Below are 144,179 nucleotides of genomic sequence, written 5' to 3'. Positions count from 1 at the left end.
GCCTATTTTTAAATTCTGTTTCTTTTTGGTCTACATTATTTTTGTGTGTGTGTAAGATCCATCTATTATGTTGTTGGTGGCATAAATTGTTCCTTTTTATTACTGATTAGTTTTCCATCTATGAGTATACCAAATTATATTTACTCATTCTATCGTTGATGGACATTTGAATTGTTTCCAATTCTTGCCTTATGAAAAAGCTGCTATGAATGTTCTTATTACCGTCTTGTACACTGCCAACAATTTTTCCAAAGTGTAAATTGTAATAATTTACATCGCCACTAGTAACGGAAGATAGAGCCAGATGGTCTATATTTTCACCAATATTTAGTGTTGTCAGTCTTTTAAGTTTTAGCCATTCTGACAAGTATACAGTGATATCTCATAGTAATTTTAATTTGCATTTTCCTGATGAATAATGACACTGAGCATCTTTTCATCTGTGTATTAGTCATTTGGAAAGCCTTTTTCTTATCAAGTGCCTGTTCAAGTGCTTTGTTCATTTTGAAAAATTGGGTTGTCTGTCTTTTCCTTATGGATCTACAACAATTCTGTATCTCTTCTGACTACCAGTGCTTTGTCAAGGATATATGGCGACTATCTTCTCCCAGCCCATTGCTTGTCTCAATGTACGCTCTCTCGAGGGCTCTTACTCATTGACACTGATGTTTATGGCTAACGTCAACCTTCTAATACAGAAATCCAAAGGAGGCAAGGGGAGCCCAGGTGGGAAAATGGAGATTCTCAGTACCAGGTGTCACCCAAAGGGAAGGTTCTTTTCTCTGAAACCTTCCTTGATCTTCTGTGCCCTTCTTCCTTTTTATCTTGGGGTTCCTTGTCCTCATGCCTACTAGTCCCCCGATCACATCCTGTAGTCCGTGCCATGTCTGTCTCTTTATGAGGCTATGGACACCTCAAGCACAGGACGCACGTCTTCTCATTGATGTAGCCTCACCACTCAACTCAAGGCTTGACACATGCTCCATGAAGATGGTGCTTGAAAAATGTGTATTAAGTGAATGAATAAATGAACAAAGTGCTTTTGAGGACAGAAGTGACATGGTCAGATTTGCATCTGAAGTAGATAATTCTGGCGGCAGTGGCGAGAGAGGCAGGAGCTCACAAGTATTAAGTGGCAATTAGACAGCAAAGCGAGAGAAAATTTGCACTTCAGTTAGAAGAAAAGGTCTGTGTGCATTTTCCTTCTACAGTCTAGGGCTCCATCGTCAACCCCAAGGATGACGTTGGCTTTTGTTAGCACATTTACTGAGTGTGACTCAGTGAGAGATGGCAATAAAGAAAACAAGAGAGATGTGTCAAAAAGCCCCGGATGACAAATTCCAATTCAGTAGTACAGACTAAGGGGTCAGTGGAGGGAGCGAGTACCATGAGCCACAAAGGTGAAGATTTTACTAGACATTAGCCGACATCCCTCGTTTTATGATGGTGATAGGTATGTTGTTACAAATGGGAAGCTATTGCCGGTCGAATAAGAAAATATAAAAGTTGAAGCTTGATGTTTTCACCATCTCCCAGCCCCAGGATCAGCATGGAGGAGGGAGAAGTAAGAGAAAGCTTAGAGAGCTGCAGAGTTCAGCCCCTCTGAGCTCCAAAGAACGGCCGCTGACCAGCTGCAGGAAATGGCCATTCTCAGATGGGGGTGAACCCACTGGCTCTGCAAAATGGGTCCTGCCTCTTCATTTAGACTTTTCCCCCATTTCAGCCAAGAGAATGTATTGCCAGGTCCCTGTGAAAGTGATCCTGGGCTTTCCGGGGAAATTTTACAGATGGGGGAAGATGTGGCTTTGAAATTCACTGCTTACATTTTTAACTTGGAAATGACAACCACAAAGCCTTACAAAATTTAATTTTTTAAAAATTAATGACACTTACATCTCCAAAGTAAATGAGGATAATTTTATATCTTTGTACATAGTATTAGAAGAAGAAATAAACTAGGGAGAGAAGGGAATTAACATCTATTGAAAAACCACTATGTTTCTGGCACTGGGCAATATTCTTTACATACTTGATTTATATCTCACAACACTCCTGGGAAAGAGGCACTATCAGCGCAATGTTTGATGAGGAAAGTGGAGGGATTTGGACATACGAGTGTGTCATGCATTTTCCACCACTCTGCAGCACACTGGGCATAAAGCCCAGAGAAAGTTAATGCTGTGCAATTTTGGAATGTACAAAGTTTATCTTTGTGGGGTATATGGGAACCTCTTATATTTTTTAATGTAACATATTTTGTGATCTATTTTTTAAAAAGAACAGTAAAGATAATAACAATTAAAAAAAGAAGACAAGTTACTACAACTAAGAGTCAGAAGAAAAGCAGACAGTGTGAAAAAGGCTGTAACTGTTTCAGATTTTGAAAATCTTGAGATACAGTGTATGAAACAACTCTTTTTAATAAACTTTAGAAAATTTTAAAAACCTTTAAGTATATAAAATGTCATAAAAATATTTCAGTAATTCATATATGAATGAAATACTTCAATAAAAAAAAGTTAACCGTAAGGTCAGTTTGTAAAACTCATCTAAAAGCAACAAGATAATTCAAATGAATGTGTGTATAGTTTTATTGTATAGAACATATTGTAAAGAAAGTAATATTAAGAAATTGAATTAATAAAAAATATTTTAATAACAAGTCAAATAAAACCTGTAAGGTTGATACATACAAAAAAAATAAGAAAGTTTATCTTTGGTCACTCATTACATTTTATGCCTCACTTTCAGGAACTCCAGGGAATCCATCATCCAAGTCAAACCTGGCCATAGCGTTATTAAAGAAGAATCCTTTTCTTTTACTGAAAAGCATAGAGCTGAAAGAGAAAAACCATCTAACTATTTTAATAGACAATGGAAAAGCATTTTAATTATTCACATTAATTATTTAAAAGGGGGGGGGGGAATCAAGTCCAAGTATCGCAAAGTGAGCAAGCCTCAGATTCCTTACCAGTACAGTGAGGAGGATTTTTCTCCAAGTGGTAAACTTCCTCCCTTACTCTTCAATCCAGCTTAAATGTTGATATTTGTAAATTGCATTGTCATTCTCTGAAAGGTACTTCACACATAAAAGAATGAATCACAGAGAAAAAGACGTGTTTGAGCCTGGGGGGTTGCCCAGTAGGCTAACCAGCAGCATCAACACTGGAACTCAGTTCTTGGATTGATGGAACATATAATCTGTAGGAATATTGCTGGTTGATGGACTAATTTCATTAAAAAAATAGACTTTATTTTTAGGACCATTTTTAGGTTTACAGGAAAATTATGCAGAAAGCACAGAAGGTTTGCAGACACCCCTTCTCCCCTCTGCCCTAGCCCTGCTATCTGAGGTTTCCTAGAGCAGTTACTTTTGGGATCCAATGGTGAACCTGATGTCTATTTAACCTTCTTAGATTCAGGCTATATTTCCAGCTTATGCAAATATTTTGGGACCCTAATTTTGCCATCTCTTCTAGCTTCATGTCATCTACAGATTTGATCCTATATTTATTAACCCCTCATCCAAGTAATTAACAAAATTGTGGCATAGGGCACAGCTATAGAACATGTCCAGGTCTGCCATAAGTCTCTTGCATCAAAAGTGAATTCATCTAATGTAAGATGTCAATAAGAGTAACTGCTCAAGGAAAGCTTTGGAAGCAGAGAATTAGGACTCCTTGGGTAGCAAGCTTCAGAAACCCAGCTTGCATGATTTGGGCACAGAAGAGAAGGCTTTTGGCTCTTGTAAGCAAACCATGGAAGTCCCCAGAACCTGAGAGCTACTGAGACTCTCAGTTGTCTCATTTCCAAGTTTCCTTGTGCTTTCGTTTGCTTTCTCCACGAGGACAGAGCCCTGGGCTCTAGAACTCTCAGACCCACATGTTTCCAGGTTAGTTAATAGAAAGGAAAAAAATTCTCTTGCCTCAGTTAGAAAAAAAATCCTGGGAAGGATTCTCCTTGGCCTGAATCAGTTACCACTCCAGGCCAAATGCTAAGGCCAAGGAGGGAAGTGTATAAAAAAGGCACCTCCCATGTAAACCACAATTTTATAGAATAAGAGGGTACGTTAGAGGGTCTAAAATAAGAAAGACTTAGGGCTTTGGTTGGCTGTAAAGGTAATAAGAGTTGATGCTAATATGGGATTATCAAGAAAAGCTAAGGGTTTGCCTTGAGGGACACAGACATCTGGTTTGAGAAAGGGATGGTTTTGTCTATTCTTTGCTCTCCAGGTGATTCTTGGTGTGTCATAGCTGGTTCCAGTAGCCATGGCAGAAAAGGAACACTGGAAAATTAGAATGTATGGCCCAGAAAGGTAAAGAAACACGGAGGTTTACTGTGTGCATATAATGACTGAAGGATCTGGAGAAGAAGACACTTATGGAGACTGAAGAGGTGTTTGCATTTGAAGAGATTACTGTGGGAACAGGACTGAACTTGCCCCCTGCCACCCTGGGGTGGGGGGGCAAGTACAAACCCACCTGGGGCACCAGCAAGCCCTGTGGTTCCATGGGAAGAGCACAGGTCAGGCAGAGCAGGCCAGCAAGCAGCTGTGGCACCTTTGGCACTTTGGTGTATCTACTATGGACACTTTACCTCAGTTGTGGTAAAGATTCAGGGAGGCGATGAATCTAAGGCTGCTAATGGGTGTACAGTGATGGCTACAACCAGGGCTGTACTGGTATCAATAGATTTTGCATAAACATACAGAAGACATTTTCACCAGCAAATTGGAGCCTTTAGAGGTAGTGAGCTTGCTGTCCCTGGAGGTGTTTAAGTAGAGGCTGGAAAATTATTGGTAGAGTAGATTCAAATGTCAGTATTAAGTTAGGTGGCGTTTAAGGTCCCATCTGATTGAGAAAGCCAATGATTCAAGGCCCTCATCCCTTTCTTTACTCCTTAAGCTATTTTTTAAATTCGGATTCATAATTTATCTGTTTTCAGAAATTTAACAAGTAACAGTTTTAGCAATAGCGATAATTATTGCATTTCTATATTTATAGATTACTGTCACATATGGAGGTGGAATAGCACAATTTGATATTTTCGCATGTGCCAGATTTTTTTTTAATAAATATAGAAAATCCTATAGTTATGAAAAACTATTTGTTAAAATTAAACATATATGCAACTGGGCATCTGCTCTGATAGATCTCTCCAGAACCAGTTTTCCTCTTGCTCTTGGATGGAACTCAATATTAGCCCAGAGTTAAAGGGCCTTCACTTAGAGTACCCAAATAAAAACAGAAATCACTTTACTAATCCCTGCACGTAATCCACTTCTACTCATTCTGTTTAAAATCTAACTTTCTATCTATAAAAATTGAAAAATATCCCCTCCATCCAAAAAGCAGTATTGGGAATTTTTTTTTTTTTTAATCACTTCAGTGATAAGAATTCCAAGTAGTCTGCATGGTATGGTGGAGAGACTAGATTCTAGAACCAACTAGACTGGGCATAAATTCTGGCTCTGTCTCTTTCTCCCTGCATTATCTTGGACAATTTGTTTAGTGCTTTAAGCCTTCTTTTCCCACCTAGAAAAGATAGCATAAAACCTACCTTTTAGGAATGTTGGGAAGCATTCCTAAACATTTTAGGAATGTTGTGAAATATCACCAGTCTACTTTGCACCCAGTAGACTTCCTTCTGAAAATGCAGGTTTCTTCTTTGATATCTATGTGCCTGGGCCAGTGCATTTTATTTATTTTTTAAAGATTTATTTATTTATTTATTTCTCTCTCCTCCCCCCCTGACCCCAGTGGTCTGTTCTCTGTGTCTATTTGCTGAGTCTTCTTCTTTGTCTGCTTTTGTTGTTGTCAGCTGCACAGGAATCTGTGTTTCTTTTTGCTGCGTCATCTTGTTGTGTCAGCTCTCCGTGTGTGTGGCGCCATTCCTAGGCAGGCTGCACTTTCTTTCGTGCTGGGCGGCTCTCCTTACGGGGCGCACTCCCTGTGTGTGGGGCTTCCCTACGCGGGGGACACCCCTGCGTGGCACGATACTCCTTGCATGCATCAGCACTGCGTATGGGCCAGCTCCACACGGGTCAAGGAGGCCCGGGGTTTGAACCGTGGACCTCCCATGTGGTAGACGGATGCCCTAACCACTGGGCCAAGTCCGCCACCTAGGCCAGTGCATTTTAATGATAATAGTGAGTTATCAAAGTAATAATTACCATTTATGAGGTGCTTCCTAGGTGCTGGATAAGACAGTAAGCACTTGAAATACTTGGTCCCTTGTCATCCCATCAACAACTCTATGGAATGTATGGTATCAGGGCAATTTTATGAACAGGGAGACTGTCAGACATGTTAACTTCCTAAAAGTCCTACACCTTGTAAGTGTCAGGACTGGGTCTTGACCCAGGGCAGCCTGACTCGAGAGCCTGAGTTTTTAACTCTTACTTTACACTAAGCATTCCGCATCGTAATAGCTAAATTAAGGGTGTTTTATATATAATATCAGTGATCGCATTTTCACTAGACTTCGGGTGAGGGTTTTATTTTATTTAATTTAGGTTTTGGCTATTGCGTGGCTGAATTTTCATGACCTGCTCTTTTCGTTGTCATAGCGCGCACAGCTGTCTACAGGGAGAGCATTGGCTCTGGAATTCTTTGCCTTTACGTAGTCTGTCATCGTCCCTTATGACGGTTTCTGCCACTTTCATGTCTTGCTATGCTATAGAACCAAATGTACATTCTTTACTGTTGTCATCGTTCACTTGCTTGATGGGATATTCCAGGCAATGTGGTCTAGACAAAATTACAGATTAGTTGAGTTTTATCTTGCATCTCCCTCTGCTTTGTTCTGTCCTGCTCATCAACACTATCACTAGCCAATTTGAGTCCAGCGTCTGTTTTCCCCAAAATTCTCAGGGAGAAGCTTTTCTCCCCAGGGCAGCAGTGCTGATGCCTACTGCCTGCAACTTCCAGGGACCCCCACAGACTTGGAGATGCTCAGAGCGCCTGTGCATCTTCTTTAGAAGGGACACAGCTCTTCGTTTCACTGAATGTCAGGGTTTAATTTGTCGACTTCCAATTTAGGCTTCTTTTTGAGAATTCAAATCTTCTTTCAGACGAATTAGGTTAACCTGCTCCTGATGAGGGAGCTGCTTGACCTTGAATCATCTTCTTTTTCCACTTTGAAGAAAAGATGACAAAAGGGTTGATGGAGAGATTTAACTTGCTCTGGAGAAACCAGACAGAACTTACGAGCATAAATATAAACATCAAGTTCACAGGTCAGAGCCCAAAGCCACCATCCCCAGAGCAGAAGCATCCAGGCTTAGGTTAATGATTATATCTTGTGCCATACAAATGTCCCAATATGCATTTTCAACCGTCTCCTTATACCAAACTTCTTGGCATCGAATAGATTCTAAATGTAATTTGGGTAAGTAATAAAAAAGATGTGAATAGAGATTCAAGAATACCAATAGCCTATTATTTTATTAAAATTATAGCTTTACATCTTTTATAGTTCAGTTTACTGAGAATTTTCTTGGTACCTATAAAAAAGAAGTTGCTCTTACATATAAGTGCTCTCATTTTTTTAATGTCACATAGACAGTCCCTACAGAAAGCTACTTCCCTAACAAATTGTAAATCATATGGAAGAGAATGAAGAGGCTCAGTTGGAAAAGAATATATTATTTGAGAACCATGTAGGGTGGTGGTTCTCAAATCTCCAGTGTACCAGAATCACTTGCAGGGTTTATTCAAGCAGATTGCTAGCAGATTACCATCCCCAGAGTTTCATTCTGCGGTGGGGCCTGAGAGTCTGCATTTCTAGTAAGTTCCCAGGTGATGGTGCTGCTACTGGTCCAGTGACCATAGATGAGAGCGGTGCCATCCGATAGAAATATAATGCGAGCCATGTACATACTTTTAAATTTTCTAGTGGTTTCATTGAAAAAGTAAAAGCAGGCAAAATTAATTACAATAATGCCTTTCATTTAACCTAACATATTGAAAATGCAGTTTCAACATATAATCAGTATGAAATTATTGGGACACTTTACTTTTGTTTGTTCATTCTAAGTTTTTGAAATCTAGTGTATTTTACGCTTGCAGCACATCTTAGTTCAGACGAGCCACATTTCAAGTACTCGAGAGCTACATGGACAATAGGGTTGGACAGTGAAGAGCATATACTCTCATCAATTACTCTGCAAAGAAAGGGCTGGGAGAAGACAGCAATGCTTCTTAACCCTGCCTTGCACATGAGAAACATTTGGGGGATTTTTAAAAACATACCAATGACTGGGATCCACTCCCAGAAAACTGGAATTAATTGGTCTGGGGTTGGTAGGCTTAAAGCGCCCTCCCCACCCCCAAGTGATTCCAGAGTGAAGCCAGGTTGAGAATCTCTGGGGTAGATGGAAGCCCAGCAGAAGTTAGGGCCCATCTACATTTGTAGGGTCCATTTTCATATGTTTCCTTGGCAAAGGAGAAAAGGAAGGGATCCTAATACTAATTCGAAATCTATGGCTGTTGGGCAGATACTTTCCAAAAGGTTGTTTTATTTAATCCTTGTCACCCTGTGAGACGGATACTACTGTTAATTTGCAGAAAATATAGTTGAAACCTAGAGAATGCAGACTGGATAGCCAACTTCAGTTGTACTGAAGCAAGGACAGATCCTAAGTTGGAGATGAAGCCATGATCCCCAAGCCCAGAGCTGGTTCTATGAGATGATCTTGCCTAACCTGCTTTATTTCACTCTGATTCAAATGTTGCTTCAACCAACACAATGGGTGCACCCTCCCTTGCCCAGTGGTTTAATGGGATACAATTACCCTCACTTCAAGAGAAATATAAAATCATGACTTTCATTGGTACTAAGAAAATATGGTCAGTGACTTCTGTCTGTAGAGGACCTAGTTAATTTTCCAGATCTTTTTGGGGTAAAAACAAGATGATTAAGAATGCCAGAGGGTTTCTTTCTTTGGGTGATCATTTGTATTTGCTTCCTTGAGTTGAAAGGATTGCCAATTTAATGTCTGAGAAACTTTTCTAGCCATGACTTATGCACTTTACAGTACCTTTTCTTAGTACCAGCACTTTACAGTACCTTTTCTTAGTACCAGCAAGTCACAGTGTGTGGGAGAGCACAGGTAATCAGCAGAATGAGGGTACCTTTACTGAAGACGGGATGGACACATCCAAATGCACCTCTGGGCGTCCAGAACCAGAAGACTGTTGGCTGGCTGGAATGTTCCACAGTCTCATTGATTTATTATTAGCTCTACTGGAATAAAATGTTTATGATTTTGTATTACATGGGATTTTAGATACTTAATATGGCTGAATTTCAGAACTCAAGATACTCAAGTCCTTGTTTGTTTCAACTCAGCCTCTTCTACTAATTTTAGGTGTGGGATGTGTCTATTTGCAGCTACGAATTATAACTACACTCCAGTGTTTCAGCTGCAGTGTTTTTCTGGACCACTTTTTATGTACTCCAAAATCATTAAATAACACAAAGTAGGAATTTTGTCTCTGTCGATCTGTCCTCAACTTCTCTTCTATTAAGAATGTTGTAAGTGGTGTCTTAATTAAAATGATTATTTGTGCATTGTTACTGTCTAGACCATGAGTGTGACCTCAAAATCTTATTGAGAAGAGCCTTAACCTTCCAATACTTCCTCCCAAACCTCTGTATTTGAATGTCTAGCTCTTTAAAGAGCCAGTTAAAAACCTGTTCAAACCAGGTCACTAATTATTGACATTTTGTGACTAATAGTTTGAAAAAAGACTCTTTATCCATCTAATTATGTAATGGTCTTCATTGTGAATCTGAGTACATGACAGGGAGGTAGGAATTTTGAAGGTTTCTAGTATGGGTGTTTGGCCAATTGGCCATTTTGTTCAATTTCACAAAATAAGAGTAGATGCTGTACTGTGGAGAAGTAGGAAATAGGATTAGATTTTTAGGTCTAGTTGGCTTGGTAAAGGCCATTGTAGTTTTCTCATCAGATGAGATATGTACCTGAATTTGAGCCATGGGCCAAGAGCTGCTTTGTGGTATACTTGGGGGATTTTAGCTGCTCTCAACTTAACTTAGTCACCCAAGTAATGCCAAATAATAAGGAAAACCTGGAGTTCCTATAACCCTATGCCCCTTCTGGCCAGACTAGAGGACTTCCTTATTCAGTAGGATGTGAATTGTGACTTGTCCTGAGAATTCTCTGCTTTATTCAGCTGAGGCCTCAAAAACTAAGCTTGACATGGCAGGTACCAAGCATTTCCAAATCCAAAGCTATGTACAAACCGTTTATTTCATGTTAGGTACTTTTGATTCCAGTCCTGTCAACATCAGCCCATCAGCTCCAGTCTTAAGGAAGGCTGGTAATGAAGATGGCTCAGGGACAGTGGTCAGTGTGCTGGCCTCTCTACCATCCCAGCAAGAGGACAGGTTTCCCCCTGCACTGAAGCCAACTGAATGAGGGAGTTTCAAGAGAAAGACACAGAGAGCTTGCTGTGTCTTCTGGAGTTTGGGGAGCATGGGGCTCTCTAAAGATGCTATGCTGGCTGGAGCTAGTAGACAAAGGAGAGGACAGAATTCCAAGCAGGAGGCATACCCACCAATGGTAGGGAGACGGTGACTATCTCAAACAAGTTGAGGACACAACAGCAGGGAGCCACCCTGGGATCACTTAAAAGTGTCTTGCCCAATGAGACCACCTAAAGGCATCATGTGACCCAAGAGAGGACTGGCCATTTCATTCAGGGTCAGGAAAGAGTAAGTTCAGGAAGGTCATTTGAAAGGAGTAAAATACACAATATAAACTTGATTTCTGTTTGCATCCTGCAGAATTGAACTTGTTCAATAAAATGTCTACGAGAAAACGCAGCTTTGTACCTCTCCAAAAGGAAGATGCAATAAAAGTAAAAATATGGTTGGTTATATAAATCCTGTAACTTGCCCTAAGTCACAGCTATCCCCAAGAACTTTCAGAGCTGTTGCACTGATTTCATGGTCCTGGAAGCATTTGCCTACCAGGTCAGGTGAGAGAAGAGCAGAGCAGTGGCTCCTTGGCTCTCTCTTGGTCTTGCCCTCTGCTCCCTCCACCACCAGCTGTCTGTGCATGGAGCTCTCATAAGACTTATCTGGCTACTCCATCACTACATTTTGAGTAATTATTCTTTAATTATCTAAGTATGACTCATCTCCTGACCTGGACCCTCAGCACCCAAGAGTTGGGGATTCCTATCTCTGTTTGTATTCCCAGCATGAAGGACAGCACCTGGTCCCCTGCTTGTGTTCTAGAAATGCCCCTTAAGTGGGTGAATGAGTCCCAACCCTGCCAATGGGTCTCCAAAGATTGGCACATACTTTGACTATTTACTTTATTTAGGCTGCAGTTTTCTTCATTGTAAAAGGGTTAGTCTCAACCCCTAGGTTTCCTTCAAACTACAAATCTCTGATGCTGTCCATATCATAAAAGAAGAATCAAATGAAAGAATCAGAGATGATACCAATTGTTTCAAGCTTGCAAGAATATGAAATTGTGGTACCAACAGACAGAAATTAGACAGGGGGTAACCGGGACACTCTTTTTTTGAAACATGGAGCTTTTTAAAGCATGTTTATGAGATATAAAGGAAATATATTCAGTTGGACATTTTGGGGTTATCCTGTGTGGTGGTGAAGTTCATGGGTCAACTTGGTTAGGTTAAGGTGTCCATTTGTTTGGGTAAGCAAGCCCTGGCCTGATCGTTACTGTGAGGGTTTTCCATGGATTTAAATCATTAATCAGTTGATTGCATCTATGGCAGATTACCGCTACAATCAACAAAGGAGATTGCCTTCAGCAATGAGGAAAGTCTCATCCAGTCAGCGGAAGGCCTTAAAAGGAGAACTGATGAATTCATCAGTCAGAAAGAAGAATTTCCACCTCTACTTCAGCCAGCCAGCTTCTCCCCAGGGAATTCATTGAATGCTTCATCAGGGTTCTCAGTTGTGGCTGGCCCTATGGAACTCAGACTTGCCCATCCCTGTTGGAAACTGAGGCACAGTGGTCTTGCTAGGAGAGGCGTGCTGTCTCCATGGCTACGCTTGCAACAAAAGGAATGCAGCGGTTGAATGCTTGATGGCTATCAGGATGATGTCACAGGCAGAGATAAAAATGAGCACATATGCTTTATAGTAATAGAACACTCAGACCTTGTACCTTGAGATAAGATTTTTTGAGTTCCTTAGACTATGAGTAACGCTGATAGTTAACTGCATGTTGCTGCTTGTTCTCACGTAGACTGGGGTATATAGAGAGCCCCTTGTAAACAATAAAGTTGTCTGATGAGTCTCTACTCACAGACCCCCTGATCCCAGCTCTCTCTCTTTCTCTTTGTTTCATTCTCCTTTTTCTCTTTCTTTCATTCCCAATACCCTTTGGGCCCAAATCTCCAACACATCCCAACAACTGTGTGAGCCAGTTCCTATAATAAACCTCATATCATTTACATACACAAATACACACACACACGTAATCTACTGTTGGTTTGTTTTCCTGAAGATCTTGAGTCATATATCCTAATACAAGTAATAAATGCTTGATAATGAAGTTGATTTAGGGAGGGTAAAAGTCAAGTATTAAAGACAGAGTTTGGGGAATACCAAGAATTGGTGAGTGGAATAAGGAAGAATCCTCCTAATAGGAAAGGAGAAACAGGTGGGAGAAAATTCAGGGAAGGGCTTTGCCATAGAAGCCTAAAGAAGAAAAGGATTTCAAGTACTGCTCAGAGGAAATTTAGCAGTACTGAAGCTAAGGTCCAACATAAGAAATTGAAGTTTAATTTGGAGAGATTTATAAACTCCTGTCAAACTCATGCATTATTGTGAAATGTTTTGCCACTGCGACCCTGCAAGAACTGTCAACATATGTCCTTTGGACAGTAACTTCATGTATCTACAGAACAGAAAAGTCCAGAATAATATGGAAAAGGATTAAATTTTGTTTTAATTTTTGCAATTATTGTGGCAAAAATAATGCTAATTGTTTCAGGTAGATTTTTTAATGAGTTATTCTCAGGGTGGGATGAAAAAAAGGATAAAGGGGTTAATAAATTATTGACCCCAAACATTTCTTTGGCATCACACCGATGGGACTAGGCAGTTTATTAAAGAAGAAAAGTGCACCCTTTTCTTCAGCAGCCAGTGGTGGGTGGACTGCCACAGGATCCTGGTCTACCCAGAAGTTCAACCTCGAAACCTCAGGACCAAAAGGTGAAGGCTTAGGATTGGCTGAGCCAGAAAATCAGCACAAGGATGAGATGGGCTAGAACTGTTGGAGGTAAAACTATTATAGGAAAAGAATCTGGGAGACTCACCTTCAAATATATTTACGGTATTGTAGAATTTCCTTTCCATTCCAATGTTTATCTGCCTCTAGGTGAGGGCCACTGAAGGCTCATGGGAGAGCACCCCAATCTCTCTCCCTTATTTCAATAAAGGACTAAGTATATCCTTGGAATCCTCAAGCCAGAGGAAGAAAAAGGCCTTTTCTATTTGAGAACCTCTTTTTATATGTATATACATTATGAACGGCAATATCAAGAAATCCATAAACAGTCTGAAAATTGCTCAGAATGCTGGGTGCCTGTGAAAGCTGTACTGTATCAAAGAAGGAACCCAGAGGATGCATTTTCAAAAGGAAAAATTGCCAGCAAAGAGCGCTGTGGACAAATCAACATGAAAACAGTGGCTGGTATAATCACTGCTGGAGGAACAAATGTTAAGCTTTCTCCCCTTAGCTCGGCTGGCCCATTATACCTTGAAAACGGGGGCCCACTACGCCTCCCCCTCCCTCCCATTTCAAACGTGACAGACTAACACACAGTGCCCGGAGAAAGCCCTTCCCCATCCGTTGCGTTTTGTGCGAGGCGCCACGTCTGCACAGGCCGTCACTGTCGGCCACAATTGCCACCTGTTCGCATGCTCGCCCTAAGCAGGCAGGGCAGGAAGCAATGTGGATTGCCCAGGAGCAGTCTGCCCAGCTGGGGTGTGGAGGATAATTGCTGCCTGGGCACAAACAGCCCTGGCCACTGCCCTGCTTTCCCTCTCCTGCATCAGAGAGGAAAGGACCCAGCTGATGCCTCTGACACCAACTCCTATTCTTTCTGCAGAGGTGATCAGAGGCTCATCGTGTGTCATTTTCATGCCATGAACCGTATCTGAACTCTGATGCACACATGTCACTCTGTAAAAAAAAAAAAAAGTCCAATTTTAAAACACTGTGCAAACCGTAACTTCCTGCCCCTGCTACTTGGTGCTCAATGCTGCACCATTTGCTTTTATTTTTAACAGTAACCCCTGGAGCTCCTGAGACTTGCTTAAAAATGATGTTTGATTTCATTCTTTGCATCTATCCCACCAATTATAATATCGTCTAGAATAAATAATAAAGCTGGTTGCTATGTAGGGAGCACACATCACGTGACAGCCTTCACTCTCAGCGCTGATGTGAATTATGAAATTTAATCTTCACAACACCCCTAATGGGCAGGTGAGCTATTGTTATTCCTTTGTATGGATGAAGAGATCACAGCATGAGTCCCACAAGTTTCTACTCAATGTGCCATGGCTTTCCACATCTCCAACCTTGGCACGTGCCATGCCCATAAAGCTAGCCCTTTCCTCTTCTGGCACTATGTCCTGCTTATGGTAAGATGACATATTAAACCTCACTGGTTTGGGAAAACCCTTCCTGACCTTCTGCCCCTCATTCCAAAGTAGATACTCTTAGAAAATCGGTTTCCAGGATTATCTGGAGAACCCGTATAGATGCTTTTGCAAATATTAGCATTTGTATCTGTTTCTGAATCCCCAAAATGAATTAGTTCCTTGTATCAACTATCTTCTGACTTAGGACTAAACATTTACATAATTAAGAGCAAGAAAAGATAATATGGAAATTATAGTAACTTTTCCCCCATGTTCTTCCCTTAAATTTGCCAATGTATTAGGTCCGCAACTATAAATGGTCTTCTTGGAGGAGATGTTTAACATGGATTTGCCACTGCTTGGAAAGAGAATACTACTTAGAATTTATTTTACAAACTTCAGATTTATGCAAATAGAGTATGTGGGTTCAAAATGGAAACGCTTCCGTTCTAGAGTCTATCAGGATGAGAACGTTTTACCTGTCAGTAATCTCAGGGGGTGAGGATGGAATCCAGGAGTTCCCAGCACTGGCTGAGCATAGGGATCATTTGGAAAACTTTGAAAAATGCAATTTCCTGGTATCCTACTACCAACTATTATATCAAAATGCCTGAGGTTGAGGCTTGGAAAACACATTTTTCAAATTTAATTTTGGGGAAGTGGACTTGGTCCAGCGGCTAGGGTGTCCATCTACCACATGGGAGGTCCACAGTTTAAACCCTGGGCCTCCCTGACCCATATGGAGCTGGCCCATGCACAGTGCTGATGCACGCAAGGAGTGCCGTGCCATGCAGGGGTGTCCCCGCATAGGGGGGCCCCACGTGCAAGGAGTGCACCCTGTAAGGAGAGCTGCCCAGCCTGAAAGAAAATGAAGCCTGCCCAGGAGTGGCGCTGCACACACGGAGAGTTGACGCAGCAAGATGACGCAACAAAAAGAAACACATATTCCCATGCCACTGACAACAACAGAAGTGGACAAAAACAAGAACACACAGTAAATGGACACAGAGAACAGACAGCTGGGGCAGGGGTGGGGGGAGAGAAATAAATAAAAATAAATAAAAATAAATCTTTAAAAAATATTTTAATTTTGATGATCAGTTTTAGCAGTAGTGGCACAGATGGAGTGACTTAAAGTAATGACTGAAAATATTTAAAAGCTATCTTTCTGGGTGTGGACATGGGGACATCAGAGGCTGTTTTTGTTAGACTGCTGAAAGCAGATACCACAAAATGGGTCAGGTTTTAACAATGGGAGTTTATTCACTTATAGTTTGAGGCCATGAGAATGTCCAAATCCAGGCGTCATCAAGGTGATACTTTCTACTTGAAGACAGGCTGCTGGAGATCTTTGGGTCCTCTGACATCTGGCAAGGCATTTGGTGGCATCTGCTGGTCTCTCCCTTCTCTTCTGGGTTTCATTGCTTTCAGCTTCTTTCTTCTGTGACTTTCTCTCCTTCTCTCCATACTCGTCACATTAATAAAGGACTCCAGTAAGAGGATTAAGACTCACCCTGGGTCATGCCTTAACTGAGTAATCACATAAAAAAAAGTCCTATCCATAATGAGTCTACACCCCCAGGAATGGATTAATTTTAAAAGCATGCTTTTCTGGGGTACTTACAGTTTCAAACCACCATAGAAGTGATAAAATAACCAGCTTATTGGTCACATCAGTAGCATGAAACAAATATACCAAAAAAATGGACACTTTATAGTCAATGTTCTCAATGTCAAGCTCAATTAGAATAATTTGGAAGAGCTTTTTTTAATATAATACCTCTCTGCCCTGGGGCCCAGACCTCCCAGTTACATCAGATTCTTGGGGTAAGGAGGATTTAGGGATCAGAATTCTTTTAAAAGCAGCCCAGATAATGTAGCCAGAGAGGTAGAGGGATTAAGAGTGCAGAGGCAAGAAGGTTGCAACTGGAGGTACTTCAGAAATCATCACATCCTAGAAGGGCAGTCCACCATTGAGCTCGGGAACATATTGCAAAGACATTCCCTAGAGTATTACTTCCTTAAGATGCTCTGAAAACATCTGTGTTCTAATCAACTTGAGAAATGCTGCCCACTCCGTACCTTGGGTTTTTGAGACTTAAAATTCATAATGCATCCTAATATCTCCACGAAGACCCATGACCAAGAATACCACTAGCTTGGTTTAATTCAATATCTGTCCACAGACGACACCTTCTGTTTTCATGGCATCTGTTAATATCCCCCGGAACTCCTGAAACAATGGCCCATGGTGAGGAGGAGCACTGAAGCCCCTCTGGATGTGACATGAGGCTGTGGCTCTTCTCTGTTATGGATTAGGGAGGGAGGGGCCCATTTTTATCCTTCAGCTTTTAAATGAAAGGTGAGAGGCTGATAGATGTGGGCCTCCATCACCATGAATGAATCAGCAGGCTCTGACCCTGTGTTCCATGACGTCTTCATTTATTAGGTCAAATAACCTTCAGTGGGCCATAGGATTGCCCTTGATGGAAACTTCCTTTCTGCCAAAGCAGAAGACTCTGGAATTGGCTTAGGGGTCAGATTGAGGACTGGGGCTTGGTCATTAACTTGCTCTGGTGAGTAGAAGATGAGTGGGAGTGTACAAGACTGAGTCCAAGCAGAAGCTTTTATTGTACTTGCATAGTTTGGCTCTGCCTCCTTGTTCCTGCCCTCCACCCTGAGAACAGTATGTCCCAGATAGTAGCTCTAGGATGAGAAGATAAGTGGAGTTGAGCCCAATCAAGTCTAGCAAGCCGCAGCTCCATCCTCATGTAACACAAGCACAAAATAAAGGTTTGCTATTGTAAATTAGGGACATTCTGGTGTCCTTTATTATAATTGAATGCAGTATATAAATCTGACTTGGCTCCTGATTCAAAGAAACCTAACAATAGCAAAAATTATGAGACAATCATGGTAATTTGCACACTGACATTAAGAAATTGGTTTTGTTTTTTTCTTAGAGATGTAATAAAAGTAGCGTGCTTGTGTTTAAGAGCCCTTATCATTAGTGATCCACACTGGAATATTTATGGATTAAGTGGTATAATATGGGAACAGGGGAGTGGGGAATTTATAAATAAAGTAAGAATGTCCACGAATTGATTGTTGTTGAAGTCGGGTAATAGTTAATTGAGGTTTCACAAAATTATTCTCTCTATATTTGTATATGTCTGAAATTTTCTACAATAAAAGTTAGAAAATCGACATTCACAAAGATTACCCTCTCTAGGTTGAAAATTGGTGGAGCTTTTCTTGTTAGGTTTATTATAGTGTTCTTCTAATTTTATAGCACTGCCAATGAGCCATCCCTGCCATAAAAGAGTCAGCCAGAGATATCTAAGAATTTACACCATCTAATTATTATCACTCTTTATCTCATTGGAAACTGGAGATGGAACACCAAAAAAGAGAATGAAGATCTTGAAAATCAGAGGATAATTATCCTCTCTGAATATTGACATACTTACATGTTTTTTCCAGAAGTAGATTTTGTGTAGGCGAAAGCAATTCTATTATAGAAGATCCGGTTTCTCCAAAAATTTTTAGAGGTAAAAACTTAATTAATTAGCATCAAGGAAAATGGAGCATCTGCTTCTCTTTGTCAACAGATTTTAATATTATTGAACACTGCTAATTGGCTAGAACTGAAATATAGTTCTTTGTATGTTAAATTAGGCTGGTTTCTTCTAGTATTTTTTTTCAGCTAAGTTTTATTTAAGCCATGGCAAGTCTTCAGAGTTTTCTTCAACTACTTAAGTTAAAATGATTTTGAATTCTTATGGATAAAAGGGATTCATGTCAAAATACTATTATTATTGCTGTTAGGATAGTTACTGTGACCCAGAAGGAGGAAAAAAGCAATAGATGTTGTTAACAATATAGCTCAAGGGTTTTCTTGAATGTTTCTGAAGTCAGAGGAGAGATCGGGTACATTTAATGGGCCTGAGGAGAAACTCCAAATGCAGTTCTAACTGAGGACCCAATGAAATATTTGCTAAAATAGGAGTGATAGGAAGGGGCAACAGCAGATTATTTTTCTTTTATTGTTAAACACTGACAACTATTACCAACAGATGGTGAACTAAATCAAAAACAGGTGAGGTCAACCTTGGGCCCAATTTGGCCTCAACTCAAGTCAGAGTCCTTGCTAAACTTTTCAGAATATGGCTTGGTGTAGAAAAGGAAACTGACAGCTCACTAGAAAGAGAAATGGAAAGAGAGTCAGATAGCTTGAAGTTCAAAAGTGGACTCCACCATTTATTGACTTCATGGCTTTGGCAAATTGCTCCACCTCCATGGGCATCAGCATCTTTGTTGGTGCAATGGGAATGAAAGGAGTTACCAAGGAGGATCATGGTGAGGGAAATGCTGTAGCTGATGTAAAGGCCTCTTCTTCCTCTGCCTTCTCCTTGCAATATCAGAGAAAGGCTTCCCAGTGCTCTTGGTTTTCAAACATTGGCATCACATGAAGTCTTCTTGGAAGCTTGAATGCCAGTCCTGGGTCACACTGGGCATCCACACCACCAAGTGACCAGGCCAGGCTCTATGGGAAAGCTTCCTGGCAATGCAAGTGGCTCAATTCATTTCTGAGAAATAGGGGTTGAGCATGTTACTCAATCTAAGAAGGCTCCGATAAATCTCACCCTGAATGACTTAATTTTCCTGTAGTCAAGTCAAAGGGATGTCACTGGGAGGGGACACCACCCTGACACACTAAGCAGCTTTGTTGTCCTGCCCCCCCACACGGAGCCAGTCCCCTCAGAAAGCATAACTCAAGACCACCATTCTTGGTGAACTGTGCACTGCACAATCTGCTTGGTCATGTGCCTGGGCCCTGAATTTGTGATATCTCTTCCATTTTAGGATTCCCAGCACCTTTTCATGCAGCCAAACCTTCCCAAACCTGCTTCTCTTGAATGCCTTCTAAGGGGAACTCTACAACCTTTGAAATGAGCTCTCTCCTCAGCTAAGCTGGCCCCCTTTGTCTTGTAAAGTCAGGGCTTCCTTCCACTTGAGGGTTGGCCAAGACCCCTCAGGGTCCCAACAGGGAAGAGCATCCCCTGAATGGCATGGCCTACCCAGCTGACTCTAGGATGATGCCCCTTCCCTCCAGACATTCTGCTTTGAGACACCTTGACAAGCGGGGCCCTTGATAGTGCATCTTGACTCTCCTTCCCTCTGGGGCCCACTGTACTTCTCAAGACCTGAGTCCCCTGTCCACCTGAGCCCTGAGTCATGAGAGTTTGTCCTCCTCTTCCTTCAGGAATCCCTTCTAAGTCTTCCAAAGCTTGTTCTCTCTCATCCACAGGGTCTCTGATTCTTTCTAAACTTCATTCCTTTAGGGCTAAAAGCTTTTGGGGTTTCATATTTTGCCATCAAGTTTTCACCTTCCCAATTCTTTTCCTTAAAAGGCAGTCATGTTCACACAGGCACACATACCCATCCTCTACTCTTCATGGTCTCTAAGCTATAAAATAATCAAAAGCAGCACTATTTTTGTTTTTGTTTTTTATTTCTTTAGTTTTAGTTGGCCCTTGGATTTGCATCTTTATTTTAGGAGGTATGGAAAATGGTACAATGTTAGAAGTTGGGCATCACTTCTATACATCTTTATGCAAGATTCAAAAACAATGGTCATTGTGGAGCTCCTATTTTGTATTAGGTATTATTGAGATGCAAACATGTTTAAGATAAAGACCTTGACCTTAAGTGGTCTCACATCTTTAATATTAAGTCTTCCGAAACATGTGGAAATTGGAAAACTTTTACCTCTTCTTTGCACATATGGCTTTCCGGAGTTCCTCTTCATGATAAAAATGATTTTGATTTCTGAGGGGGAAGGAGAAGGATGGTGTTGAGGGTGTGAGAGCAAGGAGAAAGGAAGGTAACAAAAATGATCATTTATGTATCCCTTTACAATTAATAATACACTTTTTCACCTATTGCCTCTTTGACATCCAATAATGCACCGCCCCTCCATGTCACCCACAACATTAGTTGGACACCTACTGTATCCAGTGCCTGAGCCACTTACAGGTCCTACTCAGGCTTCAGCAGTCTGGAGGGAGGGACAAATAGGAAAAGTCAACACTTCCAGTCCAGTGTGAGAGGTTGGATATTAGAGGTTAAAGAGCTTTCTAAGAGGGCACCATGAAGGTTGGTTGGGCCCAATTCAGCCCCAGCTTCATTTAACAGATAGAAATCAGAATGCAGTTTAGTGTATCAGAGGAAGCAGACAGTACAATGGAAAGAGAGACAAACACGGAGTCAGGTAGCTTAAGGTTCAGAGCTGGACCTCACTGCTGGTTGGCTCTGTGGCTTTGGCAAATTGCTTTGGGGTAGGAATGGGCTGGGATCATAGAACAGGCTTAGGACAAGCATCTAGGAATGGATGAGGGAAAATGAATCTTGAAAAGTGAGGAGCAGCTAATTATCAGAGGAAGTGGATGGAAAGGCACTGCACATGCACCCTGGTTCAAGGGCACAGAGGCAGGGAGGTGGGCTGTCATGGAGGGAGAGTGCAGCTTCCTTGGGTTGGTGGATTTGGGAAGGCAGGAGATGAGACGGTAGACGGCCCTGGAAGCCCTGCTTGAGTTCTGGATGAGGTCATTGCAATATTCCCAACAGGCATGGCACATCACTTTGCACATGGACCATGAATCAAAGGACTACAATGGAGGCAGAAGACCTGTGGCTAGAAATGATGAGCAACTGGACACCAATAGCCCTGGAAATGAGTTAGGAAAGGATTGACCAAGAGGAATTTAGGGCCATACCCGACAGCTAACATAGAGCATGCCAGTGTTCATGCACTTTCCATCAATGTCCCCTTTAATCCTGAAAACAGGATAGGTACAAACTGACACAGGTACAAGACTGATGTTAGCCTAAATGTGTTTTAAGGATGTCCACATGGCTTTGGAAGAAGATGGTCTCTTAGTCCTAGGAAAGTACATTCCCACCTATGGGCAGACACAGCCATATCAGGTCACAAGTGTAGCAAGTGAAGGATGTCGGCATCCCTTGTCCTCTGTGCGGTGCCAAACCATACATTTTACTGTCAACCAGGGAAATGAGGATACCAAGACCCAGTAATATCCATTAATTTGTTTACCCAAGTACATGGTAAGGTGTCTAAGTTTTCAGGGCAGCTAAGACAAATACCAAACAGTGTTTATTGTTTTAAGGTTTTGGAGGCTATGAGGACATCATCGAGGTGTGGTGGGGCTTGCTTTCCCCCAGAGCCTGTAGCCTTCCAGCCATCCCCCATCACACAATCACCTCTCTCTCATCTTGTATCCACTCTTCTGACTTCTTCTGACTTCTGGCATCCAATTTCCTCTCCTTAGAAGGACTTCAATCATAAGGATTAGGGACCACTCTAATTCCGTTTGGCCTCATCTACATAGGCTCTTTGAAGAGCCTATTCACAAATAAGTCCACACCTTAACCAGTAGCCGTATCTTCTAAGGTTCTATTTACAAATGGGCTCACACCCCCAGGAATGCAGACTAAAATTTGAACATGTCTTTTGTTGGGAACCTGATTCGATCCTCAACATAAGGGGAGGAGTCAGGACTTACATCCTCGGAATCTACCTCCAGAAGCTATCTGTACTGTGTGTGGTTGGCATCACTGCCTTGCCTTCTAAAGATAAGGAAATGGAAGCACCAAAGATTTCAGGCAATTTGCCTATCACTAAAAAGTAAAAGGGGTGGAGAGGGAAATGAAACTCAAGATGTCTCTCTCCAGATCTCAGTCACATTCTTAAAATCCAATTAAACTTGGTAATTTTAAGAGGCAAAAATATGATAGAATCCAAGAAATTGGGGGCTAAACTGTCAGGGAATTAATATAGATGAATTGCCTTAAAATTATGAACTGTGTATCTAAGATGATTTTGAAGCGATTAAATTGTCATCACATTTCTTGTGGTCATGTTTTGAACACTAAAAAAATGCCTAGCTTGCAAATTTGATATTCCTTTTCCCTTAGCATAACTGAACAGCATTACCTATAAAACAGAGGGTAATTTTGCGTTATTACAAGAGATATACAAAAATACACTTGGGTACAATAAGTACTGTAATAGTTGTAAAAATGACCCCTATTTCCAATGGCCTGTGTTCCATAATTGTTTATTCAAATGCTAATTGCACCAAGCATTTGTAACTTGACAAACGTATATCCTGACTTATGTGTCTTTTCAGGCCCAGGATACTCAGAGTAATAATAATAATAATAATAATGATTCTGAAATGTCTGTCATCCTAGATTCTTTCCAGGTAATAACGGATAATTCACCTTTTCCACCTGCCCTCTGAGACGAGCAGTTCTCCTATTTCATTTTAAGATGAAACAGAGTGGGAATCATTGTAAGCCCCACACTGCTGCGATGACGATGATGGTGATGATAATGAGGACTATTTCCAGTGTGGTCCTTGGATACTGACCCGGATCCTGTGTGGTAGGAGAATGATGATTCTGTCTTCACAGATGAACAAACAAGTTCATTCACTCATTTATTCATTTGAGAGTCTACTCTGTGCCAGGGATTTGTCTAGCTGTTGGGAAGTTAGCTGCTGATGAAATGGATGCAGAGGTCTGCCCTCTTAGAGCTCATAGTCTGGTTCCCTGCCTAAAGGCACACAGGTGGCAGGTTGGAGGGTTAGGGTTGATGCCTGCTTATCTTTAGAAGGACCAAGATTGTGCTACATTTTTCTTGCCTACCAGATTAAGATGTGAAACATGGCTGTTAGGATGTCAGGAGTGTGTATGTGTGAGAGAGAGACTGTGTGTGTGTTGTTATGACCAAACTACTCATAAAATGGAAAAAATCAGGAGCTTAGATAGCAGTTTAAAAGAATTGCTCTTTCCAAACTATTTTCTCTGGAACTTTCCAATTCATTGCTCAGGTTTTACCAATTTTTCCTTGCTTTTCAACTCTGAGTTCTTCTACATTGTGGTTATTCTCTCTTTTTCTTTTGGATGACTTCAAAATTCAGTTATGTGGAAGCTTCAGCTATTCTTCAAAATAAACTTTCTCTTTGATGCCAAGATTTTTGCTTTAATAACTTCCAATGTTTCTCTAGTTATACCAGGTACTTAATGCTCACCAATGGTTTAGCTTTTTCAAATACATTAATAATAATATACTTTGTGTGTATCACTTTTAGTATCAGTTTTAACTGTGCATTTCTGCCTGCTACAAGGCAATTTACTGAATAATATGTATTTTTAAAAAATGTCTTGAGAAGCCCTGTTACTTTTTTAACACTTCTTCCAGGAACAGGCAGGCCTGTAAAACTGAAATTTCCATCCTGTACTTTCAGTCTACTAACTGTAGAATAAATAAAAGATAATTTTGCATTTGGTAACCTTGAGATCCTCAGAGTACTTCTACCTCCAAGGGTAGATAAGTAGGGCCCTTGGAGACAAGGAAGGGCAGTGGGGGGTGGTGAGCCTGGATTTTGCATGAAACACGAAGAGGACTTGAGATTTCGAAGACAAATGAAAAGAGGTAAGCAGGAATGAGGAGGGAGGAAAAACAGAGTGGGATAATTTTATGACTTACGATACCCATAAGGCACCATTTCACCGCTGTGATAAGAGGATTTTCCCAATGCGCTCCGGAGCTCCAGCGTGTTCTTCTGGAAGGGGTAAAGATGTTTGCACGGGTGCTCCTTTCTTTATCGCGAGTAGCATGCTGCGCACACCTTGTACAATGTCACAGCAATGCAGCCCTCTCTGGGGCAGAACAGAGCTGTTCTCTAATGGAAATAATTGGTCACCTTCTTCAATGATGAGCAAAAAGAAAAATATTTAGGATCTAACTGAAATAGTAACGGCATTCATTCTTGCCAATGAACTGTGGCTTAGCCCTGAACTAAGTTAGTTTTCATAGCAATTTCAGAAGTCCCTGACTCTGTTTTGCTAACAAGGAAAATGGTATCCAGTGCACAAAGGGCTGTATTTCTCCTATAAATATACCCTTTCTTCCTAGACTAGCTGAATATGCTCTGGTGCTCTCTCTTTCATAGGACCAAATACTGCACACAAGACACACACCATGACCTCCTGCTAAATATTAAGCAAATCTCAATATAACTTTCTGAACCAAATGACGCATAAGCAGGGGTCAGCAAACTTTTCCTGTAAAAGGCTGGAAAGTAAGTATTTTAGGCTTTGCGAGTCATCCAGTGTCTGTCACAAATAAAAGCTCTGCAGGTGTAGCAAAAAAGTAGTCATAGAAAATATGTAATATGGAAATGAGTGGGTGTGGCTGTGTGCCAATAAACCTTTATTCGTAGACACTGAAATTTGAATTACACGTAATTTTCAAGTGTCAAAATAGTACTCTTCTTTTGATTTTTTCCCGATATAAAAACGTAAAACAACTTCCTAGCTGCTGGGCCATACATAAAAGGTCAACGTGTTATTTGCTGACCCCAGGGATAAAGGCTTGTGTGTAATTGAATTATATTACTTAGGGATATGTGACAAAATTGATTTGAATTGATGAATTAACATGGTAATTCTAACCCAAATATCAATATTGACCCTCTCCCTAGATAATTGAGTTGAGGTGTTATTAAAACCTTGACTTCTGCCACATCAGGCCAAACACTGCAAAGCTTGCCAGTTCTCATAGATTCTAGTTTTATTTACTAAGTGTGGTAGAGATCGATTGTTTCGGATGATCGAGTCTTTTCTACCATATTCTTTTTTTTTTTTTTAAGATTTATTTATTTCTCCCCCCTCCCTCCATCATCTGTTCTCTGTGTCCATTCACTGTGCATTTTTCTGTGTCTGCTTGTGTTCTCATTAGGCAGCTCTGGGAACTGATCCTGGGACCTTCCAGAGTAGGAAAGAGGTGATCATTCTCTTGAGCCACCACAGCTCCCTGATTTGCTGCATCTATTATTGTCTCTCCTCTGTTTCTCTTTTTGTTGCACCATCTTGCTGTGCCAGCTCTCCATGTGGGCCAGCACTCCATGCTGGTCAGTACTCCTGCACGGGGCAGCACTCTTGCGTGGGCCAGCACTCCTGCATGGGCCAGCACTCCTACATGGGCCAGCATTCCCTGTGGGCCAGCTCGCCACATGGGCCAGCTCACCTTCATCAGGAGGCTCCAGGCATTGAACCCTGGACCTCCGAAATGATAGATGGGAGCCCAACTGTTTGAGCCACGTCGGCTTCCCCATACCCTCTTCCCTACCCCTTCCTCCCGCTAAAGGAGAATCTTGTCTGATGTTGAATTAAGGTGAAGATAGGGCAACAGAACTCTAAGGGCAGAACCAGAGAAGCTACTTATTAAAGATTGGAAGGTAGAAGAAGACAGAGGAACATCTTTATGGTTGAGACACTGGGGTCAGTTTTGGATTTTGGAAGACAGAAGAGAAAGGAGGAAAGGAGGAAAGGAATGTAAAGTTGACTCTTTGGCACTTGACAACGTGTCTTTGGTAAGATTCTACACAGGGACCAAGGCAGGGGAGTCCCTGGGAATTATTAGGTACATAGCTGTCTAAAATATCAGAAAAAGAAAACAGCGCATGCACAAAGCCACATATTTTATACTTACTTTCTGTTTCCTAGATATCCTGGAATTACTAAGTATCCCCTGGAGCTTGACAAAGAGTCTGCCACACTCACAAGGGCTACATTGACAAAAACTAGGTTAATTAGAATTTCAGCGTTGGGCTTTGATGGTAAGGCTTGTTCACTGCTTTTGCTTCTCCTAGTAAGAAGGCTTGAGTCTTTGTTGTGGTTCACAGGTACAATAGTTCAGTGATCCTAGCTGGATTCCTCATGTAAGTCAAATATTCTCTCATAGACCTAAGAGCAGCATTAAGAATATAATTAATTTATGAAGGTAAATGTCGTGTTATAAATGGAGAGTATTTATTTACATGCACAGTCTCAGAAGAATTATAGCACTTGATTTTTATCCACCAAGGGCTTACTGACTACTTAGCTCAGATAACATGAAAAGGCAGGGAATATTCTTAGAATGAGGCTAACATAGCACCCTGGGTCATAAATATAAATATCTGCAGATCCACAAGATACCATAAATTGCTTAAAATAGCTGTCAAACTTTCCCATTAGAAACTTTGTTTGAAATGCAGAAAAGCAATAACAATTTTTGGAATAAATGAATGAACACAATAACCTCTCTTCACTCTATCCTGGATTGAAGCCACAGTTTAGGATTCACTCAGAAAATAGTTGCTCTTGCTAAAGATTTGGTTTCTTCCTTATGGGTTTGTGACTCTGGCTGATACCATCTGTGTTCTTGTGAATGCTGATAGGATCATGGCACAAAACTAACTCTTTGAAATGCATTAAATTTAAAAATAATTGAATAACTCAAGGACATCTAAAGAAATGCTCAGTTCTTTTTAAACCTCAGGCAGCAATCAAATTATCACCAAGAATATCATCAATAAAAACAAAGAATGGTTGTGAATAATGAAACACTTTGCTAAGACGTGAAACGCTGTCCCAAAATCTCTACTGAATGCTTACCCTCTTGGGGTGGAGTAAGGTATTTGTTGGAGGGGGTCTTTGATAACAGTGACACACAAGTTTTTCTCAGTCTAATCCCAATACTGGCTGGTATTTTGTAGTTGCAGGTACCTATAATAGAGCTATGTGGTTCTCAATAAATTGAAAATGATTTGAGTAATACAAAGTAATTCCTCTAATTACAATTGAATTAAATTAGAAACCAATAATAGATTCTTTGGAAAAATCTTCAAGTATCTGGAAACTAAATGACTTACTATAAATAACTCATAGGTCAAAAAAGAAATCAGAAGTGAAATTAGAAAGCAATCAGATAGGAAAGAAATGAAAATGCAACATGTCAAAATTTGTGGGATGCCAAGAAGTACTTGTGGTGGAATAATAGCTTTAAATGCCTATATTAGAAAAGAAGAAAGATCTCAAATCAATAACCTCAGCTTAAATTAATAGAGGTAAGAAGAACAATGTGATACAACTACAAATGGCTAAATGGCTAAAATTAAAAACCCTGATAAGGCCAAATTGGTGGTGATGTGGAGGCACTAGAACTCTCATAAACTGATGGTGAGAATATAAAATGGTATAACCACTTTGGAAAACAGTTAGTTCATTCTTAAAATATTAAATGTGTACCTACAATATAACGTAGCCTTTCCATTCCTATGTACTGATCTAAGAGAAAAAAAGCATGTCTGCACAAATACAGACATGTTTACAGCAGCTTTATTTGTAAACAACTCAATTGTTCAGCAACTGGTGAATGGAGAAATCAAGTGGGGTATATCTATGTAAAGGAATATTACTCAGCAATAAAACACAATGACCCACTGATACACACACAGCATGGATAGGTATAAAAATAATTACAGTGAATAAAAATGTCAGACAAAAAGTGTATATTGTATGATTCCATTTATTAAATAGTCTAGAAATAGTGAACTGATCTATAGTGATGGAAAGGAGATCACTGGTTAACTGGGGACAAGGGTGCAGAGAGAGCAGGATGACAAAGGAGCACCACAGAATTTGGGGGTGACAGATGTGTTCATGGTCATGACTGTGGTAATGGTTTTATAGGCATATAGCTATGTCAAAACTTATCACATTTTCTACTTTAAATATGCATACTTTATTGTTTTGATTTTAAACTAAAACAGAACAAAACATCCTGTCACTGCAATCTTCCTAAAATCTCTATTTTAATATTTTTAATTCCATTTATCAAAAATTTAGTGTCAGGGTAAGCATTGGAAGGAGGAAATAAAGATAGATCAAATGTGGATTTTGCCTCCAGTGAGCTTTTTGTCTTGAAAAATCAACACGGATAAGCTAACTTTTACATAGCATTTTGCTATCTATAACATTTATTTTTCACAGCATTTTCTCACTTGAGTGATTTTTGAAAAATTATTTGTTTTTTAAAAAAACTTTTAGTAACATGCATACAACCTAGTATTTCCCCCATTATACACATTCTGATAGATAATTCATTGGTGTTAATTGCATTCATAATGATGTGAAACTATCAAAATCATCCATTTTTACAACTTTTCCATTACTTCCAACAGAAATTCTTTACTAATTAAGCTTTAACTCCCCTACTCTAGCTTTCCCCAGCCCCTGTAAACTGTATTCTAGTTCCTGGCTCTGAGTTTGCTTATTCTAACTTTCATATCTGTGAGCTCACACAATATTTGTTATTTTGTGTCTGGCTTATTTCACTCAACATGAGTTCCTTTAGGTTCATCTGTGGTGTCACATGCATCAGAACCACATTCCTTTTCATGACTGCATAGTATTCCTGTGTGTGTGTGTGTGTGTGTGTGTGTGTGTGTGTATACCACAGTTAGCTTAACCATTCCTCTGATGTTAGGCAGTTGGTCTACTTCCAGATTTTGTCTATCGTGAATAATGCTGCTATGAATATCAGCAGGAAAATATCTGAGTCCCTGCTTTCAATTCTTTTAATATATACCCTCATGTGGGATTGCTGTGTCATATGGTAGTTCTATCTTTAATTCTCTGAGTTACCACCAAACTGTTTTCCACAATGACTACACTGTGTTACATCCCCACCAACAATGAATGACTGTTCCTGTTTCTCCACATCCTTTCCAACCCTTGCTATTTTTCATTTTTTAATAAAAGCCATTTTTATGGGTATAAAGTGGTATATCATTGTGGCTTTGATTTGCATTTTCCTAATAGTTAATAATGTTGAGCCTCTTTTCATGTGATTCATTTGTATATCTTCTTTGGAAAAATGCCTACTCAAGTTTTTTAATATTTTTTAATTGGGTTGTTTATCTTTTTATTGAGTTATAGATATCTTTATGAATTCTGGAAATTAAATCCTTATCAGCATGTAGTTTCCAAATATTTTCACCCATTCTGTAGTTTGTCTTTCTACTTTCTTTATGAGGTTTTTTATTGGGGAGTTCAATCCTTTAATATTCAACATTATTACTGTAAAGGCAGGATTTACTTCAGCCATTTTGTCCTTTGTTTATTTAATACGTCTTATCTTTTTTGTCTCTCTTTTCCTGCATTGCAGTCTCCTTCTGTGTATAGTTGATCTTTTATAATTTAACTGATTGGTCCTTTTCTCATTTTCATTTTTACATACTTTTAAAAATACTTTCCTTTTGGTTACTCTAGGGTTTGTACTATACAACTTCAGTCTATAATCTACTAGTTTTAAAATAGACCAACTTAACTTCAATAGCGTACACATTATCAACTCCCATATTCCTCCATTTCTCCAATATATGTTGTTTTTGTTCCACATTACTTCTTTATATTTGTGAGTTTGATATCAGGATACATGATTTTTTCTTATTCAATTGCATTCTAACTCTTAAAGGAATTAAAGAGCAGGATTATATAGTAAGGATACAATACTATTGGGCTTTAATTTACCCATTTAGTTAAATGTACTTAAGATCTTCACTTTGTCATACTGCTTCAAGCCACTGTCTCCTGTCTTTCCCTTTCAAACTGAAAAATTCCCTTTATCAATTCTTGTAGGGCAGGTCTTTTGGTGATGAACTCTTTCAGTTTATGCTTATCTATGAATGTCTTAAACTTGTCCTCATTTTTGAGAGACAGGTTTTCTGGATAAAGAATTTTTGGCTGCAAGTTTTTCTCCTCCAGTATCTTAAATATATTATACCATTGATTTCTTGCCTCCATGATTTCTAAAGAGAAATTGGCACACAGTCTTATTGAGAATCCCTTGTATATGATGCATTAATTTTCTTTTGCTGCTTTCAGAATCCCTCTTTATCTTTGTGTATTTGACATTCTGATTAGCATGTGTCTCAGAGTAGGTCTATTAAGATTTTTCCTTTTGAGTAAAAGCTTCTAGGACATGTATATTTATATCTTTCAAAAAAGGTGGGAAATTTTTGGTCATTATTTTCTCAAATGCTCTTTCTGCTCCTTTTCCTTCTTTTCTCTTTAGTGAACTCCTTGATACATGCATTGGTACATTTCATGTTGTCACAAGTCCCTCAGACACTGGTCAATTTTTTCTATTAATATTCTTTTCTTTGTTCTTCTGACTGTATGATTTCAATTGGCCTATCTTCTAGTTCACTCATTCTTTCTACTACCTGTTTAGATCTGCTGTTAAATACCACCAGTGTGGTTTTAATCTCTATTATTGTGATTTTCATCCCATTAACTTCTGTTATGTTTCATTTTTAAACTTTCTATTTCTTTTTGATTACACATTGTCTTCTTAATATCTTTCAGTTCTAAATCCATATTTAGTCTATTTCTATCCATATTTTCCTCCATCTTCTTGAATTGAATTAGGAGATTTGTTTGAACTTATTTGATTAGTTTTTCCAAAGTTGGTGCATCCTCTGAAGTTTTAATTTGTTCTCTTCACTGTGCCATGTCTTTCTGTTTCATAGTATAGCTTGTAATTTTTTGCTGATATCTGGGCATCTGATTATTTTGATGTGCTAACTGTAAAAGTCAAATTTCCCCCTTGCCTAGAGTTTTATTTTCTTAGGTTTTCTGTACCTATTTCTTGCCATAGACATATGGTGCAACTTGTAAGATTCCATTTTATGTGTAATTGTTTTACTTCCAGGAGAAGGCTTCCTTTCCTCTTTTCTTTTTGTTTTTGTGCAGAATTTTTCCTCAGCCCAGTGATTTGCTCAACTGCTCTCCCTCATTCAGTGCCCCCTTTTCATTTTTCATGGCACGTTTCAGTCCTGTGACCTGTCCTGCCTTACAGCAGTTCCATCTTCCTTTTTTCCATTAAGCTTTTCTGCTTCTGGTAACTTCCATGTTAGGGTATCATGCTCCAGGGAACTAGATGGCATCAGCATTTAATAACAACCATTTTTTACCTTTTTGTGTTTCAGCAACTAGAGACTAGGCTGGATGAGGGAACTGCTTACAAACAGTTCTACTGAGTATTTTGTTTGTTTCTTGGGGGCCCATTTTTATCCATGCATTCACTAGCCACTTGGGTTGTGTCCTGGGTCTCTGCAGCCTTGAGAACATGTGCCTGGTTATGCATGGGGTTATAACTCTGTCATGTGAGTGGCTCTGTGGTGTGCATCCACAGCAGGAGGTATCTGGACTATGCTGCCACTGTGACTCAAGTTGCACAGGACTGAGTGGGGAGGGAGGAGCTTAAGTAGGCAGGTCCAAGTTACAGATCTCCCACCTCCTTTTTTTGGTGTTTTAAAAAATTATCTCCTTTGTTTCAGCATTGTGGAGTCCTTCTCCAGTCTCTATCATCCTCCAGAGTTCTAAGCAAGTGGTATTTGTCCTTTTATTGATTGTTTCTGAGGGGAAAATTTTCTGGGGGATGTCTTACATCACCATCTTGATGATATCACTCCAAGTGTGATAATTATTTTAATCTAAGGTATTATGTTGTATAGAGATTTGTTGTGAAATTACTTGAAATATCAGTTTCCCTAGGAATTTTTAAATGGAGGCACATTTGAAATAGGGATTCATTTACCAGGAATTACCAGGAATTCAATCACATACAAATTTGACCTTACACAATGTTGTGAAATGCTTATGCTTGCACAGTCTTTGTGAGGATGTCTGCCCCTGGAGCTGGAGCCTTAAACCTACAGTTTAGGTATTCAGGAAGAGAAGATGGATGTGTTCTTTCAGTAGAGGAAGCTGGAACCCATAAGGGTGACCTGAAAATTGGATTGGCCTCTCTTTTTAACACCTATAATGAAGCTGTGCTTCAGGAGAAGCTGGTATTCTTCATCATGTGGCTAAACACACATCTGGTCCAGAAGTTGAGCAAGCTTAAAGCCATCCCCATGCTGACCAAGTGAGGCAGAGAATACCTGATAACATATGTGAGTTGCAATACTGTCCTAGGCTCTGTTCTGACCTTTTGAGTGTGAAAACCAAGATGGTGGCTGGGCCACTTCTACCTTCCAGTCTCAGGCAAAATGTCTCTTGTGGCTCTGGAAGGGAATTCTGGGACACATAGTTCATTTTAGCTAAGCTGACACAATCAAATCAAAGGTACACACATACATGTACAGATATGTGTTTGTAGTAGATATTAGACATGTTATAAATTGAATACTTTAGAAGGAATTGCATTATTAAGAATAACACCCATTTGAGCCAAGCTCTGTGCTGGTTGCTTTTCAGGCATTATATAACTTTATCCTTAAACAATTCTATGAAGTAGGTGTTACTGACATCATTTCATAGATGAGGAAAATGAAAGCAAAGAAGTTAAGCGATGGGTCAAAGATTACATGTTAGGTGGAGGTAGAGCAGGACTCATACTCCAAGCCTAGTTTTAATGGTTTTTAATGTATGCTCTTAAGCCTGTTCAGCAGCTCCATGTGATGAAAATTAAAAAGGCAAAACTAAGAAGTATATGAATAGATGAGTACCAGAACATTTTTAAATAGCCATTTAAAAAATTTTTTAAAAATGACAATGTTAAATAAATTGAAAATCCTCAGAGATAAATAACTACTCAAATAACATTTTAAAGATTTAAATCTCATCTGTTGTAGGACTCTCTTTAATTTGCACTGAGTATACACATTCCTAAAATATATGTCAACAACATGCAAATGTTTGCTGACTTCTATTTTTTTAAAAAATGAAGATTCAAAATAGCCGTGTGGATCAGAGACAGGCTGGTATAAGGGGGAGGGTATTTGATAGAGGGAGTTAAAAACAGGAGAGAGGGATCCAAAGAGACTGAGAAAGCAAGACAGAGAGAGCCTGCAGCTGACGGGTGAAATGCAAATGCCGATGGACTTTGTGATGAAAAATATTCTTATTAAACCGTGCTTTATCTGGGAGCATCTTCCTTTTAGGAACATATCCAAGTAGTGATAAAGGCGTCTTACTTACTCATTAAACTGTGCATAGTTTGAAGCAATCAGACGTGTATAATTTGCATATGGAGCAGTTTAATCTAGTTCATCCTGTCTTGTCCCTATTGTTAATTATGCCTAGGATTTCCCCCCTTCCTTCTCCCCTCCTCCCCCTTCCTTCTCCCCTCCTCCACCCTAAGCCTTTGATTCAAGCAGATAAATGAATAGACATAATGGCGTCAACATCTTTGGGGGTGATCGTCAGCCTTATAAGTTCAGAATATCCCCTGGTATGTTGATTAGGTCTTGGTCGGCATTCCATATGTTTCTGATAGTGTCTGTCTTTACAGATTTAGAAAAGGCCACATACAGGCACATCAAGACAACAGAAAAGGATTATGGTCATACAATGTGGGTCCAAGTCTCTGTTCATCCTTAGTCATAAATAAATACATTGTTCTCACCTAAATTATTGGGTGAGACCTGCTTTCAACAAAATATGTATGAGTCAGTATGCAAACTGTGTAAGAAAGCCTTTAGGAATCGATGAAGACTTTGGCATGACTTCTTGACTGCTACATAATACGCAGTTATGAAAATGGCTGCAATTTGATATTCAACATCTTTGTCTCTAATAAGTGTGAGAAGAACTAGTCCAAGTCTTCGCTTGGGTCAGTCACACAGCTTCCTTAGGGGGAAAGAAAACCAGTGAAGATTTCCTCTATCACCTTTTAACTTTGATCTCATTCCCCAAATGCAAACATTGTTTTCTATCTATCCTGCTGTTGAAGGTAGGGGAAGAATAGAAAAAAGAAGATAGTGATTTTCTCTGGGAGATTTTCTCTGGGGTAAATTTCATCCATCCAGAAAAGGTGGATACAAGTTAAATTCACTGTGAGAAAACTCTTAATCAAACCTTTCCTGCCATGGGGTAGGATGATGTTGATTGAAAGTGAAGATCCTGTCCTCAAGAAACATGGGAGGTGTTTCAGAAGCAGGACCCTGGAACGTTTCAAAGCATCAGACAAATGACATTGAATTTTGCTCAAATGGTATAGGACTCTTTCAGTCTACACAGAGTACACTCAGTTCAGTTCAGTCAGACTGGGTATTGGGTGAACAGTCACCCAAACTGTAATGTAGCGAGTGGGTGAGTTGAGAGAAACAGATGGGAGTGCCAGTTCCTTTCTTGTGAGGGAGCCTTTGTGAGGGCAGGCAACTAGTTGGACTTTGAGGGTTGGGGGAAAGAATAAGAAAAGAAGCTGTTCCAGGTTTTGGGAAAAGTGGACTTGAAAGAAATCCTTAATGTAAGGGCATCAAGTAAACCTGAAAGACTGGGAAAGAAAAGAGGATTGAGTTGAACAAAGAGCAAGCCCTTCATGAGGGAGATGAAGAAGTCTGACCAGAACAGACGTCTGGGAGGGCCTGCTCTGGTGTGGCCAAAGTCTAGGCTCAGGGCGACATCCTATTGGGGGCTGCCTCGTCCTGCTGACGGTCCTGGCATTGGCAGCTGTGTTCACTCCTTAGGGCTGCTGTAACTCAAAGAGAGTGACCGGCAGCAACTGAAATTTGTTGGCTCACGGTTCTGGAGGCAAGAATTCTGAAATCAAGTTGTTGCCATGCTCCCTGTGAAGGCCCTGGGGAAGCTCCTTTTTATTCCTAGCATGTGGTAGTTGCTGGATAGCCTTGGCATTCCTTGGCATATAGAATCATCACCCCAATCTTTGCCTCCATTATCACACCGACTTCTCCCCTCTGTGTCTGTGTTTCTGTGTCCAGATTTCCACTTTCTTGTAAGGACAAGTCAATGGATTTAGGGACCTCCCATCCAGTCTGACCCCATCTTAACTGGATCACATTTGCAAAGACCTTATTTCCAAACACTGTACCTGGGGTTAGAATTTCCACATCTCTGTGGGGGCAAAATTCATCCCACAGCAGCAGGTATTTTATTTTCTTAGAAAGTGAGTGAACATGGAACTCTCTCTAAATTGATTCACCAACGTTTACTTTCTTTGTTCCCCTCTGGGCCTTCCAGATGTAGAACTAAGTACAGGATAAATTTGGAGTCTGAATGTAAATACATTTGGGTGTTGAATCTTGTCCTACAAAATCTAGCCAAATAATGTAATAATGACGATAGTAACAAATGATAATAGACATTTCTTGAACATTCACCAGACTCTAAGCTAAAAGCTTAGAAGTGTCTCAATTAATTCTCCCCCCAAACACTGAGGTGGTTATTACTGTCACCCCTATTTTCACATCTGATGAAACAGACTTGGCATGGTATCTTGGGTACTCTGCCCAAGGTTGCTCATAAATTTGTTGGTTTGGCATCCTGACATCACTATCTTCCACTTCCCCCTGTTAGCACTGGCCCTCCTTGGGGAATGAGTGCCATGCAAATCATTGCAGGAGGGAAGTTCTTAGTGCCTGCTTCTTTTCCTACTTTTCACCGCCACCTCTGACTCTCCTGTATGTGTCTGGTACCTCTGGGGACAGGCAGGGGACCTCAGTTTTTCCTATCGTTGCTGTATCCCAGGAATTTAGGTCCCAACCACATGATGCAAAGCCTGTTGGGAGGAGAGATTCATCACCATGCAAGAATACCCTTCTCCATGGTCCAAGCTGCCTGCCTCCAGGATTGCCTTGGTTTCTGCCTGCTTTTCAACCCCATGTTTGTGGCTTTAATTGATATTGGAGATCAATTAATTCCTGGGTATCCTTTTAAAGACAGCTTTCCAACACAGCCGGAGGGCACCCAATTCCTGGGCTTAAGGTCAGGGCCTCATTCACTTTCCCACTAAGATGTCTTCACTCTTATTTCTTTACCTGATGACTTCATTTGCTCATTTCCCTGCTCTACCTATATAAATCCTCTTTATTTGTCACAACTGCACTAGCCCCCTTGGACTTGTTAAAAAATATAATCCATAACAGCCCCTCGTGTGGCTCAAGTCACTGGACATGAGCATTCCAGTCTCTTACACTCACTAATGCAGGTATTCTTAACCCATTCATCCACTTACTTATCCAACATCATTTTCTATATGTGCTAGTGACAGAATGGGAAGTGCATGCTTTAAATATGTGGTATATGTTTCCAGAAGGGAATTTAGGGTGGGAAGGGAAAGTGGATTGGGAAGACTAACATTGCTTGGGCACGTGGATGGGTTCACGACTGGGTGAATTCTCTAAAATGTAGTAAAACATTGTAGGTATACTGGAATATTTCATAACTGTCACTGTATTCGCAAAGAGGTCTATGACCCCTAAATATTAAGGCTCTAAGTGTACATGCTCGTCTTGTCTTTCTACTTAGTGAAATCTCTTTGAGTTAGGGAATTCTTATAATTCTTGTCTTTGCTTAGCAAATGGCAGAGTCTCAATATATTCTTTTTTATTATCTTTTTTAAAGATATATAAATCACACAAAATGTTAAAAAATATAAAAGGTTCCCATATACCCCACTCCCCACACCCCCTACTCCTCCCACATCAACAACTTCTTTCACCAGTGTGGTGCATTCATTGCATTTGATGAATACATTTTGAAGCACTGCCTCACAGCCTGGATTATGGTTTACACTCTCTCCCAGTCCATTCAGTGGGTTATGGCAGTATATATAATGTCCTGCATCTGTTCCTGTGATATCATTCAGGACAAGTCCAAGTCCTGAAAATGCCCCCATATCACACTTCTTTTTCCTTCTCCTTGCCTTTAGCAACTCCCATGGCTACTGTCTCTACATCAATGATATCATTTCTTTTATTGCTAGAGCCACAATAATTCTATAGTAGAATACCATTAAGTCCAGTCTAATCCATATTTTATTTCTCCATCCTGAGGACTCTGGGATGGCGATGCCCACTCCACCTCTAAATTGAGAGGGGCTTAGTTCCCACATGACTGATGGATGGGATTTTTCTGCTTGCAGTTATAGACTCTCTCAGTTCCTTGGTGTGGTGGTTGACCATCCTCACCTTCTTGTTAGTTGACCTGGGTAGTTCAATGAACTGGAGAGTAGGTGTTGCAACTCTGCTGAGGCTCAGGGTCCAACTGGCACATGGACATTCCAGAGATTCAAGTCTCCTGGGCATACACCAACCCCAGCACCAACCACAGGTTCAGTAAAAGTGACAGAAGAGGCATGTGTAGAGAGGTCACATCTGAGCCCAACTCCATCATACTCAGGAGCACAAATTCCAAGGTAGGGCCCACTGGCAAGGCACTGAACTCCAGACCATCTACCATGACCATAGGACCTGGTTGTCTCTGTAGCCCTCAGGAGCACCACTACCTGGGGTTGTATCTACTTTGGCTATCTCTGAGATCCTGCTGAGATGTGCATAAGTGCAACCCCTCTGATGATCTCGCAACTCATTTTGAAGTCTCTTAACCAAAAAAACTCATTTGTCTTTACCATTTTCCCCTTTCATTCAAGGTCTTTTTCTAGTTGCATCACCAGCCAGTGCTTTGTAGTAATCCCTCAGCACCAGGGATGTTCATCCCCAGGGGTCATGTCCCATGCTGGTGGGGAGGTAATGCATTTATATGCTGAGTTTGGCTTAGAGAATGGCCACATTGGAACAACATGGAGGCTCTCAGGAGGTAACTCTTAGGCACCCTGCAGCTCTAGGCCTAGTTGAAATTTTAAGCACACAGGCTCATAACCATAGTCATAGCATCAAGGGCCATTATTGGACCACCCTTCTTTCTGGTCTTTGCCCTTGCACTTGGGGGATTGTTCTATCAATCCATTCTTATCAATTACTTAGAGACCCTGAAAAATTAAAAGTTTGTGTATTAGTCAGCCAAAGGGGTGTTGATGCAAAATACCAGAAATTGGTTGGGTTTTATAAAGGGTATTTATTTGGGGTAGGAGCTTACAGATACCAGGCCATGAAGCATAAGATCCTTCCCTCACCAAAGTCTATTTTCACATGTTGGAGCAAGAAGGCTGCCAAAGGCTGTGAGAGTTCAGGCTTCCTGGGTTCCTCCCTTCCAGGGTTTCGCTTCTCTCTGGGTTCAAGGTTCCTTTCTTCCCAGGGCTTGCTTCTCTTTCCTCTGTGAGCTTACTTCCTGGGGCTCCAGCTTAAGACTCCAGCATCAAACTCCAACATCAAAACTCTAACATCAAAAACGCTTGCATCAAAAACTCTGACTCTGTCCTTTGCCGTGCCTTTTATCTGATGCCCTGATGACATGACCCAATTAAACCCTAATCATAACTTTATCATGTCCAGGTACAGACCAGATTACAAACATAGTCCATTATCTATTTTTGGAATTCATAACCATATCAAACTGCTACAGTTTGTTTCAAAATGTAGGTCACATTTCTCCTTCCAGTCATATGCTTTCAGTCATCATGGATGTTTACAAATTTAGTTATCTTGGATGTTTACAAAATCATGCAATCCTTGAGATGCAGGTCTGGCAGACATGAGTATAATTTTTAACATTTGATCATATGTTCAGTCTGCATTTCTGACCCTTTTTATTGGATGTCAGTATGTTGCCCCACATCTTCTGTAATCATTCCAATGTGAGGAGCAGGTACAGGTGATTTAATTTCATCATTGCCTCAATAGACAATGCATCCTGCTCCTTCTGTCCCCTACCAACCTGTGAAGAATACAAAATGCCTTTTCTCATTTGTAATGATTACTATCAGACCTCTGAGAGATATGATTGAAAAAGTGAGTCCTTCTGGCCAGCCCGGGAATCTGAAAATTAGCTTTTTATAGTTTCAAGAAGCCTTGAAATGAAAGGAGATGTTAAGAGAACAAGAAGTAGCCAGGTCAGAATCAATATTTATTGGCTTATTAAAAGAAGGGGGATTCTGGGAGCAAGTGTCTTTCCACATGTGTAGGCTGGGGAATATGAGTGTATATATGCCAACTGCTGCCTGCCTGTGAATGCCAACTGTTAGGGTCAAATATCCTCATTTTTCTCCTATTTACAATCTTTGAAATTTCTCATTTAATATGCCACAGGTCATGCACTCTAGCCAGTCAGGTGTTAATGCAGCAATTATTACTCCAGAAATGATTTCTGTGTTTTGTTTCATCTCTCTCCCTTCACCCCACTTTCCTCATCCTCCTCATTCTTGCCTTTTCTCTCTTCAGCATTTAAACTCTGTGGGAGAGATCCTAGTAGGGTTTTCATCTTCAAAGACAATCAGCGTCTGTGTTATAGAAGTCATGGACCGTCTGTTGAACCAGCCTCTCTATTAAGAGGCGTGGACACACCGGCACAGGTGGTTCTAACGAGCGTGCTCTTTGAAGGTGAGTGGATACAGACCTTCATAGTTTTAAGGAGAGTTGCTTCCCATGGAGTGTGAAGAGTACTGGGAGGATAATCTCCCCAACCCACCCCTCTCTTTTTGTCTTCCTTTCTATCACCAATAAGAATCTGCCCCATGATTGCTGATGCTAGATATATCCCCAGTTGGATTTCTTCCTTTGAGTGAAAGTGTTGCCCTGGGAGAGAAGGATTGCATACTAAGCCTGATTCAAGCCTTAGCATACCTGGCTAATTTATGCTATTCAAACATTCAAAACAACTTTTATTGAATGGTTGGTCTCCATGCTTCATACAGGCTAAGAAATATGTTTTTCTCTAAAAGCTTGAGTACCAGTCACCCTCACTATATAAGTTTTATAGTTTATTGAAAACTATATAAGTTTTCAATAATTTTTCTGAAATTATTACTTAAATTGTTACTAAGTTAACAATTAATAAGACCAGAGTTTGAAGTCAGTTTAATCCAGCTTCAAATTTAATGCCTCTCCACTCCACAAAATAGAATAAAATCACAATCACTCTATTTGAAATAATTTAATAAAAATATTAGTCCCTTCACACTTATACCCTTCCCCCAATTTATATTAAGGAAGATCATCATAAAATATAATGCCTAAACATTAAGGCATAGGGGACAGACAGAGGCAGGCATTTGATAAATAGTGAGTACTTACTATGTGCCAGGAGCTTTTCTAGTTTTTGGGAATATAACAGTGAACAAAACAAAAATTCAAATGTTCTGCAGAGCTTACGTTATAGTGGGGGTAAAGAGACAGTAAAAAGTAATATGTATCTATATAATATAGTATACTGGAAAGTTACTAGTGGTGTGGAAAATAAATCAGAGATGCGCAATGAGACAAGGGATAATGGATAGATAGTAAGTATAAAGTGTAAATAGGGAGGCCTGTGTGGTCTTCTCTGAGAAGGTGACAACTGAACAAATACATGACGAAAATACAGAAGCAAGCCCTGGACAGAAGTTTTTAGGCAAAGGGAAGAGCTGGTACAAGGCCTGGAGGCAGCAGAGTGTTTAGCCTGATTCAGGAACAAGGAGGCCAGTACAGGAAGTAGTTGGAGCTGAGTGGGCAACGAGGTGGTAGAAGGTGAGATGAGTGACTCAATGATGGGAGGCGCAGATCGATTAGGTACTTGGAGGCCATAGAGAAGACTTTTGTTTTTAGTCCAGGTGAGATGGGAAACCGTTGTAGGATTTTTAAAAACTTTTCTTAAGTTTATCATTCATACATGCACTTTCATAAGCAATAAGTGTATAGTAAAAGTTGTGAACTTACAAAACAAACATGCATATCATCATACAGAGCCCCCATACATGACCCTACCACCCATGCCTTGCATTCTTGTGAAACAATTGCTAGAAAGTATGAAAGAGCGCTATCAAAACATTACTACTGACTCTAGCCAATGTCTTACATTTGGTGTCCATTGTAGGATTTTAAGTGAAAGAATGACCTGGTCTGAGTTACCTTATAATAGAATCGCTTCCACAGCTGTGTTGACCTTAGACTGTAGGAAGCAAAAATGGAAGCAGAAAAACCTGTGAGAAGATAATTTTGGTTACTCAGCTGAGAGATGGTAAGGACTCAGTTTAGGGTGGTAGTGGTGCAAGTGGTGAGACGTGATTTCATTTCCAATATCTTTTGAATGTTAAACCAACAGGATGTGTTGGCTGATTTTATGTGGGAAGAGTCCAGGATAACTTCATGATTTTTAGCCTGAACATCTTGAAGGATGTTACTGAGATGGTGAAGTCTATTTGAAGAATGGGATTTAAGTAGAAATACTAAGAGTTTACTTTTGATCATGTTAAGTCCAAGATACTGTTAGATATCTAGATATTAGTAGGCAGTTTATATATGAGTCTAGAGTTTTGGTGGAGAAATCTCAGCTGGAGATAAAAAATTGGAAGTCATTAGCATATATATAAATAGTATATAAAGACATAAGACTGGATGAAATGACCAATGCTGTGAGTAACATAAAGAAGAATTCAATACTGAGTATTGGAGAACACCAAATTTAAGAGGCTGGGTAGAAGTGAAGGAAAGAGCTAAGGCAAATGGAGTATAAGGAAAACCAAGATAGTCTGGTATCCTGGAAACTAAGTGAAGAAATTGTTTCTGGAGGAAGACGTGGTGCTGAAAGTTCAAGCAAAGATGAGAATTGAGGATTGACCATTGCATTTAGCAATGTGGAAGCTTTTGCTAGCCTTGACAAGAGCAACTTGAGTGGAGTGCCATGTAGAATTGCAAGTAGAAATCTAATTGGAGAGATTTAAAAGAGAGAGAAGAGGAGATGAATACAATTTAAGTATAGACAAGCAGGAATTTTTGCTATAAAGGAAAGTAAAGAAATAGTAGATAGAAAGGGAATTTTATGAATTGTGAAGGATTTTTGTTTTTGTGAGAAAGTAGAAAGAGTATCACATTTATGTTAATGGAAATGATCCGGTAAAGAGAAAAAACAATTAGGTGAGAGATGGGAGAATTACTCGAGCAATGCCTTTGTGTAGGTGAGAAGGGTTGAGATCTAGAGGGAAATGAAAGGTTTGTTCTTAGCTCAGAGCTCCCCCTTCCTCCATGGCATAAGGAAAGGAAGAAGGGAATGGGCTCTGCTGCTGGGAAGTAGGTGGCTTTGGTGGAGAGAGCTGGTTGAACCACACTATAATGGCTTCAATTTCCCATTGATACAGGAAGCAAAATTTTCAGATGAGAGTGAGGACCAAGGAAAAAGAATTAGAGGTTTGAGAAGGAATGAAATAATCATTTAGAGGAGTAGGGTAGTCAATGGATTAGGAACATATAGCATGATTTTCATACTAAAGAGGTAAAAAACTTATACACTGAGAACTATACAAGACTGTTCAAGGAAATCAAAGAAGACCTAAATAAATGGAAGAATATTCCTTGTTCATGGATAGGAAGACTGAATATTATTAAGATGGCTATCCTACCAAAACTGATCTACACATTCAATGCAATCCCAATAAAAATCAACACAGCCTTCTTTAAGGAACTAGAAAAACTAACTATGAAATTTATTTGGAAGGGAAAGAGGCCCCAAATAGCCAAAGACATATTGAAAAAGAAAAACGAAATTGGAGGAATCACACTACCTGACTTCAAAACATACTACAAAGCTATAGTAGTGAAAACAGCATGGTATTGGCATAAGGAGAGACACACAGACCAATGGAATCGAATTGAAAGCTCTGATATAGAACCTCACATATATAGCCATATAATATTCGATAAAGCCACCAAACCCTCTCAACTGGGAGAGAATGGCCTATTCAACAAATGGTGCCTGGAGAACTGGATAGCCATATGTAGAAGAATGAAAGAGGATTACCATCTCACACCTTATACAAAGATCAACTCAAGATGGATCAAAGACCTAAATATAAGAGCCAAGACCATAAAAACCTTGGAAAGCAGTGTAGGGAAACATCTACAGGACCTTGTAATAGGAAATGGATTCATGAATATCACACCAAAAGCACGAGCAGCAAAAGAACAAATAGATAAATGGGACTTCCTCAAAATTAAAGCCTTCTGCACCTCAAAGGAGTTTGTCAAGAAAGTAAAAAGGGAGGTCACACAGTGGGAAAAAATATTTGGCAACCATATATCTGATAAGAAACTTATAACTTGCATATATAAAGAACTCCTATATCTTGAAAATAAAAAGATAAACAACCCATTTTAAAAATGGGAAAAAGATTTAAACAGACACTTCTCCAAAGAAGAAATACAAATGGCTAAAAAGCACATGAAAAAATGCTCCAAATCTCTAGCTATCAGGGAAATGCAAATCAAAACTACAATGAGATACCATCTTACTCCCATAAGATTGGCAGCCATGAAAAAAACAGAAGAATACAAATGCTGGAGAGGATGTGAAGAAAGGGGAACACTCATTCACTGCTGGTGGGAATGCAGAAGGATCCAACCATTCTGGAGGACAGTTTGGTGGTTTCTCAAAAAACTAACCATAGATTTGCCATATGACCCAGCAATACCACTGCTGGGTATATACCCAGCAGAACTGAAAACAAGGACACAACCGATATATGTACACCAATGTTCATAGCAGCATTGTTCACTATCGCCAAAAGTTGGAATCAACCCAAATACCCATCAACAGATGACTGGATCAATAAAATGTGGTATATACATACAATGGAATACTACTCGGCTGTAAGAACAAATACACTACAAACACACGTGATAACATGGATGAATCTTGAGAACCTTATGTTGAGTGAAGCAACCCAGGCATTAAAGGACAAACACTACATGACCTCAATGATATGAAATAAGAAAGCTGCCTCAGAGAGCTAGAGACTGAACAATAGGTTTACAGGAAATCGGGGGGTGGAGGAAGGATGTGAGCCGAAGTCTGCAGGGGTGGAATTTATGATGAGCTGGCGGTAAGTATGAGCACAAAGAAGAGATAAAATGGGGGCAAGGGGTTGCCTTTGGGGGGGGCTTTGTGGGTTTGAGGGGGGCTGGGGATGGGCGAATGGGTAATCTTGCCCAAAAAGTGGGGGGAGGGAGGGGTAGCATACGAACATAGGAGAGTGTCAGGTGTTGGTTGAGAGTAAAATGCTGAGATAATCATATCAAAATATAATTAAGAGTGTTACCTGTTTAGGATGCTCGGAGAGGATGGTCGGATGCGGGAAGGGCTCCTGGGGAATGTCTGAATGCTCATTTTGCCAGAGTGGGTGGTACCATTGGATAGAGACCCAAGTAGTGAGAGTAGGGGTGGACCCACATCCTGGGGAGGATTAATGCCATCAAATTGAGGGAACTGTATCTCTCGAGAAAAAATGTGGCTCCCAGGGCATTGGGGCAATTGAGCAAGTCAGGCCCTGAACACTGTTGTAAGTATCTCTGGACGTGGCTCCTCGGGAAATGGAGGTTGGCTGTCATGATCATGAATTTGAAATGAGAACAGTTAGCAAGTTAAGCTATTAGTGGAAAAAAAAAAAAAGACGTCATGTGGCAATACTGCTTTGTTCCAACCTATTTCACCACCAAAGAGCCTGGAAACTTGAAAGTGAGCAAACAAGTGAAGAAGGTAGTGAACCGAAATCAAGGTTTGCTCACCTCACAAGTAGGTCCAAAGCTGGTGCTACCACACATGAAAAAGCATCAATCTGTAAACCTTTATCCTTGAAAGACTGAGTTTTTTCCTCACCACAGTCACCTACAAAATTTGAGTCCTTTTTGGGCTTGACTCCGCTAGTCTCTGTCATCTCCCTGGTCAGCTGGTCACCTTTGAATTGGTATCTGTAAACATTTCTGTATGCTTTAGTGGTCAGCCACCATCCTTTTGACTTCCTGTATCAGCATTTTAGAATGTTCAAACTGGAGGGTCATTAGCAAGACTGGTCTCATTTTGCCTAAAAAACAACAGAAGATTAGAGAAGAAACATGATTTGCATGAAGCCTTCTGGTTTGGGATAAGAATGGAGTTAGCAATCATGTTTGAGACTCTCACCCACTGCTCCATCTGGCATATTTTTTAGCTGGTTCCTTGGACTCTCTGTAGGCAACTGTATAACCTCTCTCAATTGTGAACTGAGAAGTTTTTGTTATGAATATCACAATGTCAATTCATACTAGTTGAATAGACCATATGGGTAATGAAATTAATTTGGTTTGAATGTCAAAGCTCCAAAAATTGGTGATTTAAATAATGATACCTTAAGAGAATTATTCTAGGTGTCAGATTTTAATATCTCATCATTAATCAGGACAATCAGGAAACTAGTGAGAATTTTCACATTGATAATCTGGCCTCTCTTCCTCCTTTCCATGATATGCCAGGATACAAGGCTGCATCCTTAAATTAAGGATTTTAATTCTAATAAACCCAGTACCCACTCTTGTTAGGTTGGCAATGTGAATTCTATTCCTTCCATTGGGCAGTTTTTGTTAATCATGAAAAGTCAGAGAATAGTCAACTATCCACTACATAATAACTCAAATTTCCCAGAAACAATGGTGCAATTATATGAGAGAAAACAATATGAAGGAGAAAATGGGGGTAAGTCATGAAAAGCACTTATGCTAGTTCTCCCATAATAATGTCATCAATTCATGCCATTCCTGTGATGGGATTCACTTTTTCTGTGACGGGCTTTCTTCTTCACACCATTGTGTAGCTATTTAATTGCTTATGCAAGTTGGGATTGGAGCAATGGATTGTTACCTGTTCGTGGTGGCCAATTATCCAATGGGTGAGTGTAAAGCAATTCATGGATAGATCTATTTGGATGCCAAGTTTCCAGGGAAACATGAGTAGACATTTGAAGTAGAATGAATGAACCTGACTTTGTTGACCAGTGTACACATCTGAATCATGGATGACATTTTGGTCTCAAGTGATTTTGGTTGTGAACCTGAACTTGGAGATGGCGCCTTCCACACCCCCCTAATTTTGTTGCTACTGAGTGCACAAATCACAGGCATCTTTGTTAAAGCAGAACTCTACTCTCAGTTTTATCATGTCCTTCTAGTTCTCATAGCTAGAGACTTCTAGGGATCCAAGGATAGTATAATGTGTGCATTTGTGTGTGTGTGTGTATGTGTGTATAGTTGGTTTGCTGGGTAGAGAGTAGAGTGGGGAAAGAACATCATTGAACTAAAATATTATTTGAAGAAATGCAACTTTATAGATTGTGGGATAGAAGCTGAAGGATGGTTATTTTCCTGCCTCAAACTGGTAATAAGATTTTTAAAAGTCTATCACAACAGATATTCTTTAAAGTACCAGGAAGACATATCTGGAGGACATAAGTAATGCCGCTAGAATCCCTTGCTTTTCCTTCTTGCCTCATCTATATGTCTACTAGAATGGTCAGAAAGCACAGTGGTTTTATAGATGCTTGTTTCTCAAATTCTCCTGTGTCTAAATCTTTCCTCTCAATCATGTCCTCTTTGCCCTCTCTGCATAGGAGCTTGGCATAGAACATCCCTGCATTCACTGTGGCATCTCAGGAAATGTTTGGACTAGATGATGCTAGTTGTGTATAGGAGTTCATGCTCTCTTACATTTATCTAACTCACTCTGCCATAGTGAACTGAGTAATAAATCAGGATTGGTAAAACACTGTGTGTTGGGCAACAGGCATTGGGTAAGGGAAAAGGGCCTCAGTTCTAATTTATCCCACATAGTAACTTGGGGTGCTCTTTGGGAAGAATACATGTTCTTGGGGGTTGTATGGGCACAATCTGATACACTCCGTAGCCAATTACAGTCCCTTCCATAATCTTTGATTGGTTTTAATGGGTGCATGGAGGAGACGATCATCTCTACATAATGGTCATCTTCTTGCCTGATAAGATACTGTAAGTAGAAATAAGAAAGATGATTCATTGGTATTAAGGAAAAGCCTTGGCAAGTGAATGTGGCTCAAGCAACTGGGCTCCCGTCTACCATGTGGGAGATTCTGGGTTCGGTTCCCGGGGCCTCCGGGTGAAGGCAAGTGGGCCCGTGTAGAGAGATGGCCTGTGTGGAGAGCTGGCAATGCAACAAGATGATGCAACCAAAAAAAGACACAAAGGAAAACAATGAGAGACATAACAAACCAGGGAGCCAAGGTGGCTGAAGCGATTGAGTGCCTCTCTCCCATGTCGGAAGGTCCTGGGATCGGTTCCCAGTGCCTCCTAAAGAGAAGATGAGAAGAGAAGACAAGCAGACACAGAAGAACAAGACACAGAGAGCAGACAGTAAGTGCAAGCAGCAAGTGGGATGGGGGTGGGGTGGTGATAAATAAGTAAAATAAATATTAAAAAGTAAAAGAAAAAAAGCCTTTATGCCAGCTTGGGGACAAATGAACTCTTTATATTTCGGTCTGTTGCATTAATCTCTGAGCAGCTGCTCAGGGGCCTGGGGCTTGTGCAACGGTGGCTGAAACGGTCCACGGAGCTGTCCTTGATGAGGATGTGACCTTGCCATCTCAGAGAAGTGGCTTTGAAAAGGGAAGATCGAGGGTGTCCTTCCTGGGTACCAATGAGACCGAACGAGGGTGTTAATTTGAATATAAATGCATCAATAATCATTAATTAATTCAAAAGACAATTTTGTTTGGCCGTTGTGCCAGGTATTAGGGATATGCAAAGATAACTGCAGCAGTGCCTTGGACAGCAGGGAGCTTATCATCTGCAGAGGGAGGGAAGTAGGTGTTTTATATAAGGTGCTTGTTTTGTTTTTTCTATTTTTTAAAAATATTACATTAAAAAAATAAGAGGTTTTTATAAGTTTAATACAAGGCAAAAATAAGTGGCATGAAAAGTATAGATGGGAAGCAATGCAAGTGACATGATAATTGAGTTTTAATTGAGTATCTATAGGCACACATAGAATATGGACCTCAGGCTTCCAGAGGTCACAGACTGGCTGTAGCAATGACAAGTGACCTTTCAGGTACAAGGCAGTGGAGAGCCACACCGCTGGCATTGCCATAATTGCAGGGGGTATTCATTAGAGAAAGACGTCCAGTCCTGCTGGGGCGACTAGCGAGGGCTGAGGAAAGGTTGAGTCTACTCCTGACACACTTCTTTCTGACAGGTGAAGGTGACCGATGAAAGGGGCATCTCAAGAGGGGTGAAGGAAATGGCAACAGAAAGGTCTGGAATTGGGAAAGCAAAAGATATTCTGGGATCCATGTATAGGATTCCCCCAAAATGCTGGCCTAAGTGAACAAAAAATTCTAGTGTAGCAGTAGATTCCTCATAGGCCTTGATCAAGAACAGCTCCCTGGGGCCTAACCGAGGCTCTATTTAACAGCTGGTCTCCACAACCTGAAAAGGTGCACTTAGGGGAACAGAGAAAGGTATGATGACAAAGATCGACTGGGGTGGGACCGAGAGGCAGGGCGAAGCTTTCGGTAAAGGCTAATTTGCTGTTACCCTGTTTCTGGAAGTCACTCTGGTCTTGTCCTCCCTGGTTGGTCATGATCGACCTAGAAGACATCGTTGGAGTTTGGAAAAGCAACGGACAGCTTGGGGACACGTCTGAGGAACTGGCTTGGCCTCACACAGTGGGAGATACAGCCATCTAGCCACCATGAAACTTTCCATGGGTGCTGCAGAGAACACGAATTTCTTGTTCAGCCCATGTGCTCATCCATCCCTCAACATCAGATTCACGGCCCTTCTGGATCACACAGGACGCCCAGTCAGTGGGCAGGTATCTTGGGTCCCTTTTTTCATACCCTTTTTGCACTCAGCCCCTCCCAAGCCCTTCCCCTGGCTTTTCTCCCTCTCCTAGAGCACATTCCCTCACACAGCCCTCACCCCCATCTCAGATACAATGAATGCTGCTGTCAGTTCAGATAAGAGTTCTCGCTGGATAGAATGGCAATATTTTCAGTCCTGGCAAACACGATCATAAGTTCAGTTTATTAATATTGCAACAGTTGCACTAAATGAGATCACTTGGCTAACAAAACATTTATCAACAAAACGCTGCCACCTACTGAAGTTTTGCAAACAGCCCAGATGATTGGATAAGATCACAAATCCGCTCTGTCACAAGCTTATGGTCTTTTCTGAAATGGTTCTGAAAAAAGAATGCTCATCAGCCGAACCAGGCAAGACACTGCTTTCAGGCAGTCTGTTTAGAAAGTGTCAGGGTAAATCCTGCCGAGTGGCATCCAAGCGGAGATGGAGGTTTGGAGGCTCTTGATGTGCAGCTGATTATGGAATTTTCTAACAGTGCTTCAGTAAGGTTCCCAAAGAACTGCTGTAGAGACCTGGCCCGATTAGGAACGCACTCGTCACAAATTGCGCTGCCGTTCGATCTGCAGGGAAGGCACATAAAAATAATATGGTTTTTATGTTTATTGTCTAGAAGATAATATATATTTGGTACCCCCAAATCCCATGATAATAATAGATACTTTTCTATGTGAATATGTAGGTGTGGAAATACGGCTTTCATTCAAGGATTCCTTAAACTGTGGCAATCGTTTTGGAAAGGGATAATTAGTTTGCGCTGTGTTTATAAAGTTCAGGCTACCTTCATAAGTAATGTGAGAATGAATTTGTAATGCTAAGGGGGAATTCAGGTAAAAGACAGTGATGATTTGTGTGTGATTTATTTCTTCCAAAGCTAATAATCATTCTCTTCCAAAAAAAAATCTTAGTAATTTTGAAATGTTGAATGACAACACAGGGTTGTAAATACCTCCGTTCACCTCCCCAAGCTTTATTCTGCAACAAGCTAGAATTTGCAAGGAAGGGAAAAAAAAAGACAGCAGCACCCTTGCAGTACTAGGTACCTACCTCTCTATTTTTTTAAAAGATTTATTTTTATTTATTTCTCTCCCCTTCCCTTCATCCCCCCGTTGTCTGCTCTCTGTGTCCATTTGCTGTGTGTTCTTCTGTGTCCACTTGCATTTTTGTCAGCGGCACTGGGAATCTGTGCCTCTTTTTTGTTGTTGCATCATCTTGCTGCGTCAGCTCTCCATGTGTGCCGCGCCACTCCTGGGCAGGCTGCACTTTTTCACGCAGGGCGACTCCTTGAAAGGTGCACTCTTCGCATGTGGGGCTCCCCTATGTGGGGGACACCCCTGCATGGCACGGCACTCCTTGCATGCATCAGCACTTCGTGTGGGCCAACTCATCACACGGGTCAGGAAGCCCTGGGTTTGAACCCTGGACCTCCCATGTGGTGGGCGGATGCTCTGTCCATTGCGCCAAATCCGCTTCCCTCGCTGCTCTATCTTAAAGCTGTGTAAGATCATGTTCCCCCACTCTACTGTGAGGTTCTCAGGGGAGGGCCCTGGATTCTAGGGTCTAATAGAGTGCTTTGCCTACTGCAGAGTCCAGTGACTATTTTTCATGAATTGGAGAGACCTAAGAAGTTCACTTCTGAGATCTACTTAGCAAGCTGCTCCATTTTTTTCAGATCACAAATGTTCTAGATTCCCAGCATTTGGAGTTTGTTAAAGAACTGACTTTTCTCATTTTTTCTGGAAACCCCTGCACTTCCCTGCCCAGCTATGGGTATGTGATTATGAGTTGAATGACTTCCAGTGGGTGACTGGTCAACCTAATAAATAATAATAATAATGCCTGATACCATTTATTGAGCACCAAGCAAGTGCCAAGCACTGTTTGGGGCATTTTACCTGGGTTAATTCTATTCCTCATAACAACCCCTGAAGACAGGAATCATTTCATCTGTTTTAGAGAGCAAAACTAAAACAGCAACTATTGAGGCCCAAGTGACTTGGCCAAGTTCACCCAGATGAAAGTGGCAGAGCGCATCCAAGCCTGTGTCTTCTGGATCAAAAGACTTGCTCTTTTTCTCCACACCAGTTTGCGCAGGTCGGTATTATTTTCCCCTTTGCTTGTGCAGAGGGTTCAGTAGAGAGCAGGGCATAGAGGAAGCTCCTCTGTCTTCTGTCCAGGGAAGCTGCCCTTCTCCAGAACTTTCCAGACCAGAGTTCACTTAAATAAGATCATGGAGAGAAAGCCCTTGGACCTCCTTAGAAGCAAGTGACTGTAAAATGCCCCGGCCACCCGTACCACCCTTGGAGGTAATGCGATTTCAAATGGGCAGAGAGCGCAGTTTGTCTTCTGTTCAAATTGGCATCCCTTCATGCCATTCTGGGAATTAGCTCAGAACTGACTACAGGAAACATAAATCACCTTTGATACCCAGCACTATTTCCTAGCAGGCCTGTATTTTCCCAGGAGGCTCGCTCTCTGTAGTAGATAAAAGTTAGCCTTCACTTCTTGTGATCTCATTGCACTCTCCTCTGCAGTAGATACCTTCATTCTGGCAATGCAGAGCCTGTCCCCTGCCCTTAAATTCAAGGTGGTCTGGCTAGAGCCGCACTTCCCCACGGAATAAATCCATTGCTCCTATTGTTATCAGGGGAACAATTCTCTTTCTCGTTGAAAGAAAAAGCCCATTCTGACTATGGGACACTAACCTGCATATGGCTCTCTGATTATAAATATGGAGGGCTACGAAAGCCCCATCGGGGTGATGATTGAAGGCTGGGCGGGGCTCACGTTAAAGTGGCAGGTGACCCAGAACACCTGGATAAAGGGCCATGCTGAGGGGGCACGGGGTCCCAGAAATCCATGTTAGAGGTTTCGTAGGATGTATTTTCCATTGTGTCTAGTACACTAGACTCTAAGCTGGTGGCTGATTTTGCATGGAATCCCACATAATTAAAAATAAATTTGGGGTTTTCCATTATTAATAATGCAAAAAAGTATTCTTTATAATAACTTCTTCAGCCCAGGTTAAAAAAAAAAAACTAATAAAAGGGTTCCCATTGACACCTTCTTTCAGAAAAACGTTGGTTCTATCAACCAGATAGAAATGAAGGTCAAAGAAAGTAACTCAAGTGGTCAAAGCAGGCCAGATGTGTGGTAATAAATTCCTTTTTCTTTCTGAGAGGAAACAATTCAATCAAATTGAATGTATCAGTTGTGGTCTCCTATAAGCAAGTTTGAAAACACATCTCACATGGGTACCATTTTCCCCACTTTTTAAAGGTCATTGATTAACTTTCTTACTTAGAAATAAACCTGCCTCTTCCCAAATCACTTTCCCAGAGAGTAAAATTCATAAAGGATAGCCCCACATTAGCTCCAATCCAAGGGAGTTTGAAATACCCAAGGGACAATTGTATGGCCACTTTATGAGATGGTTCTAAGCACATGGCAGAGTCAAACTCGAATGAAATGAAATACAAAGCTGAGTATGTGGGTGTAAGCAAACTTGATCATGAAACAAAGTAATAAAACTTCTTGTTTTTGCTTGGGAAGAGATCGTGTATATTACCAGTTGGTATTCGCATCATCAATGTACATAATACTGTTTAGCCATGGTCACTAAACTCAATTCCAGTCTCTATACTAATAGTGTGGTAGACTGAATATGCACCCTCATTTAGACGAGTTCTTGGTCTTGATCAGCATTCCTGCGGGTGGGAACCCATTGTACATAGGATCTCTGGAAGACGTTATTCTAGTTACGGTGTGGCCCAGTTGAATGGGCCTTAAACCAGATTACTAGAGGCCTTTTTAAGCAGAATAAAGCAGACACAAAGACAGAAAACCATGGGGAGAAGCCACTAGCAGGTCAGTGGGAACCCAGAAGAGAAAGGAAGGGACAGCACCATGGACAAGGCCAAGATAAGCCAAGGAACTCTATGGAGTCTGAACACTACTGAGAAAGCGAGCCTGACCGCCATCTTGATTTGGCATTTCTGCTAGTCTTGACTGTGAGCTAATTAAACCCCATTGTTCTTGGGCAATATTATCCATCCTCCCATCCCTATCCCCCCTCAAGCCTGCAAAGCCCCACCCAAAGGGTAATATTGCCCAAGAAATTGGGGAGAGGGTGGGGTAACATACGAACATAGGAGATTGTCAGGTACTTGGTCGAGAGTATAATGCTGAGAAAAACTTTTTAAAAAATATAATAAGGAAGGTTACATATTTAAGATGCTTAAAGGGGATAATCTGATGCAGGACAGGCTCCTAGGGAGTATGTGAATGCTCATTTTGCCATAGTGGGTTATATCATTGGATAGAGACCCATATAATGAGAGTGAAGGTATACCCACATCCTGGGGAGGACTGATGTTCTCAAATAGAGGGAATTGTATCTCTCGAGAAAAATGGTGGCTCCCAGTGCATTAGGACAGTTGAGCATGTCAAGCCCTCAACACTAAAGGGTAACATAGCATGTTTGTCTCAGTTTCCCTAAGCTATCACAAATGCCATTTTTTTTTGTCTTTATTTTTTTAATATACCCCATATACCCACCACCCCCTCACCCCACTCCTCCCCCCATAACAATAATCTCCTCCATCATCATGAGACATTCATTGCATTTGGTGAATACATCTCTGAGCACCGCTGTACCCCGTGGTCAACGGTCCACACCATAGCCCACACTCTCCCACATTCCACCCAGTGGGCCATGGGAGGACATACAATGTCTGGCAACTGTCCCTGCAACATGACCCAGGACAACTCCAAGTCCCGAAAATGCCCCCACATCTCATCTCTTCCTCCCACTCCCTACCCCCAGCAGCCACCACGGCCACCCTCTCCACACCAATGCCACACTTTCTTCGATTACTAATCACAATAGTTCATGAATAGAATATCAGTAAGTCCACTCCAATCCATACTCTATTCCTCCATCCAGTGGACCCCAGAATGGTTGTGTCCACTCCACATCTATATCAAGAGAGAGTTTAGATTCCACATGGATGCTGGATGCAATTCTCCTGCTTTCAGTTGCAGGCAGTCTTGGCTCCCTGGTGTGGTGGTTGACCTTCTTCACCTCCATGTTAGATGAGTGGGGTAAGCCCAATAAACCAGAGTGTAGGAGTTGCAAGTCTGCTGAGATTCAGGGCCTGGCTATCACATAGTCAGTCCAGAGATTCAGGTCCCCTGGGTATACATTATACCCCAGCACCAACTACAGTTCCAGTAAAAGTAAAAGGAGAGACTTGTGGACAAAGATCACATCTAAGTCCAGCTCCACCACACAGAAACACAAACTCCAGAGTAGGGCCAACTGACATGGCACTGAACTCCATCTGCCATGACCATAGTACCTGTGGGTCTCTGTAGCCCTCAGGAGAACCAATACCTGGGGTTGTATCTACTTTATCTGTCTCTGGGACTCTGCTCAGGTGTGCATAAGGGCAACCTTTCTGATAACCTCCCAGCTCTTTTTGGAGACTCATAGCCATATAAACTCATTTGTCCTTTCCATTTCCCCCTTTTCTTCAGGTCAAAAAGCTTTTTTAACTCCTGGTATTATATGTAGACTGAGATATTCTACTAGTCCGAGTTGACCCTTTTATTCAAGGTCATTTTCTAGTTACATTATCAGCTGGTACTTGGTAGCAATCCCTTGGCACCAGGGAGGTTCATCCCCGGGAGTCATGTCCCACACTGGGGGGCAGGCAATGCATTTACATGCTGAGTTTGGCTTCGAGACTGGCTACATTTGAGCAACACAGAGCCTCTCAGGAGGTAACTCTTAGGCACACTGCAGCTCTAGGCCTTATTCTTATTTCAGGTGCACAGGCTCACAAGCATAGTCATTAGTATCAAGGGCTCATTGTTGGACCTTCCTTCTTTTTTAGTCTTTGCCGTTGGACTTGGGGGATTGTTGCTGTTTCTTTAGGGACTGTGATAGAGCTCCCCTGGCTAGGAACCCAGCACTCCCTAAGCTGCTGTTTTTTATTGTAGCCACTACAAAAAATATCCAAACATTTTTATGTACCCTGGATATATGCCCTGTAAGACTCCCTGCCAACCATGTGTCCCCTGTCAATAACATCCCACACCACTATTCCTCCCCTGCTATTGCTGAACCCCTCTGTGATCCAAAACCTCCCCAAAAGTGGAGCCCAATATATTGCCAGGTGCCATCAACAGTAAAATGGAATATAGTGATGAGTTTAAAGGTTAGATATAGAATATATATTAATTTAGAAAAATTAAGGTAAAAATAAATTGGGGTATCAAAAAATTTAAAAATGCAAAAGCTTTGTTTTTGATGTTTTGCCTTCCACCACTGCAATAAGTGTTGCCCTGTATGCAAATTGGCAAGGCAACTACTTCTGTCTTTTCCTCAGGGTCTACATCCTATCTTTTTCTTCTTTTTCCCTAATTATTAAGCTTATCTTCATGAAGGTTTTAGAACACAGTAATGCATATATACAATATACTGTACTCCCACATATCCAACATAAAACCCTTTTCCCTTCCACAGCAATAATCTTTTTGCATATTCATATTATATTTACTGAAACTGATATACAGATAATGAGACAATAGCTTTCAAATAAGGTAACATTTGGGTTTACATTGTGTTTTATATTTTAGACTATACAATTTTCTAAATTTTTAGTTATCTTATGTTTTACATTATGATTTACATTTTAGCCTATCAGCCCCTATATATTTTTGGTGTAATTTAACATGTCTTATATCCATCCTTGTGTACTCTTGTGGAACATTTCTATTGCCCACACAGTTACATTAGTTCCATCTATTCAATACCTCTTTCCCCCTGCCCTTAGGGCCCACAGTGACAGTCAATCATCATTGCTTGAAGGGCCATGTTCAGAGATACTTGCTTCCAGAGATCCTTGGTTCCAGAAATGCCCTGCCCTCATTGGTGCTGTGGCCTTGGGAGTGATGGTGGCTTCCAGAACTGCCTCGCTGCCTCTTGTTTGGCTTCGCAGTTCACCCACCATCTATGTAGCCCAATCCCTCTATTAAATTCCCTCTGTTCAACATACACTGTGTTTTTTCTTTCCCTGGTTAGGTGCTGTCTGATAGATCTCATACTGAATTGATGCTCTATTGACATGTGTTCACATCTCAGAGTCCATCTGACCTTACACCTAATGGGATTTTGTAGTTCTTGTTGCTACCATTACTGTTATCATTATCACTTTTTTAGCCCATCATAGAATCCCCTTTTTTCTAGGCAGGAATTCTGGTAGGAGAAATGTCCAGAGATGTTCTTTATCTAAAAGTCACACATCTGGGGAAGTGGCTGTGGCTCAATCAATTGGGCTCCCGTCTACCATATGGGAAGCCCTGGGTTCGCATCCAGGGGCCTCTTTGGGAAAGCAGACTCGCCCACATACTGCAGAGCACCGCCTGGCCTGCAGGTGCTGCAGAGAGCCAACTCAGCAAGGTGACACAACAAAAAAAAAGGGAGACAAGCGAGGACGCAGAAGAGCCTGCAGCGAATGAACACAGAAAGCGGAAAACAAGCAATCCACAGGGGGGTGAGGGGATGGGAATAAATTTAAAAAAAAAAAGACACATCTAAAATGTTACAGCTTTTTTTTTTAACTCTGTTAGTCCAGAAAGAATCCAGACTCCCTGTTTACCAAGTGAAGGTCCACAAAAGGACTGTGAGCAGTTTCTTATCCTTTCCTTTTTTTGACACTGTCTTTCCCCTTTGCTTTTCACTGAGTGCAAAATGAGCTCTCGACTTGGAGCTGTTTTATTCCTCTCACAGCAACAGATACCTGTGGAGAACTTGCCGTCCTCGGCAGCAGTGAATATTCAGAAATAAAAGGACAGCATGCATTCACATGTGCACTTCCAACGGGCACTTTTGAAGGTGAAGCCCTCCAAATAACCAGCCAGGAAAGACATGCTACTAATAGCATGCTCCTTTAAGCAATAAGGATATTAGACCATATAAAAGCATCAGTAATATTTGTCAGCTGGGGATCACATGGATCCATGGTCCCAAACATTTTAGTGAAGATCTACACTGGTTTGAAAAAAACAGATACCCCTCAAATGTAAATGTTGCCCTGTGGTATACATTACAATTAGAAAACATATAAAAAAATATCTCCTAAACTCTAAAGCTATGTGTGTGATTTTTTATTTTTCATTGTATTAATAGCAGCAGCTAATGTTTTGAGAGGAGGTTGAAATTTCCAATTTAGCATATCGTTTTACCTAGGGTCTGAGCCCTTGTGGTGACTCCTGGGGATTCTTCTAGGTCACCCTGAGGGCTAGGTCAGTGACAGGGTCTTTATCAGACAGTCTTCAGGTCCTATAGCTCTGAGATAAGTGTTAAAGTCTCGAGCTTTGGAGTCAGGCAGATGAGATTTGAAACACGGTTTTTCCTATTGCATATCTTGTGTAAATTACTATACTGCTTTAAGTTTCTCTTCCCTTTTCTGAAAAATGGAAATCGTAATTATAACTGGTGACATATTAAATTAAATAATACACTAAAAAATGTTCAGCATTGTTCCTGGCACATCGTAATACTTAATGGATGAAAAATTTTGGGAAGCAGCTGGCAAAGTACTGAGTGGACTGGACCCTACCCAAGGGCAGCATTGGAACCATGTCTTTGAACAGTTTCCATGGGCTCTGAAATCTCCTTTCCCTATAGTTTCTTCAAGCTAAAGACACTGACCATGTTTTGCAACATGTTCCTAAGAACTCACCTGATAATCTCAGTGGAAGTGCAGATTGAGGGCTCTAAATCCATCTGATACAAAGCCTGTAATATCAGCTACAAAGTTAAAAATGTGTACATTCTAAGACCTTTATGTTTTCCTAGGCAGGATCGTGGTTTGGACTGCTTGTTCTGGACCTGATGTTTCTGTCTGATATATTAAAACCAAATTTCATCATTCTTCTTTTAAGTCTACTGCCAAGTTGAGAATATGTGTGCTGTTTTGCTATTTATTCTACCTATTATCTTCATTTTTTATTTTTTTATTTTTAAAGAAGCTTTAGGGAAGCGGACTTGGCCCAGTGGTTAGGGCATCCGTCTACCACATGGGAGGTCCCTGGTTCAAACCCCGGGCCTCCTTGACCCATGTGGAGCTGGCCCGCGTGCAGTGCTGATGTGCGCAAGGAGTGCTATGCCACGCAGTGGTGTCCCCCGTGTAGGGGAGCCCCACGCGCAAGGAGTGCGCCTCGTAAGGAGAGCCGCCCAGCACGAAAGAAAGTGCAGCCTGCCCAGGAATGGTGCTGCACACAGGGAGAGCTGATGCAGCAAGATGATGCAACAAAAAGAAACACAGATTCCTGTGCCACTGACAACAACAGAAGCGGACAAAGAACATGTAGCAAATAGACATAGAGAACAGACAACCGGGGGTGAAGGGGAGAGAAATAAACAAATAAATCTTTTTTTTAAAAAAAAGAAGCTTTAGATTATGTAAATGTTACCTCAAAAATACAGGGTTTCCCTAACCACCCCCCACACAAACTTTCCCACATTAACAACATCATTCATTATTGTAGTACATTTGGTACAACAGATGTACACATGTGAAGCATTGTGCTAATCAAGGACTATAGTTTACATTATAGTTTACACTTTGCCCCACATAATCTAATAGGTTTTGACAAAATGTATAATGGCCTGCATCCATCATTGCAATGTCATACAGAACAATTCCAATGTCTCCAAACTGCCCCCATGTTACACCTATTCTCCACTTTCCCTCCCCTCAGATCCTCTGGTGGCCACTGCTTTTTTCTTTTTCTTTTTTTAATTCCCCCCCTTGAGGCTTTTTGCATGCTGTCTGCTCTCTCTGTCCATTTGCTGTACATTCTTCTGTGTCTGTATTTATTTATTTATTTATTTATTTTATTTCCTCTCCCCTTTTGCAGCTTGCTTGCTATCTGCTCTCTGTGTCCATTCACTGCAGGCTCTTCTGTGTTCTCGTTTGACTCCCTTCTTTTTGTTGTGTCACCTTGCTGAGTCAGCTGTCTATGGAACCTGCAGGCTGGGCAGTGCTCTGCAGTGTCCTGCAAGCCTGCCTTCACAAGAAGGCCCCGGGATTTGAACCAAGGGCCTCCCATATGGTAGATGGGAGCTCATCTGATTGAGCCATAGCTGCTTCCCTGGTGGTCACTGCTTTTTTTTTTTTTTTTTTTTTTTAATCAATGATACTAGTACTTCCATTCATCCATGTGGAATCTAAGCCCCCTCTTGATCTAGAGGTGGAGTGGACATCACCAACCCATGGTCCACAGGATGGAGGAATAGAGTGTGGATTAGAGTGGACTTACTGATATTCTATTCTGGAACTATTGTGATTAGTAATGAAAGAAAATGTAGCACTGATGTGAAGAAAGTGGCCACGGTAACTCTGAGGGTAGGGAGAGGGAAGAAGAGATATGATGTGGGGGCATTTTTAGGACTTGGAATTGTCCTGGGTGGTACTGCAGGGACAGTTGCTGGACATTGTATGTTCTGCCATGGCCCACTGGGTGGACTGGGGGAGAATGTAAACTACAATGTAAACCACTATCCATGGGTGCATCAGTGCCCGAAAATGCATTCACCAAATGCAATGAATGTGCCATGATGATGAAAGAGGTAGTTGATGTGGGAGGAGTGGGGTGAGAGTGTGGGGGTATATGGGGACCTCATATTTTTTTAATGTAACATTAAAAAATATAGGTCTATAATAGAATAATAATAGAATAATAATAAGTCTGCTTTAGTCCATTGTTCATTCTCCAATCTTGAGGATTTGGTAATAGTGATACTACATTGTTAGAATGATCATAAGTCTATTTTAGTCCACAGTTTCTATCTCCCCTTATGTTTGTTCAGTCCTCAATCTTGAGGATTTGGGGATGGTAACGCCCACCCTGTCTCCAGTTAAGAGGGAACTTAGATCTCATGGGGCAGATGGATGGAACTGTAGTGTTTGCAGTTGCAGACACTCTCTTCTTCCTGGGATGAGCATTGCCCATCATCATCCTTTCGTTAGTTGTCCTGGGTGAGTCCAATAAACTGGTGAGTAGGTATTGCAACTCTGCTGAGATTCAGGGTGCAACTGCAATATGAACAGAATGTAGATTTAAGTCTCTCTGGGACATATATTAAACAAGTATAGTGCTAATTATAGGTTCAAATAAAAGAGGCAGAAGAGCCACGTGTAGGGAAATTATAAATAAGTCTAACTCTGTTACATTGGGGAACATATATTCCAAAGTAAGGCCCAGAGACAGGGTGCTGAATTCCTGAGATTGTCTGCCCTGCCTGTTGTGTCTAGATGCCTCTAGAGCCCTCAGGAACTCTGCTGTTTGAAGCACTGTTTACCGTGGTGGCCAATGACACACTGCTAAGATGAGCATAACTGTAACCTCTGCTTATGTAACCTCTTGACTCACTTTGAAGTCTCTTAGTCATAAAACTCAATATATTCAATATTTTCTCTTTTTGGTCAAGGTTTATTTCCTGATTCATCACTTGCCAGTGCTTGGCAATAATCCCTTGATGCCAAGTAGGCTCATCCCTGGGAGTCATTTCCCACTCTGGGGGGGAAGGTGGTACATTAATTTGCTGAGCTTGGCTTAGAGAGAGGCCATATTTGTTATCTTTCAAAGCATTTAATTAAGCATTCATAGCAACTGAGAAGGTAGCTGTAGATGTTGATACAGTTCATCATTAACTGCCAGGAAATACCTGACTAGGAGACTGTTCTTTCTATAAACATGATAAAATTGCTCCTTGTTTTTCTCTATAGTTTGGTATTGGATTCTGTGTGCTGCTTCCAAAAGCTTGGGTTTTATGAGATAATTCATTCCATAACTTCTAGTGATTGGGGAAACAATAAATAGGAATATGGCCCTTAATCCTCAACACTTTATTAAGTTTGCTTGAGGAGAGGTTCACTCTCTAGAAGCTGCCAAGAAGCCATTCTATATAATATGTGAGAGCAAGAGGAGCGCTGGGATGGGGCAGTAGAGTAGATAAGCAATCCCTTGGGCTAGAGCTACCTTGCTGTTTTCTTTTTGATAGTGTGATGGCTAATTCCATATTTCAACTTGGCTAGGTTATAATGTCTGGTTGGCTGGTCAGGCAAGCACTAGGCTGACTGTTATGGTGAGGGTATTTCATAAATGAATTTATATCATTAGTCAGTTTATTGCATCTACAGTCAATAAAGGAGATTGACCTCTGCAATGATGTCTTAAAATCTGGCGGCCTTAGAAGCCACAACTGAGTATTTTAGAAGTCAGAAAGAAGAATTTCTGCCTCTACTTCAGCCAACCAGCTTCTCCTAGGGAATTCAACTTAGTCTACATTGTAGTTTCCAGCTTGTGGCCTGCCATAGATAATTTGGATGTGCCAGATTTCAGAATCACCCTTTGTTGAAGTATCTAGCTTGCAGCCAGTCCTATGAAATTTGAACTTCCCAATTTCCAAGGTCATGGGAACCAGTTCCTGTACTAATTCTCATATATATTTATATAAGGTTGGTTCTGTGTCTAGAGAGCCCCGACTAATACAACTGGTCCAGGAAATAATCCAATATGAGTGGGAGGGGGCACAAGGCGACTTCTCAGTTTTATTTTTATTTATATATTTATTTGCTCTCCTTGCTTGGCTCTTTGGAAATGGAGTATTTTTCCCTTTAAAGAGTTTCCCCTCTATTTCTACCAATTTCTTTTCCCTCTTTCCATCACCTACTTTTAAGATTCTAAGCCCTAACTTCTATTACCTGTTTCTACCATTTCAATTTTTTCCCCATGTCCCTTAATTGGACTGAGAGGTCCTTTCACTTACAGGTTGAACAGTTTCCTCAGCCCTTTCTGACTTAGGGCTAAAGTTCCCTATAATTGAGTCAGGGTCTTTCATGCTGATATTACTGAGTGCTCACGAAGTCTACATCAAGTCTGTTTTCCTAATGTAATTCCACCAGAAAACTCCATGTCCTTCACATAAGTGAGGGTGCACTTTGCTGTAACTTTGGCCATTCTGCAATCCCACTAATCACCTTTTATGGGAGGAAGGCTATCTAAGGCAGCATCTAAGAGCACCCATCCATCTGAGTCCCGCGGAAGAAGCAAACAGAGGAGCTGAGAGACAGCTAACCGTTTGGTCTCTGACTATAATTGCAGTTAAGTAAAACAATTGATTGTCTACAAAAGTAGTGCACTTTCTACCTTCAACCATGTGTGTTTCCACCCCCTGGTATCAGAGCTACAGTAGGCACTTAAAACAAGTGCAAAGCTAAGCACGTTGTATTTTTCTGACATCTGTGATACTAAAGAACTAGAACATTGCATTGTCAATATTGTTAACAAAATCTGGCATTTAAACTTTGCTTACCAGACCACAGCTATGCAGTATCTAAACGTGTTTGTTGTAGGTCTATATTATGCAGCGGGGCTGGCACTACACTGAGAAGAGTTTTCACTTAAAAAAATAAGCTTTCTTTAATTTTCTATAATTTATCTCATCTTGCTCTGAAGGTTGTATCCTTCTATGGATGGAGAAAAAATTGCCCATGAAAGGTAAATGCATTTTTTTTCCCTATAAAAGGATATCTTTGGGGTAAATTTAGTTTCTCTCAGGTAAAATGTTCGGGCTTTTAGGGCCTCTCTCCCTCTCCGGTTTCCTTGCTAGAACAGTGTCTGGCTGTAGGGGAAAACTACACATCCTCGTCCTCACTAGCCCGGCAGGCAGTGGCCCTCTGACTTTGCCTTAGAGCGGGGACCATGCCGACCCCTCCCCTGGGGCTGCAAAATCCTTTCCTCAGCACATTCCTCTGAATCTGAACCAAGTCTTCCATCCAATCCTACATTAGCTGACCTCCCTGTAGCACCTGTTACAAGGTCAGCTCATGGTCACTAGGCTGTGCCTTGTGCCTGGCTTGCCACTCAGTCTCAACTCTGTGACCTTCCTTCTCCTCATCTGGGCCCTAAAATAGGGAGTAGAGTTAACAAAAGAACAATGAAACTTACTTCAGAAATATTGGAAAGTATTTCAAACCAGGACCCTTCCTACAGTGACACAGACACCTCAGAATGTGTCCATTTGTCATCATATTGGCAGCTTTATGCCAGAGGTACTTAGAACCCTCCATCAGCACCCAAGTCCTGAGGGAAACATTGAGATAATCAGAGCCTGTCCTAAGCATCCAATTCAAAGCATGGCTGGCATTGTTGACCTGAAGAAGCAGATCCCTTGCATTCTATATGGGAGTTGGGGTGACTCAGGGAAGCTCTCTCCAGTCCTTTAATGACTATACTCTTGCCTTAGTTATTTTTGCACTGTTGCATAGTTGGTGCTTTGTTGGATAAGGACTTATAAAAGGGCACTTAATATCTTCATGATCTGTGCCAGAGCAAGTGACCTAGAAGCTACAACTCTGGGAATCGCCCATTCCTGCCCTACTACCTACACTTCCAGCCAGAGATTTGACTGGAGAGAGAAACTAAACACTGGCTTTTAGCTTTTTCTCCAGCCTCACCTACTCCCGCATGTCCTTTTCCTAAATCTAAGACCAGGAAAATGCTTCACTTCCTCCCAAGGTGGGATAGAAACTTCCCTCAATCAAGTTCTATCATCCAAGTTGGTTAAGCATCCTTTTGACAGGCAAAAGGGAGATTTTTGGAATTGGAAACCATTTCTCTCTAACAAACCTAGTTCCCAAGATGACTATTTCTCTGTAGACATAAAAGAAAAATCTAATCTGAAACCAGAACTAAGCAATGACTTCTTTGCTTTAGCTGGTGTCTGCCTATTTCCTAAAGCACTGATACACAATGGTTCAGTGCTTGGCGAGTCTCAGGAAATTATGATATTAAAGGGAATAAAGAATGTCTTGGTTTATGAAAGACAAAGTGTTAAAAATGAAACTTAAAACTTCTTGAAGAAAATAAAAGGAGACTATTGTTATGACATTGGAGTAGGACATGATTTCTTAAGATCCACAAAACACATCACTAAGGAAACCTTGAGGTTAGACAAAGGTTGACCTAGAAGGTGGGAACACAGGATAAGAGGCTATCTCTGGGGAGAGATACCATTGTCCTATCACCTGTCAGGAATGCCTCCTTCTCCCATCAAGTCAAATGGTGTATGTGTTGGGAGGGAGTGAAGGGGACCAAGTAGACAGTCTGACATGTTTACCTTGGAATTTGGGGGAAATGCAAGGGATTCATGTTTGATTTATGTCTGAGAAATTAAAATGTTTAGAAAGACTATGTAAGAGTAAGGAGAGGTGACTGCACTGGAAACGAGTTGTACTTACCCCCAAAGGTGGGCTAAGATTTTGTTGTCATTGTTATAACTCTTGTTTTCTTGCTTTGTAAATTCATTTACCTGTGGATCATTTAGACTTAACTACCTGGCCCGGAGCTTAGAAGGGACATTTCCCAGGAAGGCCTTCTAGAGAGCAATGGTCACCAACAAAGAAAGTCCCAGGATGTGGATGCCTTGGGGCTGAGTGTAGGAGGAATTGCATCAAAGGCATTGCAGTTAGAGATTTCTGGTAGGAACTCTCAGAAGAAACCACTAATAAGTATTAAAAACTTGCACTGGGAATATACCACATTCCAAAGGCACTATCACTAATTATATTTGTGCCAATCAAGACTTTGCTTGGTATCTCATCTCGACTCTATCTCCACCACTTTCAATGAAAGAAGTGTTAGAATCTGTGGTTAGGGAGATAGGGGGGTGGGTTCAGAAGTCAAGGGTAGGTTAGGAAAGAAATGCTTACAATGATTCTTTTCCCTAAGCAAGCCTCTCAGCTGAAACATAAAGTTGCAAGGAATTTCGAGTACAGATATAAGCAATCAGACAAAAATTACCAAACATTAAGGTATACCAACACCAAAAGGAGAGACAAGAAAACACAAAATGTGGAAGAACTAAAATCCCAAGAAATGGAGCTAATAGTGGGATGATATCTTAGTTTGGCTTATCCTAGAAGCAGACCCTGCAATATGGATTCAAATGCAAATAATTCATTTGGGAGGTAGAAGGAAACAGCAGGAGGACAGTGAAGAAGTGAAAGAAGGAAGGACACTCAGACAATAAAGTGTGTGATATCAATCCACCAACCACTGTGGGCCACTGGACATTAATTCTGCTGGGGAAACACTGAGAATGAATGTAGAGCACATACGTTGGAGTTATCCAACCAGAGCTATCCACCAACCATCTCTGTGACTAGCTGTTTGCAGCAGATTTTAACTCCTCAGCACGTTCAGTCTGAGATGCCGGCAGCAATGTGGTCTCCTGCACCAAGAGAAAACCCTAAGGCAAAGAAATGCAGGTGCTAGTAGTTGGCTTCTAGGCAAATTTAAGGGAAGAATGAGGAGATGTAAGTAGGGTGCTGAGGCAGTATTTACTACAGAGGCATTCCCATGTCTTTTACAATTGATAATCTTAACATCCTCGGAAAGATGTGAGGATAAATTGCATCTATCCACATTTTTAAAAAATCAACTAAAGGCTTTGGAAATAGAAGGGAAAAAAAAAAACAGAAGAAAAAGCATTTAGTGTAAATATTAAGCCAAAGTATTCTCTTGGAAAACAATGGCAAAATGCAAAGAGTTAGAAAGCATGAAACAAAATTTGATACATAGAGGATGAACCCAAATGTTCTACTTATTGCTCCTAATATAAGAGAATAGAGAAAATGGGGAAGATAAATTACTTGAAAAATAAGAGAAGAAAAGTTTTTGCTGAAAATAAATAGCCTGAAATATCTTACTAAGTTAGTAACAAGGGTAATGTTAAAAAGACAAACATCTGAACGTAAACCTTTTATAATGGAAAGTTCTTAGACATACTTATGTTTATGGGGCAGTATGACACTTGGTAAAGTGAAATTTAGTAGGAAAGATAATATATCATTCAATACACGATATTGTCACAATTAGTCATCAGTTTAGAAAACAGCCATCACAGCGCCAAAATAAATTGCAGATGGAATAAATAACTAAATTTAAAGTCTATAAAAAATGGGAAATAAAAATATAGTGTTCTTGCCTCATATTTATAGTGAATTGATTTTCAACCAGGGTGTTAAAACAATTTAATGGGGAAAGAATAGTCTTCTCAACAAATAGTGCCAGGACAACCAGATATACAGATGCAAAAGAATGAATTTGCACCCTTATCTCACACCACATACAAAGATTAACTCAAAATGGATCAAATTCCTAAGAATAAGAGGTAAAACTATAAAGCTCTGAGAAGAAAACATAATGGCAAATCTTTGTGATCTTGGAGTGGATTCTTAGATATGACACCAAAAGCACAAGCAACTAAAGGAAAATAGATAAATTGGACTTCATAAATTTTTGTGTGTGCTTCACAGGACACTAACAAGAGTGTGAAAAGCCAAATCACATAATGGGAGAAAGTATTTGCAAATCATATACCTGATAAGGGATTAATTTCTAGAATAAATAAAGAAACAACAACAACAAAGAAAACAAACAGTCTAATTAAAAAATAAGTACAAGACTTCAATAGATATGTTTCCAAAGAAGATATACAAATGGACAATAAGCACATAATACAAATTTGATATCAATAGTCATTGGGGAAATGCAAATCAAAACCATAATGAGGCGGCGGACGTGGCCCAGTGGTTAGGGCATCTGTCTACCACACAGAAGGTCCGCGGTTCAAACCCCGGACCTCCTTGACCTGTGTGGAGCTGGCCCATGCGCAGTGCTGATGTGCGCAAGGAGTGCCGTGCCACGCAGGGGTGTCCCCGCGTAGGGGAGCCCCATGCACAAGGAGTGCACCCCATAAGGAGAGGCGCCCAGCGCGAAAGAAAGTGCAGCCTGCCCAGGAATGGTGCCGCACACAGGGAGAGCTGACAAGATGACCCAAGAAAAAGGAACACAGATTCCCGTGCCACTGACAACAACAGAAGCAACAAGAACACGCAGCAAATGGACACAGAGAACAGACAACCGGGATGGGAGGTGGGGGGTGGAAGGGAAGAGAAATAAAATAAATAAATAAATCTTAAAAAAAAAAAAAAAGAAAACCATAATGAGATACCACCTCATATCCACTAAGAACGTCATAATAAAAAAGACAGATAATGACGAATGTTGATAAGTATGTAGAGAAATGAGAATCCTCATACAGTATGGGTGGGAATGTAAAATGGTGCAGCAGCTTTGGCAAACAAACAGTCTGGCAGCTCCTCATAAATGTAAACATAGACTTTCCATTTGATCTAACAATTCCACTAGATATATACCCAAGAAAAGGAAAAAACGTATTTCCATACAACATCTTTTACATGAATATTTACAGGAGCATTATTTATAATAGCCAAATATCTGTCTACTGATGAATAGTTAAATAGAATTGACATATCCATGTAGAGGAATACTATTTGGTCATAAAGAGGAATAAAGGATGAATACATGCAACAGCATGGATGGATCGTAAAAACATTATGCTAAGGGAAGAGAAGCCAGCCACAAAGGGCCATGAACTGTATGGCTCCATTTACAAGAAATGTCCAGAATAGACAAATCTGTGGTGTGGACTCAACCCACCACTCCTTGCTCCTGAGCTGAAGGACAGAGCCTCTTGGGATAAAGTATGTGTGTATGAGCCTGGGCTGGGCATTCTTGTTCATGAAACGATATTGTTCCAGTGAATGAATGAGATGGGGAGATGTTTCCTTTCTGTTAGTCACTGGAAACACAAGAATTTTTCTGAAATTTCACCTAAAAATTGGGGGAAGAGTAAGCACAGTTTGACTTCTGAATGGGGTTTTGAGCAGGAAGTTGTGAGAATGATTGAAGTTGGTTTTTGCTTAGTACAAACCCAGTAGTAATTAGGAAAATCAGTTAAATGGATATATTTTTCATCCATCAGCTGGACAATATTTTAAAAGCTTGGCAGGGGTGTGGGAAAGTTGATGCTTTCATAGTAGGTGGTAATATAATTTGATGAATGTCTTTTGAAGACAATGTGTTCGTCTTTATCAACATTCAAAATTGTCATTCCCTTTGACCCAGCAATTTTGCTTGTAGCTATCCTTTTAGAGAAATAGTCTCTGGGGTTTATCTACAAAAATACATACTGCAGAAAATTTGGGGGGAAAAAACCCTTAAATCTGGAAATGGTCATTATTTTGGGGGCATTCATGCAACAATCATGTGGCAATAACAAAGAATGGGGGAGATGTGGAAGGAACAATTTTGACCCAATTCCTAGACACACTGTTGGCAGGGGAAAGCCAATTTTATGTAAATGTAAAATGATTTCGTTTTGTTTTTAATTGTGTGTATGTCAAAGAAGGATTCTAAGAATACATACAAAATGTTAGAAATATTTTTTCTAGGGAGAGAAGTGAGGAGAGTAACAAGGAACTTTCGTTTTATATTCCACAGCAGCACAGTCCCACAGAAACACAAGGAGAGCCACAACTATGAGCCATGCATTTCAGACTTAAAATTTCCCGAAGCCACACTTAAAAGCAAAAATAAACAGATGGCATTAATTAAATGGTACATTTTATTTAATTCGATATATCCAAAATATTATCATCTTGACATTTAGTCAATATAAAATAATGATTAAAGTGACATTTTACAGCCTCTTCTTCACACTGAGTCTTTGAAGTCTGATGTGCATTTGACTTAGAACCCATCTGCATTCAGGCTTGCCACTCTTCATTTGCTCAAAACCAAAAATGGTTAATGGCCACCATATTGGGTGGGACAGTGCTGCATTTTATGTCTTGTTTTGAATTATTTATGATCGGCCAGTGTTTGTGTTGCTTTGACTATTTAAAGGAAGCCACGAATACAGAAAACCAGAATGTTTAAACAATTCCGAAGGAAAAGAAACGTCAATGAGAAGTGAGTAATGTGCCTGAAGCCCCTGCTTTGGGCCCCTCATTGGGCGAACCCTGGGTTTCTTCTCTGCTGGATTCTCCCATGTAGTTTTTGATAGAGGCGATTGGCCATGGGGTGTAGCGGGGTGGGGTAAGCCTTATGGGACTGCATCTCATGGACAAGTGCTTCCCCAGGTGCTGGGCAGCTCACTCTGGCTTCAGGGGGCTCGACCCACTCTGCCCAGACAGTAATAGTTCTACCTAAATCTGGCCATGGCCTCCCCCAAGCATGTGAACAAGTGATTGTTTCTGGAATGGGCATCGCCCCAATCCCTCTGCTGCCTCCTGGCCTTTTCAACTTGTCCCTTGTCACTGCCTCTTCGTTATGCTGGCACGTGGACATCAAATGACCTCTTGGCTTCCTTCTTGCAATGCACATATTCCCAGGTCCTGGAACCTTGCGTTCCTCTGGGTCCCTTCCAAGTTCAACAAGCCTCTCTTTAGTGCCAGCACCCAACGTGGCCATCCAATAGTCGAGGCAGAGGATTAACTCGAGGTTCCACAGCCTGTCATCTGCCTCACACAGGAGAGCTTTCTCCTCGTTGTGCTTTTTTCTGCACGCAGCGTTTTACTCAGCCAGTCATCCCCACTGCATTTGCAGGGCGTTCCGAGACCCGAGCTCTTCCCCTGTTCACAAGATAATTGACTCCCCTGGCAGAAAAAAGATAAATTATCCTGCCTTGAAGTATCCTTCACCCCTTTAAACTGCCAACACAACTAAAATTGGAATTAGAATTTGAGAGAGTCCCAGGATAACGATTGAAATTGGAGTGAGATGCCCCGATTTGAACAAAAAAGTGTGCCAGACATGAGAATATTAAGTTAAATAGTGTTTTTTATTGAGGATGCATTATCCTGTGGTCCATTCAGACCCTAGCCTTCCCTAATTCCCTGGGGTTGGGCTGGGACCTCTCCTGACTGTCTCTCTAGCTTGGCCCCTGAGGAACTGAATCTTAATTGACTGTTTACTGTATCTAATTCTCCTGGGGCTTGGGGCACACCTGAAAACACAGGGAGGCCAGATTTTGATCTAGAGTAGAGATTGTTACAGTTAAGAGGCCTTTGAAATAACATGGTCCATCAAGACTTAATGATAAACTGGCCATCTTATTTGGAAAGAAGATGGGGGAACCCCTCAATGTGACCTTTCTATGCATGCCTCTTCTGTTACTTTTATTGGACCTGTGGTTGGCACTGGGGTTGGTGCATACTAAGGAGACCTGAATCTCTGGACTGTTCATGTGACAGCCAGGTCCTGAGGCTCAGCAGACTTGCAACTTCTACCCTCTGGTTTTTTAGACTTACCCCAGCCAGCTAACAGGAAGTAAAGAAGGTCAACCACCACACTGGAGATCCAAGAGTGCCTACAACTGCAAGCAGGAGAATTGCATCCACCATCTATGTGGAATCTAAGCCCCCTCTCAATATAGAGGGGGAGTGGACATAACCATCCCAGGGTCCACAGGATGGAGGAATAGAGTATGGATTGGAGTGGACTTACTGATATTCTACTATGGAACTATTGTGATTAGTAATGGGAGAAATTGTAGCATTGATATGGAGAAAGTGGCCACAGTAGCTGCTGAGGGTAGGGAGAGGGAAGAAGAGATGTGATGTGGGGGCATTTTCAGGACTTGGAGTTGTCCTGGGTGGTACTGCAGGGACAGACACTGGACATTGTACGTCCTGCCATGGCCCACTGGGTGGACTGGGGGAGAGTGTAAACTACAATGTAAACCACTATCCATGGGTGCATCAGTGCTTGAAAATGTATGCACCAAATGCAATGAATGTGCCATGACGATGAAAGAGGTTGTTGATGTCGGAGGAGTGGGGTGAGGAGGGTGGGGGTATATAGGGACCTCATATTTTTTGAATGTAACATTAAAAAAAATAATAAAAAGGGGAAAAAAAGAAACACAGAAATTAAACATTTCATGTGTTTGCTTTCCGAGTTGATGCTCAACCAAATGATGATGACACTATCTGTTAAAACTGTGCCAATATCTGACTTTGAAGTTGGGGCTATCACTTCATGCAGGAGGTGATCAGTTCTCACAACGTCATGTTGAGTCAGTGAACTGGGAAAAATGGAATCCCCTTGGGAAAAAGAATCCAGTCTTTTAAGAATCTTATTTCTAGGCTATTGAATGTCATTGGATAAATCCGATCATTTTACGCATCTGTTTGCAATGTTTGTTTCCAAGTGCAGAAAGAGTAAAAATAATGATCAGTGTGTATGTTCATTATTTTTTACCAAAGTGTTAGCAGGATATGTGGTATTTGCATTTGTTAACTTTACTACAAATTCTGGGCTGCTGTTTTCCACTACTGTTTTATAACAATAATTACTAATAACCTTGGTGCGTAAGTGCTTTGTATTTGTATGGCAATTTCCATCAAGGAATTTCAAAAGCTTTCAAGTCAAGGGATTTTCAGGAACAAACTCATATTACATTATAAAGTCTTGCTTATTTCAAGAATGCTTGTGGGTATTGTTCACTTCTTTCCAATGTCACTTTTTAAAAACTTCCTGTTTTTTCTTTTCACAATTGAATTTAATCATTGCTTAACTTTTCATGTCCCTTTCCCCCCACGTACACCTCAGTACACATTATACTACTACTCCCATTAAACTGTGTTTTAAGGTAGTCAAATGCTAGTTGCTAGTTTGAAATAGCTCTTAATAAGCTATGATCACTTCAGTTGGGAAGAACAATTTACTTTCCAAATGAAGCAAATGTTGCATAAGGATCGAGAAATAAGGTCTATTATAGCTATTGGATTCAGATTGGTAGTCATCATTAAATCCTGGAAACAAAGCTGTTATTAGTTCAAACTAGAAGCTGTAATTGTTGACTTACAATTCCAGTAATGTCAGGTAAGGATTTCTGGTTGATTAAAATAGTCCCAGAAATTTGAACCAGTGGGTCCATCATAACCCTCAGGGTATATTTTCACATTTTACAATGAGTTTCCTTTTTCATATTATATTATATATACACATACACACATACAGTATCATTCTATAGAAGACTAAAGCTGGATCTCAAACAAGCTTAGTTCTATATTAATTTACTCCATTTAGAATAGGAAAAGGTATTTGAAACTAGAATGATCATATGCATACTAAGAGTTATTTTTACTAGTACCTATGCAAGTTGACCTATCCTTTGCCAATATGTAAGGTAGGAATTCCTTGTTGGAAGAAGACAGAGAAAGAAAGAGAGGAAGAGGGAAGAAGAGAGAGAAGAGCCAGTTGCTAATTTTTTTTTACTGTGATAGTTCCAATCAAAGCATGTTGTACATAGGTAACCTTTTAAAGCTCTGTGCTTTGTCTAAGAATTGCAAAACTGTTGAGTAAAAACATTTGAATGAGAAAAGAAAAATGCAGTCAGTCATTCCGATGTTTTGTTTGCACACTGCCAAAACATGTGAATAATGGGAAAAGTTTGGCTGACTAATTGGTTGCAGTAGGTGACAAAGTGAGCCTTCCAAACGATGCTCATTCTTCTTCTGCTATTAGGATTTGTAGTCATCTTTAATATTCCTCTTTTGAGGTTTGGCAGACTCTACTCACACTAAGTTTTTCTTAATTTTGTGAACTCAAATTTTTACCTTTAGAAATATTATTTCAAGAGGGGAAAGAAGAAATAAATCATTCAGATGGCATACTTCCTAAAAGTGATGAGAAGAAAACACTTTTATTGAAGAATCGGTATAGTTATTTCCACTCTGCATTGATGGATTAACGCTACTGAGTCTTCCACACTCATATTTGTGAAGGGTTGTGCCATTATGCATTATCTAGTTTTATGAATTAGCTTGTAACTATAACGCAATTGCTATCAAGGCTATAATGCCTCATGGAATTTAGTTTCCTTGTTTGTTTTGACAAGTGAGGTTTAGTTTTATGATAATATTTCAGAGCACACAAGTAAATGCCCTGTAGTCTGCTTTGTAAGGTAATGGAGCCTCCGTGATCTTCAATCTTACTGCTGCTTCCAGATATTAAATCTTTCCTTGAAATCTGCAGCGTGAGATTGCTGTCATATTCCCCGAGGATTCTTAGGCCAGGTGAAAGTGACAAGAATCCCCACCACAGATATTGTTTCAGCAAATTCACCCTGGTCCTTATGTTGGGATGTTTAAGTAAACATTTCAAGAGCATCATTCAGACGACGGCATCTCATTAACCATAACAACAAATATTTATTGAGTACCAACTCTTGCACTGCAGGCCCTGCAGGTCCTGGGGATACAAGTGCGATCAAACACAGACAAAAATACTTCCCTTGTGGAACATGCATCCTAGGGGGAGGAGCCATTCGAGAAAACATAATAATAAAACCCCAAACCGAGGCTACAACGGTCTGGTGCAGGGGCTACTCCTGGATGACATCTTGGTCCCCATCATCTAGACACAAACTGGATCTGTCACTTCTCTGATTGTGCCCAAAAAAACTATCTATACCCATTGCCAAGGCCTCTGGGATTCCCGACCATGTTGCAAACCTCATCTTACTTCCCAAATGTGCTGCAGCCACGGCGGCCTGCCCGCGGTTCAGGTGTGCCTGCTCTGCCCTGCTTTGGCTGCTCCGTTTGGCCTCTGGGCTCTTCCCTTGTGTCACTGGGCGTTGGCTGTAGACCATCTTTTTAGACTCTACTCAAATGTCACCTTCTCACTGACGCCTTCCCTGACCACCCTATTTATAAGGCATTTTCCCTGCCATTGTCTTCACTGTTTCAGCCTTAGCTGGTCTCCTTCATACCACCTACATCAATTGTCCTTATTTTGTGGATTTTTTTACTTGCTTTTGTTTGTGTTTCCCCCATAGAATTCATACTCCATATGCAGAAGGGCAAGTTGGGTCTGCTTTATCGTTACAGCTCCATTGCCTAACACATAATAGATGATCAATAACATCGATTGACAGGCTCTCCTGAATGACTGGCTGAATGGATGAATGAGTGGGTGGGAAGGAAAAGAAACTGAGGGTACCCACGTGCTCCCTCCCCATTCCCCACAGTGCCCTGGTAGGAGTCCTACGTACTCATTGTCATACTAAAGAATATTCTTTGCCCTCTCCCATACACAACACACACAAACACACACACACAGCTACTTGCGATCGCAGCATCACACACACTTCACTGTTTTGCTTGTACCTGGCCCTTTTTCATGTTGGAGTTTCACATGATTTTGGGGTGCTCCTTGGTTAGTATTGGCTTCTTTAGAGTCAGGGAGCACCATCACAAGGGCCAAGGTCATTAGATGCTATTGCTTATATCTGCAAAGCTTGACAAATGACAGCCACCCAATAAAGATCACGCGAATAAGGGAATGAATGAACAAAGAGAAGGCATTTTGGCAGCTGACCCGAATTCCTTCCCAGGTGCTCTGTGCACAAAACTCGCCAGACCGTATCAGGATTGTATTTAATGAGTCAGGATCCAGCGACCGGAGGAGACTACGCCACAAACTGTTATCGACCAAAAGTGCTGAAGGTGTGCATGCTTTTCTTAAATTTGGGCTCTAATTTAAGCTCCTCCGTGCTTTAGCCCTTGGTTTCTAAGAAGTCTTCTTCTTATTCCTGCCTTGCTAAGTGGATCGTTACTCGTCATTGGAAGGCTTGGACAGATGGAGGACGTGGCACTGCTGGGTGAAGGTGTCTGGAGAAGGGCTGGTTGTGCCCTAAGAGCTGGAGAAGGCAGGCCCTGTCTACAGGCAGTAGAGATGAGTTAGACAAAAAGAACAGGCAGAAAGCACGTGCCAGCAGGGCCAAATGTGTCCATGTGCCCTCTGCACTGGGCCATCGCAGTGTGATTTCTTACCAACGTGCTGGGCTGAAGAAGGACACTCGTCCAGGGCTTCCTGCAACTGCTGGCTCTGGACACCCTGCATGAGGCAGCCTCAGAGTAAGAGGGACAAGGTATCCACTTTCACAGGGCCTGCTTTCTACGGGGCAGTGGAGAAGATAAACCCAGTCAACGAGAAAATCGCCTAGCGTAGCCCAGCGCTTAGAAAGCCAACTTTATTCTATGTCCTGACCCAATTCCTGTTAGTTTTACTTCTACTGACGAAAATATCCTCTTTTTCTCTTTCCCACATACATATCTGTAGATTCACAGACCCTTGCTAAATCTGGACTCCCAGCCTGCCTATGTACTGGGGAACCAACATTTTGCTGTAAGTGGTATGAATTGTGGTAATGTCGATATTTTGCAACCCGTCTCATTGTTTTTGGCCATAGAAAATAAGATGCATGAATAATAAATTAATGTGTGTAATAGTATAAGTAAATCAGATTTATGTGATGTTCTTTGTTTTGCAAATTAAAATGCACAAACAGCTCAATCCTTTTGTTTTTATTAAACAGTTTGCTGGATTGCCTCAACTTGGAGCATGTACATAAATATTCAAATTGAGTTTTTCACTCTGAGGCAATTTTGACATTTCCATATTGGGTTGCTCAGTATTTTATCTCAGAAAGATTAACCGCATGTGACCAAAATATGATCACTTGTATTTGTATTACAGTTCTTCCATTTATGTACCTAACAAGTGGATGATTTCACCGAGCACTCCTAAGTGAAAGCATTGCAAAGGGGTTCGGAGTGGCCACTTACGGAATTAATAATAAAATGTTTATAGCGAGATAAAAACGATCATGAGCTCAAATAGTGCCATTGATATCTCTACGGCTCTGTGACTGTTTTCTATCATTTTGAGATGTTCTGAGTGTGGAGCACTTCTATTTGAATTAAGCTCGTGCCAGCTAGCTGCTTCGACTGATATCAGAAGGCTGTGGGGGCAGCATTCAGAGGATGCTGGAGCGGCCAGACCTGCCCTAGTCCATCCTCCCTTGCAATTCCCGTGGATTCCCGGGTGGCAGTGCTCCCCACTTCACTAGCTCTAGGCCTTTGTGACTTTGCAGGTGATGAGGGGGGAAAGAGCCACCTGTTCTTGGCAAGGGGTGGACTCATGTTGGGCCAGAGTCACATGATGCATCATGGCCTGGTGCAAGAGCAGAAGATGGAGCAATGGAAAGCTGGGATTTCCATCCTGGCCCATGGCTTAGCTAGCTACGGAAGGATGTGCAAGATGACTTTCCTCCCTGAGCCCAGGTCCCCTCACCTGGGAGGAAAACAAGGATGGTGAATCTGACCTCCCAGTCTAGCAGGGGAAAAGGGTTCCAGAAGTATTTGGGGAACCTGGAAGTCCACCATCATTTCACTCTGTTCTTAGCGTTTGGAGTAATTAGCCTCCTTCAAAGCTTCACTGTCTTTCCTTCCTTTTTTTGCTGGAAACCTCACCCGGATTTCAGCCTCTTCCTGGTTATGCATTTCAGACTAGTGGGTGGGCTGCCCAGAGGATTTCGAATCTTGTTTGTGGTCTATGGAACACAGCTCAGGAAACTCTGGTCAGGGAAGGTGATGGGTGGGGGGCGGTTAGCATGGAAAAATCATCTGTGTCCATGAAAAAGCCCACATCAGACACCCACAGCCTGTCAATGCCTCCACAGACTGTAGTAAATTATGTTTTCAGAGATTTTTCCCCAAAACACTAGGTCAAGTTCTCCCTGGCTGACAGAATATTTCTGCGGAAGTCCAACAGCAGCTTTTGACCTGAGGTTATTAACCCATCATTACTGAAAATTTCATTGCGCAATGTTAGACAGTTGTATCTTGATTTATGGTTAATGCATGTATTCTCTCTCTCCTCTGCCTCTCTCTCTCTTTCCCTCTTATCCTCCCCCTCTACTCCATCTCACCCCCTTCCCCCTATATCTATCTATATCTACATATATATATATACATATGTACATACGTGTATATACATGCATGAATGCAAAAGGATAATATTTATTTTACCTGCAATGACTAAATTTCTAGGCTCTATAAGTTTACATTTTTCTTGGCCTTCTGTTGCCTTAATGCATTTTTGTTTGCCTGAATAAGTTATCCCCAGCCCTTGCTTGAATTTGTTCATTAACATTTCATGAAGTCAGCTCTTGATGAATTCACAAGCCACAACTGCAACTTTCTCACTGTTTTCATCGTGTGAAAAAGCGCAGCACCAGCTTTTCATACCGGTGGATGGTGGAGATAAATCCTCCAATGCCAACTCATCACCTCGGAATGACAGAGCTCCTGCTGAATGCACACAAGTCCTTCATTACGTGACGTGATCTGAGTGAAACAAATGGATGACTTGCTGTGTAGCAAACGAAGCAGGGGTTCTTTTAAAATAATAAACATTACAGTACATCGTATCTGGAAAGATTTTTGTCCTGTGTTTGCCTGAGATTTTTGCAGTTTATGTGAACGTTGCAAATCCTCAGCACAGGTTTCTTTAAAGGGAAGAACTGCAGGGGAGTGGAGGGGAACTGTCCCCTGGGATTTTTGGAAGACTTGCACAGTGCTAGTCTTATTCCAATCAAGAAGTTATTTCCAGGCATTTCCTCACTGAGGGTTTTAAAACCACAGAAATACTTTTTGGAGGATCAGGCGTTATTGCTTTGTCTTGGGTTTTTAGCTGTTTGAGCTAAAAGGAAGGCGCATGATTTGAGAGCAAGGCACAGGATATTGTCACTGAAGCTCCTGGGAGATGATGGATTGGGGGAAGGGAAATGCCTTTACTTAAGTAAGATTAAGAAAGCTCAAGGAGGGCCTGGCAAACAGTGAAGGCTGCTGTCCTGACCTGGCAGGAGAGCCTGTGGCTATGAAACGCTCGATGCGGGGCGCTTCTCCCTAAGAACTGAGGAAGGGGGTGCAAATTGAGCAAGAGGACCCTGCTGACACTCTGCTCCTCTTCTTTCTTCACCTGCTTAAGGGCTATGGCTTGTGGACAGCAAAAGCGGAACAGTAACCACCTCTTCACCGAGGAAATCCCCATTGTGCTGTGCCGGATCACGTACCCCTGCAAAAGCATGTTCTTCATTGCAACCTGCATCCCTCTTGGTTGTGAACTCATGGGTGAGTAGGACCTTTTCAGTGAAGGTGGGCCTAACTAAATTAGGGTGGACCTCGATATGGATTAGTGAAGTCCTTTGTAGAAACTCAAATGCTGTGAGCCACAGATGCCAGGAGCTGGAAGTCTGGGAAAACTGGAAGTGCAGGCACAAAGAGAGCGAGGGAGCCATGGGACAGAAGCAACCAGGACCCCCAAGGCAGGTGGCAAGCCACCACTAGAACGCTACAGGAGGAGAAAGCACAGCCCTGCTGGCACCTTGAATCTGCACTTCTAGCCTCCGAGGCCACGAGACAATAAACTCCCATTGTTTAAGCCAGCCGGTCATGCAGTTTTTGTCATAGCAACACTGGCAGACTAAGACACCAAGGATCAGACACTGTGCTTACTTTAAAAAAAAATTTTTTTTTTAATTAATAGATCACAAGGAATGTTACATTAAAAAACATAAAAAAACAAAAAACATAAAGAGGTTCCCATATAACCCACTCCCCACTCCCCACCACATCATTTCTATAGTTCATTACTACTTTTTAAGCTGTAAACATGTAAGCCCTCTGCCAGGATGGTCTTATCATCAATATTTAAGAGATGAGGAAATAAGATTTGGGGTTACTTGCTTGGGAATGGTAGAGCTGAGTTCTGAACCTGGGATGTCTTGACTCCAGGTTCTATATGTTTTGCGCTATGTACCATTCTACAAGCATGTTTAGAAAACTGGCCTGTGTAACTGAAACAAAGAGACATAAGAAAGAAGTTCAGTTCTCCCAGACCAGGGCGAGTAGGACTTTCCTCCACAAAGCAGCCATCAGGATGGAGTAAGTCCATGGTGCTCATGTCCAAGAAGATGAGGGAGGACTTGCACATAACAGCTCCACTTGAATTCCCCTGGTCTGATATTAGTCACTCTGTGCCCAATAACACCGGAGGTAAAACACTGGTCTATGGCTGGGTGTTCATGTGCCAGTGTAAAATCCAGGGTGGGAGGTTCTACAATAAAGGGAAAGAGGAGCCAAACGGATATTGGGATACAGCAGTCTCCCCCTCAACCAAGGTGCCTCCAGGGGACCTCTGCCCTCCACATTGATGGATTATAGGAAAAGCTGGAAACTTCAGGAAAGGAGGGGCAAAGGAAGAAGTGTTGAGGGTGGTTTCTAGAATCCAGTATTAAAAGGTATTATTCTTCAGATTTCCCAGGATCTGAACGTCATCTGTCTCCAAATTCCCATTTAAGCCAAGATAACTTACCCTCTATTTCTCTTGACTCATCTGCTCTTCACAATAACCCAAAAATTGGTCAGTCAGTTTCAGAGTAATTACTCCTCTAGCACCCAAAAGTTGTTCCCAAACTAGTTTTCTGTGTTGGAGTTTTTCTCAACAGGGAAGCATATCTGCAAGCTAGGCTGCTCTGGACTTTTCACCATGGCTTGACCAATGGACAATGCCTTCATTTATCACCCACTGGCTCACTCTGACTGTAAGCTGTTGAGCGTGTTCTGGAGCTGGTATGACCTTGTAATAAACCCTTAATTTTTTGTCCTGTAAATTAAAGTCCACTCTTAAATATGTGCCACATTTTGAACTTTTCATGAGCTACCTTTTTTTCAAGTACAATAACAAAGTATGTAAGTTCCTTCATTGATTCAAAATATTTAATGAACACCTACCACTGTCAGGTGTTTTTCAAAGCATTGTGGATTCAGTGACAAAGTCACTGCTCTCATGGAGATTGCATTTCAGTGTGGGGGTGAGGTGGGGGAAGGAGGACAATAAACAAGCAAATATGCAACTAGATCATATGTCCCATGGTAATTCGTGCTGCAAAGATAAGCATGGCATGTTTCCGGGTTGTGGGGATTAGGTTGTTTTAGATGAGTAATTAGGGCAGCCTTTTGTTAAAGTGACTTTAGGCTAAAACTGGAATGAAGTAAGGGAGCGAGTCATCTTTACTTCAAACTTGAGACAGTGTGAAAGTAGAATGTGGTGGTCAGTGTTCACACTAAGTAAGGAACAGAGTGATGGAAGATGAGGTCAAAGAAATATTCATCAAAGATATTAGTAGGGATGGGGCCTTTGCTTACCATATGGGAGGACCTGGGTTTGATCCTTAGGACCTTCTGGTGAAAAAGAAGAGAAAGCATGCCTGTGCATCGAACCAGTGCCCTCATGGCAAGCCAAGTGCTTGAGCGGTGAGCCAAGTGCCCACAGGGTGAACTGAGTGCCTACATGGCGAGCCGAGTGTCCACATGGTGAGGCAGTGCCCATGCAAGTAAGTCATGCAGCAGGATGATGATGCAACAGAGGAGGGATGAAGGGAAACATCCAGGTGAGGCACAGCACAGACCAGGAACTGGGGTGGTGCTATTGACAGGGAAACTCTCTCCACATCAGAGGTTCCCCAGGATCAAGTCTCAGTGGCTCCTAAAGGGGATAGACAAGAAGAGAGGACAGAGGGAGAGGTGGATATAGAAGATCATGAAGCAATGGACACAGATAGCAAAAAACAGCAGGGTAGGGGAGGGGGAGATTAAAAAATGTTAACTAAAAAAAAGTTCAAAAAAATATTTTTTCTGAAAAAAAAAAAAAGATAGTAGTAAGCCAAGATAAGGACTTTGGATTTTCTTGGACATGAGACAGGAAACTATTGGAATATTTTGAGCACAGGAAAAAATGATCTTATTATAATCCTACTTAGACATCATGTTTCCTCATTTCTGTTCTATTCTATTGGTCACACAAACTAGCCCTAATTCAATGGGAGGATATTCCACAAAGGCACAAATAACAAGGAGCAAAGGTTATTGAAAATCATCTTGGCTAGCCACCACATGCTTATCCAATTATTCCAGGCCCATATGTTGAAAAATTATCCTTTCTCCATTGAATGACATTGGCACCTTTGTTAAAAATTAATTAGCCATATATTTATAGATGTTCGCTAGTCTAGTTATAGATGTTACTGACATTGACGTATGTGTCTAAATTACGCCAATAACATGCGGTCTTAAAAGAAATGATAAAATATGGTAGTGTAAGTCCTACAACTTAGTACTTATTTTTCAAGTATTGCCTAGTTTAGATCCTTTGCATTTCTATATGCATTTTGAATACTCTTGTCAGTTTTCACGACAAAAAATCCCTATAGGTATTTTGATTAGGGTTGTATTGAGAATTCACATTTTAACATTATTGAGTCTTCTGATACATATACATGATACATTTCTACTTTTTAGATCTTAATATTTTAAGAAATGACTCATAGTTTATAAGTACAGATCTTGCCCTATTTATATTATTTTTTGAATTTAGATATCCAATTCTGCATCACTATAATATGGAAGTATAATGATTTTTTTAAATGCTTTTATAAAGTCAATTATTTGTTCTCCTAGCTTGTTTGTAGATTCTTTAGGATTTTTATGTAGACAATCATAATGTCTGTAATGACAGATTTATTTCTTCCTTTCCAATTTGATGTCATTCATTTCTTTTTTCTTGCTTTATTATACTATCCTCCTCTACAGTGTTGACTAGAAATGGTGAGAACAGAGTCTTACCTTGATCCTAATTGTAAGGGGAAAGCATTCAGCCTTTTACCATTAAGTCCAATATTAGGTGTAGGATTTTCATAAATGTCCTTTTCAATTTGATGAGGTTTCCTTCTATTCCCAGTTTGCTGAGAGATTTAATTATGAGGGGATATTGAATTTTGTCAAATTATTTACTCACATCTATGGAAAATAACATGTTTCTTGTTTTGTAGTCTGTTAATGTGGTAGATAAAATTTGTTCTTTGAAATGCTAATCCAACCTTTGATTCCTTGGATAAATCTCAGTTGGTCATGATGTATTACTTTCTATTCATTGCTGGACTCAATTTTCTAAAACTTTGTTAAGGATTTTTGTCACTGTGTTTGTTGGAATATTTGTATGTAGTTTCCTTTTCTTGAAATATCTTCATCTGGTTCTGATATCAAGCAGTGCTGGCCTCATAAAATGAGTTGGAAAGCATTCATCCCTATTCTTTTTTTCCAGAAGAATTTGTGCAGAGTTAGTATTATTTCTTCTTTAAATGTTTGGTAGAATTCACCAATGAAGTCATCTGGATCTGAAATCTTCTTTGTGGGAAAGTTTTAACCACAACTTCAATTTCTTCAAAAAATTCAGGGCTATTTAGCTTGTCAATTTTGTTCAAGTGAGATTTGGTAGTTTGCATCTTACAGTAATTTGTCCATTATGTCCAAGTTGTTAAATTTATTGGCATTGAAGTATTCATATTACTCTCTTAAAGTCTGTACAATCTGTAGCGCTGTTCTTTTAAAAATTTTGATTATTTATTTATTTTAGATTTTTAATTTTTTTCTTTATTCTCCCCACCCCTCCAGTTGTCTGCTCTCTGTGTCCATTCACTGTATGTTCTTCTGTGACCGCTTCTATCCTTATCAGTGGCACCGGGAAACTGTGTTTCTTTTTGTTGTGTCATCTTGCTGTGTCAGCTCTCTGTGTGTGCAGCGCCATTCTTGGGCAGGCTGCACTTTCTTTCGCACTGGGTGGCTCTCCTACAGGGCACACTCCTTGCATGTGGGGCTCCCCTATGCGAGGGACACCCCTGCATGGCACGGCACTCCTTGCACGCATCAGCACTGTGCATGGGCCAGCTCCACACGGGTCAAGGAGGCCCGGGGTTTGAACCACAGACCTCCCATGTGGTAGGCGGAGGCCCTAACTACTGGGCCAAGTCCGCTTCCCTTTACATTCTTGATATTGATAATTTTGTATTCTTTTTTTCTTGAACTGTCATTGACTGTTCATCAGTTTTGTTGATCTTTTAAAAAAACAACTTTTTGTTTTATTGCCTTTTTTCTCTATAGTTTTTATGTTTTCTATTTTATTGTATTCTACTCATATCTTTGTTATTTCCTTCCTTCTGTTTACTTTGGGCTTCATTTGCCCTTATTTATCTAATGTCTTCATGTAGATGCTTGAATAATTGACTTTAGAGTTTATTATATTCTAATAGAAGTATTTAATGCTATAAATTTTCTGAGTGCTTTGTTAGCTTCTTCCCACAGATTTTGATATGTTGTGTTTTCACTCTTGTTCAGTTTAAAACATTTCTCTAATTTTCTTTATGGATGTCCTTTTTTCACCAGTATTTGGCTATTTTTTAAAGATCTTTATTTTATTGTTTTCTAGTTTTCTTTCAATATGGTTTGATGACATGCTCCATATGGTTTCAATTATTTAAACTTTATTGAGTTTTGTCTTACCCTCCTAAAAGGGGATCTACCTTTGTGAATGTTTTATGGGTTCACTGAAAAGAATGGGTAGAATGTTCTACAAATTTGTTTGAAGTCTTGTTCACATACTTTATGGGTCTTTTTTGTTCTTGTTATTCCATTGTTCTATCAATTACTGAGTAAATTAGACACTGCAGAGGAAAAGAGCAGTAATTTGAAGGCATACCAGTAAATAGAAACTATTATAAATGACCACACAGAGAAAAAAGTTTGAAAAAAGTGGGGAAATGTAAGGAAGAAAGAAAAATATTTGAAAAAATGGCTGAAAATTCTAAGTTTGATGAAAACAAACATACAGATCCAAGAAATTCAATGGACCTTAAGCAGAAGAAATATCAGGAAAAGTACATAGAAGCACATCACAAAATTTTTCTGAAAACATATGAAAAAGAGATATTTTTTAAAGCAGCCAGAGATAAAGGATATATTCTGCAGAAAAGAAACAGAGAAAAGAATGACAGCATATTTCTCATCCAGGAACTATGCTGGCTGTTAGGCAATGGTATGACATATTTATTTAAAGTGTTGGATTTCAAACAAACCTACCCAGGGCTTCATATCCAATTATGGTACCTTTCAAAAATTAAGGGAAAAATAAAGACTTTAGGACCAACAAAAGCTTAGAGAATTCATCATTAATAAGCATGTACTAAAAGAAATGTTAACAAAACTTTTAAGTCATAAGGAAAATTATGCCAGATGAAGATATAGCTCTTAAAAAAAGTAATTAATGCCCCAGATAGTAAATATGTATATAAATATAAAAGAGAATTTATGCTTTTATTTTGAGTTGTATATTTTTTATACAACTTTCATTTTTCATTTCATTTCATTTCATATTTATGTTTTCTTGTACATCCTTGAAGTTATTTATGATTCACAAGGCGAGTAATATGCTGCCAAAGACTCATGGACGCTCTTTGCAGATATCCCCATCTTCCTCTCTGTGAAGCTTCTCTGCTCTGACACTTGGTCCTACAAATTCTCATTTCTTCTGCTTTTTGTGACTCCAATCACCATCTCCTCCACTCAGCGATACCACCAGGCTCCATTTCACTTGCCATTCCCTGAGCTGTGACTTGGATCATTATGACCATGTATTTGGCTGGGGCAATTGCAGGATTCACTTTAATTTCCTTTACCCTGGGATCAGGATCCAGGATTGATGGTTGTTTAGTGTCTGAAAACCAATGCTTCATATATTTTGTCCATTATTAGCATTGCTGTTTATGATGAGAAGGCAAATCAAGTATCAGTTAATTGTTTATAAGAAGAAAGGAGGGAAGCAGATTTGGCTCAACTGATAGAGCATCCGCCTACCACATGGGAGGTCCAGAGTTCAAACCCAGGACCTCCTGATCCATGTGGTGAGCTGGCCCACGTTCAGTGCTGATGCACGCAAGGAGTACTATGCCACGCAGGGGTATCCTCTGTGTAGGGGAGCCCCACATGTAAGAAGTGCACCCTGTAAGGAGAGCCACCCCATGTGAAAAAAGTGCAGCCCACCCAGGAGTGGCACCACACACACACACAGAGCTGATGCGGCAAGATGATGCAGTTTCCCAGTGCTCCTGACAAGAATACAAGTGAACACAAAAGATCACACAGCAAATGGTCACAGAGAGCAGACAACTGGGCGGGGAGGGGGGGGGAGGGGAGGTAAATAAATAAAAAATTTAAAAAAGAAGAAAGGGACGCCCCCAAAAGGCTTTTATTTATTTATTTTTGTGTCTTCCTTAGATGCTGGGGTAAGTTAGTTACCCCTCCTTTGTGCTTTAAAGCTCTCTGTCTATACTCTACCATTGCAAGTTGTATTTTCTCCTACAGTTCACAGGTCTATCAGCACCTCGTAAGAAGTGACTTACTCGTCTTTGCGTTTTAGCATTTGGTGTAATAACTGGCACAGAAATGACTCTCAGAAAATTTCCATTCAAACTCTTCAGTCTAGTGACCCATTTCCACGTGTCCCTGGAACATGCCAGGTAGCAAAGGCCCCATACAAATTGGGAATGGTAGAAATGGGGTCATGTCTTGCCTCTTCCCCATTAGAGCCTACAGAAGACATTATCAGTCATCCATTCTGCTTCCATCTCAGACCGTTGTGGCTTTGGACTCCTCCCTAACATGGTTTCAGATATCTCCTACCAGTAAATTTAAGTTCTTTCATATGCTGAAACTTATCTGCCATCAATGGATTAGCCTTACCCTTAGATATATTTTACTTATTTAGCAAACCTTCACATGGGACTTATATGCCAGCTTCATTCTAAGTATTTAAAAATATTACCTACTTTATTCTGATTAGAATGATATGATGTGGGAGCTTGCATTATTTCCATTTTACAGATGAGGAAACTGAGGCACAGAAAAGTTGTCCAATGGCCATACAGCTAGTGGTATGCTGTGGATACTAACCCAAGGACATTGGCTGAGTGTCCATGCACTTGACCACCCTCCATGGACTAAACCAACTAAAACATGTTTCATTATGGAGGAGGTAAAAAGTAGTTAGAACCTCTTTTCAGAAAGAAAGGGGACTCTCTTACTGTCCCTTCAGTAATGAACAGGCTGAAACGGATGAGGATTGGGACTAAAAAGTACCTTGGCCCTCTCAGAACATAAAGGAACAATATCAATCTTCCTCTTGATGTATTGATTTAACACACATCTATTATACTCCTTTTATGTTCCATGCACTTCTGGGAAGGGTCGGCAAACATTAAGCCAAAGTGAAGCACAGAATAGTTCTGTGTTGAGGTTCTCGCCTCATACACACAAACTATGACGTCTATGAGCGCTCACTTTAATTCCAGAACCTGCCAACTAAAGAGCCAGACATATTTACTGCCCTGGACAGGATCTGGGGGCTAATTGGAATTGCCAAAGAGCTGGGACTCCAGCTGGGAGGTGCAGGGAAAGTCATGAGATGTTCTGGATCTTCATTTTCCGATATTCATGATGTCACTGGTGCATCTTTGGGACGGACCTTTCCTAATCTTGTGCAGCTGTTTTCTAGGGCACAGGATGTGTTCTGGCCCCACCCAGACCAGAGCCAGGAAGCAAAAAGGGACTGAGCAGTCAAAGAAGCCAGACAAGAAAAACAGGTCATCCATGACATTTTACCACTGGGCAAACAGCTCTTCTCTGTTTGTTAATGTCCTCCTTGTTTTGTATTTTGTTTGGTTAGCTAGACCCCTGACCAGAGGAATGGATTAAAATGATATTGGAGGAATTTTGTTCTTCAGTTAAGGGTGATATCCTGGGTTCTATGGTGGGAGACTGGAACTCTCTGGATGAAAAGAGATGGGGAATTTCTTTCACTGGAATCTTGAGAATTGGCTAGTCAGCTTGACCCTGGCCCACAGGCCAGCCCTGGGTGCCCCACAAAATTCAAGAGAAATGGTGACCACAACAGAAGACTGCATGCTTCATTATTAACATGGTAATTATACAGGCTGATTGGTGGCATGCTTTAAATTGCCATTGGGCAAGGTCAGAATAAAGTTTTCATCCCGATATTTTGGAAAAATCGTGTTTCCCAGGGATTCCACCTCTCACTTCAAAGTATTAGATGCTATGTTTCCCAACAGACCCCAGAGCAAACTCTTATCAGAACATACATTTTTAATGGGTTGCTGGGCTTCTGCTTGTTTCTCTGCAGTGCAGAGAGTTGCCTGAGCATGTACATGCTCATGGGGGGAAAGGGTGTGTGCAAAGAGTTGTGGGGTCTAGGCTCCAGGGAAATTACCCAGGTACCCTCTCCCCCTTTCCCATGGCCAACGAGCTACAGCGCAGGGAAGTAGAGGAAACAACTGCTGAGTGTCAACTCTGACTTGGGTCTGGAATTTTGGACCATCTTTTGGATTTTCGGAAATTCTGCCTTTCCTGGCTCTACATCATCAGACAATAAGTTGCAAAGTTAGGAGTGAACGTATAATCATACGTGTGTGTAGATAGGATCATTGGGATCTAAATAAAATAAACTCAGGTTTGCTTGTATCTTTTAGGGTCAAATGTGCGTATGGTATAAAAGTAAACATAAAACAAAAACAGGAAGGGCAAAATAACACAGAGTGGAAAATAGGTCCACCATCAGAAACCAACCCCTAAGCTTAGTTCTCTATCTCAGAGATTATCATCAGTTCTTACATATAGTTTGCACAGATAAACTAAGGGACTATATATAAGCATTTAGGAAAGTTCCTTTTAAATGAGTAGGATTGTTCATTTCAAACAAAGAGATATGCACCTTAGCGGTGAGGGTGTGGTATTGGTTTTTTGTGAGGCCATTTGGTCAAGCAAAATTACTAGCCTGGCTATCGTAAGTTTCTATTGGAAGGTAGGGTGGGGAAATGCAAGCTTCTGATAATAATTTTGCATCTGTTATGCAACAGGCATCAGGAATTTTATATACACAGGGTCAGCTGAAGTATTTTTGCAGTGCCCCATATGAAAACAAAACAACGAAAAAATGGGTCCCTCTCTTAATTTGCCAGAGTGCTGGGACAAACACCGCACGGTTTGGCTTATACAACAGGAAATGGTTGGCTCACGGTTTTGAAGGCAGATATGGGCAAGGCTTGCTTTCTCCCAGAGCCTGACGGCTGTTTTCCGGTCATGCTGCCTGAGAGCCCCGTGATTCTTGGCTAGCCTCTCGGACCCTGTCCTACCGCAATGTCCTTTCCTTTCTCGTGCTTCGGGTTTCGGTCGAATTCTGGCTCTTCCTGTGTGGCCTCTCTAACTCCTGCCTGCAGTTTCTTCCCTTTATAAGATGTCCAGGAGCATGGATTAAAACCTACCCTCGTTCAGCTGGCCACGCCTGAAGGAAAAATAATCCCTTTAATAGGTCCAATAGGGCTCATACTCATGGGGATGGACATTGATGGAGAGCATGTTGGGTTGCATAATTCAAACTGCCACAGTCCCCTTGTTCAAAAGTTAAGAATTTCAAGACTGGGAGAGCAGAGCATTCCACCAAGCAAGAGGACCTGCTAGAAGCACAGGGTTTTATTGGACTGCACAAATGGTATGCCTACCAAGGCAGCCCTGTGCATACACTCCCAAATCTGTCCATGAAACGCCTGACGATGGGCATTTCATTGCCTTCAACTTGCAGCTGGAAAGCCAAGGTTGAGAAGTTTTCATCCCCAGTCTCCTTTTCCTTGCATTTACCTAACGGATGGCTTGATAATAGCATCCCTACCAAAACAATAGGAGTTCCCAAAAGAAGGAAAATATTTGCCTCTGACATCGGTCATGTGGACAACGTGTATTTTATATGGAAGAGCTGCTCCAACTCCCAGTTACCAGATGTCTGTAAAAATTCATAGTAGGCTATTAAATTTAGCAGATCCTGTCTTAATTAGATTAGCTTCTGCACAGCATGACAGCAGAATGTCTAGCTGATGGAGGGCTTTTAGAAATTTCTGGTGGGAATTCTCGATGGAAGATGGAGTCTTTTCTCCAAAGAGACTGACAAATAAAAAAAAAAACCAGTCGCCTCCTAATAGTATCAAAATGTGGTCATGGTGTGTTAAAGCAGAAACATGGCTCTTTATTTCATTGATGTTTCCCTTTTTATTTGGCTTCAGAACATGGAGCGTTGGGAATAAAGCTGGGGGAGGGGTGTTCAAAACAACCAGCTAAGAGAATGGCATAAAGAAGGTGGAAGCTACAAGCAAATTCATGTCATCAAATCCTCTAATAAATCTAGCACCAAAGGACAGCTCGGCGCTCGGTTGCTTGTCAGTCTTTTTTATTTTTTATTTTTTTCGGGCAGGAAACACAACTGCACAGTGTGTCTTGAGCTGGTCTAACGTGATTAAACTCACCAGCTATTCTCTCTCCCCGTTTAAGGTCACTTCCAAAGCTCACACAACGCACGCCAGCAGCCCACAGCCACCTCTTTGTCTCCCCCTCTCTGCTCTGCCGTGGGCGTAGGACGTGGGTGCACGCACCGTCACAGCTGAGGGCTGCAGCCCTCCAGAGTCTGGTCACCCCAGAAAGCTAGTGGAGGTCATGTGATGCACCAGCTGGAAGTCACGTTCATGGAAAGCCGTTTTCTCCACTGGGGTGTCTGTGAGGCACTGAGAGGACAAAGCAGCAGAGGATAAAGATCGGTCCCCACCTCCCAGCTGGCCCGCTGTTGGCTGGAAGGGAATTGGGGCGTTCTGGCCCCAGAGCACGGGTTAGGCAAGCCTGGTAGGAAGGCAGCCGTCCTTTGCTCCTGCAGGCTGATGCGATTCGCTTCACACGCAGGCAGGGTTACTAGGCAACTGATTAAATAAACGTGCTGGTCCTGCACACGCGCTCCCAATTAATTAACTCAACCATTTTCATGTCTGCTGTTTTCTTCCCTTCACCTCCAACCACTTCGAGAGGCAGCCACCATCCTCTTGCTTCCAGGGGGAAGAGGCTGGGAACCCATTTTATCTTCAGTGGGAAACGCCCGAATTGGATGAGTCCTTCCCCCATGTGAAAAGAAAGAACCTGCCCAGGAGGGCATTAGCATCTTAAGTGACTATGAAAACAGACACAAAAAGGGCACAAAGAGCAGCTGGCACAAACCCGGTGGGCTTGCTCATGGTCCGGCTCATTGGGTGGACCAAGAGGAAAAAGGCATCAACACGGAGGGTTGTCTCAATAACTGGATCGTCCGCACAACACGAGGCAGGTGCTGAAGGGAAGCGGGTCCAGGGGCCCGGGACCCCCAGCTAGCCCAGGCAGTCAAGGAAGAGTGTACCTGGAGCAGGTGAGGTTGGAGCCATGACTGAGAAGACCAGTAAGGGGCAGGAGGAAACAAAAGAAATCTGAAGGAGGCATTCCAAGGAGGTGGTCTAGTGTGAACAAAGACCCAGTTGTATGGCAACGTTACAGGCAATTCTGTTTTGATAAAGTGAAAACTGGGAGGAAGGGAAGGGCCAGGAAAGGGGCTGGAAATTGGTGGGGTCAGCCATGTTCATCTAGGGGACTCATACTTTCTCTTGTGTGCAGTGGGAGGCACTGAAGGATTTTCAGAGCGGGTGGCATAGCCGGGCTTTCACCATGGGTCGTGTGCTCTTAGTCATATAGAATCAGAATTTAGGAGTCATGTAGAATCAAAGGGAGAAAACAGTGAAGAGGCCTTTGCAATAGTCTGGAAGTGAGAAGAAGGAAACGGAGCATGGTGGGGTAGGAGCCAAGGGGCCAAAGTGGCAAGTTTAAGAGCTGTTTGTACTTTGAAGTTGAGTGGAGGTGGCAAGGAAGGGAAGAAGTCTAGGAGATGTCCAGGTTCCTGAATGCAGGGGCTAAGGCGTAGTGGCAGCATGAAATGAAAGGAGGGCAGCCCCTGAGGAAGGAGGAACAAGTGAATTCTGCTTTGTTAAATGTGAGGTTCTGTATCCAGAAGGCAATTGGTTGAACAAAGCAGCAATGACTTTAAAACTCCCTAGAAGACAAGAATTAGGGGAATTCCTTGTGGAAGTTTTATTCCCCCCAAAAGATTCCTGCATAGGATTTAATGTCCGTGGTAAAATTTAGAGCAGGATAGCGAATGGGTAGGGCGAAAGGGTAGGGGGACAAAACTTCATCCAGAGAGTCTTCCCCTTAAATGTATTTTAGTAATAGCCAAGAAAATACAGATCTGATAGCACCGATAAAGTTATTATTAATCCTAAGTACTCGACTCTCTCTAATCTAGTCTTCTAATTATGTAATGGAGTTGTCACATTCAAATGTGAAATAGACTGGAATTACCCATGGCAAACAGATGAGCCCAGCAAATAGATGGTCCTGAATGAGCTGATACGCTCTGCACCCTTGATCAAACGCAGCCATCAGCCTCTGGGGCAGGAGGGCTGCGACAGGCGGGTAGGATCAAATGAGAAGCTCCTACTTGCCTTGCATGGCTGCTGAATAGGGAAGAATTATTTCTCCAGGCCCTGGGAACCCAGGTTCTTTCCATTTCCTTTTGTAACAGTCAGAAGAGTTATGATCTTGCTTTCACAGTTGCCTTCAACTGGCGGTGTCTCTGTGTAACCACTGTTCCCAACCAATTTTTGGTGAAACGCGAATGACTGCTCTCCCCAAGGTTGCTGATCCAGTGCCGCTGGGTAAGTGCGGCAGAGCACAGGAGCAATGGGTTTCAAGGGGGATGTGCTATCACTTGGAAGGGGCCGAGGACGCATGGCTATAATAGCCAGTATTGTATCACTGCTCCCTATTTAAAAATACAAAACCCAAACTTCAAATCCACATGTTACAGAAAGAGGTCTATTGTTTTTATTGACAGGTTACTTCCTAAGCGAGAGTCATTTTTATCTGTGGATGTGAGGGTGGATGGTTCAATGTCAGTGGAAACTCTAAAATGTGTTTTCAATTGTTTGCTGAGCTTGCTGCTTGTGATTTAGCTTCTTGGACTCTGTCTCTCCCCCAAAAGAATTATTATCTTCCTGATCACTTCTCTTTGGGCTGCAAAGCCTGCCAAAATTGCTCCAAGGGAGCCCTCATTTCCGAGCTTCACTGTCCAGTTGAAATGTAGGCCACTTTCATTCCATCCTTGGTTTTCCATCCCTCACCCTCATCAATTGGGGGTCAGAATCCTTCACTCTGCAAAGAGAGTAAAGAGCTTTGCCCTTTATCCCAGCAGAAACTGGATTAAGGGATGAGTCAGCTTGAGAGTTTCCTTAGGTATAGAGCTATGAATTAATCCAAATAATACTGGAACTGCAACAAGCTGGGGAAATTAGCACTGCTTTGTTTTAAAACTTGATATAAAAAGTGTTGGACTATTTATTTTTCTTCAATTTGCTTTTTCTTCCTTACCATTAAGTTTTTAAAATTTATCTGTGTTGATATATATATATATGTATATATATATATTGCATTTAGTGATTGTATAGTAGTACATTAAAGTTTAATTAACAAACCCATCATAATTTATTTACCCTCTTACTGGTGGCATATGAGTCATTTCAAGTTTTTCACTTGAATACTGATCCTGAATAATACTTATCACTTTAAAATCTATATTGTTCGCAATGTATATAGCTGAACTAGCTTTATTTTGGTTAGTGCTTTCTTTTTCCTTTCAAACTTTCTGTCTTTATGTTTCAGTCAAAACTTCTATGAAGAGAGAATAACTGGAGCTTATTAGTATTCTTGTTTGTTTTATCCAATAATCTGATCTGCTGATCTCTAATATTTAACTGGAGAATTTGTTTCATTTACATTCATTGTGACTTTTCGGCTTATTTCACCCCAACTTATTTTGTTCTTTTTTATTTTCTTTTCCCTAACTTACCTGTCTTCTTTTGGTTTGTTCATATTTTCTTCTACTGGTTAACACTAAAATATTAAGATGCATAATTGACCTAACAATATCTAAAATCATTTACTATCTCAACTTTCCTGCTCAGTGGCATGTGACCTTAAAATAGTTTATCTTGGATAAATCCTCTTCCATTTTTACTCTTTATTTCTATCTTACTTTACCACTCAAAATTAGATAGTATTTTATTGTTCTTTTGAATAGTCAATTCTTATTGAAATTTATTTACCTGTATCTCAGACTCTCATTCATACTTCTGTTTTATCAGTTTTGCCATCTGAGATAATTTTTCCTCTTTCTTGAAATATAGCCATTAGAAGTTCCATCAGGGAAAGTCTGCTAGTGGTAAAGATGTTATTTTTCTGTTGTAGACATTACTTTATTTTCCATTTAATTTTACATGCTATTTTAAAATTTTGAAATAATTTTAGTGTTGAAGCAAGTTGCAAGTGGAGTACAAGAGAGTCCTAGGCACCATTCACCCAATCTCTCAAATTAGAAACATTTTGCATGACAGTAGTGCAGTATCAATACCAGGTAATCGGTATTGGTAGAAACCACAGAATTTATTCAGATTTCTCTACTTATGCAGGGACTTGTGTGTGTGTGTGGTATCAAATTCTATGAAATTTTATCACATGTGTAGCTTTGTGTGACCACATCATTGTCAAGATTCTTTACCACTACAAGGTTCCCTTGTAGTACCTTTTATAGCCACTCCTATTGCCTTACCCCTACATTCCTAACCCCTGGCAGTCACTAATCTGTTCTTCATCTGTATAATTTTTTTATTTCAACAATTATATAAATTGAACAATACAGTATCTAACCTTTTGAGATTGGCTTTTTTTTCACCCAGCATAATTCTCTAGAGAGTCATCTGTTGTGTGTAGCAATAGATCATTTATTTTTATTTATTTCTGACTACTATTCCAAGGTACAGATGTATAATAGTTCGTTTAACTATTCACACATTGAAGGACCTTTAGGGAGTTTCTATTTTGTGAAGATTGTGAATAAACCACTGCTATAAATATTCATGTACAAGTTTCTCTGTGGACATAAATCTCCATTTCTTTAAGATAAATGCCCAAGAGTACAATTACTGGGTCATATTCACACTCAAGTTTTTGAAAGATTTTTTAACTGTAAATTTAACATTCTTTGCTGTCTTCTGTCTTCATTTTTGTGCTTAAGAAGTCATTTTTTCTTTTAATTATTTTTTTGTTTAGATAGTTTGTTTTTCTTCTGGCTGCCTTTAAGATCATCTCTTTGTTTGGTATTTTCTAAATACACAATATGTCTGAATGTGGATTTAATTTTAATTTTTCTTTCTGGAATCTTTCATTCCATGAATCACAAGCTCACTTTGTTCATCCTTCCTGGAAAATCCTCAGTTATTATCATTTTCAAATTTTCCATCCCTATTTCTTCTATTCTCTCCTAATGGATAAAGTTTATCATGCTGTCCTTTATGTCTATCAATCTCTCTTTCAAATATTTCATCCTTTTAATCTGAGTAATTTCTTTAGTTTTATTTTCGAGTTTACAAATTTTCTCTTCAGCTGTATACAGACTAGTGTTTAATCCTACTGTTATATTTTAATCAATCTGTTATTTCTCTGAACATACAGTTTATTAATTCTCCCCTTCATGAATGTTTTAGAATTTTGTCTCTCTCTGCTGCTTCTTTGAGTGATTTTTGTATGGATGGACCACTCAGTGAGTGAGGTCTTTCAATCCCAAGAGAATAAGGACAAGGCCCAGCTTTTGTTGTATTGCCATGTGCTTCCCCCAGTACCGTGGGGTGGCTTGTTCACTTCCTACCCCATTAGGCTCAGAGGAGTCAACCAATTTGACTTTTCCAAAGCAGAGGAAAAATCATAAATATTTTTAAAGGAATTTTAGTACCAAAGATGGAACACACAATTTTCCAAAAATCAAATTCATTGCAGTATAATTTGTATACATTAAAATGCACCCATTTTAAGTGTACATTCTGATTTGTTTTGGCAAATTTATATACCCATGTAACCACCACTACATCAAGATAAAGAACATTTTGACACTCTTAAAAAGTTCCCTTGTGTCCCTTCCTAATAAATTTCCCCAGAACCCTGACAACAGGCAGCCACTGATACATTTACTGTCAGTATCCATTATGTAAATGGAATCATAGAGAATGTACTTTTTGAGTCTGGCTTCTCTGCACAATGTTTTTGAGATTCACCCTGTTGTTGTGTGTTTTAGTAGCTCATTCCTCTTTACTGCTGTGTGTCTTCTACTGTGTGGGTATACCACTATTTGTTTTTCCATTCCCCAGTTAATGGGCATTTGGGTTATTTTCAGATTAGGTTACTATGAATAGAGCTGCTATAAACATTGAAAGACCCAAAGTTTAAATTTCTCTATTAACTCTCCTTTACTATATTCTGAAAGACTTGGATTTTAAAGCCTTTTACCTCTGAGATACCATAAGATTTTCTGAATGAAGTAAACTGGGCTCCACTATATCACTCGGTTTTCATTTTCTCTAAGAATTAATATCTAAGTCACACTGTGAAAGTGACATAAGTTCTTGAGAAGACAGACCCATAAAATGTTATTTTGATTTTTCATCAGTATTAGTCTTAGCTAATTCTGTTGTGTTTCAACATCCTACCTTTTCTTTTTAAAGATTTATTTATTTATTTTTCTTCCTTCCCCTCCTCCTGCCCTGCTGTTTTTGCTGTCTGTGTTGTCTTCTCTTCTCATTTTCTCTCCTCTAGGATTTACCGGGATTCGATCCTGGAGACCCCTGATGGAGAGAGAGGTTCTTTGTCAATTGCACCACCTCAGTTCCTGGTTTCTGCTGTGCTTCACCTTGACTCTCCCCTTGTCTCTTTCTTTTGCTGTGTCATCATCTTGCTGCATGACTCAGTTGTGTGGGGCACTGGCTCACCATGTGTGCACTTGCACAGGCTCTCATGCGGGCACCGGCTTACCATGTGGGCACTTGGCTCACCACGCAGGCATGCTTTCTCTTCTTTTAAACCAGGAGGCCCCAGGGATTGAACCCAGGTCCTCTCATATGGTAGGCGGAAGCTCTATCACTTGAGCCACATCTGATTCCCCATCCTAGCTTTTATAGATCTATATCTATAGCCAATTGGTGACAAATACTATAAAAATTATTTTCCTCCTTATTTCTGTCATATTCCTCATAGATTTTATATAGGACTTCTCAGTTCATATTTTATAGAGTATGCCTTAGGAGACCACTCCTTTAATCCTGCTCATTTTTGGGGATTAAACTGCGATTCCTGGGCCTGGTCTACCAACTTCTTTCCTCACAGAACTTTTCCTCGAAGGCCTGCCCTCCTCCATCACAATTCCTGCCCCTGCCCCCTGCTAGAGCTGCTTCTTTTCTAAGGGTCCCTCCCCACCAGACACAGGCCTCCAGTACCCTCCTTCAGGGAAGAGCCCGATCTCTTCTTTGTGCCAAGTTCTGCACTTCTGTGATAGTCCATAGTCCAATTTGTGATGCTACTGGTGGATCGGAAAGACATAAAAATGTCCTCCTTTCTTTTTTCCCCTCTCTAATATACAGGGCACAACTGAGTCCAGAGTAGGATGAGAGAAGACTCGAAATGGAAGGAAACAGTAGAAATCTTACACACCGTAAGCATCTAGGAAAATACCAATAAGCTCATTTCTTTAAAAACCAAACAAACAAAATCCCTAGGACATTGTTAACTAAGTACAACTGGGAAAGATGAAGAACAATAGAGTTTGGGAACAATTCAGGGACGAAACTCCTCTACCCACAGGTAGTCTGCTGCTCATGGACTTCCCCCGGCTCCCAGATGTTTGCCGACACCCGCTGGAGACCCTCCTGGTCATCTTCAGGCCCCACTGCCCCCTGAGCTGGGTCTGCCTCTTGCTCCTCTCTGGACCTTTCTTGATGCTTTTGAAACAAGGGTCCCTCTGCTTCCAGGGCTTTGCAGGTAGTAACTGGAATTGAACAATGTTTGATGTTTCGCCAAGCTTAGCGGCAATCCGCAATGCGGCTGCAATGACTCACCAAGAAACCATCATCATTTGGGGAGGGCATCATTTTACATCCGTGTATTAAAATAAGTTGGTTTGGGATGATTGAAAACTTGATTGACAGTTCTGCATGCCATTGGTTAACACAAATGATGAAGCAAATTAATCAGGAAGCAATAAATGTAGTGTAGTTTATAGACAAAAATTTGTGAAAATAGAAGTCATAAAGGCGGCCCTTGGTGTTGAAAAAAAAAAGGATGACTGCTGTAAATCTTACTGGAAATCTTTAGTGAAACTATTTCTAAATCTAATTATTCACTTTCTGATTTTTATTTCTTACCATACTTTTTTTTTCTTTTATAAAGATCATCCTGCCATCTATTCTTCCCCATCTCTCTTTCCTCACCGTACAATACACACCTAGGGAAGGATTTATGGCATTGTTCTGTAATCCTTAAAATGGTGACAGAGAGGATGATTCTTAAGTTATAAAGGCGATTCATCTTACACAAACATGAGGTGGGAAATAACTTACCTGGAGCAACATAAGTCTCCTCCTTCAAATCGATGACAATTCCCTTACACTCTCCCACCCTCAGATATGAGTTCCCCTTAGTTGGTGGAAATTGCCAAGGACAAGGACCTTTTCCCTTTTCTTTCTTTCGGGTCCTTTGCAGTACTTGGTGCCATTCCAAATACCTGGAAAAATTTTCCAGATTTTCCTGAACAGATTTAAAGTTGTCGGTGTAGAACTTAATGAAGTATTAAGCAGTCTAGTTAACAATAACAACGAAGGTGTGGGTTGATAAATACACACACTCATTCATGAAAAACTTGACTTTTGTCTGGGTGGGTTGACAAGACAGCAGAAGACAAATGCCTTTGTTGTGGCATAAATTTTGGGATAAGTCACTTATTCTTCAGACTCCTCACAGGCTTACACAAGTCTTTGAGGCCACCAGAAAGAGACAGTCTGGTAAAATGGCCAAGGTGGGAGGGTTTGAGGTCAGTTATATCTGCAGCCAGAGTTGCAGGTCTGGTGTTTGGAGAGGAGGCAGTATTTTCATGGGTTAGCACATTTGCAGGTTTGGGGAAACTGAACTGCAAGTTCAGCTTGCTACACTGCTAACTTTAGTATGCAGCTTGACATGATCAGACACCTCATTTATTCTCCAGGTTGCACAAATAACGTTATAATATGTTAATGAAAATTGAAATGAGAGAAAAACTGCCTGTGAGTCACCATGTCAGTAAAAGACCATTTCCATTTTTTCATAGGCTGCATTCCCTCCTCGAGTGAATACCTATTATGTGGTTATCACTGTGATGTAGACACAGCTCCTTGTCCCTTTTCCATTTCACATTTCATCACCGGCATGGTCCTGTGTCATTACTGTAGTCCCAAGGCCATGAAGCCCGTCTACACTGTACCCACCCGTGGCATTTCCTTTGAACAGTAGGAGGTCTGCCAGGGCATCAGCAAGCCTTTCAGATGCCCACACTGACTGATGGCGTTATTTTATCACGGGGCTGGGGGTTGGGGAGGGTTGGAACTTGGGGGAAGAGTGTGGAGAAATCAACTTCTCTATCTTCCTTCCAGAGAGGTCCTAGGGTGGAGATGGGGGTAGGGACTTATAGATATTACAGGGTCTGGGGGCAGGTGGAAAAGGGGGGACTCAGAAGTTGGGGTTCCTCTGCTAATCCCAGACAGGTGTCCATGGGGCCAGGTGGAAGGCAGGAGGGCCGGACATTGCGTCCAGGCAAGCACAGGAGCACGTGTCTAGACTCAGGCCAGCTCTGGCAAGCCGAAGACCAAAGGGGACCTGGCATTTGCTTTTTTGGGGCCTGATTTCAGGTTAGACCTCAGGCTCTATCCACCTCACCTGTTCAGAATTCGTCCTCTGCCTCCTTCCACACAGAACGTGAGCTGTTGCGTCTGAAACACTGCCGAGTCCGTGGATCCGGCTGGTGGTTTTAGCATCGGCGTCCCCTGGAAGTGTAGACCTGCAAGGCGTGGAGTGACTAGGAAGAAGGAGAAGGGCTGGGGAAAGACAAACGGAGTCCAAGGAGGGGTGTAAGGTACCCAGAGGGAGCAGGTGAGCGTGGCCGTTATTTCTGAGACAGGACACACCAGGAATGAAAAATACACGGCATACGTTCCTCCGAGGAAATGATGCATGAAATAAATATTATTAGAGGCCCTGGGGAATGCTTTTCCTTATTTGCTAATGTACCTCATGCTGAAAATATGCCAAGGCCTGTCAGCGCTGGGCTGCAGAGTTAGAAGCCGCCTCCCTCCTGATTCTTCTGGCTGGTGGCGGCCCACTCGCTTCCCTCTGCCTGCAGCAGCGGGAAAATCTACGTTCCCTCTCTCTCCTCTCGTGCCCCCATTCCTGGCCAGCCCTTGACCATGGGATGCATTTCCTGGGCCAATGTACCTTCAACACTTGCCGGTTTCTCCTGAGGGAGCATGCCTCCGCCCTGCATGTCGGATCAAGGTTCTTTTGCTCTATAAATCAGGATTGCTTTTAGGAAAAATGGATTGCAGTCAACGAGTCAAGGTCATGGGTCATCCCCTTGGTGAGGAGTGAGCCGAAGAATTCCAGGGCTTGGCTTCGGACAGCACTGGAAACTTAGCCTAATGCGTGTGTTGTCAGGGATGGGAACAGCGATGCCCAAACACGTTCATAGGAGCTGGGGTGCCTCCTGCATCTTGGTACTCTAGCAGAGAGTGCAAGGGGGAAAGAGAGGTGGGCTCAGTGTTTGCCCTGTGTTTACAAGGGCTGACAGGCTAGCGCCCTGGTCTTCTCCCTCTGTCTAATCACACTTGGCATTTAACACCCTCTAATTGTGCTCGCACATCCTCTCTTCCCATCTTCGCTCAACATTTGTAGCCCGGATAGGACTTTATTTCAGCTACAAATGTTTTCCACTTCACTTCAGATGCTCCATCTTGGGGGTTGGGCAGAAAAGGCAGTTTCCCAAATTTAGAGCAGGATTTGCGTTTAAAGGAGTCGTGTGTGTGTGCATGTGTGTGTGTGAGAGATATCGAGAGAGAGAGAGAGATCTTCTAGCAAGTGTTTCAGAGCCTGCTTCCTCAATAATGGCAGCCGTGATTCTATCATACAGACACGTTAGCATTCTAGTAATCTTTGAGATTGACTTGGGCATTTGTTCACGCAACCACGTGGTCATTCAACAAGTACTCAGTGATCACAACTGCTGGGTGGGCTAGGTGCTTGACGCAGGCAGTTCTTTTCTCTTGAATATGCTTTGTCTGCCCAGGGCAGAATGGAGGGCTATACTCGGAGGGGAGAGGCATGACATGATAGTTGGTTGATCTGGAACCATCCAGTTCCTTTGCAGCCCAAGCAACATACAACCAGTAGAGCTCCATGCCCTGCAGTGGCGCCTCAGCCTTTCTTACATATACTGTACGGAATACTCTGATTGGTGATGGATAGGCACTCATTTGAGGTTAAACCACTTGGATTTGAATTCTGGATCTGCCACATTTTTGTGCGTGAAACTTGGACAAATTACTTTTATAGGTTTTGCACCTATCATGGTTCAATTGTTGTGGTTGTTTTCATACCTCTGTTTCTGGTAATTTCTTCACCTCCTCCCTCCTTTCTGATTACCAGATACCTCACATAATCCCACTGCCATTCAAAATTTAGCTACTTCCCCAGCCACTGGCTGGTAAAGCACCAGGCAGTACTCAGGAAGTACTTTGTTCATAGATAACTTTTGAATCTAATTCTTCAGGAGTTGATAAATATAGAATTCCTCCTAGCTCTTCTCCACACTTGTTTTTCTGACAGTCTTTTAGCCATAGCTTATTTATTCAGCTCTTTTCCTGTAATGTATCTTCTAGTTTGAGTGGGCAGTCTTTGTAACTTATTTTTTGCTATATCCTTATATATCAAGGGCCAGAAAAATCTGTCCAACCACCTGTGTTTGTAAATAAAGTTTTATTGTAACATAGCCATATCCATTTGTATACATATAGTTTATGGCTGCTTTCTATAACAGAAGAATTGAGTAGTTGAGGCAGAGGCCAAAATAACCCACAAAGCTGAAAATATTTACTATCTGGCTTCTTAGGAAAAAATGGTTGCCAACCTCCAGAATATAACACAGGCTCCAACTGATCGATGTTTCATTTCTTTCCAATATGGGGCCATTATAAACAATACTTCCTAGGAAACTTGAAAATAGCTGACTGTAGGCATGTGTAAATACAGTATCTGCTTAGGAGTGCTTTTACCGGTTGAGTGGTATGAGCATTTTTAACTTTATGCAATTTAGCCAAATTCTATGTCTTGTTCTACATGTTGCAATAGGGAAGGATAAAACCACCTAATTTTTGTAATCCCTTATCCGGTGCCTTACATTTTTTAGCCCTGGTACACTAAAATTTCTTTTTCTTTTCTTTTTTTTTTTTTTTTGAAGTCTAGGGATTCCATACTTTTGGTCCGTATCCATTTTTATTGGACTGCAGCTCCCCTTTAAATGTGAGAAATAATGTAAGGCATGGGAGTATAAAATGTCCCTCCGTTTTCTACTGCTTCTGCTAGAAGCCTGAGGGTACCAGCCATCTGGGGTCACTTTACTCCAAGTTTTGGGTTTTCCAGGCCATGTGGTAAGCTGAACTCCATGTAAGAGTTGACTTCTTGAGCATTCTTCTATACTCTGTCTAATACCTTCAGTGGGGGTGTTGGCCAGCCCCCACCTGGACAGGCCCTGGGCAGCTGCTTCTGCAAGTCCTCTTCAGAGAAATCTATTTGGGACTTCGGCAAGAGGCATCCTCTCGGCCTCCCTCACCTGGTATAATCGTCACTGGATGGTCTTTACAGAAGTGTCGGTTCAGGTTCCAGGTGACTCTATTTTCATGGAAAAGAGGATTTCTTTCAAACCCCCCCTTCCTCCCCCCAAGTTTTGGACTTACATAAGGAAAAAGAAAGAAGCAACATTATCTTTATCATCTTGTAACTGCCTCCCTGTGACAGCTTCTGAGCAGAACGTTTGTTCTTCGAAATGGCGTTTAAGGAAGCCAATTTCCTTTGTGGAGCATTACTTTCTTTGTAATACTTAGCTTAAATTTACAGAAAAATAGCCAAGTTATAGTCCCAGAATACACATCATCCTATTGGTTAGGGATGACAAGACAATTCTGAAATGCCAGAGGTACATACGTTTCCTGCTGCATACTCTGAATCCACAAAATCTGAGTGACAATATCTGCTCTACAGATTTATTTCAAAGTAACCAGCTCTGCTTATAGATCTATAGTTTCTCTATTTTCTCTCCTTTCTAAATACAAAACCACAGCCCAGTATTGAAATTGGAAAGTCAGAGAGCCAAAAACTCAATTTTAAAGGAACTTAACGCTATTTGGCTTGAAGGAAAGCTGATTCTTGCATTGGCCATTTACGAAAAGTCCTGTGAGTCATGCAGAAGTGTTTAAGAAAAGAATAAGATGAGAGCAGTGGAGAAGGTTTGCATTGGTGAGTTTTAAACTTTTCCCCTTCTGTTGACAACTAGTTTTTAACAGAGAAGCAACTTTTACCCATTGAGGTTAATTGAGGAACTTTGAACTAATCAACTCATTTTGAGGGCACAGTTTAGGAGGAGATTATTTCAGAAGAGCCATATTTATGAAAAATCAGTTTAGTTCAATAATATTTCAGAATAGCCCTACTTATGTTGAATCAATTTAGGCTGGTATTATTTTAGAATAGCCATACTTGTGATGAATCATCCACCATGCAGGTAGGGTGTAGAAATTGTTTCCAATTATTCGCACCACTTCTCGGAGTCAAGGTAGAGCATGTTGCCTTATTATCTGTTATCAATTCTTCCCAGGGCAGCATGTCTGAGCTCTTCTGTTATTACTTGGGCAATCCTTTTCAGGCTAATTCTGAATGCTGCTGTGTCCTCTAAGACACCTGAACTTGGTCGTTGGAGTCAAGGAAGACTTTTGCTCCAGGAATGGCATCCTTCTAACATCTCATATTCACTTCAAGGGCTCTCAGACAGATTGTTGGAAATGATTTCCAGTCCAGCATCCTTTTCCCTTATCTAAGCTGAATTTCTTTCCTTGCCCGTCTTTCTGACTTATTCCCATCTCCTCACAATTTCTCCTAATCTTGACGGGCTGTGTAATTATTTTTTTTACCAGCCGACTTTGCCCTTACTAGTTTTTAATAAATATATTGAAGAAAATTAGAGCTCGATGACTGATTATACTCAGATTCTTAAGGCAGTAACTATTTACTTTGTCAGAGGCTGAGAAATGAAAACTGCTTTTTGCTCTAAATTTCTGACTCTTACCCAGTTCTAAGAATTCAGAATGAGATGCTACATTGTATTCTATTTATTACCAAGTTTGCCCCCAAAACTCACTAAAATCTTTTGGAAGCCCAAGTTTATGTTGTGCACGCATTTTTCTGTTATCTACATTTTTTAGCCTATTCAGACAAATTTCCAAACTAAACAGTTGCAGCCTCCCTATTACAGAAATAGGCATGTTTTATTATAGCAGACTTATTTCCTACAATTGGTTGTAATATAGAACATAGTCATGAACCCCACTTTCCTGCCCCCCACAATTGCTGAGGAATCTATGTGGAAGGGAGGCCTGCCTTGCAGCGGCCACCTGAGGGGGCAGTTTATACCGAAGCCCTGGGCTAAGGAAGCAGAGAAGTGGATTAGCCGACATCCCACTCTCCCCCAAGATACTTAGAAATAAACTCAGCCTCGGGCATCTAGAATGTTGGATTTACCATACCTTAAAAAAGGTTTCTGAAACCTCATGTCTGTATAATTTTAAGTGATGCAGCATCAGGCCTGTATTTCTTGCATCTTTGTCACTTTTTACCTAAAGACATCCCAAACACGGGTCCCTGGGATTGGAAAAAGGAGTGTTTAGACTGGAAACAATGCTGGCATGGCTTTACAACAAAAATATCTCTTTCTAGGTACCCAGATGAACTTGAATCAGAGCCAGGAAACATTTCCAGTGGGAGAGTTCAACAGAGGGACAGACTCAAATGTGGGGTTTGCTGATACCAGGAAAGAGCAGGGCTGGGAAAATGGGTTTTGTTGAAATGAGAAACCCTTAAACCGCCTCTCAAGAGTTTCCCTTGACTCATACATCTCCCTAGATTCTGGAGGATTCTGACAATCTCTCCAGCACTTCCTAGTTAGGAGCATGCCAACAACAGTTGCCCACCCTGATTCCTCTGTCTACCACCCATAGAAACCCCCAACATCAATGAAGGATTACTCTGCACGCGTCCGCCACTTCTGCTTGGTGGTCCTGAGCCCTACCTGGTTTCATCATGGAGCGCTAAGCAGCTGACACGGTCCCCTCCTTGGAGCAGGCCGGTTCAGGGCTCTCCCTCGATGGCACAAGGCTTCAGGCTTGAGCAGATGAAGCAGCAAGTAACTGCCTTTCATCCATCTTTATTCCTGCTCATCTATTTAATCCCCTGTATAAAACTGTGAGCCATGTGCTTGCTTGTCTCTTCCTCTGAGATGAGTATATAAGAGCCACTGATTTCATTTTATTAAGAAAAGACAGCCGGTTTAGGAAGTGCGAGGGATTTGTTCGGCAGATCACTGTGGAAGTAGAGTGAGGGGAACTACGCCTTCTAAGTTGAGCTGCAGGCGTCATCTGTCACGCAGGTCCGCCAGGATTTCCTCCAGAAGGTGAGATGGGAGTGCCCGGCTCTTCCTTGACAGGTCTAGAAGCTGGAAGACCCCAAATCCATTTTAGGGTATCAGGGTTTCAGAGATAATCACTCTAAGATTAACAGTAATTGTCAATAAAATCTGGGCAAATCTCATTCCTGGAATTAGGGTGAGACCCCGGGACCTGCTTGATTTCTTTTCTATGCAACTTCCCACAGAAAGATTTCTTTGGAAAGCTTCTCTGAGCATTAACCATTCAGTACTCCCTTATAATGGAGCTTGTACAGACTCTAGGACAGGCTTGTGTGTGTTCATTTTTAAAAATCGGATATATTCTTAGGGACTCGGGACACATTGTAGAGATTAATAAATGATGCTATTTTTGCTTCAAGAGCCCTAAATAGGTCCGTTGTCTCTTTGTCAGTGTGCAACTGAATGGACATCAGTCCCACATATGTAGTTAATAAATACAGCGAACTAATTCAGATTGTGACTATTTCTGCAAAGCATCACTACTGTGCCATGGAAGCCTCATTAGCTAAGATCAGGGGTCTGACAAATAGAAATGATTTCTGGCCAACAGTAGACAATGAATATTTAGCTAAATAAAAAATGCCTTCATTGTGGATTGCTTAATGGGTGAATATAGACTTTTCTGTTTTCCTCTTTTCTCCTTACTCTCTACAGTCTCTTCCTTCCTAAACCAATACCTAGTGGACCAAGTGAACCCCGACTGGCTCTGAGCAAGCACAGTTTAAGGACCTGACATTGTCTCATGGGCTCGAAAACCTGCCAAGTTTATAATATTATTATCATTTCCATTTAGAAACTGCCCAAGAACCCACAGGCAAGAAGTCACAGAAATGAGAAGGAAACCAGAGCTCCAGGGTCTGAGCTCTTCCTCCTGGTCCATGTTCTTCCAACCTCATGGTTGTGTGAGCGTATTTCTGTAAGAGTGTTGAAGTGACGTGGGAAAGCCCTAGGTTCAGGCTTCCTGCCATCCTTGATTCTATGGTTTTTGTCATCACATTGTCCATGACGTGGGGGCTTTGATGACGGCAGATAGACATAGCCTGTGTGCTGTGCTCTTAGCTACAGTAGACTGACAATCAGTGGGCCCTATTGTCCCATGGCTTTCTTTCATGTTGGTTCTAGTTCTTCAGGAAGATATGTTAGGGCACCTTATTTTAAATGATGGTCTGAGCAGATATGGAAGGGATACTATGGATCTCATTTTAATTCTTCTACTTTGTTGTTGCATGGTACTTTAGCTCACCCATTGGCTATGGTTTTATACTTGTACATTTAGAAAGTTTTTTGTTTGAGGGTGTGTCACTCCCTGTGATTATAGCGAGATCTGTCTTGCCATGTCTTTCTGAGCCATTGGTGAATTTTTGTATCTGAACAGCTTGGAGTTTTCTAAAAGTGTTCAGACAACCTTACCTTACTTTTTATTTGCTGCCACTTTTTCCCCCAAGGGGAAAGTGCAGAGTTTGGTGTGTGACAGGATGTGGGTGATGAGGTAGACTTAGTCTCTAATAAAGTTTCAGCTCATGAGGAAAAGGAGAGTGACTTTAATTAATGTGTCTCCAAGGAAATCTGAGCCAGAGTGGGACAATCTCATCACAATCAGAACTGTCTCCTACCTAATTAGTAGGATATTAGAGAGGAATTGCTTAAGTCAACCAATCTCAACTTTCATAATCAAATGTGTACCCCAAATTTGCACATACTCTGCCCTGACCTTTTCTCTTCTTAATTTATTCTAGGGTCTAGGGGCTAAAATTATTTCCAGATAATTGCCCTCCCCAAGAAATATGCAAGCAGGCTACTTTGTTAGCTGAGTAGACTTGTTTTATCTTAAAGGTTATCATTCTCCCATCAGTCCAAGATGCTTTTCATCAAAATCCACTTGTTTGTTTCCTTAGTTAGGTCTTTAAGGCAAAAACAAGGGCCCTACAAATTTAATAAATATTGCTTAACATACCATTTTGACATAAGAAGATATGAGTAATTCTTGTTCTTTTAAAAAATGTTTTTGCTCTCTGACATAATTTATTAAATGGCTCCCATTCATAATATAAATTTGTAGTTTTGAGTAGAGCCTTAACATTTTCCAAATATTTGTACACTGAAATGTTTTGGCTGGTAAACCAAACATATCACAATAGTAGACTCCATTATGACATTTTGAAGTAAATGACTTTTTTCCATGTCATAGGGCCGCTCAGTTAAAGTGTGCAAATTTTAATTCTACTTTTTTCTTTCTGTGTTTTTAGGCAAAGTTAAAAAAAAACAGTGCTATGGAAATGAAAATCAAATATGTAATTTATATAAAATTTTATGATGTATGTCTTAAAACCTAATGCAGGGGAGTGGCTGTGGCTCAAGAGGTTGAGCACCTGCTTCCCACATGGGAGGTCAGGGGTTCAGTTCCCGGTGCCTCCAAAGGAAAAAAAACAAACAGAAAGAAACAACAAGCAAGCAAATGAAAATAACTACTCAAGGGAGCTGATGTGGCTCAGAGGTTGAGTGCCAGCTTCCCACATACGAGGTCCTGGGTTCAATCCCTGGCCCCTGGTACCAAAAAAAGAAAAAAAGAAAGCCTAATACATAGAGAAAAACTGTGTTTTGTTTTGTTTTGTTTTAACTTAACAACTATTTATTAAGTACCTAATATATGCTAGGTATAATTCTTGGTGCTGGTGGATAAATGATGCATGGCAGCCTATACTCTGTTCTCTTAAATTTTACATTCTAATTGGTTTTGGGGAATACGATGAACAAAATATATCATGTATCAGATGGGGAGAAGACTAGGAATCAAAATATAGTAGAGGAAGAGATTTGTGGCATGGTAGTGAAAGGTGATTGGGGATACTGGAGAAGAGGACCTGCTAAACAGATAAGGAACATTACTAATTTAGGGCCACCCAGTTTACAAATTAGACACACGTCCATAGCCGCTCCTTACCCTCTATGAGCATAAATGGCTTTCGTTTCCCGTTTTTACCAAGTGACCAACTAGATCCCTTTCCTTGGCCCCTTTCTAGCTCTTGCATGCCGAGGTCTTCTTCCTACACTTGAAATTGATGCCCTTTTTTAGATCTCTAGTCTTCTTCTACCCAAATCTCCACCCTAAAGTTCATGTGAAAATTCTGCACCTTCAGGTCCAAAGAGTCAAATTTCTGGTAAATTTCTGCTTCCCTGGAAGTCATTCATTCCCTAACATTTACATTTGTTTCATTTCTTTCCCTGTAATCTCATTAATTAATCACCAAACTATCCACAGAACTGTAAAGTCTTCTCGATACACCAGCTAATCCACCTAACCTCAGACCATCTCCTGTCCACCTGCGGACTCAGGAGCTACTGACCTTCTGAAGGTCCCTCTGCCTCCCTCCATTTGCCTGAATCCCAAGTCTTCTTCTCTGCTTGGTTTTGGTGAAGCACCAAAGAGACTATAAATATGTCTGTAATATTGGAAAATATCTTTATGTTATACTTGCATTGATAATTTGTCTGAAATAGAATTCGAGCTTAGAAACAATTTTCCATAGGTTTCAAAGAAAAACATTTTTATTTTGAACTAATTTCAAATTTATAAGACAGTTGCAAAAAGTCCTCTACTATACCCCTCATCCAGATACCCAGGCCCACCAAGTTTTCACATTTTGCCACATTTGTCATGTCATGTTATCTATCCATCGATATACCTATATGATACATATAACTTTACCTATACTATATCTATACCTATACCTTTATCTTTACCTTTACCTGTACCTATATATAACTATATCTATACTATACTTATATCTATACCTATAACTTTACCTTTACCCTTACCTTTACCTTTAAATATACCTATACTTATACCCTTACATTTACCTTTACCTATCCCTATACCTATACTATACTTCTACCTGTACCTGTACCTGTACCTATACCTATAACTTTACGTATATCTATACTATAATGTACCTGTACCTGTACCTATACCTATAACTTTACCTATACCTATACCTATAAATTTACCTATACTTACCTATCCACCTATCTACCTATCTTCTAAACATTTGAGAGTAGGTGTAAGCATCATGCTCTTTGAACACTTAATACTTCCATTTATTCATATTTTGATGTAATTTCTCCATTGTCTTCTAGCTTCCAAAGTCGTTTTTGAAAAGCCAAGTACTATTCATATTCCTGATCCTTTTGGATGGGACACTTTTTTTTCTAGAAATTTCGAAGATCTCTCTCCCTCCCCTGCAGTGGATATTTCAAAGTAATTTTAAAGTTATATGAATTAGGGTATTTTTTTTAAATTTAATGACCTGGATGCCTGATGGTATCTTTTAAGGTGGACAGTGGTATCCAAGGAATTTTCTTTTATCTCCCTCTTTTTCCCTCTGCTCTTCCTTTCTGAAATGCCTAATATTAAACACTGGACACCCTGAATTGATCTTCTAATTCCATATCCTTTTCTGTTGGCCATATCTTTATCCTGCTTTCTGAAAGATCTGGTAAACTTATTTTTCTAACCTTCCCTTGATATGTTTTCTAAATTTCTGTCATCATAATTTAGTTTCTAAGGATACCTCCTTGTTCATTGAATATTATAGTTGTAAGTAGCCTACTGTTCTTATATCATGGATTTATGTCTTCTCTTCTCTCACCAATAATACTTTTGGAAGTATTCTCCCTCTGCTTTCTACATTCCTTGTGACATTTACATTAAAATCCATTTTCTGCTTGCCTATTTGGTTCTGTGTCTTTCAAGTTGCAGCTTCCCTCAAATGTCTGGTGATCCTTGTGTCTCCTCTCATCTATAAAGACAAGGCATAGAAAAATGAATTAAAGCTTTTGGTGTGTGTGCATGGGGGGTTGTTTGATCAGTGGACTTCACTCTATAGCCTTGTCATTGGTGGTACCCTAATATCAGTGTATTAGTTTGCCAGGACTGCTATAACAAATAGCATAGACTGGATGGCTTAAACAAGAGGAATTTATTGTCTTGCAGATTTGGAGAAAAGTCCTGGCCATACCTTGAACCTGAAAACCTTGAAGAAATAGCCCAAATGCATAAGAGGGCTGAAACTTTCAGGGGTTCCCCCCACCCCCACAAAGTCATATAAATACCCCTGCCTTCAGGCAGCACAGACTTGTCTCTCCTCTCTAGTACAAAGTGGAATATGTGGAGCTGCCATCCATTAACTGTGACCTGAGCAGATGGCCTCCCCAGGAAACCTGCCATGATGGGGTCTCCTCCCCTGCCCATTTGGACCTTTGCTACTGTGGAAGTAACAAAGCAGCCATTTGCTGAAAGTATCTGTTATACCTGAACCTGCGTTCCCATGATGCACTGTGCAGCAGCTCACCCCGCAACGTCTTCCCCAAGGTCTGGAACATTCTGGTGGTGGCTTCCTGGAGATCAGTCTCTGCCTTCATCACTTCCGTCCCTTTCTATGGCTTCAACTTCTGTGTCCAAATTTCTTTTGCTTATAAGGACTGGTCATATTGGATTGAGACTCATTCTGATTCTATTTGGCTTCATGTTACCACAATCTTTGAAAATCCTGTTTACAAATGAGTCCACATCCACATGACTGGGGGTTGAAACTGAAATTGTCCTTGTGAGGGGCAGGATTCCATCTCTGACAGTCAGTTTCTCTCAGTTTTTCTTGGACTCATCAGTTTTCCCCAGAGAAGAATCCTCAAATCTTGTGCCTCCAGAATATAAACTTCTCTACCACTTTCCTGGAGCCCAATGTGGAATGATCTGGTTGGTGGTGTGCAGGCTTTCATTCAAATCCCATTCTTGAGATGGCCCCAACCTGGGCCCCAGAAAGGCATGGTGTCCCTGAGTCCAGAAAATGCTCTGTTTTAACATTTACTGAGAAGGTCTCTTCATTCCTCTTCCAAAGGAGCAAGGTAATTGCCTGGACATAAGATTCCCTGTTGAGTATACTTTCCTTAGAGCCCTATGGACTGAGCTCCATTACATTTTTATATGCAATATCCCTGGTGAGACAACAGGTACTGGTCTCAATCCCATTCCTGTGACCAGCTTTTTCCCTGGGAGCTTTGGAGATGGTCTTTTCATATTTGATGCCCTGAAGAGACTGTGTGAATGACATCAATGCTGAGTCGACATTCATTATGATTGGACTTCTTGTTGGGTCTTTTCATCTTCAAGACTCGTGTCTTTCTACAGCTCCAAGAAATTTTTATTGCATCCCTTCTTTTGTTTCATCTGCTCTCTTTCTGAAATTCCTCCTAGTCAGATATTTTACCTCTTGAAGTGATCAACTTTATCACTTATCTTTTGCCTCATATTTTTCCATTTGTCTTTTTATTCTATTTTCTTTGAGAACTATTTATCTTATAATCATTCTATGAGATTCTTTGTTTCATCAAACACTTTTTCCTGCCAAGAGCACTTTCTTATTTTCCTATCGTTATTTTACATTTTTTAAATGCCATCCTGTTCTTGTATTATAAAGTAAAATCTTCTTAATGTCTTTGGGGCTGTTGTTTCTCGGAAGTTCTCTTTTATGTCTTTACCATTTTTCCTTCAGGGTTTTGTTCTATGTTGCTTACCTTATCTTTCTCTTTCATGTTGCATGCTTTCCTCAAGTTACCTGCTCAGGTATTAGGTTGAGCAACTGTAAAGTTAGTGCAGTCCTCATCCTGTGTATGGGCAAGATGTTTGTGGACCAGCCACTTTGAATGAAACCCAGAAATAGCAAGGAAGCTTTGAGACCACTGAAATGAGGACAGGTTTGTTTTGCAACCATCATCCATGCATTTCCTTCTTTTTTTTAAATAAAGAATTATCATTTTATAAAGAGGTGGTATTAAATGCCTGGCTGCCAGACACTCTTTCTGCCTTATTAGAAGTGAGGAAGAAGAAAATTCACAATTGTGTATTTTGACCTTCAAGGAACCTTCCTGTTTTCAGACTCCTGGCCCTACTCTCAAATTTGTTCCCAGGATTCCCAATGGTGAGACTTTCCAGGGTTCTACAAGGGGTTCTCACTTCTGCTCTAATCCTCCTCTATTTCTTCTTATTATTTTTCTGGTATTTTTACTTTTATTACTAAAGTGAATGGAATCCTTTATATGTATATACTTTCTCATTATCGTGACACCATTCTAATTGATTTTTGATGAGTTCTTTTGAATCTCCTAGGCATGCAGTCTTATAACTTATAAATAACATCTCCTATTATTGATAATTGTATTTTACATATTTGTTTTCATTTTTTCCTGTTTTAATACATTAATCAGAACTTCTAGAACAATGATGATTAATACAGTAGAGGTGGCCATCTGTTCTTTTTCTTTATTTTAGCATAACATTACAAGTGTTCACTCTTTAGCCTGGTATCAATTTCAAGTAGATATTCTTTATCTACTGATATAGGTATTTGATTCATCATGATTTCTTGTGATAACTCTTTCTTGGGGGAAAATACTATAGGTTTAATTATAGAGTCAAGAGGAAAAGAGCAGCTTCAATTGAACCCTAGAAACTGACATTGACTTAAATTGGAGATCTAGGAAAGGAGAGAAACTAGAAACTCTTGTTCTGAAGGACCACTTGTCAAGTTAATGGAGAGACATGAATCCATAGAGATATGCTGACTTATTGACTCATCCCTGGAATTCAGATTTTCACTGATCTCCTGGGGCTGACAAGCTTGATGTGAAACCTAGAGCACCATGTTTTGATCAGCTACAGAATAAATAAGGAATTGAAATTGGTTGTTTGATGGAAATATGACTATAGGACTTGCGTTTGATCAGCAACCATCAAAAATTTTAGGTGAATGTAAGTTATCTGCAGAAAATTCCTTGTCTGTTCTTTGTAAAATTTTTTAGACAGTGAAAATATTTTTTGAAACTGTATTGTCAAACCTTATCTCATTAGGATTTAATCATTGATTGTCCAGGTAAATTTTTATCTCAAGTGGGTGGCTTGAGTTTCCTTTGTGGAGCCCTGAGCGTTAGAGATAGTATGCAAGGGTCTTATAATTTCCAGGCCTAGGCATAGATAACGCATCCCCTTTCTGTAGACTTGTATTCTTACTTTTACTCCTTTCTTTCTCCCATTACCATAGCCATGAAATGCTGAGATTGCCTGTGATAATCTAAGTAATGCTCACATTTGACCCAAGCTAAAAGAGGAACCTGGCAGTTTTAGGTTATGTAATCTGTGATGATAAGATAAAACCTGCAAGGTATTATAGAAATAATTTACTGGGCTCTGGTGAATGATTTAAAACATTCTAGAATGGTCCAGAAATGAAACTGTTCTCAACCTGAGGAAAGATGGAAGAAAACACAAACAAACAAAACTGCTTTCTAGATTGAGTCCTAAATGGAGCCAAGACTTTTAGCTGGACTTGTGCTAGACCAAGGCACAGTGTAGTCTTTTGCTACACTAATATTTCCATGGGAATTAACCCTCCTTGGACTTTTGCCTACTGATTCATTCCCCACACATCCTACTGCGGTCATCTGGTCACCCAGTGATTGCTAGTGTGGCACTAAAACCTGTCCCACCTGTGTTCAGTTTCTGCTTGCCTCTTTGGGTCTCCTAGGGTTACATATGAAGAGAATTCTTGAGAGCAGCCCAGAGGCAGGTGATAACCACAAAGAATTCCCTTCGAGAAATAACAGGTGAAAAGTTGTGCACTTGCCAGTCAATCTCTCACCCAGGTTCTACTTCCACACTACTCAGAGAAATGGAAGCCAAATATTCACTCTGGATATCACTGGATTTTTTTCCCCTTTTTCACTTTCCTCAGGGATACAAAATGCTGATGTAGTGGAGATCTAGAAATAAGTGATTTATAACTAAAATGCCCCTCCACGGTAAAGGTCTATGAGAGATGGGGAAATTTATTTGCTGAGTTACTATGCAAATCTCACAATTAAATCTTAACTCAGTTCCTGAGGGAATATCAGGGATTACTGAAATAAAGGGGCTTTGACATGATTTTTAAAAAGGAGAGAGAGCAAAGAATTGCAGAATACCCTACAGTTTTTCAGCTCTGCTCCTCCGCCTTCTACAACGATCTCTCTGTGGGAATTACCAGGGAGAGAATCAGGTAGAAGAGGGAACAGGGAAGATGGTAATCAGAGGAAATGCAAAGGAAACTACTTTCTTATTTGTAAAACGGAATTAATGAATTTTAAAAAATGTCCGCCAGTACCTTGCACAGCCCTGGGGGAAGTGCACTTGGAGATGCACACAGACACTCATCTTTGCCGTTTTCCTTCCCTCCATGTCCTCATCCTCCTGCTTCTGCCTTTTACCCTGACTCTGTGCCTGTGCTAAGTGGAGCCTTCTCTATCCCCCCTTCCCCATATCCCCAGCCCCTCCTGACTCCCTGTGCTTCCTCAGCTAGGAACTTGCAGCAGGAGACTTCAGTTTTGACAGTCCATCTCTTGGGTATCTCCACTGAAAAGGCCAAGGAGCCCAGCACTGCTCACATCTTTGCCTTTAAGCAGCTTCTCACGTCCCTGAACTGCATGCAAAGAGGAACACGGGAGTGGTCGCAGAGCTCTGCTTCCTTGTGATTATCTCAGCTCTGGGAAAATCCACCACTTCAAGAGCGCTTCACAGAACATGCGCTTGTCAGACCCCACCCACTGACCACCCCCAAGCTCTCCTCGGAGCTCAGCACCCACAGATGCCCCTGGCCTCCATCTTCTACTTCTTGTGGGAGGAAAGCTTTCTTCTCTTCTCCATGTCCAGCTAAACAGGCTGAAGGCAGCTGGCTCAGCCTGGTTGGCAGATACCTAACAGTTCCATGACCACAACCCTGGCATGTAGTTCAGTTTCTTCCTCAAGCAGGAAGCACATTTCCTTTCCCAGGAAAGAACTAGGTGAGCAACCATCTCCACACGCAAATCAGCCATGGAGCAATCTAGAGACTGACACCAGGTGTAGCAGTTTGCTATTATTGATGAATTCCAAAAGGAAATATTAGATTATGTTTGTAAACTGGTCTTCCTCTGGACAAATTAGATTATATTGGATTCAGAGGTTAACGTGATTAAATTATGATTAGGACTTTGATCCAATCATGTCAGTATGGTGTTCAGTCCCCGCCCCTTGGTGGGTAGGGACTCACAGATAAAAGACATGGCAAAGGACAGAGTTGAAGATTTTGATGCTGGAGTCTTAAGCTAGAGTCCTGGGGAGTAAGCACCCAGAGAATCTTGATCATTAGGAAAGAGAGAAACAAGCCCTGGGAAGAGAGGAACCCAAGAAGCCTGAACTCTTAGCAGATGTCGGCAGCTGTCTTGCTCCAACACAAGGCAATCGACTTTGGTGAGCAAAGTAATTTATGCTTTATGGTTTGTTAACCATAACCTTCTACCCCAAATAAATATCCTTTATAAAAGCCAGCAGATGTCTGGTATTTCTCATCATCATCCCTTTGGCTGACTAATACACCAGGTGACTAGTAACTAGGAAAATGGAGGTAGAAAATCCCTACCATTCCCATGCACCATGTTTCATTCCTTTCTTTGAATTCCTTTCCTGATAGAAATCCACCCCCAAAGGTCATTTTGAAGTAGTGAAAGGGTTGGGGCTTTTCTGAGCATGCCCCTGGGTCACTTTTACCTGTGAGGGCAATCGGGGAAAGGTCTTTAAAGTTGAGAAACAATGGAAGAAGCTTCTCCTTAATTATCCTGGTGGTTTGCCTGGTTTGGTTCCATTTAGAAATCAAATTATAACATCATTTGCCAAGAACATGCCCCTTAGTGTTGTTCTCATTGTGCCTCCCCAAAGTTTATTTCTCTGGGGAAAATATATATATTGTTCCTTGGGGGAGGTCAGTTTGTAAATATGGATAAACTGTGTTATTCTAGATATTAGCTATGATAACAGCCAAAATGTATCATCTCAAACTTGCCTAAATCCAGGGAAAGAAGTGATCTTTCTCTTTCAACAAATGAGTCTCTTTTTTGGTGTGGGGGAAAAAAAATCATAATTACTCCATTAACACCCAGCACAGTTTTACTGCAGTGAAGAAGTTGTACATGTCAAAAGACGTTAAACTCGGAGCCCATTGCACAGGCACTCTCTGTTGCCATGTCTACGTTTCACTGAGTGAACTATGTTTTTTCTAACTGTCCTCATTGCGATCATCACATTTGATGTCAGCACAGCCCTTTGAGGTAGGTGGGGCAGACAGACGATAAATGGATCACAGGCACGTCTCGCTTTATTGCGCTTCACTTGATTGCCCTTTGCAGACTTTAAGTGTTTTACAAACTGAACGTTTGTGGCAACCCTGCATTGAGCGAGTCTTTGGGTGCCATTTTTCCAGCAGTGAGTACTTATTACGGGTCTCTGCGTCACGTTTCAATTAAGGTATGTACATTGTGTTTTCAGACATTGGGCTTTTGCACACTTAATAGACTATAGTTTTGTGTAAACAAAACTTTTATAGGCGCTGAGAAACCAAAAAATTTGTGTGACTCATTTCATTGTGATATTCCCTTTATTATGGTGGTCTGGTACAGAACCCATGATACTTCCAAGGTATGTCTGTATTTGGAATAAAGCATAGATGATCAAATGGGTGGTGGCGTGTACTTTCCATTATAACATGACCTTCTTCCTTTACAGCTAAATGGCTTGGAGGAAATTTGGGATTTCATTAGCCCTTTCTGAAAAATGACTGCAAATGGTGAGGAATTCAACATAAAGCATGGGATTCACAGACTTTCACTGCAGGAAGGACCCTCAGATACTGTTTATGATAGGGTGCTATCTAATGCATGAATCCCCTCGCCCATGGACCATCAGTGGTCCTGCAGATCCTTCATGGACAATTCTAGTGTCGGGACCCCCAGTCCCATGAGGCTCACTGCATTGTTGAAATATTCTTTCTTAAATTGAGCCTCCTTGTAATTGGTAACTTCTGCCCATTGGCCCTCAGTGTTCCTCTGTGTTGCCACACACACAGAGATCAAGGTTTTATTTCATTCATTCATCAAGTATTTACCGAGAATATATTATTTGTCAAACATTGTTCTGGGCACAAGGGAGAGAGCCAGGAAAAAGACAGATGAATATCCATGTCTTTGGGGCTTAAATTCCAGTGGAGGAAGATGATAAACAAAATGGGAAACTTCTGTAGGAAAGTAGAGATGAGAATGCTATGGGGAAATTAAGACAGGGAAGGAGATTGGCAATAACGTGGGGGGCTCAACTTGAAATCACGTGCTGAGAAGATGACATTCGATCAAAGATCTGAAATAAGTGAGAGAGTGGGCCACAGAGGTATCTGGTGAATGCCATTCTGGGAAAGGAGGTGTGCCAGAGCAAAAACTGTGAGGAATACCTGTACTTGGTATGTCTGAAGATCAGCAAGCACTCTTTGGCACTTGAGTTTAGAGTAGACTTGGGTGGGGGATGAGGGGCAGGCTGACGTGGAAGGAGGAGATGAGAGAAGGGGTGTTAGAGCAATCCAGTGCCCAGGAGCAGGGGACATGTGGGCTGTGGATGCCCTCAGAAGATGTCAGGATGTGGTGGGGAGACCAGTCCTGGGTTTTTAGACTGAGCAAACAAAAATGGCACCAACCATTGACTTAGATGGGAAGGAGTATGAGGAAACATTTTAGGGAGACAATCAAGAATTTAGCTCCAGGCATGTCAGGTTTGAAATCCCTAGCCCACAATATTTCAAATATTTGAAGACAACTGTCATGCCCAGATAATAATGAATTATAGTCAGTTGTGCAATAGCGGACATACGTGTTCCCCCCAAAATCATCGTGCTATGTGAAATCCCACCTTTAGAGCCGCAGGGTTTGTAGGAACAAAGGGGTTGGGGTACAACAGGCAAACTCTTTTTCAGTGACACATTTAAAATAAAAGAGCACAGTTTCTCATGTGCCAAATATTTATGAAATGCATACATGCTGTAATCAATCTAACATTTTTATCTTGAGAAAACTTGAAGTTCGCTTGTGAACATGGCCTTTACCAGGCCTTCGTGGCTTGTGGGTTATGGGGAAGTGCTGGAAGGAGGTGTCCTGGAACAGGATGGAAATGTGGGACACTAGGTGTGAATGGGGTAGCGTCGGCACTGGGCATCACAACGAAGCAATTTTTTGCAGCTTCAGATGCTCGGGCCTATTTTTATGCCTTTGAGATATAGGTCCTTGAAGGCATGCATTTATAATAGTTGCCTGTTTCATCAAAACTGAGAGTTTAATGCAATGCCTATCCTTCTTCAACTTCTGTATCAGGGCTGGAAATTTTTTTATGGTGATTCTTTCATGCCCTCAGAACTTCACATGACCCTGAAGACTTTGGAAATTTTAGCAATGTTCAAAACCAGTAAACTAACCCCCAATTTTTTTTATTTTTTATTTTTTACTTTTTAATTGTCTTTTTATAAAAGTTAATAGATCCCATAAAGTGTTACATTGAAAACCATAAGCGGTTCCATATACTCCACCCCCATCAATTTTTTAATTGTGTTTTTTGAAGATACCTAGATCACAAAAAATGTTACATGCAAAAAATATGAGGTTCCCATATACCCCAACCCCCTCACCTCACTCCTCCCACATCAACAACCTCTTTCATCATCGTGGCACATTCATTGCATTTGGTGAATACATTTTGGAGCACTACTCCATTACATGAATTACAGTTTACATTGTAATTTGTACTATCCCCCAGTCCATTCAGTGGGTTATGGCAGGATATATAATGTCCAGCATCTGTCCCTCCAATATCATTTAGGACAACTCCAAGTCCAGAAAATGCCCCCATATCACATCTCTTCTTCCCTCTCCCTGCCCTCAGCAACTACCGTGGCCACTTTCTCCACATTCATGCTACAATTTCTTCCATTACTAGCCACAATAGTTCCATAGCAGAATATCAGTAAGTTCACTTTAATCCATATTTTATTCCTCCATTCTGTGGACCCTGGGATGGTGATGTCCACTCCACCTCTATATTGAGAGGGGGCTTAGATTCCACACGGATGATGGATGCAATTCTCCTACTTGCAGTTGTAGGCACTCTTGGTTCCCTGGTGTGGTATTTGACCATCTTTACCTCCCTGTTAGCTGACCTGGGTAAGTCCAATGAACAAGAAGATAGGAGTTGCAAGTCAGCTGAGTCTCAGGGCCCAGCTGGCACATGGGCAGTCCAGAGATTCAAGTCTCCTGAGTATACACCAACCCTAGTGCCAACAGTTTCAGTCAAAGTGACAGAAGAGGCATGTGTAGAAAGGTTACATGTGAGTCCAACTCCATCACACTCAGGAACACAAATTACAAAGTAGGGACAACTGACAAGGCACTAAACTCCAGACCATAGGACTTGGGTGTCTCCACAGCCCTCAGGAGCACCAGTACCTGGGGTTGTATCTACTTTGGCTGTCTCTGGGGTCCTGCTGAGGTGTGCATAAGCACGATCCCTCTGAAGACCTCCCAACTCTTTTTTGAAGACTCTTATCCATATAAACTCATTTGTCTTTGCCATTTCTCACTTATATTCAAGGTCAAAAAGCAGTTTTAACACAACCCCCAATCAACACTAAAAGCAACCGCTTTGGCAGGATTTGGTAATCTCCATTTCAGGTCTTTGAATGCAGATGATTGTTTCATTTTTCATGTGCAACACTTGGTGTTTTGAACCAGGATGCAGATATACAGGTGTGGGGCATTGAGCAAGTAGCTTTTTGTTGTTGTTTGTTTTAACTTGCTTTAAATGAAAAGTGCACAATGCAAAAGAATAACCAAACAAGACTTTGTAGGATCCATGTGGTGAACTGGGATATTGGTTGTGTGTCTCCCAGCTTGTTCAGCTCAATGCAGTTGTCTGCATCCACTTCGTGGTTCTCACAGACTAAACTGCACATCAGCAAACGCAATAGATTGTACTTCAACTGTTCCCTAGTATATCAATTGCATTGGAAACAAGGCTTATGGCAAAACCGATTGCGCTAAGAGTAACCTAGGTAAAAAAAAAAAATCAAAACTTTAGTAAGTTAAATTGGGCAGAATGCAACTTGAAGAGTGTTTTCATTTATGCTCTAAGCTCAATGTAGAAGAGGGGTATCTGTGATCTAAAGCAAAGCTATCTTATATGGGTTCAGTCTGTGGAAATGAAGATCAGCAAAAAGTCTCCCTAACCTTGGGTGGCAGAAGTTTCAGTAACTGCCCACCTCCAACCCGCTCTGGTAGAGTCCCAGGCTGCCTTCCCTTCCAATGGGATCTCCTCCGGCCCCCCGTCCTCGTCAGGGCTGAAGAGTGAGGACTGCGTGGTAATTGCTTGCCCTGCGTGGAGGTTTGCCTTGACCCCAACTGGATGCATTAGCAGAGCCCAGAGGCTGCGCCCCTGGGAAATGTGGCTGGATTCTTAGAGGGCTTGGGTCTCAGCCCATAAGAATCACGCATAAAAATGGAAACTGCGTCCCATATGTCTTTAAACCCGTGACAGTTACTGCTGCTGTGATCCTGCAGGGGGAAATGACCGAGATTTTTGTTGGGTAGATGGATTTTGGGGGTCTCTCCGTGCAATTTTCTGTAACGCAGTGGGACCTTTGTCACGGTCATAAAAACTGCGTTCAGCCGAGGGGAAAAGGGAGAGAAAGAGCGAGAAACAATAGCAGCCTCGAAGTAGAATTTTCCAAATAAATTAAACACTCCTGAGAAACAAGATTTATATTAGAAACACTGATAAAAGCTTCTCCTCGAAGATGTGGGGATCTAGGGTCTTAAAATTAATGTAAATAGCCGTATTACCCGCCGCAGGCATCCATCGAGATCTTTGCGTGTGAGAAAAGATGTGCATAAAAAGAGGGACAACAAAAAGAAGGGTCGCATCTAGTAAAGAGTGTTTGCAAAATCTCAGAAAAGTTCGTGCTGCTTTGAATAGTAACACCTTTCCTTCTTTCTTCTTCTTGGATATTATATAAAATGAGACTGAAAAATAGAAGGGAGGGAGATAGTTTTGCACATGCTTCGTTTACATGAGCAAATGCTTGTCTTCTGTGTGTGTGTGCACAGAGAGCTCTGGTCCAGCCGGATCCCAGAGCCCCAAATCAGGAGGAGCGAGTTCTGTTCTCAACCACCCATAGGTGTGGCCTTCGCTAAATCTCCTACCTGTTAAATATTAACCCTCTCAGCTCTCAGGTTAACGGTGAAGACGGTGTGAACTGATGGGGGCCAAATCATTGCTGAAGCAATGACCTGCTGATCGAAGATTAAATATTATTACCCACATGGGACTAGGGAAGGAGAAAGAATGCTCAAGAGAAAAGGAAGATTGCTTTAGTTAAGCTGGTTCCGAGGAGAAATGGGTGTTTTGCTGGTGGGCAAACTGGGGCAGCTGGGCACGCGAGAGACGGAGAGAGACGGTGTACACATGTTCAAAGGTTTGTAAATGCAAGGGGGATAGTCCTTTATTAGGCAATGGAAATGCTGAGTTTCAGGTTTACGTTACCAGGAGATTTGGAAAAGTTGAAACTCAGCCTAACTAGGGCTGCCAATGGCCTCTAATGAAAATTTCCATTTGGAGAGACGAGATGTTGACTTGGCATGACACCAAACAAGCAGCCTGCTGCAAAATTTTACACCAATTGTATTTCTCCTAATTAAACCCTGTCTGACCTCAGCATTAAGAAACAATTTGTTTCAGGATATAACCAGCACACATAAGCAATTACATTCTGTTTGCCCCATTAGCATTATTTGGCTCCTTCGCTATCGAGGGCTGCTCCCGCAGCAAATGCTGCCCAGAAGCCAGGACTATAAAAAGCCTGGAGGGTTTGGAGGCTCCCCCCCCCCCGCCCCCTCTTACTGAGAACTAAGAATATCATCATATTTTAGCCAAGCCAAAGATTCTGGGAACAGTGTGCTCTGTGTTTATTATAAGGGAGTGTCTATATATATATATATATATCCCATACATATATACATATATATTATATATGAGAATTTTGTATGAGCTCAAAAACTCGACTGATAAAAAACAGAGAAAGCTATAAAAATCCAAGCTTATAATATTCTAAGCATTTCTCTGCTTTGCTATTTTTTCACCTTCCCATCCCCTTGCACTTTTTTTTTTTTGACTTTTTTGTAGCTGTCAGACTGGGTGAATTTTGGATTTTTGACTGGGACAATTGGGGCCTGCCAGCTTTTGGGGAGACAGCTGCTCTGTTATAAAAGCCGCATCACAAGCAGGTAACAGATAGACTGATTAGAGAATGATCTTCAAACCTGGAGACTCTCACCGGAAGCCACTGTCGAGTTTTGTTTTAGTGGCGGGCGCTCTGAGCCTGGGCCCCGGGCACAGGGCTGAGTGCCAGCCGAGCCACATGGAGCTGCTTGGTCTGAATCACATCACCCACCTCCTTCAATCTCCATTTCCTCTCTTATAAAGTGGACAGATGATAGCTGCAAGGTTACTGTACAGATCAGTTGAATCCTAACCAGTATTTGTATTTGGTCTTTGAAAGTTGCAGGGGACAAAACACTTATTAAAACCTTCTTCATTGCAACTTCCTTCTAAATCTTTTAACTTGCTCATTGTAACTTCCTTCTAAATCTTTTAACTGTGTGCTCTTGATTTATCTTCTGCCCTTGACTTGGGAGCTGAGGTGGGAGAGAGGATTCGATCTATTCCATGGAGGAAGGAAATAGGGAGAGAAAAGATTTTGTGTTGTCTTTCGGAGTAAGCCATAACATGGGCGTTGGTTCTCAGGTTTTGTCTAATTTTTACTTCTAGTGCCTTGGGGAAAAAATTCCATTACTTTCCATACTTCAGTTTTTCCACCTGTAAAATGGGAGTAAAACCATCTCCCCCTTTTTATTTTGCAGAGATCTAGTGGGAAATAAGACACTGTCTGCCAAGGAAGGGCTTTTTGAGCCTCAAAATGTGGTGCTGCAGAACTGAACTTGGTTTCATTGGTGTGTCTCTGAGCAGAGTGTGGCACTCACTCTGCAAAGCACGCTTGCTCTCTGTGAATTGAGCACCTTCTGTTGGCAGCTGAGTCTCATGAGCCTTAAAAAGAAAAGGACATCTGTCCCTGCATTTCATTTATGTGGGAACCTCTTATATTTTTTAATGTAACATTTCTTGGGATCTATGTATCTTCAAGGAAATATGATTTTAAAAAATGCTAAGAGAAAGATAATAAAATATATATGTATATAAAAAGAAAAGTGCATTTCAGCATTGAACTTTTAGAAGAATGAGAACAAGTGCTTCAAAAACCAACAGGTTGAAGCTCATTGTTAGATGCCATGTCATTACTAACACTGGTCTTTATTGTCTACAAGTGCATGGCAATGACACACACACAGTGGAGGTATGCCCACAAATGCACAGAAGTATACCATACTTGCTTAGACTGCCAGTTGCTAGATCAAGGATTCTAAGCATTTAGGACTCATCTGAAGCACTGATGAAAATTCAGATTCCCAGATTCCCTTATCCTTATTCTCCTGTCTAGAAGGGGACCCAGGAATTTACTTATTTTGCTTTTTTTTTTTTTAAGGTACTGGGGGCTGGGGATTGAACCCCTGATCTCATATGCAGGAAGTCAGCGCTCAACCACTGAGCCACATCCACTTCCCTGGGTTGTTTTTTTCATTTATTTTGCTTGTTGTTTGTTTTTATGTTTTCAGGAGGTACTGGGAACTGAACCTGGGAACTCCCATGTAGAAAGCAGGCGCTCAACCACTTGAATCACTTCCACTCCCCGGAATGTGCATTTTTAAGAAGCAATCCTAGTGAATCTGATACAGGTGGACTGCATCTCAAATACACTTTGATAAAAATATCCAGTTCCCAGAGCAGTGTCTGCCTCTTAATAGGCATTCAATATTTATTTGCCAAGTGCATGAATAAATGGTGTCCTAGTCATAGCAAGGAAAACTGCCTGCCCATAAGGAAGTTGAAAAAGCTTACTGGTTGGGACAAGTCTCTGTCTAAATATAAGGTGTCTGCTCTGTGTTAGGGGAGAGGGAAGGGTAGAACTGCTAAAAATCATGATCGGTGGGAAACTCATGACCCTGACTTGCTTTGGGTGACCTCTCACTTTTGGAAAGGCATTTCTGCTCTCCTCCCCACTGCCCTGTTGTGTCCTTCGCGTTGACTCACCAGTCACAGCCTTTTGCACCATCTTGCTCTTGGTATCTCTGGTCATAATTGATTTTACTTTCTCCTCCTTTTCTGTGACCCTGTCCTAGGCCACTGCTTTCTCTAATGTCCCATTGGTACTGTCTGGTTTTGCCCCAAGCTCCCCACAGTTTGTGAATCAACAGGCCTCCTCTGGTTAGGGCTATCGGATAATATATAGGACCCCGTTAAACTCGGATTTCAGATAAACCATGAATATCCTTTTAGTAGAAGTATGTCCCATACATTACACTGGGCATACTGACAGCAGAAATTGTTGTTCATCTGAGCTTCACATTTAACTGGGCGTCCTGTGTTCATACTTGCTAGATCCTGCAACCCTGTTTCAGAATGCCTTGCTTTGCACCTTGGAATCTGGTGACTCTTGATCGCTAGCCTTCCGGTAACCTATTTTGCCTTGCCTTTTCATATCTGCATCCACCAAAAGTTATGTTCTATGCTGCTCATCTTTTCATCGTCCTGGTTTCAAACCACCCTTTCTCTCTAGCTGGCACAGCCTGCCCAGGGGACTGTTCGGCTCCCTCTCTCTGAGTGGATTGTGGCCTCTAAGATGCACAAGGGAGCTTGGGTGCAGGGTTTCTCCCCACGGTTTCTGCTCCTGGAAGCAAATAGGAGGGTCGCAGGGGCAGCCCTCTAATTGGAAAGGGGCCGGAGCACAATTTCATGGTGGCTTGGGCTATGGGGGCCGATCTTGGCTGCCCTGTGTGGCAGTTCTCATAAGCAGGTGCTCGATGCCCGTGAGGGCAGCTGCTTAGCTCTTGGGAATCAGGGCAGGAGATCCTGGCAGAAAAAGAAGATCTGCTTCGACGTGGTGAGGATGACACTTTTCTGCTCAGATTCATTCCTCTGACACTCCCTGTCTACCCCGTTTCCTTCATTTCTCTCCTCCTCCTCTGGGGAGTGGGTGAGATGGAGAGTTGCCTTACACGCGGAGCTGTAGGAGACAGTCCATCTGCCTCCCTGCTTTGGGGACATTTCTCTCCTCTTTGTCAATGATGGAAAATGCAGCGGTGGGATTCCTTCCAAAATCATGAAGACATAAAAAATGCAGTAATTGAAAATAGCTTGGATTTCTTTATATTACGACCTTCCTAGACTACACATAAGCTAGTAAAATGAGATAAAATGCACATTTCACATCGCTAAGCAAAAAGCATATTTACAATTTCCTAATTGTGTAAACCCATGCCTACCATCTCATCGACATATCAGAGATAAGGCTCAGCTGACTCCTTCCAATCATCACATGCAGCTAAACATTACTGTTAGTTGAACTTGATGCTTGGATTTTAAAAAATTGTTTTGGTCGTGTAACCAAAAAAAATTGTGAAAGAAAGCGTTCCTTAATATCTCTTAATATTGCAGAGCTGACAGCATAGTGTGTCACTCATCCACATATAAGTCGCATTTATCATAAAACTTTTTAAGAGGGACTGATCATGTAGCTAGCTTAGTAGCTTCTTTGGGAGGAAGGCTGAAAAATAAGCATTTCCCTTACTTTTTCCAAGTCATCATAGCTGTCACTGGAATTGGGATTATTGGCAGCTTCTCCTTCTGGTGTGTGCTGTGAGACCATCTGAGAGGAATTCCTCTGGCCCCCATCACCTCAGCAGGAACCACAACTTTCTCATTGCTCTTGAACCACATGGAATTCTGGAGAGCCTCAGCTCCCAGCCCTCTCGCCCCTTTTCCCCCTAACCACAGCTGCTTGCCCCCAGTGAAGAGGAACCCTCCACCCCAGCCCCTGAGCTCAGGGGCCACACACCCCCAGCCTCCCCTCCACAATCCGGGGATGTCCCCCACCTCCTCACAGCAGGCACCAACACCCACCCAGCTCTGGCTCCCCCAATTCAGAGCTCATCCCCATGTCCCACTCCAGTTGCCCGAGATCCTCTTCCTTGACCCTGCACTGGAGCTCTTCCTGAAACCGAGGTCCCAGAGGGACCGGTAAGCTCCCCGCGCCCCTCTGACCCCACCAGTTCACAACCAGGTGGTGGCCAGAGGGCTCCTTTCAAACGTAAATCTGCTTGCCCCTCTCCTTTACTCAAAACACTTTTTCCATTGCGGCCGCGATAAAATCCAATCCTATGGGACCCAGGAGGGTGGGCCACCCTCCACCTGCCCACTGTGCCAGGTGCGGCCAGCACACCTTGCACCTCCCCTTACTTACAACCGCATATGCCTCCTTTCCCCCTGCAGATGTGTCAATCGTCTTCTCCATCAGGATCATCTCCCATCACCACCTGTAGCAGTTTTGATATTGTTCATGAATTCCAAAACTAGATATTGGATTCTGTTTGTGAACTGGTCTGTTCCTCTGGGCATATTACATTGGATTGGATTCAGAGGTTTCACTTTTACTTGATTAAATTATGATTAAGGCTTTATTGGGTAGGATGTTGAATCCCCACGCCCCCAAAAAGAGAAAAAAACAACACGGCAGAGGAGACATTTGGAGTTTTGGCCCTGGAGCCTGGGTAGTAAGCACGCAGAGAAGCAGATACGTGAGGAAGGAGAGAAGGCTCCGTTAGACATGGCAGAGGCCCTGGAAAGTGAGACGAGCCATTCACCTGACAGTTTACAGCTGGCCTTGTGGACAGAGCAGAGCAGCTGAGTGCGAGAGAAACAAGCCCTGGGGGAGACGAGCGTTATCCCAGGCTTCAGCTGAGATTGGAAGAAGCTGGGACCACAGAGCCTTAGGAGGAAGAGGAGGCCTGAACCCTGGCAGACGTCCACAGCCATCTTCCTCCAACACGTGGCAACAGACTTGGGTGAGGGAAGGAACTTATGCTTTATGACCTGGTAACTGTAAGCTCCTACCCCAAATAAATACCCTTCATGAAAGCCAACAGACTTCGGGTGTTTTGCATCAGCACGCCTTGGGCTGGCTGATACCCCTCCTTTCCTCATTTCTCTGCAGGCACCTCCTCCAGGGGTTCCGTGCCAGGGGACACCCTGCATTGCCATCCCTCACCCATCTCCGTGCCCTGCCCTCACGGTGCTGAGCACCGTGCTGAATCGTGGTTGCCTGGCAGGCATGGGGGCTCGGCGGGTGCTTGTGGATGTGTACAACCCCTTCGGAGGCAAGGGCCTCTCTGGACTCAGTTTTACTTGAGCACAGAGACCGAGTCGCAGCCTGATGATCATTTCATATTTCTCTTTATTCACTTGTGAGGAGCGTCAACTGTTTGCCACACGGACGAGGCTCGTAAGCCTGTGGGTGTTCTCTGGCTCAGAGAGACTCTCTGATCTTATTTAATAATGCTAATAATAGCTGATATTTATTCAGCATCAGGTAAGTGCAACCTCCATGCTAAGCACCATGTTTTACACATCATCTCTTTTGAGCCTCTATCGCTTATCCCCATGATCTAGGAAAAGAAGAGAGGGAGCATAGAAGTTAAATTATTGGTGCTAATTTACGTTAACTAGTAAGTGATGAAGCCAAATTGTGAACCCGGCTCTGACTGATATCACAGCCCTGCTTTTAACAGTATGCTCTATTTCCCCCATGTGACAGATAATAGTTTCTAAGACGAGTGAAATTACCAGCTGCTGTAGCTAGTTACAGTGCTCCTGCAAGTCTGGGGTTATGAAAGAATCAAGTGTAGTCTGGGTTGAGGAATCCAGGCTACAGAGGTCCATGGGGGGGCCCCCTTTTCCTTCCCTCTGCAACAAAGCTTTCCCTGCTGCAGTTTTACCCCTTTCCTGGCACAGGTCCCTGCATCTGTCACGCGTACCTGCCTGCAATGGTATGAACTGCTGTCCCCTTCAGGGGTGAATATTCTTGCATCTTGTATAACTGAATGGCATTCCCAGGTGATTCTTCTCCTAGTTCTTGAGTTTATAAGATTCTTAATAAAATTTGGAGCATTGAGTCGGTAAAGATAGCTCTCTTTAGTCCAGAATGTTCTGAGGCAATGGGATTTTGTTATAATTCTACCAAAGTCCTAAGGAAAATGCTTGTCTCTGTTTCATAAGCGCTACTTCTGGAATAAATTGAGCCCACATCTACCCAGATGGGGTGAGCTAGAGACCCATTGCACAAACCATTGCCCAAACCCAAATCTGTTGGCGCTTCCCCTATGTCTGCTCAGAGGCAATGGTCTTACCTCCAAGCAGCAGTGACAATTGTTGACTTTGCTTGAATGAAGGAAGGCTAAGGACTATCTAAAGGCACAGGGTATTATATTTTTTACTATGAAACATTTTACTCAACAATGAATTCTGCTCTGGTCGTTCCACCTCGCCTCTTTGCCCTGGTGCTCTCTAAAAGCTGAAGGACTTGTTTTCAAGGGCAGGGCAGCAGGTCCTTTTAAATTCCCTTCTGGGCTTGGCCTTTCCCATTAGCTGCAGATCGAGATGTCAGAGCCCACCAGGAAGGGCATGTGAGGTTTGTGGAGACCAGGATGCAGAGAACATTCAGGAAGTAGTGTGTGCAGAAGAGAGGCACACATGCATGTGCACTTGCACGTGGATACATGTGCACACCCACACATACACACAAGCACATATGCACGCATGCCCACAATCTCACACATGTATGTACACTCGCATTCACACCTGTGCGCAGACATGCATGCACACACATTCACACACATGCACGCACACATGCATGCCCACATTCACACCCATGCACGCACACAACACAATCTCAAGAGGAGGCTGGAGCCTTTGCTCTGAGTTACCAGTTGGGCAGCTCACCCTGAGGCCAGGTGGCTGCTTTGAAGGTCAAGTCCATCTGACTAGACCTGGAATGTGCCAGGATGTCCAAATCCCATGATGAAACCCTGCCTGTGAGCCAGGAGAAGGTGACCTTCTAGTGCTGATTGGAAATACCCGGCACTGCTCAAGTGGTGCACCCTTACCCCAGCATTGTCAAGATGGATGCGGAAAGAGGCGCCAGTTCTTCGGGAAAAAAGTCCATAATCATAGTAGGCAGTGGAAGCAAGAACAAAGCCACCCAGTTAGAATCTGAAAAGGAGGAAGAGCTTCGTGTGTGGATAATTGGGTGGGCCCGCACACGTGGTCATGCAAGGACGGAATGGTGACGATTGGTTGCCGCACTGGCTTGTGAATCACAGCCTGGGTTTGAATGACAGCTCTGCCATTTATCATGAGTATGTCCAGACTTCAACATTCTCAGCCTTTGTGACCTAGAAAAGAAAGATATTTGTATTATCCAAGTAGCGGTCGACACCAGGATTAGATGAAAGAATCATGTAAAGCACTTTAGCAAAGAGCTTGGCACACAGCGAGTGATGAAAATGGCGGTGACTGCATTGTTTTTCTATTGCTGCCTAACAAATGGCCCCAAATGGAGCAGCTTAAAACAAAAGAAATTCCTCAGGTCCCAGTTCTGAGGATCACAAACTTGGGGTGCTGTGGCTGAGTTCTCTGCGGAGGGTCTCACAAGGCTGAAACCAGGTTTCAAGGAGGGTGGGCTCTTCTCTGGACGAGCTGGAGGAGAATCTGAATGGAGCTCCTCGTGGCTTGTAGCACTGAAGCCCTCACTTCCTGCTGTGTGCTGCCCGGGGAGTGTCTTCAGCTTAGGACCCCTCACATTCCTTGCCGTATGGGCCCTCTATCTTCTGCCAGCAGCAGCATGCCGAAGCCCCCGTACCCTCTGCACTGCTCTGGCTTCCTCTACCACTCTCAGAAGCTGGAGAAAATGCTCTGCCTTTCAAACACTCACCTGATCAAGTCAAGTCCACCCAAACTCCAGGGGTATCTTAAGGTCGACTGACTTGGAGCTTTAATTACATCTGCAAAACCTCTTCGCATCAGTGCCTAAATGTGTGTTTGGTTGAATAACAGGGTGCAGGGGCCCTGGGGAGGGGCATCTTTAGAACTCTGCCTACCATAGTGATGATGATGATGATGGTGATGATTCACCCTTTGGACTACTCCTTGGATATACCAAGAGAGCTGAAGCCGAGTTGGAGGCAGGTGGTAGAAACTGCCTACTTGTTCTACATGTGAAAAGATAATACAGTTCTTTGCTTCTGAGAGGACAAGGAAGAGTTATAAAATGAGAAACAGATGGAGAAGAGAGAGAGAGAAGGAGAGAAAGGAGAGAGGCCACATGGCAGAGAAACTAAAGGAGATTTAAGGACCAGGATATTCAATATTGTATCTGAGACTGTCCTTTTGTCTTCTCGAATCCCTCACAGTGCCCTGTGCTTCTAGGGCTGAGTAGACGCAGCACAGGGAGGACCCCGGAACATCACCCATGGGCTACAATGACTCAGTGGACGAAGGAGCTTGGTGCTGGAGGTGGCCAGAAGAAAAATCACCCTGTCTGATTTGTCAGGGTTGCTATGACAGGTATCATGCAACAGATGGCTTTAAAAATGGGAACTGATTGTCTCAAGGTCTTGGAGGCTGGAAGTGCAAAATCAAGATCTCGACAGAGCCTGCTTTCTCCTGGAGTCTGTGGCCCTTAATCCTTGGGGTTCCTTGGCCTGCGTCTCTGTCCCCATCATCACGTGACTTCTACTCCACCTGCTCCATCGTCTGTGACTCTGTCTCAATTTCCTCTCCTTCTAAGGATGCTAGTTTTATTGATGAATTTGGCCTCATCTAATCGTGGTCTTTGAAGTCCACAGTTTAGGTAACAATGACATCTTCAAAGTCCTATTTACAAAAGGGGATGTGAATTAGGACTTGTCTCTTCTTGGGACTCAGTCACCCACACCCTGGACACAGGTGGGATCTCAGGATGGGTGGTGACCTTGGCACAAGGTCAGGGGAGGGTTTGGGGCAATTTTCCCTGATCTCACACAAAATATAGTGCAGGGCAGGGCATCTAGAGCTGATCTGGCCTAGACCTCTGAGTTCTGGGTTCAAGAGTGCAGGTATTAAACTCTCTACTTAAGAGATTTGTTTGTTTACCCATTCATTCATTCATTGGCCGTCTATGCAGTGCCATATATATATATATGTGTGTGTGTGTGTGTGTGTGTGTGTAGCATTGTTTTGGGCATTGGAAATTCAGTGGTGAACAACACAAAGTTGCTGGTATCCTAGAACTTATGCTCTCATGGAAGCCATGGCCAATAGGCAAATAAAGAATTACAAAGTAGTATCATTTCAGTTGGTCATAAGGGCTAAAATATTGGGCAAAGGGCAAAGGAGTGGATGCTGATGGTGCAGGCTATTGCAGATGGGGGGTCAGGGAAGGCTGCTCGGACAAAGTCAGGGAGCAGGGAGAAGCTCGCCCGATCCTCAGCTGAGTTGTCAAGTGAGGACCCAGCCCCAGGAGGAGGGCGAGCAGGACTACACTGCTCCAGACACATTTGTAACTCATTTCATTTCTTTTCTTGCTGGGTCTGCTTTGAAACTGCTGAGATAAATGTGCCCAGGTCTATCAATTATTAATGAAAATGTGTTCTCAATGGGTGCATGGAGAAAATCACATCTGTCCTGATTTCCAAGTACCACCAGCATGCCTGGGGGGACCAAGAGGGGTGTGTGCTGGGGCAGACACTGGTGATCTTCTGAAAGAGCCTCCCCAAATTGCTCTGGGGCCTGACTGTAGGCTGCCTTCACTGATTTTGTATAAAAAGCATTGATTGTGAATTGTGATAAAGCTTGAATTGTGATAAAGTGTGGCCGCCCACCCAGGGTGTCTCAGAACAAGGGAGAATAGGTTTCCTTGATGTAGGCTGGATTCTAGACCATAGTATAGTCAGACAACTGGGAAAAGGATGCCTCCTTAGGCGGAAGTCCTAGCAGAAACAATGGTGGCACAATACGTGAAGACTGGTCTACACCTCCAGTCACCCCAGCTTGATGCTGCTCTCATGAGAGGGTGTAGGGGGTGAGCAGGTGGGTGCTGTCTTTATACAGAAACCCTGGAAGGGCATGCTTTGTGTAGAGAGGGGGCAGTGAAGGGAATGTGGCGTTAAGCATAGATGTAGCTTCTCACTGGATTCTGAGTTTCGCGAGGAATGAGCACCATATCCCAGTACTCAACCCAGACCTGACATATTGTAAGTGCCCCCAAAATACCTGTAAAGAAGGCATGAATTCTGAATGAGCAATAAAGTGTGCATTTTCTTCCAAGTAGGAGAGTTAGGTTTGTGAGATAAGAGTAAGCATTTGTTTATGGCTCTACAGGAAACACAGAAGAATGTCGATGACCCTGGAAGCAGGCTTCTGCTCCATGGAGGAAGGATTTTATGATAACCAGGATGATTGAACAGAGGACACAGTTGCCTGAAGAGAAGCTGAGCTTCCAGGCGTTGCAAGTCTTCAGGTGGAGGGTGGCCTGCCCTGGTGGTGTAACTGAGCACATTCTTTCGTTGAGTAGGGAGCTGTTTGGGAAGACATTTAACCTAAGAGCCCATGACTGGAAATGTGGCTGCTGGGCAGTGCGCATTCTGGGAAGTGTGGGAGTAGGGGTGTTACTTCTGAGCGGAGAAGATGCTCTAAACGAGGATGTATCATGCTGACTCCCATTGAACTCACGTGCCCCACCCCAGTCCTTTCCTGATTCCTTCCACAGTGCTTTCTTAACCAGAGTTTTGTTCTCGGGGCTCCAAAGGGAGGCCCCCGAAAATCAGAATGTGCCAGCACTCAGCATTCGGCAGCAGTTGGAAGCTCCCATCCTCCTGAATGACAGAAGGCCCTTCCCTTCACTCTTGGTGCTCACGGCCTTGAATGAAGAATGAATGATCTGAGTTTGGGGGTAACTGAATATCCTGGAGGGGCTGTGGCCAGCCCTTTGCCTTCGACCATCTGCTGTAAACTCTCTCTTGAGTGACTGTTCAGTCAAGTGAATAGCTGCAAGCTCTTCAAGGGAAGGTTTGTTAAAATTATGTCCAAGAAAATAGAACGAATGAACAATCTCTGGAGAAAGACTTGACATCAAAATAAATAAATAAAGTGAGTCTCATGAGGATCTGCTATGACATAGGCTAAGTGCATTAGTACAAATGAGCTAGTTTTACAGCCATTAGAGGAGCCTTCTCCTGGGGACCACACCTGAACTCTGAAAAGCTGAACCCCAAACCAGTTGTGTACGCAGTGCTCCAGCGTGACGGATTTGATGGTGTGCCGCTAATAACTCTCGTCACCCCAGGCCTGCCTCTCAGCGCACGTTTCCCCTGTTGCTCAATGAACTTTGATACAAGGATGCTGGAGCATGGCTTTGAACTCCTCTGAACCCAATTATACCCAGTCATTTGGAAGAGCCGTGGTGGGATGATGGTAGAACAGGGCTCTCTGAACTAGCACACAGAGAGTTCAAGAAGAAGTTGACTGCGGCAGGTTGGCAGCCACTTCATAAAATTCACACGTGGAACTGGGCCACCGTGGCCCCGCTGTCTGCCTGCCAAACATAGGGATGGAGGATATAAAAGGAAAATTCAATTAGTTAACCAAGAAAAATGCAGTGAGCTAAGCGCAGGGGCAGCTAGTAGCAGCTTCTTTTCTTTGATTTGCAAGAGAATTGTCCTCTCCTGGCGCATGTCCCTCGTACTGGGTGAGTGTGTGAAAGGGGAGGCATTTTCCCTGCCCAAAGAATTTCTCAGCTCTTCAATCACAATGGAAGTTCGTTCTCCAGGTGAACATCCCAGCCTTTTCCTCTCAAAATCAGCTTGGGACCAATTAGGATGGTCCCAATAGAGAAAAGAGAAGCTGCAGGCGATTGCTCTTCTCCCATAGGAGAGGGGGTTGACACTCTTTCCTTTCAGACAGAGGGCATGGCCCCAAAGAGCTTGCAGCCAGGATGAAAAAGTGGGCTTTTGTGGCCAGCCTCTAAGAGAAGGAGCTGTGTTTTATTTATCTCATAAATCTGTTTTATTTTACGGCCTGACCATAAAACCTTAAAATGACATTTTAAATCTGGAACCCCTAACATGGGTCTGCTTTCGTTGATTGAAGCAGACGCGACCTCCAAGCCACCAAAAGGCATCCAGCCATTCACACTTGCCAGCCAACATGTCCCCTTTAATGTTTGGAGCGGGTCACAAGGTGAGGAGATAGCGCAGTTAATTTCTCAATTTTGCCAGAGGTAAGAAATCACCAAACCTTTAAAAAGAAGCATTCCATCTGCTTAGAAGCCTTGACTCTTCAGATAATGGAGAGGCAAAATGTTTGGGGTGCTTTTCTAAACACCCAAATACATCGCTGAAGGTGATTTCTCCACCTTAGACGGAGAAGGGCGAATAAGCAGGCTTTTAGGTCTGTGAACCTGATTGCAGCAGCGCAGATGGGTGGGCACTGCCCAAAGCCCAGCCCACCCTGTGCCCCTGGCATTAGCCACGTCCCTTCCCAGTGCTCTATAACCCTGTGCCCCTTTTCTGTTAGGACCAAGCCTGAGAGGTGTTGGTCTCTTGTCTCTGAGCTCTGCCCTCACGTGCTAGTGTTGGCAACCCCACCTTCCCATCCTTCCGTCGATTCCAAAGAAAAGTCTTCACTCCTGAGCTCTGGGATGAGGCCAGGCACCTGCACACCTGGAACCGCACCACTAGCCCCACCTGGCTAGCCCTTCCACCTGTCCCCTTCTTTAGGCTCTTCATCCCCTCCCACCCCTACTCAAGCTTCCTTCAGTTGATCTAAACTCCCCAAGTCAAAACTTGAGTACAGCGTTGTCTTTTAGCATTTCCAATTTGTTTTTGGCCCTGTGATAAAAACCTGTAACTATTTCCTTGGGTCCAAGAGAACCCAGACTCAAATAAACAAAACAAAATTCTCTCGGCGTGGAGGCGGAGGAAATACGTCTCATTGATTTCCGCATAAGTAAGAACAACACTAACTAACACAGCCATAACATTTTCTGCCATGCTGACATCAGCTTTGCTCTGGGACATGGATCAAAGCAAACAGTGATGAATCTCCCTTTAGTCCACATTCTTTCTGTGGCTTTTTTCAGTGGCTCCTACTTGCATGCTGGAAGATGATGACAGCTTCCCTTCACCCAGTCCTGCTCCAACCTCTTTTCCTCTCCATGGACTCTGACAAGAGCCTCCTAATTGGACTCCCTGCCGGTGGCCTTTCTTGCCATCAGCGTATCCTCTAGTGATGGTGTTAGCTCCTCCAGGCCAGGCAGCCTGCACAGCTGACCTCAATGTGTCCTTCCAGGTCAGGGGTCAAGGGTTGTTATCAGGCAGACAATCGATTGAGTTTCCTTCCACCTCTCTGAATTCACAGTGGCCTTGCTTTGCTTCCTGTGTGTATGGCAATGCCTTTAACATCCTCGTGGTCCAATTCAACCAACCGTTTAGATGTATCCAACACCCACTGCCCCTAGGGCTGAGCCACCTGAAGGACCACACATCAGGGACATCTGGGCTCTGCTTCTGGTGACCTGTGCTTTTTTCTTTAATCTGTTACTCTTATCTTCTGTCACTCCTTTCCTTGAAGGATCTTTCCAACTTCCTCTCATGCTTACCTACGGAAATTCTACCCATCCATGGTAGACGCTGTTAGCTGCTGACCAAATATCTATTTCTTCTTCTTTCTTACCAATAAAGCCTCATTCCTTCCAGGACTTGCTATAACGGTGCTAGAAGTAAAGCCCACTGTCCTTGCTGTGAATGGCAAGGCCCTGCAGAAGTTAAGTCTTGCTTATCTTTTCTCCCACCAGCTCCCCACTCCCATCTCCCTTGGAGTCCACTGGACCTTGAATAATCCAACTGTAATCTACACCAGCTTCTTTGCCCTTGATCCCTTTTCTAAATACTAGAATCCTCCCTGCCTCAATTCCTTTAGGCCTCTATTTCATATCAATCCTTAGAGTTTGCTGATTATGCCATTTAAAACAGCACCCTTTACTCTGTCCTTTTATAGATTACTTCTCCATCGAACCTATTATCCATTACATATTACCTATTACTAATCTTACATTATTCTATAATAAACGGTTATATATTACATCTATTATATATCCCATGCCATATCATAGCATATTCATTTATTTTCATTACCTATCTTCCTCATTAGATTACAAGTTTCATGAATCAGGGATTTTGTCTGGTTTCATTTAGAATTGTGCCTCACACATGGTAGGCAGTTAATAAATAATTGTGGACCAAACAATTGCCAAGGGAGGAAGCACAAGAAGAAGAAAGCAAGGAAGGACAGAAGGAAAACAAGTCATAAATCTTGGATTTGAAATAGTCATGTTGTTCCTTAAGTAAGAGAAAATGAAGGACTGATTTAGGAGCTGCGATTCCTCTGAGGATGTTTTCCCAAGAAGAAGTGACAATTACTTGTGATAACATCTCCCTGAATTCCTCCTTACATCAGAAGATGGTAAAATCACTAAAGCATGTTATGTCGACACTATGCTCTCGCGCGATTGCTGGAGGGAGTGGTGTTGACGTTGCCATAGCAACGCTGCACCTTGCATGGTCCATCTTAAGTAAAATCTCCAACTCACTGCAGATGCAGTCCACAGAATGGCCTTCCTGACACTTTATTTTGGACTTCTAGCTTCCCAAACCATGAGACCATAAATGCTTGCTGTTTAAGCTATCCCATTGTGCAGTATTTGTCATGGCAAATCTGGCATAGTAAGAAAATGTCTTTTCCCCTTTTTTAGCCCATCTTCTTGTTCTCACTGTTTATTGACTTAATATAAGAAAAATTACACTGAAAAACAATTCTGTATACGTTTCCAATTTGTTTTTGAAATTATCTCTCTTATGGTGGTCAAATATGTTTCCTCGTACAAGGAAAACCTCTTTCTCCTGAATGGTTAGTATGAGCTTTTTCATCATGAAATGTGAATTACACTTTCATCATATTTCCAAATTTGCTTTTCAAAGAGGAAGTTCAATGCTAAGTTTAATACTTAAGCATAGAATTTATTATTCTAGATTTGTGATATATATAATCTCCCTCCTACATGCTTTTTTGGGTATTAATAGAAATACAGTGTTTATTGTTTTGTTTATTGCTTAAGTGCTTATTTTTTTATTGTGTGCCTGTTTTTAATTTAATCAGCTTCAATTTTCTCTAAGGGGTACATATCTCAGGTGCTTCATATTTGAATATGGGTAATGCAGCTGTTGATTCAACCCGTGGGAATATTAAATATTCCATTAGTGCTCTGGCATAATCAGACCTTCTTGGTCAAGTGGACTGATATAGTCCAAAGCGGTCTTTATTCAACACATGGACACTAAAGTATTTATTTTACTGTGTTTCTCTAAAGAATTACTTTTTACCTTGAATATATACAATTTTTTGTACTCAGCAGCATTTATCCATATGGTATATACTTTTATGCTATTTCATGAAAACATGTCCTTGTTTCCTAAGACAGAGTACACAAAATTATTCTTTTTGAACTCATATCTCCTTCCCAGATAAGGTCTTTGATGTACTGAGACATGCCTTAAACGTCTCTGTCTCTCTCATCACACGCAGTGAAGTGTTTAACAAATGTTTGTTAAATGAATGTGGGAGGAAGGGGTAGCAGTTATGACTGATTATTGGACACTGTTCATTCATTCATTTGGACGTGCATCCATCTGTTTTAGGGCATGCACAGGTGAACTGCCTTCAGAAAGCTGAAGGGAATTAGAGAGCAGGAAGGCGCAGCCCTAATGTTCTCTAAATGTTGTTGTAGTTCTAGAAATCTCATGTCCACTTAGTGATCAAGTAAATGAAGCTAATAAGAGAAAGAAAACGATGAAGGGACGAAGCTGCCCAGGGGGCAGGAGGAGGGCTGGCAGGGGCTGAGAAGCAGCAGCCGCCTCCCTTCTTGGGCCGTGATGTCTGCAGCGGTCCCCAGATCTCTTGGAGTTGAATAGCAAGGGTTAATTTGCCATAATAAAATCAGCATGTGCACTGCCAAAGAGGCCTGAGCAGACCCTCAAGTAAGTAATTAATTCTGGCTGCTTTCCGCTCTCTAGCTTTCATCATCCTTAATGTTATCTAATTGTGAAATTATTCTTCAAACCTTCCCAGTATAAAGGGAGAAAATGTGCAGATCTAGCTTGCTTTTCTGGAGGGCACGGGTGCCTCCTGCTTCTTGGTGGAAGTACCCAAGATGCTACTAATTAAGGGTGTGTGCACCCTTGAAACTTGGGATCAACTTTCTCTAAACAACTTACGCCAAGAGTTCTAGGGACGTTCTTCTTATGTGCACTAAACTACCCTTCTAAGGGAAAACCCAGGGAATCTAGGGTTGTTCAGCCACATCTTCTCTGTCCTTCAGAGGCTCACAATGACCTTGATGGACCCTGGGGCTGTGCATCCTCCTCCAGCACAGGCATGTACGGAGGTGACATAATTTCCTGGCGGGACTGCTAGTCACTGCTGCTGTTGGCAGTGATAATAAGGAAGACATAGGGTACCACTGCACCGCACATATGCTGAAGCTCCTGGTGCCCAGGGCAGTAAACTGGGGGCATTGCAGCCAGATCAAACACATCCCCACTCTTCAGAGGGCTCTCTTTTATCCCGAGTGTCCTCGTGCCTCAACTCTGAAGGGCCTTCTGCAGACGAAGTCATTTATCTCCCCGTGCCCGAGCAGGAGGGCCAGCTTGTGACCTGAGACCCTTTCCATGGAGACTACCTGCCTCGACTGATGGCCTTGGGGGTCTCTCGATGGCCTCGGCAGGACAGGTGCAATGCACTATTAGAATAATGACTATTTTCTTCAGTCCAGTTAAAAAATAGAAGGGACAGCCTGGGATGGCATTCTGGTCAGAGGGGAAATAGCTCATGTATCCCTGGGGTGCGATATAAAATGGAGGGCTTGACCTCCTTTGGCCATTAAAGACCTTGGGGTCCTCTCTTGTCTCTTTGTTTCCTGCAAGAGTAGTGATGGTGGGAGTTCTGTGGCTCGCTAAATTCTAACTGGGGTAATTATGCTGTCACCCTATATTCCCCTGGAGACTCGGTGAGAAAAGTTACTCTTTGATCATGCTCTTAAATCCTACAGAGCTGGGCTTTGTACCATGGCAGGTGAAGAATGGCTATTGGACTCTGCCTGGCTCCCTCGCTGGGTGAATGGTGCTAATTCTATGTATGTATTCTACTGAGTGCTTTGGGATCCTTCAGGAGAAGCCAGTGAAGGAAGCATGAGCTATTATTAGTTGAGTCTCAAGAAAAAAGAATTTGTTGTTCGAGGCTATGTTCCTGTGATAAAGTTCAGTTAAAACTCCCCACAAACAATTATCCAACGAGTAGGGGAGATCACTAGAGGTTTGGGATCTAATGCAATAATTACACACACACATATACATACGTGTTTATATATACACACGCATATATGGCCACATATGTGTGTATTTATATACATACATACATATTTCTTAGAGCTAACAAGAAGATGCAAAACACTCATAACCCTTTTCATCATAAACATCCCAGAAAACTTATTGCTCACAACTGTTTATTTCTGATTAACAATCTCCCATATGACACAGCCAGTGAAATGTGGGAACGGGCGGTGACACTTGAGCTGGGCACCCTGCAGGTGGCTTTTATTCAGAGCCCAAAATTATGGCTGAAGATGCTTTAAAAATATGGCTATGGTGTGGAACACGGGACATGGGGTGCAGCGATGCCCGGAGATGTACTCACCAGACGCAATGGATGTGTCATGATGATGGGGGAGAGTGTTACTGTGGGGGGAGTGGTGGGGTGGGGGCGGTGGGGGCAAATGGGGACCTCATTTTTTTTAATGTAATATCTTTTTAAAAAATGAATAAATTGAGTAGAATTTGGAAAAAAAAATATGGTGAGAGGGTCATGGAGAAAGTAAGTATGGAAATCTTCCAAATGTTAAATTATTAAACTCGTCCAAGTATCAAACTCACTACAGATGGTTTACAGAGAAAAAGGGGCTCATGTGCACTAAAAAAATGCATGGCTGATTGGGAAGCCTCCCTTGATTCACCAGTGACTTCACGGTGACAACAATGGACACACCCACATGTAAAATTGTAGGGTGAAACTAAGCATGTGAATATACATGATTTTCAATCCCTTCTCTGTGACCCCTTCCCTTTCCTTATTCTTCTTTTGGTAACTCAACACAAAGAAATATATCAGCATTTTTACAATCCTGTAATGAGAAAAAAAAAAAACCTAAATGTACATGAAGAAGGGATTTGTTTTAGAAGTCAAAATATGTAGTCAAAAATGATGACACAAATCCCTATTTGTGATCATGGAAAGTTAGAGTAAGAAATCCAATTACAGAATAATATTTATGTTAATGTATAATGACACTGTTGTGAAAGCATCTGTTCTTGAGTTTGTATGGTGTTAGCAATAAGTCTGGACTTAGTACACATCCAGCTTTAACAATGATTGCCTCCTAGAAGTTTGTCCATTTTTATTTCTTTTTGTTTTGCTGAATGTTGTAAATTACATTTTTAATGACTTGTGTGTGTACATGTGCACAATTAATTAAAAACAAAACCAGGGAAACCGACTTTGGCCCAGTGGTTAGGGCGTCCGTCTACCACATGGGAGGCCCGCGGTTCAGGCCCCGGGCCTCCTTGACCCGTGTGGAGCTGGCCCATGCGCAGTGCTGATGCGCGCAGGGAGTGCCGCGCCACGCAGGGTGTCCCCCGCGTAGGGGAGCCCCACGTGCAAGGAGTGCACCCATAAGGAGAGCCGCCCAGCGCGAAGGAGGGAGCAGCCTGCCCAGGAATGGCGCCGCCCACACTTCCCGTGCCGCTGACGACAACAGAAGCGGACAAAGAAACAAGAAACAAGACGCAGCAAAAAGACACAGAAAACAGACAACCGGGGGAGGGGAGGGGAATTAAATAAATAAAAATAAATCTTTAAAAAAAATAAAAAATAAAAATAAAAAAATAAAAACAAAACCATACAGAAAATATCATCCAGACCACAGGATACACTAGTGAAAACAGCTCCGGAAAGAAGAATTCACTTACCTGGTCTGCTCCCATTAAAAAAGCTAAATACCTACTCTGCAATGATGGTTATCCAGTGAATTTTAATTCTAAGGCTGACTCCAAGCAGAAATTGTAGCAAACCCCGCACTTGAACTTCTCTGTTGACCATGTGATGGAGCCCACCCTCCAGCCGCTTCCGGGTCGGGGAGGCTGAGGAGGGACCTGTGGGCCAGAGCAAACCCCAGGCATCTGAGGATCCTGCAACTCCCAAAGCCCCTAACAGTGGACAAGAAGTGAAATACCAAAAGCAATGATAAAATTTAATCAAAGGGAGCAGGTGCAGCTCAGTGGTTGAGCACCTGCTTCCCGTGCACGAGGTCCTGGGTTCATTCCCTGGTACTTCCTATTAAAAAAAAAAAAAAAAAAGTTAGTCAAAGATATGCTACTACATAGCATCTTATCTAAACTTCTCCTGTGAGACCAAGTGTATTTTCCAATCTTACCTTTTAAAATGTCTTCTTAATCTGAGTCTGAAAATAGCTAATAGGGCTACATTTCAACCAATGGCTGTTCCGTGTCTGATACTCCACAATGAGCCTAAGAGATAGACACTTATTACCCACCAGATAAAAACACGGAGGCCCAGGGAAACTAAGTAATTTCCCCAGACTTACTCACCTGATATAAACGCTACAGACAAAATTTAAGCTTTTCCCTTCTCACTCCAGAGTTCACACACCCCACTATCATTGGATAAATTGTTGAGAACAGAACAGGGGCTGCAGACTTTTCTGAGATTCTGTATCTTCCCTGTGAAATAAGCACAATAATGTTGACTTCAGAATGGCAACGCCTTCACAGGAGGCTTCCCGACGTGAGCATTTTAAGCCCCGTTAGCGCTTAGTTGTTTGTAGGTGGGTGGGTCCTGGAAGACGGTGCTGGCTGTGGGTTTTGGCTATAAAACCTCCCGATTCCTATTTCATATTTTCCTACTTTTCCTCCTGCAAAAGTCCAGATGGGTGTAAGTAATTGTTTGCCTTCCAATTCATTTTTTTAAACACCTTTTCAAGCCATGTTTACCGCCAAAACAGTGACCATGTTTTCCAAATAAAAACGGAATACACAACCCAATGGATTGTTTTTTCCAAGCTTTCAAATTTGTCTAGTTTATACTACTTAGTAGGATATTTTATCTTCCATCACATAATTACTTATAGAATAGTATAGGATGATTTAACATTAAACTGTTTCTTCACACATATAATGTATTGCATTAGTTGACAATAATAATAGTTTGTGAAATTTAGAATTGCCTTGGGGAAACAAAACCTCACTGCACAGGCAGCGTCCTGGGAGGGAAACACTGCACACTTCTTTCTCACCCTCTGAAACAGTATTCAGTTCCTCATCCTTCTTTGTGATTTCTTCCTCCACCTTCCCGTAGCACTTGGTATCTGCATCCTCTCTATGGCACTTGACACGTCTCCCTCTATTTGTTTATCTACTTGTTTTTCCACTTGACCGTCAAGATTAACTTTCCTGCCTCCACTTACGTCTCCAGCCTGACATTTTGCTCTCACACTCTGGACACTGGAGCCTCACGGAAGCCCTACTTGTCTCCCACATGCATCCTGCCATCAGCTTTGCCTACATTTGCTTCCCACACTTCTCTCCACCTTTAGGCTCCCATGCAAACATCTCTTCTTCAGGACCATTTTTCCTAAATCAAAAAGACCTCTGGAGGTGTTCATTCTGTGAGCTTACCCAAAAGACAGCTTTACCTCATCGTGTTGTTAAGGGCCTCTGATTTGTCTGCAACTTGGGAGAAAGAGATTCCTGGATTCAGAGTGACCCCTTCTTACCATTGTATCTGGTGATGCATAATTTCACATGTCAACTTGACCGTGCTCTGGCGCTTCGTTGTTGGCTGACCCTGGCTGTGCAGGTCTTCTGCAGAGGTGCTCAGCGTCTATGATCAGTTGACTTTAAGAGGTTGCCCTCCATCGTGTGGATGGATCCATTCCAATCAGTTGGAGACCTTATGAGCAAACAACGGAGGTTTAGGAAAAAATAGGAAATTCTGCATCATGACTATACATCTATGCCCCTCAGAATTTCCAGCCTGCTGGCATCTCCTCCTAATTTTGGACTCGAGTGCAATACCACTCTTCCAGAATTTCTAGCCTGCTGACCTGCCTGTCAGCCAGACCCTGCCATCATTTGAGCCAATTCCTAAAAGAAATCTCTTCACAAACCTGGCAAAGAGTGTGACGTCAATATATATTTGCTCCAGAAAGGAATAAATCAATGATCGAAGGATTATAAGATTCTTCTTCATATAAACCAGCCACTCATTCTGGATTTTTAAGGACATTTATGTTTTCAAATATTCCACTCCAGACTCTGCCTGCAAATTGTACCTGTCAAATGTTGGCTTGGAAGAATAAGATCCATATACTGTAAGAGTAAAGTATAGTGGGAATATTGCCTTTCTTTATTTGGACCAGTCACTTAACATAGGCTAAACTTGCATTTAACGTTTATTAGCAGCCAAAACCTACTGTTAGCTTATAATGAAACTGTGGTCAAATAAAATCCCCAGGTCTTTTTTCACTCGAACAATTGTCAAAAAGTATAAACAAACTGGTTGAATTAATAGCTGGGAATGGCTAATAGGGAAACCCTATTGCTTAAAATGCAATTCTTTCCGGGCCAAATGTTCACCCATCTTAAAGGTAATTGCACAATGCATTTGCAGCTAAGGGCTCATTAAAACTTCATGCTCACCTGTGCTCCAGCAGAACCGAGTGAGTGGGCATATGGGTTAGGGCAACGGCCAGGTTATTGCCTCCTGGGCTTGTCCGATTGTGCAGTGCAGCTCGAGCCACACAAGTCTGGGCCTTTGTGCCATGATTTATTATAGGGAGCGTGTATCCCAGGGGAGCTCCGGCAATTCAGAAGCAGCAGGAAGAGACAGGGAGGCAGGTGAGCAAAGAATTGAGAGGCTGCGAGAGGTAGTGTGGCACCTTGTTAATTATTAACTCTGGCAGCAGGCTGTCAGTTAACCGGAAGGGGAGGGGGCGCCTAATTAAGTGTCCAAGCAGCACTTTCAAGGAGCAGCTACAGACCAGAAACCGGTAGTTTTGGGGAGCACAAGAAAGACGTACACCTTACTCCTGGGGACAAGGGTGCATTCCAGAAGCCTGCGGTATAAATGTACCTGCTCTCCTTGCCAGTCGTAAGTGTGGCACGTGCCTGGAGCCCTCTGTGGCAGAGGGCATCGGAAGCTGGCTAGCCAGTTTTTAACTCAAGGTAGAGTGAATGGTGTGGAGAGTAGAAAGAAGTATTCAGACGACATTAAGGCAGTTGTTTCAGTTACTTTTTTGTTCAGTATAAAGAGAGTGCCTTATGATATGGACGCAAATATAAAGTATCTCTCTTCTGCAGGGTAATTTGGGGAGAATTATCTCTATCTTATATAGAAGGTCTTATATAGAGAGCTGGAAGGGTCAAGAGGACTACAGCTCAAGCGGGTGCAAGCCTAAGAAGGAAAAGGTGGAGAACGGTTTCCAGGGGGTTGCCCAGTGGGCAAGGAGGATGTGCCAAGGGAGAAGGTCCCAGTGGAGCAGGCTTCCCTGCTCGGGGAAGGCTCAGCCTCCTACAGTGTCCTTTTTCCTCAGGCCAGCCACTTAACCTTTGTCTCATGTCCACACGGGTAAGACAGGGAAAGATCAACTTCAGAGTCGACATGTTCTTAATGGAATA

The sequence above is a fragment of the Dasypus novemcinctus genome, chromosome 28 (genome assembly GCF_030445035.2).
Source record: "Dasypus novemcinctus isolate mDasNov1 chromosome 28, mDasNov1.1.hap2, whole genome shotgun sequence".
NCBI classification, from domain to species: domain Eukaryota; kingdom Metazoa; phylum Chordata; class Mammalia; order Cingulata; family Dasypodidae; genus Dasypus; species Dasypus novemcinctus.
Note: the sequence above shows the minus strand (reverse complement) of the source record.